Source organism: Heterocephalus glaber, unplaced genomic scaffold, assembly GCF_053883595.1.
Source record: "Heterocephalus glaber isolate CG9 unplaced genomic scaffold, H.glaber_assembly_v1.0 deba00001532, whole genome shotgun sequence".
Lineage (NCBI taxonomy): Eukaryota > Metazoa > Chordata > Mammalia > Rodentia > Bathyergidae > Heterocephalus > Heterocephalus glaber.
The window spans coordinates 26,024,962-26,148,602 of NW_028258330.1; the positions used below are offsets into that span (position 1 = coordinate 26,024,962).

The 123,641-nt window shown below is 43.3% G+C and overlaps 2 protein-coding genes, 1 non-coding gene and 1 pseudogene across 8 annotated transcripts; 1 reads left to right on the forward strand and 3 right to left on the reverse strand.

Annotated features, from left to right (window-relative positions):
* Window positions 1-1,467: 1,467 nt before the first annotated feature.
* LOC101703239 (pre-mRNA-splicing regulator WTAP pseudogene) lies at window positions 1,468-3,054 on the reverse strand (annotated as a pseudogene).
* Window positions 3,055-14,426: 11,372 nt separating this feature from the next.
* Window positions 14,427-39,366, forward strand: Myh7b (myosin heavy chain 7B). Of its 2 annotated transcripts, XM_013066707.3 has the most exons (41): window positions 14,427-14,713; window positions 16,511-16,617; window positions 16,790-16,933; window positions 17,305-17,461; window positions 17,720-17,747; window positions 19,259-19,355; window positions 21,676-21,699; window positions 21,853-21,945; window positions 22,068-22,131; window positions 23,416-23,514; window positions 24,365-24,468; window positions 24,629-24,767; window positions 25,052-25,170; window positions 25,262-25,411; window positions 25,571-25,741; window positions 27,292-27,471; window positions 27,565-27,697; window positions 27,791-27,867; window positions 28,285-28,372; window positions 28,567-28,684; window positions 30,481-30,604; window positions 30,694-30,830; window positions 31,497-31,752; window positions 32,562-32,804; window positions 33,466-33,642; window positions 33,724-33,869; window positions 34,177-34,267; window positions 34,341-34,730; window positions 35,327-35,453; window positions 35,534-35,652; window positions 35,742-35,938; window positions 36,079-36,428; window positions 36,545-36,669; window positions 36,783-36,898; window positions 37,278-37,674; window positions 37,753-37,878; window positions 37,975-38,145; window positions 38,231-38,335; window positions 38,418-38,513; window positions 38,910-39,047; window positions 39,138-39,366. In XM_013066707.3, exons 1-41 carry the CDS (start codon window positions 14,623-14,625, stop codon window positions 39,147-39,149), a joined length of 5,826 nt encoding a protein of 1,941 aa, XP_012922161.1. In that variant the 5' UTR covers window positions 14,427-14,622; the 3' UTR covers window positions 39,150-39,366. The 2 variants fall into 2 exon arrangements, with proteins under 2 accessions (XP_012922161.1, XP_021102628.1); XM_021246969.2 differs by lacking the exons at window positions 14,427-14,713; window positions 16,511-16,617; window positions 16,790-16,933; window positions 19,259-19,355 and having other exon boundaries at window positions 17,325-17,461.
* On the reverse strand, window positions 39,342-117,476 carry Trpc4ap (transient receptor potential cation channel subfamily C member 4 associated protein). Of its 5 annotated transcripts, none has more exons than XM_004867884.4 (19): window positions 117,227-117,476; window positions 96,200-96,328; window positions 93,798-93,914; window positions 89,147-89,204; window positions 86,646-86,701; window positions 81,083-81,211; window positions 75,978-76,185; window positions 60,341-60,526; window positions 53,796-53,962; window positions 50,985-51,116; window positions 49,622-49,680; window positions 47,890-47,991; window positions 46,385-46,468; window positions 45,259-45,349; window positions 44,048-44,188; window positions 43,361-43,469; window positions 41,796-41,908; window positions 40,418-40,624; window positions 39,342-40,232 (listed from the first exon to the last, which is right to left on the reverse strand). In XM_004867884.4, the coding sequence occupies exons 1-19, from the start codon at window positions 117,392-117,394 to the stop codon at window positions 40,095-40,097; spliced, it is 2,394 nt and encodes a 797-aa protein (XP_004867941.1). In that variant the 5' UTR covers window positions 117,395-117,476; the 3' UTR covers window positions 39,342-40,094. The 5 variants fall into 5 exon arrangements, with proteins under 5 accessions (XP_004867941.1, XP_004867943.1, XP_087045045.1 ...); XM_004867886.4 differs by having other exon boundaries at window positions 53,796-53,938; window positions 117,227-117,453; XM_087188919.1 differs by having other exon boundaries at window positions 53,796-53,938; window positions 60,332-60,526; window positions 117,227-117,453.
* On the reverse strand, window positions 92,009-92,115 carry LOC147824712 (U6 spliceosomal RNA). Its single transcript, XR_015442104.1, has one exon. It is a non-coding gene; the product is annotated as a U6 spliceosomal RNA (small nuclear RNA).
* Window positions 117,477-123,641: the final 6,165 nt, after the last annotated feature.

Below are 123,641 nucleotides of genomic sequence, written 5' to 3' on the forward strand. Positions count from 1 at the left end.
AATTTGTCCGCCTGCCTCACAAGTGCAAGATTCCGAGTTCAATCCCTGGTATCAAAAAAAAGAAAAAAAAGAAGTAAAATTTGACCAGATGTTGTCGCACATGCCTCTAATCCCAGCACTAAGGAGGCTGAAGCAGGAGGATTTCTGGGAGTTTAAGGCCAGCCTGAACTACATAGCAAGACCCTGTCTTAAAATGATAACAATAAAAAAGTAAAATTTGGACTTGCGTATGTTGGCACATGCCTGTAATCTCAGTCAGTACTCTGGAAAGCTGAGGCAGAAGGATTGCAAGTTCGAGCCCAGCCTGGACAACTTAGTGACTCAGGATGTGGCTCAGTATGAAGAACCTGGGTTCAATCTCCAGTACCATAGGATAAAAAGTAGAAGCCCAGACCATTAGGTAGAAAATAGAGATGTTTGCATTTTTTAATCAGGGCACATTTAATATCAAGAGTGTTAACACAAAGTTCCCAAAACAATGAAGGAACATATTCCCCCATTAATCCAAAGATAATGCTCTTTTAAAATGTACCTGTTGAATGGAGTGGGGGTTTCATTAAGTTCACTACTGAATAAAAATATAATGCAGTGAGTCTCCTCACAGCCAATGTCCTTATTCAATCTAGTTGTGAAGTGAATGTTTATAATACTTTGAACAGTTTATGCCTGAAATTTGATATCATAGCTTTGCATTTATACAGTCCTTAGTTAAGATTATCTAGTTTTTGCAACCATTCAAAGAACAAACCATTGATTAAAACCATATTAATTTAGGCTCCATTAAGTAATATAGAGCTATATGCTAAATGGTGAAATATTTGTACTACTTGTGCTGACATCTGTTATTTTATTCTCTCATGACTAGTTCAAGTGGTTCTTAAATAAACACTTTAAAAGCAAAATTCACTTCATTTGAGTTTTGACCCAGAAGTTCAACAACAATCATGAGTCCACAGTCTTATTGGCAAAACTAATGCATGGTACCTCCAAGTCACTATGCTCAAGACTAAGCAATGCATATTCTGTTTTTACATTTTACTGGAATTTTACATGTTCTATTAATGATTTAAAATCTCATAGGTTTCAGTCTTCCAGAATATCTGAAGACACAGTGTGCCACAGGCTAAAGACTTCTGTTCCTCTCTCTGTTTTCTTCTAACAGAAATATTTCTCAAGTGTCTACATGTTCTAGAAGGAGAATTTTTCAAAGGTGTCTTCTTCAGAATAGTCTGATGGCCTCAGGCCTCTGAAGCAAAGGGAAGGGGAAAATAAAAAAGCTGAAACACAAAGTTCATCTGGTAAGTTTTACATTAACCATTACAAGCTGGACAGTATTAAAATGTAGCTTTTTTTTGGCTTAAAGTTTGAGTGTTTGTGTGGAAATGAGTATTTGGCTGTCCCACCACAGCTTTCTGATAGTGGGACTGTTAGAGAAGTCTTGACTGGGGAGGATGATTTGTTCACCTGTCAGGGACTCAGTTCATTTTGGGCTTATGCCAGTTTGTCTTTAGTCTGTCCCAGTTCACCTTTCATTTTGAGGAAAAACAAGTTGATTGCTGAGTCTACCATCATTGATCTCAGTTGGGCAACACTCAGCTGCTGGACTTGCTTGAGGTACTGGATTTGAGTAGTACACTCTTGGCATCTCTTGTTCCTTGGTTGCTAGTGGCCTTACAGGAGTGTTTTCCTTATGTGCAGACTCTTGCTATTATTGCTCTAGCTTTTCTTCCGACTCCCTTAAGCCAGTTATATTGTTTGAGTTAAGATCTGTGTACTTGCCCTCCAAAGCTCGAACATATGCTTCATTTTGTTTCCATCTTAGAATTAACTCATCTTGTGCCATAACTTTAATGTCTGTTTCACTCAGTCAAAACTTTTTTTGGGGGGGGGTGGTTCTTTGTTGGTCATCTTGAATCCTCTGCAGATCCTGGCTTTGCAGGTGCCACCTGTCACCCAGGCCATGGCTGCACTGCCCACCTCTGAACCCATCGCAGTCCTCCCACCTACTTTATTTGTGGGTTTCATTGGCATGAAATGGCATTGAGAGAGGAAACTGATATATTTGTAATAATAAAAATTTTAATTCATAAAACTCTGAGGACTGTGCTTCTTGTCCTTCTGTTGGCAAAATCCAGCTTCACAAGGTGAGCCACATGCCAAGGAAGCAGGATCACCTACAGGATACTCAGGGTAGAGATGTGGCTCTGTTAGACCCATCAGGTGGGTTTCTCAGCTTAACTTTCAGAGCCTCTCTCTGCCCCTCAACTGCCAAATTGGCTGACTATGACCGCCAGAACAAGGGCAGAGCCACAGCTCACCCCACCCTTCCACTGCACCTCTAGTTAGTCTTCTACTCAGGACAGGTGTTCTTCCCTCATGCTCCATTCCACTAGGTGGGGCTGTGACCCCCTCCCTCAGAGGACCTGTATTATTTGTTATGAAATATCCATGTCTTGGTGCCTGTCTCCCCTCACCAGTCTTAGACTCCTGAACCTTAGGAGGGAGTCCAGACCCAGTTCTAGTCTAGGGGGATCAGAGAGTGCTGTTTGTTAGAATGAACTAAATAGAAAGCTGACCCACTGTGGGTCCATCCAGATCCTGAGACCCAGGCAAGGCCTTGGCTTTGGCACAGGTTTTGAGAGGTGGGGTTGATGTGGTCTAAGAAGATCCTGGGACTTTCCTTCCATATGTTGGGCCCACTAGGACCTCTCCTCCAGAATATTGGCTGCCCTGGGCACTATCACAAATTCTGTCCACAGAGTGACAAATCATACATTGTCACATCCTCCCCTCTTCACATTTTGACTTTTGTTTTTTTGGTACCAGGGATCGAACTCAGGACCCTGTGCTTGCAAGGAGGTGGCAGCACCACTGAGCTAAATCCCTGGTCCTGACTTTGTTTTTTGAAACAGAATCTCACTATGCAGTTCAGGATGGTCTTGAACTCACTGTGTATCCCAGGCTGGCCTCAAACTCATGGTGATCCTCCTGGCTCAGCCTCTGGAGTGCTAGGATAGGTGTGTCCCACCATGTCTGGCTCATACTGTTGACTTCTTCCCCCCCCCCATTAACTTTATTGGTACATTTTAGGTATAAAATACAGTTACATTCATCACTGGGATCTTGTACCATTACATGAGTATCTTGGTTCTTATTTTTTTCCCCATTCCCCTGCCATCCCTTCACCCCCTCCACCCTTCCCTATTTCCAAAGATTTTCTTTCCATTTTTTTCCTTTTCTCATATTTTTTTCTTTTCCCTTTTTTCCTTTCCCCTACCTCTCCCACTTCCCCTGCTCCTTTAGACCTTTTCTTCCTATTACATGATATCAATTATACATTTTTAAAATTACAATATCAAGATCTAGGAGACATTACCACAGATTTTACAGAATTTAAAAGGATATAGAAAGCATATTAAAAAAATCTGTTTTGAAATAAATTTGACAACTTCTAAGAAGTAACTTAGAAGACAAATTAATGAAACTAACTCTGGAGGAAATATAAAATTTGAATAGCACCTATTAAAGAAAGTATATTCCTAGCTTGAAAAAATACCTATATGACAACAGCAGGCTCATATACATTTTAACTGATAAATTATATCAAACAATTAAAGCAGAAAAAAGAAGGAACACTTCTCCCCTCATTTTAGGAAATCAACATTGTGCTAGTCCTAAAACTGGATAAAGATAATAGAAGAAAAAAGTATGAACATAGATAGAAATTTGTTTAACAAAACAAACTCTTAGAAGTCAGATTTGGCAGTATGTAGAAAGCAGTTTTATTATAGGGATGGCAGTGTTGGTTCAGCATTGGAAGATCCACCCCCAAAAGTCATCATTTTAACAGAGGAATGGAAAAAGCCATATGATCCTGTCACTAGTTGGAGAAAAAGTATTGGACTAAATTCTACAGCTGTTCATGGTAAAAGCTATCAGGAGACTAGAAGTAGAACAGATCCTTCTCAACAGATTAAAGACATGTACTCCATACTTCCAGTGAGAATGCCTTATATGAACGGAGAAAATACAATGCTTTCTCCTTAAGGTGGGGAACAAGGGCAGATATGCTTACTCTTTATCTGTCCATTAAACTTTGAAACCTAGGCCCAACCAAAATAGTCTGGCAATAAAATGACACAATTAGGATAGGATTGGCAAGGTAGAAGCAAAATCTTTATATGTAGATGAAATGATCATCTACAGAGAAAATACTAAGAAATTTCTAGGAGTCCCTATAACTTGTATTTGAATTTAGCAGGATTAGAAAACACAAGGTATATATAAAAATTCAGGTCTGTGTATACTTGCTATAAGTGAAGAATTGGATATTAAAATTTAAAAGTTATGTAGGAGTACAAAGGACCTAGAAAAGTTAAAAAAAAAAAGACAAAAATCATTGTTGGGAGACGTTTAATACCTAATTTTAAGACTTCTTCTAAAGCTACAGTAATCAAGGTAGTGTTGGTGTAAGGAATGACATATAGATCATTTGAATAAAACAGAGAATCTGGAAATAGAACTACACATATATGGTCCACTGAGTTTTGAAAGATTATTTAACATTAGCATTTTATAGAATATAAAACTCAATTCAAGAGCCGAGGAAGAGATAGTGTTTCAGGAAATGGCAATAGAACACCTGGTATCTGTATATAAAAAATTAACCTCAACCCTTTATTTCCATACATGAAAATAACTTGAAGGGATCTATGAACCTAAATATGAAAGCCTAAAAGTATAAAACTTTAAGAAGCAATTATAAGGGAAAATGTTCATGAATTTAGGGTAGGCAAGAACTACCTAGGATACAAAAAATATGATGTATAAAAGAAAAAAAATTGATAAATGAGATTCCATCAAAATTTAGAACTTTAAGTGACATCATTAAAATGAAAAGTAGTCCTTAAACAGACCATATTTCCAATGCATATAACCTATGACTAGAATATATAAAGAACTCATACAGCTCATTAATAGACAACCCAATTAAAAAGTAGACATAAGAAGATGATAAATAGCCAGTACAGCACAAGGAAAGGTGTGCAACTTTAGAATCAGAAAAATACTAATAAGTACAATAACAAGATTGAATTATACACTCATTAGGGAGATGAAGTTAAAAGTTTTAAAAGCCTTGTCATGACTTTTTTTTTTGTTTGATTCTGCCCTTTGCATTTAATTTGTCACTCCCAATGGATTCATTCTGCTGGGTTTCCTGGGGTTGTGATCCTCACTGTCTTTTCCTAGGGTATTGTCTAAAACTTTTTGGAGTGCTGGTTTGGTATTCATGAAGTTCCTGAGGTGCTCTTTGTCATGAAAGTATCTTCTTTCTCCATCAATTTTGAAAGATAGTTTTGCAGGTACATCAGTCTGGGTTGGAGGCTGTTTTCCTTTAGGGCTTGAAATATATCACTCCAAGGTCTTCTTGCCTTGAGGGTTTGCATTGAGAAGTCTGCTGTGATTCTGATGGGCTTTCCTTTGTATGTGATTTGTTTCTTTTCTCTCACCACTTGTAGAATTTTGTTCTTCTGTTGGATTTCTGGAATCCTAACTATTATATGCCTATGTGTAAATTTTTTTTGATCAAGGCTAGCTGGAGTCCTATATGCCTCACTTATCTGTATGTCAAGTTCTTTCCCCCACCTTGGGAAGTTTTCTGCTATCACTTCTGTGAACAGTTTTTTTATGTCATCTGCACTCTCTCCTCTTTCTTCATTGACTCCAATCAGTCTTATGTTATTCTTCTTTGCATCGTCTAGCAGCTGCTGGATTGATTTCTCATGTTCCCTTACAATTTTAAAGCAATTTTTCTTTTCCTGGTCACTAATTGCAATCTTATCTTCTATATGTGAAATTCTATCCTCACATTGGTTCATTCTGCTGCGCAGACTTTCAGTGGAGTTTTTAATCTCCTGGAAATCTGTTTGCATCTGTTTTATGGATTCCATTTGTTTCCTATGTTGGGATTCCATCATGTTCCTCAGATCCTCAATTTTTTTATCTGTGTCCTCTCTAGATTTATTAATCATGTCTTGCACTATGAGCACAATCTTTGCTGTTATCTGAGAAATTATTTCTGATTTCATTTTTCCCAGATCCTCTTTTGTTGCCAGTTCAGAGAGTCCAGGTGGTTGAGTATCAGATTGTTCCATCTCATTTCCCTTTGGGGTTGCTGTAGGTGATCCAGAAGTCTGTTTTTGAGGCTTGTTTACATGTCTTCTCATTTCCGGGGGGGGGGGTGCTTCTGGTGCCCACGTGGCTCACCTTCTCTGTCCTAGGAGTATGGGATGGCAGTGGGGGAGCTTCCTTCCAGGTGCTGGGACTGTCTGACCTTCTCTGCCCTGGGAGCCTGGGATGGCACCAGGGAGCTTCCTTCTGAGTGCTGGGACTGGCTCAGCTTCTCTGCCCTAGGAGCATGGGATGGCAGCAAGAGAGCTTCCTTCCGGGTCCTGTTGACTTCTTACTAGGGGATAACCACTGTATTTCAATTATTTCTCTCAGCAATATTGTAAGGCAGATACTCTGTGTATTCAGTTTGCAGAGAAAGATCCCAAGGTGAAGCAACTTGCTGAAGGTTACTTCAGCAAAATGACAGAGCAAGGATTTGTTTTTTTGTTTTGGGGGGGTTTTTTTGGTACCAGGGATCAAACTTGGGTCCTTCCACTTGCAAGGCAGGCACTGGAACCACTGAGCTAAATCCCAGGCCCCCAGAGCAAGGATTTGAAGAGGCAGTCTTAACTTGTTTTAGGTTCAACCCAATCTATGCAGATGGAAACATTGCCTACTCTTAAGCTAATGATAGTATTGACATAGTACTTGTTTTACATCAGGTATAGGCTCAGCTCTTTATATATGTTATTTCATTAAATCTACCTTCCAACAGAATGGAATAAGGTTATATCCACCTTATGATGGGAATTGAGGCTCCAAGAGGAAAAGAGACTGGCTTGAGATCACATAACTAGTCAAACAGTCTGACTCTCTTCTGATCTCTTTTCCCCAGACCTCCATACACTGGCCCCTCTGGCCCCTCCCTGCTACCGTTTCTACCCACCCCTTACCCTACACTCCCTGTCTAACCCATGTCCATTGTACCCCCTTTCATTCATACCCTTAGCGTAGTTTGGAGCCTGGAGTTGGACCAAACTCTCTGGATAGTGACCCCTGTGGGCATATCTTCTACTGTAGGTGTCCTTTAGTTCTTCCTATCTCTCCAGCTGCCTGGCAAAGGGTGTCTTGGATGGGCCCATCACCCAGGCCCTTACCTATCTGTGTTGGCCTAAGTGTGTGCAGCTCATGCAGTGCAGAGAATAGAGCCAGCAGGATCCTGTACCTGGTGGGGAGGCCAGCACAGGAGGTGGGGTGTGACTGTTTGTCTCAGAGATAAGTGGTTCTGGAAGCCAATATGAACAGCAGCAACTGTGCTAGCATTATCTGGGCTCTAAGAATAGCTTGGGCTAAAAATTGGAAGCTTCGACCAGAGAGGACAGGCGCTTGTATCCCCTACTCCACTCCTGCTGCTTGGCCTGGAAGCTGGGAAGCCTTCCTGATGACTTACCATTTGCTCTGGGTTGGTTCTGAATGAGTACACGTATCCATCACTGGGTGGGAGGGAAGAGGGTACTCCTCGGAGTCAGACCCAAGCTAAAGGCAGTGAATGAATCTACATTCTGGGGACCAGACCTTTCCCAGGCCCCTCCCCACTGGCACAGAATGAGGGCTTGTTTTTTCAAGGGCTATGTTGGAAGTGACTTTTTAAAAACTTTAAAAATAGGTTACACATACACATGATTAAAAAGTTCAAATGATTAAGAGTATACGAGGGAAAAAATTAGTCTCCCTCCTTCCTGACCCCTTGCTATCAACCACTGTTACCAGCATCATGAATGACTTTCAGAGAGGTAGTCTGTCCATAGCTGGACACATAAATGCACGAATCTCTGCCTCCCATTTTTTCACAGCTGACAGCATAACCCATACATTCTTGTGCTCATCATTTGTGAGGGGAATCCTGGGAATCAAATCTAGGACCTCACACATGCTAGGCAAGTGCTATACCACTGAGCTATACCCCAGTCTCATTTATTTTTTGGAATACTCTATTTTTTTTACATACATACATTCATTCATTTATTGGTTTTTTGGGTTTTTTGAGATATGGTCTCACTATGTAGTTCATGCTGTCCTTGAACTCACTATGTAGTGCAGGCTGGCCTTGAATTCAGAGCTCCTCCTGCCTCAGTCTCCCGAGTACTAGGATTACAGACGTGCACTAACATGTTTGGTTTAGAATGCTCTGTTTTAGAAATAGTAATTTATTGAGTCTCCACTAATACCAGGCACTATTCTAAGCATTTCAGATGTTTTAACTCATATAATATTTATCACAGCCCTCTGAGGTAGGTACCATTTATGAATGTCCATTGTTGAGAAGTTAAGTAATTCTCCAAGATTTTACGGCTGGTCATTGGCAGAAGACCCAGGCATCTCACTTTAGACGAGGTGTTCTTCATTACTACTCTAGTCTACCTTTTAAGCATAAGTCATATCCCTCCATGTTGTGCCCTCCCTCTGCCTAAGGGCCAAGATAAGAAATGTATATTGAACACTTAACAGGTACCAGGCTGAGGCCGGGATACAGCAGAGTATAAGAAAGACCAGGTCTCTGCCTCATGGAACTTGCACCCCTGTCAACCAAAGCAGGAAGAGGAAAACTCACATGTCTCACACCCAGTTGCCCATGTACAAGTCTGCAGTTCAGACATACCCTGTTCTCTTACCCACGAGTCCTGCGATTTGAGCTGGAAGGCCTTAGAACCCAGAGCTCAGAGTTATAGGTGAAACATGGGGTTCCAGACAGAGGTGGCCACCTATAAGAGATCACTGTGGAGCTCTGGTGAGCCTCATCCCTGCCCCCAGGGATCCATTTAAGCAGGGTGTCTCTGATCTGAGGCCCAATTATTGTTTGAAGTTGGGAACAATTGAAGGGCAAGGGAGCTATAGATAGAGCCACAGCTGCTGTCACCTGTCCCAGCCCGGGCACTGGTCCCAAGCATTGTCTACACTGGGGCATACTAAGAGTCAGGGCCTCTAGGGGTGGAGGTTGGTCTAGCTCAGCTCAGCTCTATAGAATCTGAGACCAAGAGAGAAATACAACCTTAGAGGGTAGAGAGATAAGGTAACACAGAAAGACCAAGAGATATAAAGACTCCCACCCAGTGCCAAAAATGGAGTCTCATTGGAATAAGATCAGAGACACAGCTACTGAAACAATGAGGACCTAAAATGTAGGTTGATCACACAGATGTAGCAAATCAGTAACCTAGACCAGAACCAGTGCTTGGGTCCAGAGCACCTCACCTAGACCAGAACCAGTTCTTGGGTCCAGAGCACCTCAGTCCAGCATAGGTCTTTCTGTCCATTCCTTTGGGATAACTGCACATGCACATGTCTTTCTGGGGTAACCACAACCCAGAACTCTTCAGGGGGCAGTCTGAGGGACCCTTGTGAGCACTCTGAGAGCCCTCAGGGATCTTCAGAAGCAGGAGGTTGTGTTGCTGGGTCTAGGCATATCTTTAATTCACTGTGCAACCTTGGGCAAAGACTTGCCTCTCCCTCTCTGCCTCAATTTCCTTGACTGTTCCTTGGCAGTTGCCTTGCAAAATCACTAAAGGTCTCTTTCATTCTCTGATGGTGCCAGGACACTGTCCCTCACGTGCCTAGCCTCCCTCCTCTTGCTGTAGCCGAGGCCACCATCCCCTCCTTTGTTTGCCCTTTATAGGGATGGGGGACAGCTGGTTCCTCACCCCATCTCCCCAGTAACCTTTTAGCCATAAATCCATGCTGAGGCGTCTCTCCTCCGGATAAACAGCCTTGATGCCTTTTGGCTGCCCTCATCCTATTTTCTGCTTGAAGCATCAGAGCTGGGGCCCACTCGAGCCCTCTGCAGCTGCTGAGGGCCCCAGGACGGGGACAAACCTGGGACAAACAGGGGCCCAACCACCCCCAGGGTGCCAGGCCCCTCTTGGGGCCTCATCACCTTGCATGTGGACTGTTATGGCAGCCTCCTCCTGAGTGAGTGAGTCTTCCTGCCACCGGTCTCACCCCTCAGTCCATCCTCCACACCAGCTGCCACAGGGATCTGATGAACACATAAATCTGACCACTGTCAGATTCCTTGCTCAGAGCTCTTTGATGAAGAAATAAATAAAAATGCCTTTGATGGTGCCCCAACTTCTGCAAGGGAAAGCTTCAAATCTTAATCTAGCTTTTGAAGCCCTTCACAGTCCAGTCCCAATTGCTCGGTCCAGCTTCGCCTCCCCATAAGTCTCCAGGAGACCCAGCCTCAGCTGGTGTGGCTGCCCAGACCTACCTTTGTTCTCTTCCCCCTTGGACTTTTGGTTCATGCTGTCTCTACCCTCTCCTACCTTCAAGATTCCTTTTTTTTTTTTTTGGTACTGGGGATCAAACTCGGGTCCTTGCGCTTGCGCAGCAGGCGCGAAACCACTGAGCTAAATCCCCGGCCCTACCTTCAGTGCTTCTACCGGTCCAGGCCTGGGTTTTTTCCCACCTGAAAAAACACAGCAGCCTCTTCAGCTGCTCCCTGCTAAATTTCTCGCCCCTTCCAGCCTTTTCTCTACACAGTAGCCAAGTGGCCATTATTAAATTTTAGGTCTCTTACTTTCCTGGCCTAATCGGTTCTCTTGCAATCGAATCCAGATTCTTTTCCAAGTCCTTCAAGACTGGGAACAATCTTGCAGACCCATCAACCTGTCTCCGTAAACCTTGTAGAATTCTCCCTTTGTTCACCATTGTGGATCTACACTGTGACGGTGCCTCAAATATTCCCTGCTGTTTTCTGCTGCATGATTTTTGTATTCATTGTTCTCTGTGCTTGGAATTTCCTTCCTCAGAACCTAAGCCTGGCTGGCTCCTTCTCATTCTTCTGGTCTCACCTCAAATGTTAGCTCGTCAGGGTGCCCTCCCTGACCCACCTGAATAAAGCATGCCTTCCATTACCCTCCCAGAGCCCTGCTCTGTTTATTTCCATCATGGCACCTACTGTAATCTTTAATTGCCTTAGAAAACATATTTGCTTGTTTATTTTTTGCCTCCCAAAAGAATGTTAGATCTTTGAGGAAAGAGACCTGAGGTCATGCCCCTGTACTTACCAGTCTGAATGTCCAAAGTGCTTTTGTTCTTTAAACAGAACAAGCAGTTCTAGAGCCATTTTGGCAGGGAGGGGTTCTTTTCTCAGTGTCAAGTTATACACTGAGCAAGTAATTCTAGAATTAGACTCATTTTATATTTTATATAAACTCAATATATTTTATAAACTGGGCTTCTGATTCTCCAGAGGTTCTGATTCTCCAAGCTAATTCAATTGCTTGGGCCCTGGACAAGAACGAAAAGCAGAGTTTTCTCCACCGCCAATGCTTTCTGTAAATTGCTCAAGCCATACCCAGCCTCTGACCCCAAACAGAGATTCAAACTCCATAATATAAACTATTAAGTTTGGCCTCCTCACTTACTCAATAGATACTTATTGACTCTACTATGCGCAGACTTTCTGCATAGTAAAAACTTTCTGCAAGTTTCTGCGATTGTAGACCAAGCTCCTGCTCTCATGGAGTTTCTTTCTGGTGGTAGAAGGCAGGCAGTAACAATAAAAGTTCTACGGAGAGAGTTAAAACAAGAATGATGTTCTCACAAATATGATATTGAGGAAAAGAAGGAAGGAATATATAATGTAAGATTCTATACATACAAATTTTGAAAATAGACAAACCCAGAAGGGGTAGTGTCTGAAAGAGAGCCCTAGGGGGATAATTCCTCATAATTTCTGGTATTTCCATTTCCATATACAAGAATATCTATCACAGCCCTGTTTGTAATGGCAAAAGATTGGAAACAGTCTAAATGCCCACCTAAAGGGGACTTGTATCATTTCGTGACATGGGAAAATATTTATAGAATTGATTCCTAAAAGGGCCTGGGCCTTTGCAATTTTGACAAATATTGCTGAATTTAGCAATATATTTACCAATATATATATTTTGTTTGTTTGTTTGTTTGTTTGTTTGTTTTGGTACCGGGGATCGAACTCGGGTCCTTATGCTTGCAAGGCAGGCAGCAGAACCACTACCAATATATTTTTTAATCTTGTCCTTTTTAATAATGACACGGAATAAAAGAATATGACTGAAACTTAAATGTGACATTGTCTTTATAATTCAATCCATAATTTTATACATTTATCATACATGTCAATGAAAAAATCACCAGCTACCATGAAAACAGGACAATTTACATCACAAAAGAACCTAAATATAGAAAAACATTTCATAAAAATATACGCAACTATGAAAATAACTGCTTCATTGGTGTCTTCACATCCTTCTCATCTATGTACTTATGTATAATGCATTGATTCCTCAGATAAATACCTCTTCAGCTCTCCTCCCACATATTCTTCTGTCTGCTCCCAGGCTATATTCGTATAGTTACTCAGGTAAGCCAGCACTCCTCAATAATCCACTCCAAAATTTAATTTTACCCTAACTGGCCATCTGATAATTTGCCTTAAGAAGTCACTGGGGCTTTGCTTCCTCAGATTCATTTTAACAGTCCTTGCTATAGTGTCCCAGCATTCCCCCAGGAATGTATTTTTTTGAAAAAAGTGTTCATGTAATATACATACTGTAAATCACTATTCAGTTCAATGCACAAAGCATTTCCTGATTTGAAAAAGGCTCTTTTGCCAGGGGGAAGTAGAGTATGCCTGTAATTCCAACACTTAAGTGGCTCAGGCGAAAGAATCTCTGAGAGTTTGAGGCCAGCCTAGGCTACATAGTGAGTTCAAGGCCAGACTGAATTATAGAGCCAGGACTGTCTAAAAAAAAAGCCTCTTTTATGACCCTCCAGTCATTGGTCTCCCTCGGAGGACTACTCTTTCACTTCTATCCCTATACACTAGTGTTGCCTGTTTGTGAACTGTATACAGTTGAAAATGTATCTTCGGAATTAGTTCTATATATTTTATTTGGCATATTACCTTTTTGGAATTGGTAGCCCACTGGTACAGAAGTTTCTCTGTATGAGCTCTGTCTGATGTCTAGTTGGAATGCTGGCTCTGCAACTCTCTAGTTCTATGTGTTCAGTGTCTTAAGTTTCTTTGGTCCTTTGAGTCCTGAGACTCAGTTTGACATCCAGTCGGAATCCTGCCTGTGGAACTCTCTAGTTCTGTGTGTTCAATGTCTAAGGTTCTTGGATCATTTGATTCTCTGAGCTCAGTCTGATGTCTGGTTGGAATCTGGCTCTGGAACTCTTCTCTAGTTCAATGGACAAGTGTCTAAGGTTGTTGAATCCTTTGATTCTCTGATTCTAAAATTCGGTGGCATCACTAACTCCAGAATGAGATGATGGAGAAGAGAGCCTGGAGGTCCCTGCATCAGGCAGACTGAGTGCCAGCACCCCCAACCTCTGTTGAGAGTGAGGTGCAGGAAGTTGGTTTCCTGAGAATCTTGAATGTTATAATATGAAGGGGCTCTGGCCAGGGTTTTAGCTCAATGGTTCTGCCACCCACCCTGCAAGCGCAAGGACCCGAGTTCGATCCCCGGTACCAAAAAAAAAGAATATGAAGCGGCTCTTAAATTCATTCAAGTTTCATGGATTTGTTTTCTCTTCAGCCAAATTACTTCTTTAGTCTCAGGTCTGGTTTTCTTCATGTATGATTTCCTTTAGAGGCCCTCAGAGAGATGGAGATAGAGATTGCCTAGGAAGAAAGAGATAGTGTCCAGGTGCTGGAAAGGGATGCCTCACTCTTTGTTTTTCTTTTTCATGTGTCTCTGTGACTGCTGATCTATGAGACTTGACAGTGCTCTCCTTTTTCTGGTCCTCAGTCTACTTTGATGTATAGAGTTGGACTAGGTGCTCTCAAAGGGCCACTCCTCTCTGAGTTTCTCTGTTTTCTGTTTCTCTGGGTGTGGGTCTTTTTGCGGGTGTACCAGACTATCTGTGACTCAGTTTGTGTCTCAGAGCTCCTTACTGCTTTGTCTCTGCCCAGTCAGTCTCTAAATCCCAGCTTCCCTGTTTCTGAGTGGAGTCTCTCTTGCCTTTGTGATCCCCTGACAATAGGAGGTAAAAATAGCCCAGGGGCTGTGCTGGTGGAGATAAAAGGGAATTTGCTTTTTGTGTCCTGTGGCCAGGCTGGGGGGGCTGTGACACGTGGAGATTGCTGACATAGCTCTCCTCCACTGACCTTGACTGCCGCAATAAAAAGGGATAGCACAGCTCCCTGCTCTCACCAGTGGTGCTGAGGTGGGTGATCAAGGCTGGGTTGGAGCCAGAGGGCAGGCGGGTGGGTGAGATTGTCCCTGGGTGAGCATGGGTCTTCCATCTCAGTAGGAGAGAGTGCTCTGGTGTTTGAGGGTGTGCATGTGTGTTGAGGTTTACCCAGGGAGTCATCTAGTCACCCCAGGCTTTCTGGGTTGGAGGATCATGCCTGGGTTGGGTTCCCTGGTCCCTCAGTTTACTTGTCACTGCCATCTTCCAGTGCCTGCTGTCTAGGACTACCTAGAATCACCCAGATTTCCAGGCCCTTCTCTACCTTTCACCACCATGATGGATGTCAGTGAACTTGGGGAGTCTGCTCGCTACCTCCGCCAGGGCTACCAGGAGCTGATGAAGGTGCACACTGTCCCATGGGATGGTAAGTTAAAGTAGTAGGGAGTGGCACAGCCCTTATGGACTCAAACCAGGAGTGAGGTAGGGATGGGTGGCACTCCAGTTGGGGATTAAGGGGGACTCAGGCCAGATAACTTTAGCTTTGTACCTTTTCTTCAGATTCTGGGACATGGAGGCTAAAACCCCAGGGACAGTGTGTACTCACTGTGTGTCTGTGAGCAAGCTTTGGTTTGTCCCTCTGCAAGATGGGATGATACCATCTGCCTCCTGGAGCTGCAGTCTGTGAGAACTCAGGCTGGAAGCTGAGGCAGAGATGAGACCAATAGATCTATGTGCAGGCGGCCTCCCCATCTCCAGAGAACCTGTGCTGGACTTATTTTTAGCTCTTTCCACCAAGCCAAAGCCACTGTTTATTAGGGACAGGAATAAAGACTACTATTTATGACCTGGTTTGCTCATAGGACAATTTTAACAATAGGCAATGTGTATAGAGTGCTTTTTGCATGCCAGGCCCAGACTAGATTACTTACTGTGTCACTTCTCAACATCCTGGGAAGGTGGGGACCAGGGCCACACTCAACTTCAGGGGCCTAACAATCTCTAGAGCCGCATAGGGCATCATGCTCAGAAAGGCCTTGTGCTTGATTTACCACCTGGATATTGTCATCTTTAATTTTTTTTTGAGTACTGGGCCTTGAACCCAGGGCCTTTGTACTGAATTACACTGATAGCCCTTTTATTTTTCTTATTTTGAGATAGGATCTCCCTAAGTTGCCTGGCTTAGCAAAACTTGGATCCTCCTGCCTCAGCTTCTCCGAGTGTTGAGATTTCAGGCATGTGCCACCACACTCAGCTGCTATTTTGAATTTTTAAATAAATTTTAAACAAGGGAGCTTCAGTGTTTTGCACTGGGGCCTGCAAGTTATATAGAAGGTCCTGATCAAGGCACTTGGCTAGCAAGTAGGAGGGAGGAAAGACTAGACCTGTTGTCTACGGTCTCAGTCTCAGTCTGTCTCTCTCTCTCATTCTCTTTCTTTCTTGGGACTAGGATCTCACTATATAGCCAGGCTGGCCTTGAACTCGTGATCCTTCTGCCTCAGCCTCCTGAGTGGCTGGGATTAGAGGTGTGCACCACAATGCCCTATCAGTCCTTGTTTTTAACTGTTACAAAATTTGGGTTCTCCAAGCCAGGTGTGGTGGTGATGCCTGTAATCTCAGCACTGAGAAGACTGAGACAGATCAGTGCTAGCTCAAGGCCAGCCTGGGGTACACAGTGAGTTCAAGGCCAGCCTGAACTACAGAGTGAGGCCCTGTCACAAAAATAAAACAAAACAAAATTTGGGCTCTCCAAAGACCTGGGGCCAGCTAGCTGGGCAGGAAAGAGGCTTGGACATAGATCTGAATCTTCAGTGAAATGGGGAAGTCAAACACCTGCTGAAAGTTATGTGCCTGCTACAGTATCAAGGGGCTGCTCCATATGGGGCCTCAGGAGAGCCTCATGATGTTTTGTGTTTGAGGAAATAGGTGCAGAAAGAAAGGGATTTTTCCCATGTTGCAGGACATATATGACTGAAATGGGGATCTGAGGCTAAGTGTGCAAAACAGAAATTTTCCAATCCGGAGACTTCAGTCTCTAGGGATCCTCCTAGCTCTGCCCTGGGTTTGAAGGGGTATTCACAAGGATGTCCCTTCACAAGGAAGTTCCTGCCAGAGGGACTTTCGGGATGGGCACAGCTCTATGGACACAGTTTCGGAAGCCCAGCTGGATCCCTGGGGCTGCCTCAGCTCCTTTCAAAGTACTGATGATCTTTCTGCAACGCAGGGAAGAAACGGGTCTGGGTACCCGATGAACAAGATGCCTACGTGGAGGCCGAGGTCAAGTCAGAGGCTTCTGGGGGCAAAGTCAACGTGGAGACCAAAGACCAGAAGGTTCAGCTCTCCCTTTCTTGAGATTAGTCCCTCTGTTCCTGAGGGTGCAGCTCCTCAACTGTGGGATTCTAACTCTGGGTGCGGGAGGTTGGGAAGTGTGTGGGTGGGAATGACAAGTGAGGTCAACTGGTCCTTCTCCATCCCTCATCTTAATGACATGCCTCCTTGGCAGGTGCTGACAGTGCGCGAAACCGAGCTGCAGCCCATGAACCCACCCCGCTTTGACCTGCTAGAGGACATGGCCATGATGACACACCTCAACGAGGCCTCGGTGCTGCACAACCTGCGCCAGCGTTATGCTCGCTGGATGATCTATGTGAGCTACAGGCCAGGGCAGAGAACTATGGGAGCAGGCCTGGAGGGCTGTGGGGCCTAGTAGCAGAGGACAGAGAGGAAGAACCTAGCTGAATGTGAAGGCCATGTAGGGGTAGGACCATGTGGTGTCACTATGCCCTGCTGAGGAGGCTCAGCTACCAGTTGTGGAAGCAGAGCCACCAGCTGGAGGAGGAGCTGGGGGCAAGAGGAAGGGCTCAGCAGGGCCTGGACAACCACAGGGGATGTGGCATGGCATGTCAAGTGGCTTCTTGAGGAATATCTCAGGGGTCATAGAGTTGTGAGGATGGGGGCCTGGGAATAGGAACTTGGGCCCCTCAGACAAAACTCTCTACCTCTGCACTCTCTCCTCAGACATACTCAGGCCTCTTCTGTGTCACCATCAACCCCTACAAATGGCTCCCAGTCTACACAGCTGCTGTGGTGGCTGCTTACAAGGGAAAGCGCCGGTCAGAGGCCCCACCTCATATATATTCAGTGGCAGATAATGCCTACAACGACATGCTGCGCAGTAAGGGCTGCCTCCACTCTTCTCCTCCACCCAAGACCCCTGCCCTGGCTTCAGGAAGGCCTCTGTAAAGAACCCTCTTCCCTCTACTTATCCTGCCTGCCTTTGATGATGATGGACACTAGCATAGCATTCTGCCTTTCCAATCTAGATGGTCTCCCCAGTGCTCTCCATTTTCAGCCCTGGGTGGGGAACTGACTTCCCCAGTGCCTGCTGGTCCCTCACCTAGCTGACTTTCTTATCCCCTCTCCTTTCCTCCAGATCGAGAGAACCAGTCAATGCTGATCACGTGAGTATGGGGCTCTGGGGGCTGGGTGGGAACTGTTGGCCTTTTGGCAGGAAGAGGACAGAACCAAAGTCATTTTGCAGCATGGAAACTCAGGTGCTTGAGTGAGGCAGTAATTCCAGCTACTTGGGAGGCTGAGACAAGAGCATCACAAGTTCCAGGCTTACCTGGGCAACTTAGTGAGGCCCTGTCTCAAAATAAAAAATAAAAAGGACTGGAGATGTAGCTCAGTAATTAGTGCCCCTGGGTTCAATCCCTAGTACTGAAAAAACAAACAACCCCAAAATGCTTAGAGAAGGGCTTTTACCACCTGGATACAGTGTCTCAGCTGAAGCTAAATCAGGTCTGAGGATTTTCTCTGACCCTGTTTATGAGTGGGGGTTTTGAAGGGGATGCCCAAGCACAGGATTGATCACCAACTCCAATACCACCTTTCCCCAGGGACCAAAATCTTCTTCCTTGATCCTTTAGGGTGGTTCTAATCTGGCTAAAGGGAAGAGAAGGAGTTCCCCTCCTTACTATCCTCCTTGGTATCTCCTTCTCATCAGCTCCTTGTCTCTGTATCTTATTTCTGAGATCTTTTTTTTTTTTTTTGGGGTACCAGAGATCGAACTCGGGTCCTTGCGCTTGCACAGCAGGCAGCAAAACCACTGAGCTAAATCCCCAGTCCCTCTGTATATTATTTCTGATCCTTTCTTTCTCTTCATGGGAAAGTGGCAGATTTCTTTTTTGTTTTATTCTTGAGGTTGTTTTTGTGAGACAAGGTCTTACTATGTAGCTCAGGCTGGCCTCGAACGCATGGCAGTCCTGCCTCAGTCTCGCATGTGCTGAGATTACCAATGTGCACCACCACATCTGGCTGAAAGTGGTAAATTTCTTACATATCAGGTTTATGTCCAGCCAAGCCAATATGGATCATGTTTATGTACACACACACACACACACACACACACACACACACACACCAGTGAAAACTTGCAGCCCGGTGGTTAAGAGCAAGGGTTTTGTAATCAGATAGACTTAGATTCAAGTTCTCATGTTTCCATTTCCTACTGTGTGCTCTTGGACCTCACCCTTACTGATAAAAAGAGAACACTCCTACCTGCAGCACAGAACAATAAGGAGTCAGTGAGTTGATACATGTGCCTGGACCCATCAGGGAAAATTCAGAATTTCTGAGGACTATTTACTCATCCGGAAAATGATAACACTGCCTGCCTTAGAGTTTTCTGAGGCTTAAATGAAGTGATGGAGGTAAAGTACTTGTTCCGGCATCTGGAGCTCAGTTATGCTCAGGGAGCAGTGGCGTCACCTTGCAGGGGTGGTCTACACTGGCTTGCTTTGTAAACAGCACCTGAATGACTGACCTATTCTGGAGGGCTTGGAGTTGGGGGTACTGATTTGGGAGCTGAGTGGGGGAATGGGAGAGGGGTATCCTGTTTGAGGGGTGAAGTATTGAGGGCTGGGGCATTAGACCAGATAGGCCTTGGTGACTCATGTTTGTGTTGTCCAAGCGGAGAGTCGGGGGCCGGTAAGACGGTTAACACCAAGCGGGTCATTCAGTACTTTGCCATCGTCGCAGCCCTGGGAGACGGGCCGGGCAAGAAGGCCGTAAGACTTGCCCAGCTGGGCACTGATCCCCACTGCTTCCTGCTGGGTTTTTTTTCCCTTCTTCTTTTCTTTCTTCCCCTCCTTTTAAAATTATTATTTCTTCTTCTTTTTAAAATTTTGATTCTTCAGAGTCCCCGCCCTGCCTGAGCCTCTCACTTTGGTGGGAGACCCTGGCCTGAGCAAGGCTTGACCAGAAAAACTGTGGCCACCTCTGACATGCTGTGCATGTGTATGCGGGCCTGCTACAATGCGCCCTTCTGTAACACAGATGTGTGGAACCACACTGTTACTCTTAAACATTTTTGTGTAATTTTTCTCTTGCATTGTGACCTTCATAGTTTGAAAGAGTTCACCAAAGAGACTGTTTTTGCTATAAAGTGGTTGTTTTCTTGGTTTTCATCCACCAAAACACAGTTACCTGCTGCCGATCAGAAAGAGCAGGTTTATACACAGAGATTACCTAGCCAGAGCTGAGGGTACTGGACATTCTTAACAATTCTGTGACACATGATTTCTGTAAGACTTTTGGAAATTTTCAGCCTGGTATAGTGGCTGTAATTCCAGCACCTGGGAGGCTAAGGCAGGAGGATTGGCAAGAGTTCAAGGCTAGCTTGGACTACATAGTGAGATGCTGTCTCAAAAAACCAAAACAAGACCCAGGTGTTTGTTTTTCTTTTCATTTTCAAGGTACAGTATTCCATTCCTAGCTCAAGGGCCAGCTGTTTGGAGCTCTGTGGCTGGCCCCTGACCACCATGCATCCACCCCACAATGGGCTGCCATTTCTTTCCAGAACCTAAAGGTCATCTATGTAACAGCCCCCTTTCTTGGTCTGGTCCTGTTGAGCCTTGCTTTATTCTGGGGCATTTTTCCTTCTTTCTTTCTTTCTTTTTCTCACTCTCTTTTTCCTTTTTTTCCCCCATTTGATTTTCTTGGGTTTTTCTTTTTCTTTTTCTTTTAGTTTTGTTTTTTGATTGTGGCTGTTGTTTTGTTTTGCTGTTGACTTTTTGATGCTCTCTTCTCTTCCTTTCCTACCCTGTTTCTAAGCACCCAAAAGGTCTTTGAGGATGCTGCAGAAAATTGGGTTGGTCCAGTCACAAGACAAGCTGGCAGGGAGAGTCAAGAGCTGGCAAGGACCCAGCTAAAAGGACAGGGGGCAGGGAAGCACTGTGCAGAAAGGAGCCCTAATCATGGAGCCTAGGGGAGAGGGTTAGGCAGTGAAGCTGGGAGGAAGGCTGCCCACAGGGTGTAGAACTTAAAAGCTGTATCAGTCCCCTCCCCTTGGCCCCAAATTTGGCCAAACAGGTCAGAGAAGGCCTTGGACAGAAACATTGGATAGAACTATGTGGGGAGGGCTGCCTGTCACTCCTCTCTTACCTTCTCTCTCTAGCAGTATCTAGGGGGCATTTTCAAGTTTTGGGTTCCCTGGAGGTGCATAAGTGAATGAATGAGAACATTTGCCCTCTACAGAATCCATTCCTTTCTTCCTTTCCCTTTCTTCTCAGCCTCCTGGCATCCAGAGTAGGGAAGAAAAGGAAGGGGGAAATAGAGGAATGAGAAGGATGAGGCTAGGAGGGAAAGAAGGAATATTAGCTCAGTTTATTAAGTCCTTCTGGGCATGACATGGGAGAGGCTGATGGAGGGCTAGAACACAGGTATGGAGGGAGGCAGATATCTGGGCTTGGCCTGCCCTGCAGCTCCACTTATGTGTTCTTGAACAGGTCAGCAATCTGCTCTGACTCTTAATTTTCTCACTTGCAAATTGGGGCTAATAATATCCATCCAAAATGGCAGGGCCATTTTGAATAATAGGTATAAAATGTTTACTGAAGATAGATCTGATCACAATAACAAGAAGTGTAAAAAGGCCACCAGGAAGGTTAGGGTAGAAAGGTTCAGAACAGGAAGAGATCTTTTTAGCCTCAGAGCATCAGGAATGCCTTCCTAGAGGAGGGTGTGCTTTGACTGAGCTCTGGAGGAGAGTAGATTTTAGTCAGGAGCCCATAGGGCTTCGAGCAGGTGGCACTGCATGGGTGTGGCCGAGGAGGCCAGAGACAGATGGGGGTGTCCTAGTGTAGCCCCCTGCCTCAAGGCCCTGGCTAGGGCCACGCTTGTTCCCTCTTTCTTGTAACTCTCCTAACAGCCCTAGGAGGGTCAGTCTGTGGGGAGTAGGGGTGGTGAGATATGTGCTACTTTCACTATTAGTGAAGATTTTGGTGACTAACAGTGTCCTTCTAACTGCTGTCCCTACCCCTGCCTCACCTGCTCACCTGGTGAGATCTCACATCCTCTAATTTTATCTTCCTTCTCCCTCTCCCTCAGCAATTTCTGGCAACAAAGACTGGGGTAAGTATGGAGCCATTATGAGCAGGGCAGACAACTTTAAGCTCCTGGGGAGTGCATCCCCCTTCCCCTTCCAACAGATGGTCTGTGGGCTTCACTGGCTGCCAGTCAGTAAATGCCATGGCTGACAGACCCTTCAACCCTTGCTGACGATAGGGCACCCTTGAGGATCAAATCATTGAGGCCAACCCTGCCATGGAGGCTTTTGGCAACGCCAAGACCTTGAGGAATGACAACTCCTCCCGATTTGTGAGTGGCCACAGCGGTAGTGGGTGGCTGGGGGTGGAACAAATTAGCTCTTGTGGGAGCCTCTGGCAAGTTGGGCAGCACTGGCTGAGCCCCTGGACTGAGGGAACCCCCTCTGTTTGCAGGGCAAGTTCATCCGCATTCACTTTGGTCCCTCTGGGAAGCTGGCCTCTGCGGATATTGACAGCTGTGAGTCTGGGAGAGTGGAGGGCAGGGTGGAGAAGGAGGGTCAGTGGCTGAACTGAGCTCTTCACTCAGACTCAGTGCTGCCTGCTCTTGGCATTTCTCTCCATCCCCAGCCAGTATCTATTTCAGGCCACCTCACCACTCACCACAGTGTCACACCAGCCTCCACACTGAGTCTTCCTGCCATAGTCTCCCCGATTTTAATCTGACCATATCCTGTCCCTGCTTAAAACCTTTTTCTAGATCCTGTCACCTGAAGATGAAGACCCAGATCCTTATTTGGCCAGTCAGGCTCCTTGTGATTAGGGCTAACTAACCCCTTCACAGTCTTTTCTCTGACCCCTGAAAGGGCGGGTCTGCCCTCTGCTCCCCTGCCTCAACCTCTTGACTTAGGGTCTCCACTCTCTCTAGCTGCCTGCTGGGAGGCTCCTAGTACATCTCCAGGGTGGTTGCTTATTCTGCCTAATGTGGCCCAGTTGCCCAGACACCAGCTACCTGGGCCGCACTAACAGGTCACACACACAGAGGAGCCCCTGTGCTGACTACACCACCTTGGGGTACATGGCCAGATACTGAAGGATAAGTACACACACACTGACAAACCAACAGATAAAAACCTGCACACAGCCAAGCATGTTTGCCTGTAATACCAGCACTGAGGGAGTCTGAGGCAGGAGGATTCCAAGTTCCAGTTCTGCCTGAGCAATTTAGCGAGATCTTGTCTCTACAAACAAGAGATTTTTTTTTTTTTTTTTTTTTTTTTTGGCACCGGGGATCAAACTTGGGTCCTTGTGCCTGCACAGCAGGCAGCGAAACCACTGAGTTAAATCTCGGCCCGAGATCTTGTCTCAGTCATTCATAAATAAATAGATAAATAAATAAATAAATAAATAAATAAATAAATAAATAAATAAAAGCCCTGGGATGTAGCTCAGTGTTAGAGCGCCCCTGGGTGGTTCAATCCCCAGTACTGCAAAACAAGCAACCAAGCAACCAAACAAAAACCCCAATCTAAACCCAAACCTCCATTCACAGCCACTTCTATTCACACCCCTATACATGAGGGCGTACACCACCACATCTGGCCAGAAAAGAGGTACAAAAAATACATCCCACACAATGACACGGGTGCTGATGGAGGGACACCCTCCCAACACATGCTGGCCTGTGTGGACATAGCACCCTACACATCCCCCACTGTCTCCTCTTCCCCACCTTGTGTCCCCCATTGGGATGTCCACTCTGGGGAGGTGCAGGAGATGGCAGGCTGGTTCCCCTTCTCTGCAGATCTCTTGGAGAAGTCTCGAGTGATCTTCCAGCTGCCTGGTGAGCGTGGCTACCATGTCTACTACCAAATCCTCTCAGGGAAGAAGCCAGAGCTGCAGGGTAAGGGCCAGGGATAGAGGGAAGGAGTCAGAACCCCAAGGGGCTGTTTGGCCCTTCCTAGGCCTTGGGATGGCTATTCCTTCCATATCCTGAGGGCTGTGACAACCCTACTTCACTGGGGATTCAGAGCCCATTCTTTCCCTTATTCCTTCCTAGGACTTCTGATTATTGCTGAGCCCCTGCCTTGGGCCTCTTAGCACCATTGTTCTGCCAAAGTTCTATAGCTTCTCACAGAATAGTTATCACTTATAGTTGTATAGCTTATAGTTATATAGCTTCTCACAGAAATGGAAGTCCCTCCTGCCATCCAGAGATTAGAGGGCCTCTCGACACCACAGAGTGTCCTCCTTCCCTTTGGCAATGTGAAGTTCTATCTATAGTTTTATCTATATCCAGTGCCCTCCTTTGCAATCCCCTTGAGGGCAGTCGGCCAGTCTTCTATGTCCCAGTACTCAGCTCAGGTTCTGAGTCAGGGGAATGGCTGTGAACAGTAGTCAAGGGATAAATGAGATAAGTGGGGCTCATTCCTCAGAGAACCGCAAAGAAGAAGCCCTTCAAAAATATAAAACTAAAAAACAGAAAGGTCTGGGGTGTAGCACAGTGGTGGAGCACTTACCTGGCATGCACAAGGGCCTGGGTGCAGTGTCCAGCACTACATAATAAATTAAAATTTAAAAAGAAGCCATGGACATGGGAGTGAGGATCAAAAACCCCAGTTCCAGAGAGATCATAGAAGAGCCCTGGGCTCCAACGGGCTGGGCCCCTCTAGGGCCCACCGTGCTGAGATAGGGGAGGGAGAGCAGCCTGGTGAACAGTCTGACCCACCCTCGTTGTTGCCCTGTAACCACAGACATGCTGCTTCTGTCTATGAACCCCTACGACTACCACTTCTGCAGCCAGGGCGTCATCACTGTGGATAACATGGATGATGGGGAGGAACTCATCGCCACAGATGTATGGGTCGTGTTGGGCAAGGGCTGAACAGAGCACCTGTGGTGTGGGGGCTCATGGATATGTGGGCTGGGTGGGAACCAGGGAGCACCAGGGTCAGTGCCTAGCTGGACCCTAGAGGGGCCCATACTTCTTTGAACCCCCTGTGTTCCCCACTCCCCAGCATGCCATGGACATCCTGGGCTTCAGCACAGATGAGAAGTGTGCTTGCTATAAGATCGTGGGTGCCCTCCTGCACTTTGGCAACATGAAGTTCAAGCAGAAGCAGCGGGAAGAGCAGGCTGAGGCCGATGGCACTGAGAGTGAGGAGCCCCAACCTTGGTCTGGCCCAGCCTTCATCTCAACCCTGATCACCACCACTTCCTGTCCCTGATCATTATTAATTCTAACTCTCGTCCTTGACCTTTGCCCTCAGTCTTATCTGTTTCTGACTCCTTAACTCCAAACCCTCACCTTGCTGAGGCTAACAATGTGTTAGCCCTGACTTGACCCTGCCCAGCTTCCTTCCCTTAACTCCAGGGAAGTGCATTGATGCCAAGTGCATTGTTGCCCTCCTCCTTCCTTACCCAACCTGTCTTCTTGCTAGGTGCTGACAAGGCTGCCTACCTGATGGGAGTCAGCAGTGGGGACCTCCTCAAAGGCCTTCTGCACCCTCGTGTGCGAGTGGGGAATGAATATGTGACCAAGGGCCAGAGTGTAGAGCAGGTGAGCTGTCTGAAGGCCAAGCCCACCTGGGGACAATGGGGACAGGGTCCCCTCCTTGCCAGGTCCCATCCCAGCCTCCCTACTTCCCCAGGTGGTGTTTGCAGTGGGGGCTCTGGCCAAGGCCACCTATGACAGGCTGTTCCGGTGGCTGGTGTCTCGGATCAACCAGACCCTGGACACAAAGCTGCCCCGGCAGTTCTTCATCGGGGTCCTGGACATTGCTGGTTTTGAGATCTTTGAGGTGAGAAGTGGCTCACAGCCCCAGGCTCTGTTCTTCTAAGGTGGAGGACCATGGGCAGGGGTGAGGGTGGGCCTGGTGAGTTGGTGCACATCCCTACTCCTATGGGCCTCACTGTCCCATCTGCAAAGAGCCTGCTGAGCTGGCACCTCTTTCTCATAGTTTAATAGCTTTGAGCAGCTATGCATCAACTTCACCAACGAGAAGCTGCAGCAGTTCTTCAATCAGCACATGTTTGTGCTGGAGCAGGAGGAGTACAAGCGCGAGGGCATCGACTGGGTCTTCATTGACTTCGGCCTCAACCTGCAGCCCTGCATCGACCTCATTGAGAAGGTGGACCCAGGGTGCTGGTGCTGTGAGGAGAGTTGTGCCTCTCTAGGCAGGACTGTGCCCGTGCGTGTGGAAATGTGCTGAAGTAATCAGGTGCATGTGAGCGATTGTGACTGCATTCACATGGTGTGAAGTGGAACATGTGCGGAGGTGAATAGGTGTGCTGGGGTGGAATGTGAATGAGTGTTGAAGAGTATGTGCAGGCAGCGTGATATGGGTGTGTGCACTCAGTACTGCTGCCAAATGTGCTAGGCGCATGGGGTTTTCCAGTTCATAAAGTGCTACTGCAGCCAAAATTTTACTGGGCCCTTACAACTTCCTTGGGCAGGGCAGGGTATCTCTATGTTTGTCTGATTTTGAAACATTTAATATATCTCTTCATTGTAGAAAGAATAGAGGAAAGAAAATTAAAGAAAGCCAGAAACATTGGAAGTAAAGAAAAAATTTCATTCTTCCCACAGCCTGTATCTTGACCCTTGAGTTAATTTCCTCCAACTCCTTTGTTATGGGCAATCATTTTCTTTATTGCCATAGACTCAGTTCATTTCATATTTTTTTCTTGGAAAATGTATGTTGAATATTGTTGAAGGAACCAGAATAGGTCATGTAGCAGATGATTCTCATATAATCCTCAACTATTGGGGATTTAGGTAATTGACAGTTTTTTGCTGTTATGTCAGCAATGTTGGGTTTGGTGGCACAAGCCTATAATTCCAGTTACTTGGGAAGTTGAGGCAAGAAGATTCAAGTTCAAGGTGAGCCTGGGGAGCTTAGAAAGATCCTGTCTTCAAAACATAGAACTGAGAAGGTAGCTCAGTGGTAGAGCACCCCTGGTGTCCATCCCTAGTATCACACACAAAAATATGTTAGCACTGAAGATAATAATTTTCCCATTTGGCAGGTTAGGAAATTGAAGTTTAGTGAAGTGTAAACTTCCCATAGTTAGTATGGGAGCCAAAATGTGGACTTAGTGTCCTTTTTTGTTTCTTACCGTGTGTGTGTGTGTGTGTGTGTGTGTGTGTGTGTGTGTGTGTGTGTGTGTGTTTGCGCCATGGATGTTGGGAAGGTAAGAGTGGGTACAGAGCTGGGTGTGGTGGCACATTCCTGTAATCCCAGCACTCAGGAGGCTGAGGCAGGAAGGTCCCTGTGAGTTCAAGGCCAGCCTGAACTACCTAGTAAGACCCCTTCAAAAACAAAACTGGGGGCAAGGAATGTAGCTCAGTGGTACAGCACCTGCCTGGCAAGCGCAAGGCCCTGAGTTCGATTCCTGGTATAAAAAAAAAAACCAGAGTGGGTACAGAGATAGGAGTTTGGATTTGTACATGTTTTATAAGCAAAAAAGATAATAAAGTGTTCTGTGCTTATGCAGAAAGGAGTTGGAAGCCAAGCCACAAACTTCTCTCTGAAGGCGGGGCTCCTGAGAGCTGGTCTGGTCTCTGATCCTCTGAGGAGATAGCTGGTGTTGGGGATCTGGAATGGCTCCCAGAGGAAGGTGGTTTGGGAGACAAAAGTTTGGCTCAGCTAGGATGTTCAAGCTTGTTCTCTGTCCCCAGCCACTAGGAATCTTGTCCATATTGGAGGAGGAGTGCATGTTCCCCAAGGCCTCAGATGCAAGCTTCCGGGCCAAGCTCTATGACAACCATGCAGGGAAATCACCCAATTTCCAGCAGCCTCGGCCCGATAAAAAGCGCAAGTATCAGGCACACTTTGAGGTGGTCCACTACGCAGGCGTGGTAGGTTTCCTTTGGAACCCAGCCCTCAGCCCCTGTCCTTCCTCCCTCCTCAGGTTCCCCTCCTTGGCTCAGCCCCAGTCTCATCTCTGCTAGGTGCCTTACAGCATTGTGGGCTGGCTGGAGAAAAACAAGGATCCTTTAAATGAGACAGTGGTTCCCATCTTCCAAAAGTCACAGAACAAGCTCTTGGCCACTCTCTATGAGAATTATTCAGGGTCCTATTCCAGTGAGTACCCAGGGACAAGCTTGGCGTTTCCACAGGGGCCCCTAGAGTGGCATTCCCTGCAGTGACAATGACTAAGCCCTGTGTCTCTACTAGCTGAGCCCCCCAAGTCTGGAGTGAAAGAGAAGCGTAAGAAAGCAGCATCATTCCAGACGGTGTCGCAGTTGCACAAGGTGAGTTTCAGATGAGGCCCCGTGTGGCCCTCACCAGCCTCCAGCCCCATGCACTCCCTACCATGTCCCCTGCGCCTTGGGCGGGCGGCTGTTAAGACTTGCAGTGATGTTTAATTCCTCTCCACGTGAACATCACAGCAAGTCTGTGCTGCTTCCCGTCCCCACACTGCCTAGGCAGGGATGGGGGAAGGGGAGGGAGCCACGGGGTCTCTTCAAGGGAGGGGGATCTGGTGGGGGTGAAGACTGGTGGTTGGTGAAGGAAGAGGGCTGATTGTCACAAGGAGCAATAGTGAAAGGACACAGGTGGAGAGTGTATTTAGGCCCCTCTGCCCAGTCCTCCCAGGCCTGACCCACTGCGGCATCCAATTCTGGTTCTTTGCCCCTTCTGTGCCTTCTCCCCACTCTCCTCACTCCCAGGAGAACCTCAACAAGCTGATGACCAACCTGCGAGCCACGCAGCCCCACTTCGTCCGTTGCATTGTCCCGAATGAGAACAAGACCCCAGGTAGTGTCCCCCAGGTGGGAGGGATGCTGGAGGAAGGGTAACTGGGAAGAGATCGGAAAACAGTTCTCTCCTTCACCTCCCAGGGTCTATACAGACTCACAGTAAGCCCTGGCTGTGGATTATTTCCTTTCTCTAGGGCCTGAAGTTGTGTCCTTAGGCCTCTAACCTTTTCCTTTAACTCCTACCTTGTCCAGGGGTCATGGATGCCTTCTTGGTGCTACACCAGCTACGCTGCAATGGGGTCCTAGAGGGGATCCGGATCTGCCGCCAAGGATTCCCCAACAGGCTGCTCTATACTGACTTCAGGCAGCGGTGTGTGGCTCCTCACTTAGCCTGTCCTTCAGTTCTTCCTTCAGCCCCTTTCTCTTGCCCTTAGCTCCAGGTGTTAGCCACAGCCTGAGGGGCTTAAAGGCATATGTCAGGACCTACGGGAAAAAGAGGTTTGAGCCCCTGAGGAGGAGGCAGGGAAAAATGAGGGGCTGGGTAGGCATCCCTGTGGAAGACTGGTGGCTCAGACCTAGGAAGAGCCTGGGGAGAGAAGCCAGTAGACTTGGGGTAAATGTGGGAGATGGGGCCAACAGGCCTTGCAGATGACTTCAGTATAGTATCAGAAAGAAAGAGGAAAGACCATGGGGACTCCCAGGTTTTGGACCTGAGCAATTGGGGAGGTGGTGATAGATTTACTGAGATACAAGCAGGGTGTTTTGATTTGGAGGAGGAGAAAGTAATGGTTTGAGCTCTGCCTTGAGCATATCAACTCTGAAATGTCTCCAGCAGGCACCCTAGAAGAGAAGTCAAAGAGGAGATTAGATTGTTATTCTGGAGCTCAGGGGAGCAGGCAGATGTAGATTTGGGAGTTGAATGAGAATTTACATGGACTGGACTTCATATAATGCCTGGCACATAGTGAGCGCTCTGTCAACACCATAAGCTTCCTTTTCCTTCCCTTGATAGGTTTGATTTTGTCAGATTAAAAGTGTTCATTGTTCCTTCCCTTTCCAGGGATAACATGGTCATCCACACTGTTCCTCATAAATGTCTATACAAACAGAGGGGCACACACCAAAAAAGGTAGCAGAGAAGACATCACCATATTGGGGCACTGTATGTGCAGGCATGCGTGCAACTGCTTGCACCCACACACAGTTTGTGAATTTGTTTTCATGTAATTATCAGTCTCAGAGATTGTTCTTTATCAATAGGCCTAAGTCTGCATCATCATCCATTTTTTATGGCTGTTAAACATTCCATATTCTAGTGAATCATATACTTTGTTTAACAAACCCTCCTAAACTGGGCACGGTGGTGCAACCCTATAATCCCAGACTCGAGAGTCTGAGGCAGGAGGATGGCTGTGAGTTTGAGGCCATCCTGGGCTACATAGTGAGTTCAGAGCCGGCCTGAGCTACACAGCAAGACCCTGTCTCAAAAAACAAAGCACAACCAAGCAAGCCCTTCTAGTGAGGGAGCGACTTTTTGTGTTTGGGTTTTTCCTTCAGAGTGTGACCACATCACCCCTGAGCCACATGGCCTCATGCACATGGGCATGTATCTCTTTAAGGGGTGGACATGCTAGGAACCCTTGCTATTTTTGAGTAGAATTCTCTCACAAATGTTTCTTGTTTCTGATATCCTATATAGCACATTACCTTTATATTTTTCACCTTTAAAAAATTATGAAAGTAGCACTTTGTGAAAACTGCATCCTCTTTAAACACTTATGGCGTGGCCGGGCATGGTAGCACATGCCTGTAATCACAGCACTTGGGAGGCTGAGACAGGAGGACCACCATGAGTTCGAGGCCAGGCTGAGCTACCTAATGAGTTCAAGGCCAGCCTGAACTAATATTGAGACCCTGTCTCAAAAAAATAAATAAATAAAAATAAAAACTTACTGAGTACATTTAAACACACGCTCCCAATCCCCAGGATGGTGACACTTCCCCTGCGACCTTGTTCAGTGTGTACCCTTGCAGAGTCTGTGGCCACCTCTAGGAGACCAGGAATGACTCCCCTGTTACCCCAGTGGCCTTCTCTGTCCTTGGCTTCCCCTTTCTCAGTGGCCCGTGGCCTGTCCTCTCCTCATCAGCCCTGCCCTGGTGTCCTAGGTACCGCATCTTGAACCCCAGTGCCATCCCAGATGACACCTTCATGGACAGCAGAAAGGCCACAGAGAAGCTGCTGGGCTCAGTAGACATTGACCACACTCAGTACCAGTTTGGTCACACCAAGGTCTGGCCCTCTGGAGTTAAGGCTCACCCCAGGGGAGGATGGTCACACCGGGCACGGGCATATCCGGCTGCCTCCCCTCTGGTCCCCAGGTGTTCTTCAAGGCTGGGCTTCTGGGGGTCCTGGAGGAGCTCCGTGACCAGCGTCTGGCCAAGGTGCTGACACTGCTGCAGGCACGAAGCCGGGGCCGCCTTATGCGCCTTGAGTACCAGCGCATGCTGGGAGGCAGGTGGGTGTGAGAAGGAATGGGTGGACAGGGTGAATTTGTGGCCACTGTCCCTTGGCTCACAGAGCCACCAGGTTCTCTACCTTCTGTCAGATTATCTCCTGTGGATGTTTGGGGCAAGGTTCTGTTCTGTACCCCTGGGCCCCAAGGCTCCATTTCCACATCTCAGTTTGGGTGAGAGCACCTGCAGCTCCAGTCCTGGCCATCCTGGAGGTAACAGTGACATCCAGTGGTTTCCAGGCCCTGGGCCAGATACTTCATTTGCATTTTCTTGGTTAAAATGTGAGGCAGTTCTAAGAGGTAGGTGTTGTGAAAATCCCAATCTAGGGCTGGGAAGTGAGCCTAGCAGTCTGACCCCGGGGCCTGTAGGCTTAACACTCCCCACCCCCTCTCTGTCTTCACTTCTGGAGGGTTCCTAGACATTTGGGCCTCAAGACCCCCTGCCCTGTGGTGGCGAAGGGGTGGCAGATGTGTGGAGCCTAGGCTGCTCCCTCAACCTCACCCCTAACATAGGAATTAGGTCTTCCTCCAGAGGGCTCTTGTGAACACTAAGTGAGATACCAGGGGCAGGGGGTTAGTGGGATGCCAGGATAGGTGCTCAGGGACCCTCTGGCCTCCCTTTGAAGAGGGAAGCATAGGGCTGGCTTCACCGGAGCTCCCTCTCCCTAGGGATGCCTTGTTCACCATCCAGTGGAACATCCGTGCCTTCAATGCTGTCAAGAATTGGTCATGGATGAAACTCTTCTTCAAGATGAAGCCGCTGCTGCGCTCAGCACAAGCTGAGGAGGAGTTGGCAGCCCTGAGGGCAGAACTTCGAGGACTGCGAGGGGCACTGGCAGCTGCTGAGGCCAAGCGCCAGGAGCTGGAGGAGACTCAAGTCAGCGTCACCCAGGAGAAGAATGACCTGGCCCTGCAACTGCAGGCAGTGAGTAGGGAAGAGTAAAGGGCTCCCCTTGGTGACTTGCTATCCTAGGCACTCCGAGAACCCAGGCTGCTCTGAGGAAATGCTATGGCCAGGGTGGCCCTGGAGTGCTCTGGATGCTTAGGCCTTACATAGGCCTTCCTTCCTGTCCTGGAGGGACCATGAGATGAGGTCTGTGAGCCCATGTCTGTGCCCAGCCTCCTCACCTGTGGGCCTTAGCTGTCCATGTTCCCTGATGGTCTCACTCCTGGCGTCTCATGAACTTGCAGAGGAGGCCCACCTCCCCACTTGTCTCCTCCTGGCTGCCCCTGAAACAGACCCTTGCTTCCTTCTCTGAGTAAGGGCCATGGGAACCCAGGTGGCAGGTAACAGGGTCATAGCTAGAGGGGAGGGCCAAGGGTCTGAAAACTCCCCAAGTCTGCAGTGAGAATTGTCCTTCCTTCAGCGAGGGACGGTCTCTCGGGGGTCCCTCAATGACTGTGCGGAGCTCAGCTTGCCTGCCATGGCCGACCTGCCCCTCAGAGGGCCTCAGCCCAGTGCATGGGAGTAGGCCATGGGCTTTCCAGAGCTCTTCTTCAGGTTTCCCTCTGGCTTGCTCCAGCCCGCCTAATTATTATCCTCCTGGTGGTCCCTGTGCATCCCTCTCTCTGAGCCCTCCAGGGCCTAAAGGAGGTCAAGGTATTGGTCCCCAGAGCCCAGCAGAGGGTGAACATTAAACCTTTGCATGGACAGAGAAGTAGTTTCTTTTCCAGGCCTGGCCTCCTGTCCCTCAATGGACTCTCAACTTGGCCCCCACCCCGTGTCCCCTCCAGGAACAGGAAAACCTGGCAGATGCCGAGGAGCGCTGCCACTTGCTGATCAAGTCTAAGGTGCAGCTTGAGGCGAAGGTGAAGGAGCTGAATGAGCGGCTGGAGGATGAAGAGGAAGTGAATGCTGACCTGGCTGCACGCCGGCGCAAGCTGGAGGATGAGTGCACAGAGCTCAAGAAAGACATTGATGACCTGGAGTTGACACTGGCCAAGGCTGAGAAAGAGAAGCAAGCCACTGAGAACAAGGTGTGGGCCAGCTGCAGAGAAGGGCTCAAAGCCCAGGGCCCAGGCTGGGACCAAGCTGGGGCCAGGCAGCTGCATGTGCCCCTCCAGACTCTGCTGGGCCCCTGCTGTGCACCCTGAGGCAGGTCACTGCCTCCTGTGGGCCTTGATTTCCTCATCTGTCAAATGGGGTGGGCAGCACTAATGTCATGGCTGAGGGTTCAGTGTGTAATTGCCCTTTGATAAGCTTGAAGTATGGGGCCTCTCGTACACTGTAGGTGCTCAGCAAATTCTAGCAGTTATCTGTCCCCAACTTCAAGCCGCTGGAGAGTAGGAGTGCCATATTCCTACCTCTGCATCCCCTAGATGCTTCCTGTCATTGAGCACTCACAACTGTTGTGGTTCACAGCACTGGTTGTACTGACTCCATTATATAGGAGGGAAAAGTGAGGCTGGGGCTGGTAAGCTGCTTGCTTAGGCTCTCACAGGTGTGCAGGGCTGAGCCTTCGCCCATTAATCCCTCCACACAGCCCGAGGAGGGCTCATCCTTGAGCTGGGAAGCATGGAGGCTTACAGTGAAATGATCACAGCTAGAAGGGGTGGTTGCCACCACCTGGCAGGTGGTGGCTGCTCAGACCAGAGTGCAGGGAGGGACTTCCTCACAGAGACCCTGGCCTTGGAACAGGTGAAGAACCTGACGGAGGAGATGGCCACACTGGATGAGTCAGTGGCCCGGGTGACCAAGGAGAAGAAAGCATTGCAGGAGGCACACCAGCAGGCCCTGGGCGACCTGCAGGCTGAGGAGGACCGTGTGAGTGCGCTGGCCAAAGCCAAGCTCCGGCTGGAGCAGCAGGTGGAGGATGTAAGTCAGGGCCACTCTGGGGGTTGTGGGGGTGGCAGGCAGGTGCTGGCGAGCCAGAGCTGAGCCCCGCCTCCTCCACAGCTGGAGTGCTCCCTGGAGCAGGAGAAGAAGCTGCGCATGGACACAGAGCGGGCCAAGCGCAAGCTTGAGGGCGACTTAAAGCTGACACAGGAGGCTGTGACAGACACTGCCCAAGACAAGCAGCAGTTGGAGGAAATGCTGAAGAAGTAGGTGTGGGGCTAGCAGGCCCTCCCGAGCCTGACTGGGTCCTCCTTCCCTTCTGGATGGTACCAGTCCCATTTCTGAGGAGGTTCAGTGTGTGTGTGTCCGTGGGCAGAGGTACTGAGAGATGGGGGTCACTAGGGCAGGGGTAACGTTCTGCCTTTCCTGGACCAGGGCTGAAGGCAGCAGGGTCCAGAGCAGCAGGAACATGGGGTGTGGTCACTTAGGGCCTTGGGGAAGTGCGGGCTGGGGGACCCCAGGTAGGTAGATGGCAGTTAGGCCTGGGTGGTTCATCCTACCCTGTGCTCCCAGGAAGGACTCGGAGCTGAGTCAGCTGAACCTGCGGGTGGAAGATGAGCAGCTCCTGGGTGCTCAGTTGCAGAAGAAGATCAAGGAGCTGCAGGTGTGCAGAGGGCCTGGGAGGGCCAGGCCAGGTCAGAAGCCACCAAGCTGACACCCTGTTCACCCTCCCCCAGGCACGGGCTGAGGAGCTAGAGGAGGAGCTGGAGGCTGAACGGGCAGCCCGGGCCCGCGTGGAAAAGCAGCGGGCAGAGGCTGCCCGGGAGCTGGAGGAGCTGAGCGAGCGGCTGGAGGAGGCGGGTGGTGCATCAGCTGGCCAGCGAGAAGGCTGCCGCAAGCGCGAGGCTGAGCTGGGCCGGCTGCGGCGGGAGCTGGAGGAGGCGGCACTGCGGCACGAGGCCACAGTGGCCACCCTGCGGCGCAAGCAGGTGGACAGTGCAGCTGAGCTGGGGGAGCAGGTGGACAGCCTGCAGCGGGTGCGGCAGAAGCTAGAAAAGGAAAAGAGTGAGCTGCGCATGGAAGTGGATGATCTGGGTGCAAACGTGGAGACCCTGGCCCGCAGCAAGGTGTCTGCCTTCTTCCTGACTACTGACCCTCCCTGACTAAATCAGTCCTGGCTAAGGAGCTGACCCTGTCCTCTGACCCCAGCTACCTCGCCCAGTACTGAGCCCACAGCAGCCTTCACTAAGTACCTGGCCCTGCCCCCTGGACCCATATATCTGGCATCTAACCCTTAGACCCCTGCAATTCTGACCCCAAACCCTGACTCCTAAATCCCATTCCCTGACTCCAAGTCATTTTGACCCAGCATTTAATTCCAACCTCAGACCCTTGAACTCTGACCTAATATATTATCTTGACTTTCCTGTTTTGAACCCAACCTTGACCTCTGACCTTTATACTACTTAATCTTAACTTCTGATCACTGTCCTCAGCTGGCTCCAGATCTGGTATCCTTACTTTCACCTGACTTGTCCTTGGGACCAATCTAGGCCTCCTACTTCTGAGGCCCCTGTTGAGATGTGAGCCCAGGAGCAGAATCCCTGACTCCAAACATGGGGCTTTGATTTCCCTTCAGTTCCTGGGCCTTTAGCTATTCAGTTCCTGATCCAAGGTCCCACCCCAGATCCTACCCTCTGATGCAGACCTGTCCTGACCCCAGGCCAGTGCAGAGAAGCTGTGCCGGGCCTATGAAGATCAGCTAAGTGAGGCCAAGATCAAGGTGGAAGAGCTTCAGCGGCAGCTGGCAGATGCAAGCACCCAGCGCGGGCGGCTGCAGACCGAGAATGGTGAGGCCAGGGTTCAGCTCCCACCCCAGGTGGGGTCTGCCTAGGTACTGCCCACACCCACCTGATCTGCCTGCCTGCAGGGGAGCTGGGCCGCCTGCTGGAGGAGAAGGAGTCTCTGATCAGCCAGCTGAGCCGTGGGAAGACCTCTGCTTCCCAGAGCCTGGAGGAACTTCGGAGGCAGCTGGAGGAGGAGAGCAAGGTTAGCCAGCACTGGTGACTGTCGCGTGGGCAGGTGTGCACTGGGGCTGTTGGCCCTGACCGATGCTAAGGCCACTGGTGTCCCTGCAGGCCAAGAGTGCACTGGCCCATGCAGTACAGGCTTTGCGGCATGATTGTGACCTCCTTCGGGAGCAGCATGAGGAGGAGGGTGAGGCCCAAGCTGAGCTGCAGCGGCTGCTGTCCAAGGCCAACGCCGAGGTAGCCCAATGGAGGAGCAAATATGAGGCAGATGCTATCCAGAGGACTGAGGAGCTAGAGGAGGCCAAGTGAGTGTCTGGAGGCCAGGTCATCACCACAGGTTTACGTCTGTGCCTGAGCCCTGGTGGGGAGTGAGGGGGTTACAGAGGCTGTTCTGCTATAGACCACTTTCCCTATACGTCCTCACCCTGTCTGGTCCGTGGCCCAGAAAGAAGCTGGCCCTACGACTGCAGGAGGCAGAAGAGGGCGTAGAAGCTGCAAATGCCAAGTGCTCGTCACTGGAGAAGGCCAAGCTACGGCTGCAGACGGAGACAGAGGATGTGACGCTGGAGCTGGAAAGGGCAACTTCAGCGGCTGCTGTGCTGGATAAGAAGCAGCGACATTTGGAGCGGGCTCTGGAGGAGCGGAGGCGGCAGGAGGAGGAGACACAGCGAGAGCTGGAGGCGGCACAGAGGGAAGCTCGTGGCCTGGGCACTGAGCTCTTCCGGCTTCGGCACAGCCATGAAGAGGCACTTGAGGCCCTGGAGACATTCAAGCGGGAGAACAAGAATTTGCAGGGTAAGACCTAGTGTCGGGAGGACCTTAGCATTACCCTGGAGCAAGGGTGAAGGAAGTAATCTGGATTGGGGCTCGAGTCATGGGAATGGCCTCTCAATGCCCTGTCCTCTCTGTAGAGGAGATTAGTGACCTCACAGATCAGGTCAGCCTCAGTGGGAAGAGCATCCAGGAACTGGAGAAAACCAAGAAGGCACTGGAAGGGGAGAAGAGTGAGCTCCAGGCCGCACTGGAGGAGGCTGAGGTCAGGGATGTCCACAGGGATGGGTGGATGCTGACCCATGATTCCCTGGTCTCTCTGCTCCCTGAACACCCCCCACCCTGTCCCCACCCATACTGCGTACTCTATGTTCCCAGGGGGCCCTGGAACTGGAGGAGACAAAGACTCTGCGGATCCAGCTGGAGCTGTCCCAGGTCAAGGCGGAAGTGGACCGGAAGCTGGCAGAGAAGGATGAGGAGTGCACTAACCTGAGGTCTGGCTGCTGCCCTTCTCCCGGCAGAGAAAGGACAGAAAGCAGTGTCTGTGCCTATGGTGGCATGCTGAGCTGGACATCTAGTCTTCCCCTGCCACATGGCTTTCTCAGGTCCCCATTCCAGAGGTGAACCTCCCGGAAGCTAAGGGAAACCCAGGGTCACACAGGTCAACCCAGAGTTTACTCCATGTCTGTCTCTGGGCCTCACTCTATAGAGAGCAACAGGTAACACAAAGGGCTTTAAAACAGGGCAGGAAGACTCCTCCCCCAAATGGGTCTCCATCCCCAGCAATCCTTGGGCATTTGTGAGGGCACGTGGGTTGCTTGTGCCACTCCTTTCTCACGTGCCCAGCCTACCCCATATCCTGCCTTCCCACAGGCGCAACCACCAGCGGGCCGTGGAGTCTCTGCAGGCTTCCCTGGATGCAGAGACCCGGGCCCGCAATGAGGCACTGAGGCTCAAGAAGAAGATGGAGGGTGACCTCAATGACCTGGAGCTGCAGCTGGGCCACGCCACCCGCCAGACCATGGAGGCACAGGCAGCCACACGGCTGCTGCAGGCCCAACTCAAGGAGGAGCAGGCAGGGCGAGACGAGGAGCAGAGGCTGGCTGCGGAGCTTCGAGAGCAGGCACAGGCCTTGGAGCGCCGGACAGCATTGCTTGCTGCTGAGCTTGAGGAGCTGCGGGCTGTCCTGGAACAGGGAGAGCGCAGCCGGCGGCTGGCAGAGCAGGAGCTGCTGGAGGCCACTGAGCGACTCAATCTCCTGCATTCACAGGTAGGGATGGGACAAGGATGCCCACAGGAATGGGGGCAGAGGGGCGTGCTGGTCAGCTGAGACTCTGCTTCCCCCTAGAACACAGGTCTCCTGAATCAGAAAAAGAAGCTGGAGGCAGACTTGGCCCAACTGAGTGGGGAAGTGGAGGAGGCTGCCCAGGAGAGGCGGGAAGCTGAGGAGAAGGCTAAAAAGGCCATCACCGACGTGAGGCTCAGCAGCAGGATTGGGGGTGTGCAGGGCAGAGCCCAGAGGAAACTCCCTGGGGCTTGTCCCCTTCTGAGCACACCATCTCCTCCACAGGCGGCCATGATGGCCGAGGAGCTGAAGAAGGAGCAAGATACAAGTGCACACCTGGAACGGATGAAGAAGACCCTGGAACAGACCGTGAGGGAGCTGCAGGCCCGCCTTGAGGAGGCTGAACAGGCTGCCCTTCGGGGTGGGAAGAAGCAGGTGCAGAAGCTGGAGGCCAAGGTACGTGCGGCTCTGCAAGTCCTTACCCAGCAGGGTGGGTGGCGGGGCAGGCTCAGCCAGCAAGCCCACCCATGGCTGCCCGCAGGTGCGGGAGCTGGAGGCCGAGCTCGATGCAGAGCAGAAGAAGCATGCTGAGGCCCTTAAGAGTGTGCGCAAACATGAGCGCCGGGTCAAGGAGCTTGCGTACCAGGTGGGTGACAGGGTCTACCCTGGGGGGTGGCCCCGGAGCCAACCCAGTTTGGGCACACCCTGAGTCCCTTTTGCCTGCCTAGGCTGAGGAGGACAGGAAGAACCTGGCTCGAATGCAAGATCTGGTAGATAAGCTGCAAAGCAAGGTCAAGAGCTACAAGCGCCAGTTTGAGGAGGCGGTGAGCACACTGGGGTCTGGGCACCCGGGCTGGTCAGGATGCCAAGAGTGACTCAATTTCACCTGTGGCTCCAGGGCCTGTTGGTGGCCTGCGGCCAGGTAAGGTGGCAGTACAGGCTCCCCTGAAGGGTAGCAGCTCCCTCCTTCTGGCTCAGTGATGGACCTCAAATCCCTAACATCCCCAGAAGAGACTGAGCTGTCTGGCCCCAGGCACTTTCCCTTGGCTAGGCCTGGAGGTGACCTAATGGGCAGGGTGGCACACAGACATGTCTTGAAGGAGTTTCCACTTCCTTCTTCCTGCTGTGAGTCCTGGTGAGGGGTTAGGTGGAAAAAGTGGAGGACCCGAGTGAGCATTTCAGTTTCTAAAGGGGAATCAAGGCCTTGCATGTGTCCCCAGGAGCAGCAGGCCAGCACCAACCTGGCCAAGTATCGCAAGGCTCAACACGAGCTGGATGATGCAGAGGAGCGGGCAGACATGGCAGAGACGCAGGCCAACAAGCTGCGGGCACGGACCCGGGATGCCCTGGGCCCCAAGGTGAGGGGTCTGAGGGGCACTGCCCTCCATGTCGGGAGTGTGTGGGTGGAAACAGGTGTTACAGCTCACTCTGCCTCCCTTGCCTCTTAGCACAAGGAGTGACAGCCTGAGCCCCCATGCTCTGAGGAGGGACATTTGCTGAGATCCTGTCTTCTTTTCACTCCCATCTGCTGCCACTTACCCTCCTAAGCCCTGGAACACCCTGAATAAATGCCTCGTCTGCATCAATAGCTGTGTCCTTATTCCTTGTAATTAAAAAGAGGGAAGGGAACAAAATCAGGTCCACATCAGTCATTTAAAATAAAGTTCTTTAATAGTCTCCGTTTAATTGGTTTATTTGCTGTTAATAAATTGGCAACACAGGAAGGGCCAAGGATAAGCTCCCGGCCAGGCTCCTATGTTTGGGCTCAGGCAGGAGATGCTGCCCTGAGGCAGGGCAGGCACAGCCACCTCATGCCCCAAGGGATGGAGAGAAGAGGTCCCCCACTTCTTGGGGAACCTTCTGGGATGAACATAGCGGCCAATGAGCAAACAGAACCAGAGGAGCTAAAGGAAGACGAGGGAGGGAGAGGTTGACAGATGGGCAGACCTGGGGGAAGGTGGCATTCCCTGGTACCCCCAGGCCTGCCCAAGGCTCAGGACCTCTGCCTGTGCCCAGAGGCTCAGCTCACAGATGGCGGGCCCATATCTCCTTTGCCACCCCAGGACAGCCAAGAGCCTGGACAGGAGCTCAGACAGAGCCATTTTCAAATGTCCTCTTCCTCTGGGCAGTCCAGCAGGGCCCTGTGTTGTGAGGGATGGGTGGGCATGGTGTCCCTGTCCCGATCATGAGGCTCCCTCATGATCGGGGGCCCCTAGACCCAGGGGCCGAGGGCCTGTAGGATGCTCCCTCCCACCATCGAGCCTGTACTTCAGGACCTGGGACAGGCAGGCAGCAATGGGGAGGCCAGAGAGGGATGGAACAGGCAGGCGTGTGGCATGGGCACCCACATACACCTATGCTGGCGCTGGCCCCGGCCCAGCAGCCTCCCAAGGCCTGACCCCAGGTCACTCCTCAGTGAAGTCCTTGTCTATGTCCATGTAGGGCTCGTCAATGTAGCTGACAAGGGCAGAAGGTGACTGGCGGTCTGGGTTCAACAGGATGGACACTGTCTCCTTCCAGTATGAGAAGCTGATACAGGAGCTCTGAGTAAAGAGAGAGGGGCTAGAGGGTGCCTGGATGACCCAAGCCAAGCCAGAACCCTGAGGGACAAAGAGCAGCCTATCCCATGATCTAGGTGAGGACACCTCACCTGAAACAACCCTCTGAGGGACCCTGGGTCTGTGTGTTCACTGCCCGCCTGCCACCCACTCAGGACTGGGGCACTCACGTTCTCCAGGCAGGTGCTATCCTTGTCTTTGTGCAGGTAATGCTGCTGCCAGAAGCGCAGTAGGTTGTGGAAGTTATTGAGCAGGAAGCCAGGATACTTTTTGCTGTGTTCCATCCGCTGCAGCAGGCGCAGATACAAGGGCAGCCTCTCTTTCCGTCGGGCCAGCATAAGGATCACCAAGCTAGTGTTGAGGCAGCTGACGTTCTCCTGCAAGGCCGCAGGCAGCTGGGCTGGGTGTATGCTGGCAGCCCCAGTGGATGTTGGAGACCTTAGGTGGACCCCAGGCAGAGAGGAGGGCATCCCAGGCCTAGGCCCTATAGGGCCTTGGCACGGGCTATGGGCCACCACTGAGGTGCTCATGCCTGAGCATCTTCATGTTCCTCACATGCGCCTACCCCCATCCCCACCCTGATGGCACCATCTGTCCTTGTCTAGATCTTGGCTCAGCTATTGCTTCTTCCAAAAGCTTTGATCCTTTGGCAAGGCTGGGTGCACGCGGTAGTTATCTCAGAACTTTCATTCTCCACTACACTGTGAGCCTTGGGAGGGAAAAGTCTTTGTCTGTGTATCCCCTGCCCCCACCCCGGGCCTGGCCTCCTGATATGGTTTAGATCTAAAAGGTCCCCCAAACATTTCTTGTGTTCAGAGGTGGGGCTTTTCAAAGGTGATTTGATCATGGGGCACTGTACTCATCAATGGATTAATCCACTGAGGAGCTCATAGCTGAATGTGCCATGAAGGTGGGTCCTGGTCAGAACAGGTGGGTCAATGGGGTATGACCTGGAAGGGTGTATTCTGTCCCTGGCTCCTCCCTCTTCACTCTGCTCCCTGGATGCCATGGGTTGGGAGCTTTCCTCTGCTGTGCCCTCTCACCAAACCATTTCTTTGGCGCCACCTCACCATGGACCAAATTAAACCTCTTCTCCTTTAAATTGTGGGTGTTGGGTATTTTGTCCCAGTGACAGGAAATGGGACTGATACACCTCCCTCATGTTTGTTAGACCACAGAACCTGAGAGGTACTAGTATTTCCCCATTTTAGAACAGTGGGGAGTGAAGTTCAGAGAAGGGAAGGCTGCCCAGCTATTTAGTGAAAGGGCTGGAGGGATTCTCAGGCCCAATTCTATGACCTGGCACATACCAGGAAGAGACGGGGAGTCATAAGAATGTTGTGCCCATCTTGCCTGACTCAGTCTGTGACCTCAGAGGCTTGCTGTCTTGCGTTTGCCCCCATCTGTAAAATGGATGGCACTTTGCAAAGCCCTTGAGAGAAACACACTTAGATTAACAGTAGGAGACACAACTCTACTGGGCTCCAGGATGGGAGAAATGGTTTCCAGTCTACCTTTCCCAAGTGCCAACTGGCCAGGGCCTCTCACCTGGGTCAGTGTCTGCACGTGGATGATATTGATGAGGCGGAAGAGGAAGGACATCTGTGTGGGCACCTGGGATATGTAGGCGAGCAGGCGGCACTCAGACAGGACCTCAGCCACTGCAGAGGGAGGCAGAGGTGTAACAATAGGCTCAGGCCCTGTGGCCAGGCCACCTATGCCTCCCTTGGGTCTTGACTCCATATACCTCAGGGACTCTCACCATCAAAACAACTACAGGAAATACCGCAGTAGCCAGAACAATCAGCCTCCAGCTGTTCCACCACCAGGCTAAGCTAAGCCTATGTTCTGAGCCCCCACCTGGTTCTTTGGAACCATGCTCAGTGAGCAGCCCTCCTAGCCAACCTGGGACCCGACTGAGCGCCTCTGTATTATACACAGAGAGAATGTTCATTCACAGGCAGACAGACTGATGACACTAATTAAGAAAAAGAGTGAAAAGCTGGGTGTGGTGATATATGCCTGCAATCCCAGCACTCTGGCAGGCGGAGGCAGGATTATAAGCAAATCAGCCAAGACCAGCCCGGGAAACTCAGTGAGGCCCTGTCACAAACAAACAAATTTAAAAAATAAAATATAAGCGGCTGGGGATTTAGCTCAGTGGTGCTGCACCTGCCTGGCAAGCTCAAAGTCCTGAGTTTGATTCCCAGTACCACACAAAAAAAATAAAACAAAAAAATTTTTTAAAAAGGCTGGGAGCTGGGGATTCAGCAGTTCTGCAGCCTGCTCTGAAAGTTCAAGGACCTGAGTTCGATCCCTGGTACAAAAAAAAAAAAAAGGCTGGGAATAAAAAATTAAATAAATTAAAAATAAATTAGAATTTAAAAATTAAAATAAAAAATAAAATAGGCTGTGTAAGAAGGTCCTGGATTTAATCTCCAGTACCACCAAAAACAAAAAACAAAAAACAAAACTGAGTGCAAGACACTTCAAGTCATTTTCTACAGTTCCTAATGTGATTAGTTTCCCACACAGCTCTCATGTGTGTCTGTGCCCGCCGTCGGGTCACAATGCACTCCAGCCCCAAGCAAACAGCTTCCTATACTTACTGGGGGGTGGGGGCAATAATGGACTGTGCCAAAGTCCATGGGGCTGTTCCCCTGAAATGGACCCTTTAAACTTTTGAGAATTTGCTGGATGCCACAGACCTCGGGGTTCGGGGGGGAGCACATGTATGCGCAAATCCCCAGATGTGTGTGTGAAGTTCTAGGCAAGGTCCTCCCTCACCCCCAGCACAACCATTACGCTGCTGCGCTGGGATACAGAATCCCATGCAATCCCAGCCCAGAAGGAAAGGGGGACTGTCATTTGTTTTTGCATTTTGCTGACAACAGTGGCTTTCCTTCATCAAAATGTTGTACATGCTCATTAAAGGAAGCAGATACAATACACAAAGCAGCTGAGCAAACTGGCCAAGACCAAAGACCACCACCTTGACACCAGCCACGTGAGTGCTAGGGCAGCTACTTCTATTGTTTCTGCCTTTTGACTGGAGGCCAGTGTCTGACACCAGCACAGGCACACTGCACCCTGGCATCCTGGCTTTTCCTTACCTTTCATGTCCACCTGGTTTTCAAATCGGTCCAGTGACAAAGTGACGCAACGCACCAGCATGTTGGAGTCCACAAGGGAGCTGTTGATCTGCTTCAGGAACACCTGGAACTGAAGCAGAGATGGTGCTCATGGGAGGCAGCAGGGTACTGGCCAGGGCCCAGGGTAAACAGTCACCACCAGGGACATCAGCAATCCTTTGCCTCAGCCCGCTGCTTTGCAGACAAACAAGCTGAGGGACCTGCTCTCCCCATCCCACTGTAAAGATCTGACATCTTGTCCAGTGGTTCTGCACTGAGCATACTGTGTTCTTCTAACTTTAACTTCAACTGATTTCGGTTGGGTCTGTGTCACACCCTTTTGGAACCCAATATGCCAGGCCCAGTTCTCCTTTCTGGACCTCCCACTGTGGCATGCACCACACAGCACCCAGCAATGTCACATCCCACCCATTCCTACCCCCATTCCCCTATATGGAGCTAAGATTTTCATCCCCGTATTCCCAGGAGAAACTGGCACAGAGTCTAGGAGAAACTGGCACAGAGTAGATGCTCATGAATGTTTGCATGAACACTGGATCCCAGCACACTCCCACTGAAAACCCACTCTGGAAGACAGGCAGACCAGGGGCACTTTAAGGTGACTCCAGGACAACACAGCAACCCCACGAGGCCCTAGGTCAGCCTTACCTTTGCATCAGTGTTGATGTATTTATTGAATCTCTTGAATGCATCAACGTTGAACTTCATCAGCTCTCCCAGAAGGTCAAAGTAGCTCTGCAGCACATCCCTCGACTTGCACTCACTGTCCACAATGCAGTACAGGATGTGCTGGGGTGAGGAGGAAACGAGGTGAAGGTGTGGATGTGGCTGCCCCTGCCTGGCTCCCACTGGGACCTGGCATGGAGCTCAGACAATACATTTGCTTTGAGCAGGCATTTAAGTTGATGGAACCTGCAACCTGGTCTAGATTTGTGAGGATGCTGGTGGCTTCAAGGGCAGGGCCAAGGGACACACCTTCCTGGCAGGGCCATGGGTTGGGGATATAGCACATCTTTCTCTCACTTGACCAAACTCAGAGTTGAAGCCTCTAAGATGTTCTGTGGTCACTAATGCGGCCAGGGCTCTCCACCTCCCAGGCCCAGTTCTAACACTGGCCACTGCCCAGGCATGGAGGCCACTCAAGTAAATGAAGGGCAGAATATAAGGGTAGAAAACACTTTTTGCCCAATGGGTTCTGTGTTTATGAATGAAACTGTTAAAAGTTTACATCAAAATCAATGAATTTTTATTAAGAACATAAGGCCAATTTAACTTCCTGATAAAGTTCTCTATGACAGTTAAACTATTTCCAAAGTTTTCCATTTTCTTCTTGAAATTACATTGATTTGCACCAATTCTTTTCCATATGAGTTTTATAACAATTAATAGGTCAGTTTCTTGTCTATTTCAATTTTTTAAAACCAATTCGAATTTTGGCCATTTTGCTCCCCACCTTTTGCTTTTTCTGTAGATCATAATTCAATAAGGAAAATTAACTTTTTCTCAATACCAAAAGAGCATCAGGTTTCACAGGCTTGCTGGATACTCTAGACCAGTGGCGGCAAACCTGTGGCATGCATGCTGCAGTGGGCTCTATCACTGAAAGCTCTAAAAGGTTCGCCATCACTGCTCTGGACACTCAACCTCGGGATGGCCATCCTCAAGTTCCTCAATCACTCCCTAAGCACCCATGAGGGACCCGCAGTTGGAAACCCACGGCAAACATGAGGGCAATCTGCACTGACACTTAAAACAAGAGCTGGTCTGTTCCTGACGATCTGTTCGAGGCTCAGGATGGGGAATTGATGCATGGGGCTGGGGATGATCGCCACCCGACACCCTGGCTCCTCAGGCCATACCTCCAGAAGGCCTCGCTTCAGCAGGAACATCTGGTCTGCATAGGAGGTGGTCCCTCGGAGGAAACTCTCCACAGCCCGGGCTTGCCAAAACCTGTGACCCAAACATTGACTCCTGGCCCAGGGGCTAAGGCTGCCCTTTCCTGGCCCAGGTTCAATTCCCCCCAGGGGTTGAGAGATGCTTATTCCCTTTTCATTTTTTTGACATTTACTGAACATCTACCATGCTTCAGATCTCATCCTAGCCCTTGGGGAAACAGCATTGAGCAAGAGAATTCTGACAGCTCACTGAGAAGCAGTCTTCAATCAGGGTCAGTCTGGAAAGGGTTGGGTCACAAAGAAGGTGGCATCTAGGCTCCAAGAACTGGCTTCAGCAAGTCCTATGAGGAAACATTCTAGGCTTTTCCCCTTTCAGAAGAATGAAGTGATATGGAATTGGGGACCCCGAATGTCTGTGGAAAGAAAGGCACCTGTGGACTGACCACTGAGTTCCAATGTGCTGGGGCAGCCTACAGTAGAGGCAGCTGATGTTGACCAAGGGGCTCAGAGGGCTCTGCTGGATCCATGAGGAGAGTCTGGATAAGGCAGGCTGCGGTGCCAGGGACCCACTGGGGACAGAGCCCACTGAGTTTCAACCCAGCCCTGCTGGAATTCTTCCCACTTGCAGCCTTTGAGAGTCATTTCTGAGGGGTCTAGAAGTCAGAGCAGACCTCCGCCAGCCCCTGCTAGGGAAAGGCTTCCCTTCATTCCTACAGCTTCTTGCTCCCTTTCCATGCTGCACTGAAACCAGTTTCTTTTCATCTCTCTTTTCCACAACCCCAGGGAGTGCCATGTGGCCAGGGCCTGTAACCCATTTCTCTCCCACCTTGCCAGTGCCAGCACATTACAGGTGCTTAGTGAATGCTTAGTGAATGCTTCACCTCTTAACACATCCTGCTGGTATACCACAGGAGCACGACACTCACCTGCTGAATCACACGGAGCCAGGCAGCAGTCAAGCATCCCACTAAAACCCAACAGTGACCACACTGCAGGGATGGGCGCTGGGAGCTAAAGGGCATTTCTAAATACCTGCAACATGTGGCTCCTGGGCCCCTCGAAAGTGTCAGGTACCCATCTTGAGACTCACCTGAAAGATGACTCGGCTGGCTCCTTCTTCATGACCTGTAGCAGACGAGTTAACAAGCCCCTCTTCCCATCACACACCAAACTCCTGAAATTAAGAGACAGGGTATTGGTAGCAGATCTGAGACGATGACAGGGGCCTTTGGGCTGGGTCATTCTGCGGCTTAGGTAAAAAGGGGGGATATTTCTGAGTCTGTAGGGTGTCCTCCTGCTCCACTGGGACCACAACCCTCAGTCATCAACTGAGCAGCCAAGTGAATTGCCCATACCCCAGGCCAGCTCTGCCCTCCACACCCGCTGGCAAGAGGCCAGAGAACACCCAGAGTCACAGAGGGTTCAGAGCTGCTAGAGGAAGAGCCACTTACACCACTGGTGGGTTTGATACAGGCCATGACAGAGTCTGCCCCCTGGGGCAAACTCCGTACCCACAGGCTGGTGCCCAGGGTCCTCCCTCCCTAGGTTCAGTTCCAGCTGGTGGTAGGCAAGAACCCACTGTGTCTCCAGGTCTATAAAAGCAAAGGCAGTAGGTGGGGAAATGACTCTTGCCCTGTCATAGGGGAAAGAAGATGGCCAGGCTGGGTTCTGGGCCCTCATCAAAATCTCTTAAATAAAGCAGCTCTATTTTTTTTTTTTTTTTTTTGGTGGTAGTGACCTCTGCACTAAGCTGCAGCCCTAGCACTTTTAAAAATTTTTTATTTTGATGCCACCTGCCTCACAAGCTCAAGGTCCTGAGTTGGATCCCTGGTACAAAAAAAAAATTTTTTTAATTTTGAGACTGGGTCTCACTATGTCACTAAGTTGCCCAGGCTGGGCTCCAGAACTTGCAATTCTCCTGCCTCAACACCCAGAGTGCTGCTGGGATTACGGGCATGTACCACCATAGCTGTTAGCTGGCTAATAGCTCTACTTTTATACCTTGCAGACATCAGGGCAGGGCCGCATCCAATTTCATCTGAATGAGGAGCTCTGCTGCCTTCAAAACAGGGCTGGGAAGTTACAGCCCTGGTTGCTGGATAAGGTCCACCCTGTTCTGGCTCCTGTGAATCTGTCACCTCACTGCCCTGCTCCAGAAGACAAGGCAAACATAACCAGGTAATAGGACTTCACTGCTGGTGTGGGACAGGGGCCTGTTTCTCTTTGCTTTGCTTGGCACAGCTCCCACTGGGCAGAAAAGAAGCACATCAGCAAAGGTGCCCTATGCATGTGGCAAGGGGAGGGAAGGGCACAGGCAGCCTCTAGCAGGAGGCTACTTGGAGCCTCTCTCTGCTCCCTCATCTGTGAACAGGAGGTGATGGTGGCACTTCTCTCCTAAGGCCGCTGAAGCTCCAGCAAAAAAATCCAGGGGACATAAGCACCTGGCACACAGAGCCCTGTGGATGTGACAGCTATGTGTGACAAAGGGCAAGTGTGCACACTTGTGCGTGGCCATCTGGGAGCCTCCGAGCATGCAGGTGGTGGTGGTGGCAGAGGTGGGGGTGGGGGTTACAGTTGCCTGCCACCCAGGCTCACCTGTCAGTGTTGAGGACGGCTTCTACTTCAGGGATGTTGGCCTTGAGGGAGATGGCACTGAGTTCATTCAGCTCCTGGTTGTTGAGCAGCAGGTACTTGTTCCTAAAACAAACCAGGTGAGGGTGGGGGTTAAAGGACAGGAACTGGGGGTGCCAGTAAACAGTGCACCAGTGCAGGGAGTCCCCACACATTTCTGGTGGAGAGAGAAGCTGGAAATCCACCAGGCACGTTCCTCTCCAGGTCCTGTCAGCCTGCACCATCATTCTGCAGGAGGGGACTCAGGGCCTTAGCATCTCTAGGCCTTTCTGTTGTATACTCAACATTTCATCTTGACTTCTCAAAGGCATCTGTGCCTCAGCATGTCCGCTTAGATCTGTCATCCTACTCCTCTGGCCTGGTCCTGCTGTGGCACTTCCGGTGGCCACGGTCATACCAGCAGAGGCCTGGTTAGCTGTGACACACTCTCCTGCCCCTCCCATCCAGGCCTGTCACCCGCTTCCTACAGAGTCTCCCATAGGCATTGAGTCCTCACACAGCTCCCAGGGTGCTCTTCAGTGACCCTGTTACCATCTAATAAAATGCTTCCTCTGCTTCCTACTGCTTTGGAACATATAACATCTAAGGCTGTGACCTGTGTCCCACAGCCACAGGTCACCACTGAGCTGTGGCTGAGTCGAGCCCACACCTCTCACTCCACCTGGCTACCCTGACTTTCCTGACCACACCATACACCTCCTGCAGGGGCTTTTGCATGGGTTCTGGCTACAACGCTCACCCTCTTGCTCTGCCTTTTCACTTTATTTACTCCTAATGACCCTTCCAGCCTCAGCTGTCAAGTTACTTCTGCAAGGAAGAGTCCCTGAGCACCGCTGGCCAGTCAGGATGCTGGCCAACTGTCACCCCACACAATCATGCTCCTTCTTTCCCAAATACCATGTCCATTTGTTACCATATATCCATCTCTTGGTGACATTCTCTGAGTAATGTGTAACTTCCTTCCCACACCGTATCCTTTATGATAGGAGGGGCTGTGGCTCCCCTCAGTCACCCCTGCATCCCCAGCTTGGCATACAGAAGTGCTGATTTGAGAGTCAGACAGAAGCTAAGGACTCACTGTCTCAAACAATACACAAAAACCTAGTGCACTTTTACAAACTATTGGCCTTCAGCCAGAGAAGCCCTCACAGGGGCCAGTACATGATGACAGCAAATTTAATCCCCTGGGCCACATGTATTTTCAGGTATGTTCTGTTTGCTCATACAACGTTCCTAAAGAATTTAAACACTTAAAAATCAGAACTTGACCCCTCTGTAGCGCAAAACCAAACCAAACCACCGCCTTTCATATAAACCTTAATTTCTGCCTGCCTTTGGGGGGAAAAAATCTAAAGCTATACCGTAATGGGCCTGGGTCCCTGTCGCTGGAGCTGAGCAGCAACCTGTTGTTCTGAAGGTCAAGGGTTAGTTACTATTCCTTCTTCCTTACACTGTTTTTCTTACAGCGCTGAATCATTTTCCTGTACATTCTCCATCAGATTGAAAAATAAAAAATAAGTGAGCAGAATATCTCAAAAAAAAAAAAAATGGGAGAAAGCATGTGTTGTGGAGGTGAAAAGCCCTCCCTCCACGTGTCCAGCTGGGCAGCTCTGCCTGTGTGAGGTTCAGGGGGCAGCTGATTCCAGGGGAGGTAAGAGGGCAGCACTTCTCCCTGCAGGGACGCACGCGTACTTACTCGTGGTGGTCACTGAAACTCTGAAGAAGCCTCAGAAACTGGATCTTCAAGGTGATGTCCTAGAACACATGTTAAAACCAGTCACAGGGTTTCTAAATAAGACAAGGCTGAGGCTCTTGTGAGAGCTTGGCATGACACTCTGCTTCTTTGAATCTCTGTCCTCACACATCATAAGAGCTTTTCTTTAGCTAGAAAACAATATGGTCAGACCTCCACATCTGGCCCATGGCAAATTAAACGAAAGTGGACCCTTCCTGCTACAAACATCCTAGAGTATTGGATTAAAAAAAAATCACCCAAATTCTTTTAAATGTGAGGCTATGTTCATAAGCTGGAAAGGAAATCTGGATGCAACAGAAACGAAGGCCTGAGTCTGGAGCTCTGAGCCCAAGGGCTGATGCTCAGGTATTTGAGGGCAGTGTGCGGCGGAAGAAGGGGGCCTAGTCACAGCTGGGCTGGAGTTCTCACGTACTGCAATGACAGACAGGACCCCAGGTCTGTGCAAAGATCTGACCTATGTTTCAGAGAGCTATCAGGGAAGCCTGATTCTGCCCAGCGCATAGCTGGCAGTGGGGGGAACCTCCCAGGAGAAGTGGAAACTCACACGCATACTAGCAGAGTGGCAGGGCCAAGACACAAAACATGAGAGCTAACCATAGGACAGATCCAGCCCCTGAAGGACCTGCCAGACAAAAACAAGGGTGCCCTACAGAAATACTTGGAGGGCTGAAGCTACAGAAGTCCCCTAGGAAAGCAACCCCTTGTGGAAAGGGGCCTCTTACAAAGGTTACAAAACAAGAGGCAATACCTCATCCTGCAGGGCTGATGACCCAAACACAAGAAAGAGACCCCAAATGATTCAAGAAATAACATCCAATTGAAGAAAAAGGCAAGAGAGTCACAGGATGAACAAACACCATGTAGTTTTTGGAAAAGAGTCAGAATGTCTAAAAATGTAAAATGTATTCACTTGAAGTTAAAAACAGCCAGGAGTGGTGGTGCGGGCCTATAATACAGCACTCTGAGAGGCTGAGGCAAGAGGAAGGTAAGTTTGAGCCCAGCCTGGGCAACTCAGCAACTGAGTGATACCCTATCTCAAAATAAAAAGTAAAAATTGGGGTTGGGATATAGTTCACTGTGAAAGCCCTAGGTTCAATCTTTCAAAAGAAAAAAAAGTATTTCCATAAAGATGAAGGCGTTGGTGCAGATCTTCTCTAAGTTAGCTTCCATTAATGGGATCATAAAGTATGGCTTTCAGTTTTTGCTCTACTCCCAGAAAACAAGGGGTCAGAGGATCAGCAGCAGGGCTTGAAACAACTACTAGTGATTAAAGTTCCATGTGCCCATGGGGTCCCTTGCTTACCGGGCTACAGTCACAGTTTTGGTTGTGACCATGGAGGACGAGGGCAGATGCTGAATGTTTTCTCCAAATCAGCTTGTCAAACAAATTATTGAGTCCAGGGATCAGCTTAAACTCTGCAATCATTCTGTGAACCTGGACGGGGTGGGAAGGGAAAAGCTTTAAGACAAATGTGCTTTGAAGACCCAGCAGAGTCTCACGCTCCCCACAGACAATAATGATCCTTAGGATGAAAAAAGCAATAGTGAGCATGGAGTGCTAGGGTTTAAAGAAAACATCCACACACACCCTGCCCACACACAAACACATCTTTTAATTTGCTCATTACTGCTTACAAGAGTCCTACAAATTACATTGTGTGAAAGGGCCTATCCTAAGAGCGTGGGTTTTGGATTCCGATAGTTCTGGGTTTACTCTTAGCTCCACTATGTGCAAGGTCTGGAACCTTCAGCAAATCCCTAACATTTGTTTCCTTGTCATGTAATTAAGATGGAAATATATCATACACCAGAGGATAAATTTTAATGGGGGTATAAATATTAAAAAATGAAACTCTAATGATCCTAGAAAAATCTATGTGAAGACTTCTTAATTAATGACCCAAGAGTGGGAAAGCCTTTCTAAAGGATTATACTAAAGCTGGAAGTCAAGAAAGAAGACTGTTGATTTCAACCACACAAAGCTTTTAACATTGTGCATAGCAAAACTCACAATACAAAGTCACAAGTCAAACATGACAAATGGAGAACATACACCGGCAATTCATATAAGCAGAACAACTGTCCTCTTTAAGGAGTCCTAAAAATTTCTAGACAAAAAGACCAACCTCCCACACATGCCCCCAAAAAAGATGAAGGACAGGTAGATAGAAAGGATTCTTTTCTTAAATATATGAAAAGACTCAACTTCACTTACATGTTAAGAGAAATTCAAATCCCAACTGATTTTTTACTTTTTTAGTTGGGCAAAGGAAACAAGGTTCTTCCTGACTTTGGTATCAATTTGATGACTTGGGCCTCGGGCAGGCATATCAGCACTGCCTATCCTATGGAATGACTGCTACTATCTTATCTTCATTAATACCAGAGGGGTCAAACTTATGGCATTTTGGAAATGGGATCTCACCCAGTGTCCTGGTTTCACATGCAGATGACCGTATGCTGAGGACTCTCAAAGTTACTCCTCCAGCCTCGACTCCAACTGCCGATCATCCCAATACCGATTCTAACAGATACCTCACACCCACCTCGTTCGGAGCCAAACTCCTCATCTTTCTCCCTAAACCTGTCCATGTGCTGCTCATCCCATGCACATCTTAATCATCTCAATCAATGGCAAATTCATCTTCCCACTCGCTTAGGCCAAAAGCCCTAGGGTCACTTTAACTACTCCTTTCTCTTATGTTCACATCCAATCATCAGCAGATCCTGTCTATTCCATCTTCAGAATATATCCCAAATTCAACCACCGCCCTAACCCCCGACTCCATCTGGTCGGTCACAGCTACAATCGCTTAGCTCAATCACAAGGGTCCCAAAGGATTCTCCTGGTTCCCATCCTTGCTGTTTCTACTCTCACACAACAGTCAGAGACAGCCAACTTCTCACCTCATTCAGAGTAAAAGCTGGTTTTTAAATAGCTTACGACAGCCTGACACAAGCTGGCCTGCGATTCCCTCAGTGTTTCCTTTCTGTTCTCCCACCAGGCCCACTTCCCCCTCAGGAGTATTTCTCCGTCTAGCTGGTCACTGCCAGAGATCGCAGCCTGCTGGGCTCCCTCACTTTCTTCCGGATGCTGCCATTCCAAATGGTATCTTTAAATGAGTCTTTTCCCTAGCTACCCTCTCTAAAACTGTACCTTTTTTTTTTTTTTTTTGGTACTGGGGATGGAACTCGGGGTCCTTGCGCTTGTGTAGCAGGGGGCAAAACCACTGAGCTAAATCCCCGGCCCTGTACCTTTTTTTTTAACTTAAAATTTTTATTAGGGCCGGAGATTTAGCTCAGTGGTTCTGCCACCTGCCTCGAAAGTGCAAGGTCCCAAGTTCGATCCCTGGTACCAAAAAAAAAATTTATTTATGATAAAACAAAATTTACCATCTTAACCATTTTTGATGTGCAGTTCAGTGTTAAATACACTCACATTTTAAAATTGTTATTAGCACATGTTTGCAGTACATAATGATTACACTCACTGAGGGGAGTTGGCGCATGCACCTCATCTGTCATCCGGGGTTGTGTGAAGTTCAGGGTCTAATTCAGAAAGGTGCTTGGGGGCTGCTGAGCTCCCAGCCTTGCTTGCCTGAAGTCCCTCCTCCCCCATGCAATGACAACGATGCAGTGAACAGGAGAGGGTGCCTTCTCATAGCCATGAGGAGATTTGCTGAGTCCTGTTTCTCCCACCTTGCCCCTCCCTCCAGCTTCAAGGCTCAGGGAACCCCAGTTCGTCTGGAAGTCTCCTGCTTGCCCAGGTTTCCTAAATGGACACAGTTCTGGGCTCTGACCTACCACCTTGAGCCCACATCAGATTAGCACTTCAGTGCATGGACAGGGCCAGTCTTTATTCCTCGAGTTACTGAGGTGAGATGCTCTCTTGGCCTGTGCAGAGATGCTGCTCACAGCAAATTATAGCAGAAAGACTCCAAGCTCTGAATCAGCCTGCTTTCCTTACAAAAAGGAAAACAGCCCACATGCTTTCTTGGCTAGAGAGCGTGGGTTCTAAGAGAAGGGCTGATGAAGATGCACCCTGTTCACCATACGAAGGCAGCATTTGCTCCTGCCAGGCTCCCCCATTCTGAGATGCCGGGGTGAAACTCACCTGGTTTCGCTGCCGCCCCATCAGCAGCACACAGAGGACATACAGCACTTCCAGTTTGTACATGATCTCGTGCATAATCTTCATGGACTGGGGCAGCTGGGTCCTGGCAGAAGTGTGAGGCAATCCACTCTCCTCGGAAGCGCCTGGAGGAGGGAACACAGTGGAGGCTGACACAGCCCCAAGAGAGGGGTGAGTCCCAGCCAGTGCGGAAGCATGGTCGATTCTCAAACCTGCTCTGAATAGACTGGAGGTTACAGAGTCATTAGACTGGGCCCGAGCCCAAATCAAAGAAATGAAAGCCACGAAACTCCCTCACACCCAGGAGCCAGGCTGTATTATATATGAGATGGGGCATGGCAAAACTGGCTGGGGAAATGAGCAGGAGCTACTGATTACAAGATCTCAGGACAGGGTCATATAACTCCCAGGACTCCGCATGTGGAACTTCTGGTGGGCTCCCATGAAATAAGAGATCAGACGCCACAAGGAGCCTGCTATGGGGACTCCTCACAGTAGCCCACTCTGCCTCTTCTGGATACAGCGTGCACTTTTATTTTTGCTTTTATCCCTTCCTCTCTTTGTTTGGCCCAAGTTCCCTCTGCAGAGCTCCTTCTTCCCTTACCCCTTTGCCCCTCACTTTTCCAATAAACTTTTGGCACTGTTTTTGGCTTGGCTTGTCCAATTCTTTGTATGAAGCAAGAAGGACCTGGATTACTTTTAATTGATGAGCCATTTCTAAAGAACAACCCGACAATACTTAGAGACTTAGAAAAATGGACTGTGTGGTTCTCTCGTCTCATCAACTTTAATATAAAGTAAAAATAGTCAGAAACATCCAGTGCAATAGCATAATCCACCCAATCCCCCAATACTTCTGCCACCAACCAGACCTTCAGAAAGAGCCCAGACAGACAGATGTCAGACAGCAAATAGGTCACCAAGGCCTCTGAGTCCTTGGCTCTTTTGTCTGGGCTCCATGAGACACACTGAGGAAGGCTGAGAGGAATCCTTTTGAAGACCACCCCCCGTTTTTCAAAAAAGAAACATCTGAAGTTTTACAATGCTTGACTTTCTAAAGAAGTCTGAATTTCACAACTGATAACAGAGATTCAGATGAACATTACAGCATATTTACTCCATCTCATTTTTACTAACAGCAACACATAAGTAATGTGTGTGGGCCACTTGACACACATCAGTGTGCTGAGCTTTAGGTACCTATCTTATTTAATATCCAGTTAAAACAATCATCTGTGGGCCATCCAGCGTATACTCCAGTGTATACATCCAGAATAGACTCCTGGAGTCTACACTTGAAAAGGTAGGAAAACAAGGTAATAAAGACAAATGCCTCTAGAGTTGTGATTTGCTGCCTGTTTGATTCAGGGCAAGTCACTTCCTCAAGAGGCCTTAGACTGTTATGTGCAGCAGAAGACAGCTGGGTTACTGTGAGGCTAGAATGGGAACACAAGTAAAGCCCAGCCCTAGATTCTCAGGAAGCCTCGTTTATCATTAAACCCTATTTATTTATTTATTTATTTGAGACAGGGTCATACTTTGTAGTGCAGGCTGGCCTTGAACTCACTATGTAGCCCAGGCTGGTCTCAAACTTGCAGCAATCCTCCTGTCTCTGCCTCCCCAAGTTCTTGGCCTGCAGGTATGTTTCCAATCTTATCTGTAAAATTATGATAATGACAACAGTGGCTACCTTCTAAAGTTCCAAAGATGGAAGGATTTAATATATTAAAGGTGCTTAGAACAATCCCTGGCACATAGAAGCATATATGTTAAATAGAAGTAAAAAACTTAACTCTAAGTTTTGCTAATGCTTGCCTATTACTTGTTTATTTTATAAATTAATACATAAAACAAGCATCGTATGTATTAATGGGGTATGATGTGACACACATCTCCCTGATGGCTAATGAGGCTAAACAGTTTTCCAAATGCTTATTTGCCATTTATGTATTCTTTAGAGAAATGTCTATTTGAATTCTTTGTATTCCGAAGTGAGCTGTGTTTTTATTGTCTTCTCTGAGCCCTAGTTTTCTGCACATTCTAGATTTTTTACTAGATATATGGTTTGCAAAAACGTTCTCCCTCTTTCCTAAAATATTCTCCTATTCTATGGGTTGGTCTTTTCACTTTGTTCATGCTGTCCTTTGAAGTATAAAAGCTTTTAATTTTCTTGAAGTTCAATTTATCTTCTATTAATTTGGTTGCTTGTATTTTAGATGTCTATGAAATCACTGCCAAATCTAAGGCCAGAAGATCTAGCCTATGTCTTCTTCTATGGGTTTTATAAGTTCAGCTCTTACACTTGAGCCTTTAATCTTTTTGTTAATTTTTCGTGTATGATGTGAGATACCAGATTCCACTGCACCTTTTTGCATGTGAATATCTAATAGCCTCAGCCCTATATATTGAAAAGACCTATTATTTCCCCCAATTAAGTGGTCTTGGCACCCTGTTGAAAATCAACTGACCATATGTATGAGGATTTATGTCTGAACTCCCCATAATAGTCCATTGATCTGTAAACGTCTAGCTTTTATGCCAGTAGCACTCTTAATTACTGCAAGTTTTCAAATCAGGAACAGTGAATCCTCTTACTTAGTTCTTCTTTTTCAAGATTATTTTGGCTGTCCTGGGTTGCTTGTGTGTTCGCTTTGGCAGCACATATACTAAAATTGGGTTCCTTGCATTTCCATATGAATTTTAGGATCAGCTAGTGCCTTTCTTCAAAGCTGGCTGAGATTTTTAATAGGAATGGCATTGAATCTATTGATTGTATTTGTAGCTCAAAATAGGGAGTACTGATAGCTTAACAATATTAAATCTTCCTATTCAACAACATGGGATATCTTCATATTAATTTAGGTCTTCTTTAATTTCTTTCAATGATATTTTGAAATTTTCATAGTATAAGTTTTATACTTCTTTGATTTATTCCTACTTTATTCTTTTTGATGCTATGGTAAATGAAACTGCTTTCTTATTTTCATTTTTGGTTTCTTAACTTCTACTGTATGCAATACTATTTATTTATGAACATTAATCTTCTATCCTGGAACTTTGTTGATACTGTTTATTGAGAAAAGATGTTACTACATAGTTTAAGATGGTCTTGAACTCAGTATGTAGTCCAGGTTGGCCTCAAACTTTCAGTGATCTTGCTTCAGCCTCCCAGGTGCCGAGATTACAGGCATGGCTGCCACACACAGCTGTATCCTGAAACTCTGAACTTGTTTATTAGTTTTAGTGGTTTTTCAGTGAATTCCTTAGGTTTTTCTACATATAGAATCATGTCATCCAGGTATGATGGCACATGTGTATAATCCCAGGATTTTGGGAGGCTGAGGCCAGAGGATAGTCCAAGCATAGCCTGGGCCATTTAGCAACTTACTGAGACTCTATCTCAAAAAAGAAAAAAAAAATTTAAAAGGCCAGGGATGTACCTCAATACGAACATCTAGATTCAACATTCCAGTAACACACACACACACACACACACACACACACACACACACACCTTCTTTTTCCCCTTTTGCCTACCTGCCTACCCAGAACCTCTAGTACAATGCTCAATAGAAGCGACATCATACTTGTCTTGTTTGTGATCTGGGGGTGGGGGGTGGCAGCAGCTGGGCACTGTCTTTGCCATTAGGTATGACATTAGCTGTGGGTATCTTATAGATGCCTTTTAAAAGGTCAAGTTCCCTTCTCTTCTGAGTTTTTTGAGTATTTATCATAAAAAGGTGTTGGGTTTTGTACATATTTTTCCTACATCTATCAAAATCATCATTTTATATTACATGAACTGATTTTCAGATATTGAATCAAACTTGCATAAATTTTTTGTTTTTGTTTTTTTTTTTTTTTGAACTACAGCTATGTAGTTCAGGCTGGCCTTGAACTCACTATGTAGCCCAGGCTGGCCTCAAACTCATGGCAATCCTCCTGCTTCAGCCTCCCACATGCTGGGTTTACAGGCGTGCCTCACCATGCCGATGCCACTTGCTTTCAACATGAAGAATTTCCTTTGCTATTTCTCATAAGGTGGCACCACCAATTTCTACATATTCACCTACTAAATTCTCCCAGTCTTTATCTAGAAATATCTTTATTTCACCTTTTTTTCCCCCTTTTGCAGTACTAGGGATTGAACCCAAGAGCACTCTACCACTAAGCTAAATCTCTAGCCTTTTATAATTTTTTATTTTGATACAGAGTCTTGCTAAATTGCTCATGTGGGAATCACCTTGTGATCCTCCCTGTCTCAGCCTCCCAAGCGCTGGGATCACAGCCATGCACCATCACACTCAGCTTCACCTTCATTTTTTGAAAGACAATTTTGCACAATATAATATTTTTGGCTGAGTTTTTTTTCTTCATTTTTTGTTTTTGAGTTGAGAGTATTGCTATGCTGTTCAGTCTGGTCTCAAACTCCTAGACTTAAGTGATCCTCCTGCCTCGGCCTTCTAGGGGCTAGGACTACAAGTGCACACCACCACGCCCAGCTGGGTAAGTATTTTCCTTTCAGCACTCTGAATACATTACCCCACTGCCTTCTGGCCTCCACTATTCCTGATGAAAAGTCAGCCGTTAAGCTTACCAGAACACCCTTAGGCATGACATGCCATTTTTCTCTTGTTACTTTCAAGTTTTTGTCTTTTAGCATTTTTATTATGACATATATCTAGGTATAGACATCATTGAGTTTATCTCACTTAGAGTTCTTTGTGCTTCTCAGATGTATACATGTATTTCATTAAATCTAGGATGTTTTCAGCCATTATTTAAAAAAAAATTTCCCCTTCTTTTATCTTCTTTTGTACATTATTATGCATATTTTGGTGTGCTTAATATTGTTTCATTCTGAGATCCTGTTCATATTTCTTTATTGTTTATCCCCTTTCTTCTTGAGAATGCTTAATTTCTATTGATCTATTCTTTAAGTGTTTTTATTCTTTCTCCTGCCAGTTCAAATCTATTGCTGAGTCCTTCCAGGGAATTTTAAATTTTTGTTATTACATTCTTTAACTCCAGAGCTTCCCTTTAGCTTTTTCTTATATTTTCTATTTTTTAACTATTGTTTTCTATTTAATGAGATACTATCGTCTAAGCATGGTGTTCTTTGTTATTCAACCATACAGTATTTATAATGGATGCTTTGAAATCACTGTTAAATCTAAGACCTCTCACAGGCAATCCCCGATGCCTACTTTTTCTTATGTAAAGGTCATACTTCCCTGCTTGAGTCTCATAATTTTTGTGAAAAACTAGCCATTTAAGATAACTATGAACATTGGTTCTCTTTCCCCTTTTCAGGGATTTTTGTTTATTTATCTGTTTAGTGACTTGGACTATTTTAGTAAAGTCCATTTCTCCAGTAGACTCTTTAATGGTGCATCTCAGGCATGCATACAATGTCCTCTGGATGATATTTGGCAAGGTTTCTGTTAAGCTCTCTGCCTCATCACACCTAGATATTAGGTTCCACTATGTGCTGGCTGAATGCCCTACTACTTTTGATAATGCCATGGGGTATACACTGCTTCAAGGTCTGATCATAAATTCTAGCAAGGTTGTTTTTGAGGATGAGGTTTTTTTCCTGACTTTAGGAGAGCTCTTCTTAGTTGTCTCTTTCCCTGGTTCTCTGATGAACTAGCTGAGCTAGTGTTTAGTTTCTTGTTCTTAAGAAAATCTACCAGTCTCTTTTTACTTGCTTACCACCAAAATCTCCAAAATTTTTGAGAATATCCTTTGGTATGAATCTCCCTGTATTCTATTTTTACCAAATGCCCATCCCTCTAGGCAAAACTTCTGAGCCACTACTCTGAGCAGGGTCGTAGCCTTTAGTTTTCTCAACTTCTAAGTGAGCTGGGGCAGGAGTCACTGAAGCCATGGTACTGCCCAAAGCATCTGGGATAGAGCTTCTACACTATGCATGTAGTACAGAACTGGGCTGAAGAAGGAAGAAGTTAGCCTCTTCATCTTATAGTTGGAAGAGATGAAAAAAGTTGGCTCATCCTTCCCAGTGAGATAGCATGTTTCTTGTATGAAAGCCAATTGCATCTAGGCTTGTACAATCTGACTGCATTCTGCTGGCTAAAGTCCTTTATCAGGAAGCTGGGGCTGAGACTAGGAGTCTACTCACTTACTAGGCTGCCTAGTCACATCAAGAGGACCAGAAAAAGGCAGTGCAGAGTGAGACAAAAGACAAAAGAAACATGTAGAAACTGAGAAAAAGAATTCTCTGGGTTCCTAAGAATTCTCTGGTTAATGGTTCCAGTCTGTTCCTGAGACACAGATGCCTCTAGTTCTGCAACAAAGTCCTCCTCCCTGCAATCAGAGCCCCTAGGATGGGTGCAATGAGGTTTCTGTAACTCACTATCAAGAGTCTTAAAAGTCATAGTCTAGGACTGCCTTAAGGAAAATTCTACTTTGAGAAAAATCTCAAATTAATCCTCCTTGAAAAGGAGGTCAAGAATATCTCCAGGGCCCCAAAAGAGCCCACCACTCAGGGGACCCACCTAAAGTACCTTGATTGTGCTCAGACTCCTCATTTGCCACTCGCATCAGGGCATCTAAAACCAAAGCATTGTCTAACCACGTGTACCACTCCTCCAACTCCTGAAGGAAGCTGGCTGTGCCCGTTGACTCTGACACCTTCCGAGTCGCCAGTTTGCAAAGTCGTTCAACAAAGCCAGGGATGCTGAGAAGGGCCGCTGCCAGGGAGAAAATGAGAGAGGCAAATTTCAAAACAGAGACCAGTAAAATAAGCTCCAAAGCTCTCAACAAATTATGTGATAGGAATGATTCTTACTGTGATATCAGCTAGTTAGGGCTACTCTTCTAAAATGAAATGCTAAGCCAAAGTAAAACAGCAATAAAGAAACAAACTTGGTTTTTAGCAGTGCAGAACAACTAGCTCTCTTTATGTACTGTGGGAATAGAAGTTGAGATAAATTTTATGTCTTAAATTTGTCTCAGTCAACAGGTCCATTTCTGGGAATTTGTCAAAAGAAAATATCCAGTAATATATACAAGAATAAAAACTGCTTAAAGCTATTCATTGATAAGGTTTTTGTAATAGTACACAGGTGGACATACATAATTGTTCATCAATAGCAGACTGATTAAATATGATAAATCCATGATAGAAGACAAAAGACTCTTAAGAATAACACGTTACACAGTGACTCAAAAAGCTGTTTCACTTTACTTGTTAGAGAAAAGAAAACCAAATTATTAAAAAATATTAGTTTAAACTCATTTCCTTCAAAAATTTAAACATTTGCTTCTGTAGAACTATACACCAAAATAAAAAGACAAAAAGTAAAAACAAAACAAAGCTATACCAAAGTATTTACTGTGGCTGTTCCTGAGTAGGAAATAAGTACTCCTTTAAAAAGTACTTATCTGGGCCAGGGATTTAGCTCAGCAGTTCTGCCGCCTGCCTCGGAAACGCAAAGTCCCAAGTTCAATCCCTAGTACCCCCCCAAAATAAAATAAAATAAAAAGTACTTATCTATAGTTTCTGATTTTCCTGTAACAAACATTTACTAGCAGAGAGGGGATATACTTTTTTTTTAAGGTCAAAGAAACTGAGGTAGAATGCTTGCCTAACATGCATGAGGCCCTATGCTCAATTCCCAGCACCAGAACCAAAAATAAAACAAAACCTGAATTTATTCAACTCCTATTTCAATTAACCTCATTTCTTTGTTTGTTTGGTTGGTTGGTCTTTTGTGGGGGTTTTTGGTACCGGGAATTGAACTCAGGTCCTTGCGCTTGCGCAGCAGGCGGCGAAACCCCTGAGCTAAATCCCCGGCCCTCCACTAACCTCATTTCACTCACAGTGAGGAAGATGTAAATTCTGATCAGCATAAGCGAACAAAGTAAACTTTGGTGGCTCCAAAGAAATACTGGAGATACGGCTCCAGTCTTGGAGCCATCATTTAATCTTTAAAATGAGTCTGGCGCCCGTCCACCCACCGCCCGGGGCACAACTCCTGAGCCCTCCTGCTCAGGCAGGGGAGCCCTGGGCACCTAGAGACAACCCAGCAGACACGAGAGGCAAGCAGCAAGCTCCGGTCTGGGCGCCCAGTGGCCAGCGGCTCAGGGCTGCCTGGGAGACGAGGTGCAGGCAGGAGCCGCCTCCTGCTCCTCGCCTTCCTCGCGCTCTGGTGCCCCAGGCCGGCCCGGAGGTGGCTCTGCTCCTTGCTCCAAGCCCCTTGCCCGCCTCTAGATGCTGTTCTCATCACGAGTGGAAATGATGTAGACAGAGGAGGCCAAGAAAAAGAAGTAAAGAGGAGAGTGTCCTGGCAACGCTGGGGACCTCAGGGACCATCCTGAACCTAATCATTATCACCTTTGTCTACACGGAAACCGCTCCGTGATAGGCCCAGGGAGGCCTTGGGGCGGCCACGAGGCAGGAATACTCTGTGTCCACAGATCGGTGCCCAGACGCTGAGAGAACCAGCAGGCTCGGCCTACACACAGTGCTCCCTCAGTGCACCTTCCACCTTCATAAAAAGTTACAAAACAAACCGATCCTGCTTCGAAGAGCAGACACTAAAGCACAATGAATCCAATAAAACTCGTTCACGTTGCCATGAGGAACTCCGAGATTTGGGTAGGGGCCCCTGAAGAACGCTTAGAAGTGCAACCCTTGGTACCAGTGGAGAGGATGGGTGCAGAAACTCCTCATCCCAGGTCGCGGAGGGCACCCCATGATCTAGATGACACCTCGTCTTTGGGATGACCGGCGGGCGCAACTAAGCTGGACATCTGTGGGAGGAGCCTCCCTCTTCAACAAATGAGCGGTTTCGTGGAAAAGCACGGGGCGGTCCGTGGATGGGCACCCAGCCACCAGTGTCTATTTGGTGCCAGGGAGGTAACTTATTTTTCAGTGGCTTGACATATCTGTTTATATATCAAGGTTTATAAAATATATATTTTTAATAAATGTGCTCTATTTTTTACCATGAATCAAATATTTGGAGTGGCACTTCCAGATCCATAGCGCTTTCCTTGATTTTGCCCCCGCTTCTCAACTAGAGTTCTTTTGTGTAGCATTATAGTCCTCTCATGTGGAATCTCACCTTTGTTCTCCTGCATTCCCTCTGCTCCCCTCCCCTGCCCCTTTTCCCTCTCTGTGGTCTGGAATACTTTTTTCTGTAACCCCAGCCATGGTCTTGGCTGGTGCATGTTTTAAGACTGTTGAGTGGCCTTTTGTTGCTATATTGGAGATATAAAATGATCTCAGGCTTGCAGACCTTAGAGGCCCCCAGGGCTGCATGATAGATCAGCTTTTAAAAAATTTCAGGACGACCTTTGAGGAAGAAAGGTTTGGCAGTATCTGCAGATTAACAACTGGACATTCCGTGTTACTGGCAGCATTATTATTTCATTCCTGTAGCCATTCATTTACCAGATTTCTATTTTAGTGACTGTGAAGGATAGCTCAGTTTCAGGTGCATAATTACTTCCTTAGCAAAGTGCCTGGGATCCTCTTTGCAGATCAGTGGGTTGTGAATGACACAAGCTAGCAGTTCAGGCTGTGGGGACCCCTGTGAGAGGTGACTTGTCAGGGCACTGGAAGGGGATTTACTGATCACCCTAAAGGATCACTGTGCTTTTTAATGTTCCAGGTTTCCCCCCACATGCAGCTGCTTCTGCTCTGGCAGGGGTGGTTGAATACAGATTTCCCTTGTTCTCCTGGCTCCCTGAACAGCCCTTGCCTGGCTGCAGTGGCAAAACAGAAGTCAGTATTCCACCTGACAGTGAAAGCAGCAACCTGCCAGGTTGCATTCACATGACTCTGAGGTCTCTCCCTTCTTCCTGAAGTTCCATCATTAGAGAGCCATTTCTTGGGTTCAACTAAGGGACCAGGCTCTTTTATAAAGCAACTGCCCCTGAGCACCTGGCTCTGACACTGATTCATCGGATATATTTTCTTCCTCCGGAAGAAGGAAGCTAAGATGTATTTAGGGTATACTGTATGGTAGGCACTCTATATACACAAATCCTCATAGTGGCCCTGATGGGAGTCTTTCCCTCTTGTCATCGTAGAAGAAAGGAGGGCTCAGAGAGGTCAGGAAGTTCCCTGAGGTCACATGGCTCCTAGTGAAGTCAGGACTCCAACCCTGACCAGAATCCTCAGCCCAGTGGGGACCTAGATGTTGCTGAGGAGGAGAGGAAATGGAGGGGAGGAGGTGGCAGGGAAGGGGTCAGCACACGAACACAAAGCCAATCGTGTTGCTGGGGTCAGCTCTGCACCTCCTACCCCATGTTGGAAGCCAGCCTCGGGGACTCCTGGGACACTGGCAGAATGTCATACAAATAAGGAAGAGGGACAAGTGGAGGCTGGTTAGCTGTCAGTGAGGGTGTCAGAGAGGAACTTCCACCGGGCTGTGTGATTCTGGAAACCCTATCAAATTCTGAACAGTGAACAGTCAACAATAAAGGTGCAATGAAAAAAAAAACCCTAAAAATAAAATAAAATAAAATGAGGCCAATGCCTGAATATATTTGCTTATATATGCATTAAATCTCCCTGGAAGAATAGAAAAGAAGCCAACAGCAGTGGTTGCCACAGGATACAGCCCAAATGTCCCTCAAACTGAACAAAAGGAACCAGGACCCTGGGAACAAGAAAGAAACAGAAACTTCAAGAAACACCTTTTGAATCTGTAGATTTTTCTGAACCATGTAAATGTATCACATTATCAAAAATTAATAAACAAGTATTTCATAATATCAAGGTACTTTATTAATTCTTTCAGTATAATAATTGTATTAGAGTAACATTTTTCAAATCTGCCTAGTACACAGGCCTGTACTGTAGTCCCAGATACTTGGGAGGTTGAAGAGAGATCTGTGAGCTCACAAGTTTGAGGTCAGCCTGGGTAACATAGTGAGACTCCACCTCAAAAAAAAAAAAGAGGTCATCTTGTAGAAACATTAAAATACATAATGCCTGGGTTTATGCCAAGATAATCCATAAGGACTGGGGTGCAGCTCAGCGACAGAGCATGTATCTAGCATGTGCAAGACTCTTAAGTCCAAGGGGCCAGGGATTTAGCTCAGTGGTTCTGCCGCCTGCCTTGCAAGTGCAAGGTACTGAGTTCGATCCCTGGTACCAAAGAAAAAGAAAGAAAAAAGAAAAACCCAAAGTGAAGCAGGGAGTAGTGAAGGGAAATAGAGAAAACAAGAAAGATCATCAGTTCACAATTCTGAAGCTGAGTGACAGGTACCTGAGGATCATTATAGTGTTTGGTCTACTTTTATATGTCTGATGTTTCCCATAATGAAATACTTTTAAATAATATTTAAAAGAATACATTAAACAAAATTCTTTAGAAATAAAATAAGTTATTTTATTAGCTATTACTACTAATAACAATTACTATACAAATTAGGAGGATTATATTGCAGTCATATAATTCAATGCCCACTACCAAGTTTGGAAAATAATCTTAGTCCTTTTTCTACCCTCTATAAAATGATTTTTTTATCTCTTCAAAAAATTAAAACTAAAAAAAAAAAAAAATTAAAGCTAAACTGAGGTTCCTCAAAAACTTAAACATAAAGTTAAGCATGATGCCGCATACCTGTCATCCTAGCACTCAGGAGGCTGAAGTAGGAGGATTGCCTTGAGTTCAAGGCCAGCCTGGGCTACATAGTGAGTTCAAGACCAACCTAAACTACATAGTGAGATCTTGTCTCAAAAAACCAGAAACCGGGCCGGGGATTTAGCTCAGTGGTTTCGCCACCCGCTGAGCAAGCGCAAGGACCCAAGTTTGATCCCTGGTACAAAAAAAACCCCCCAAAAAACCCCCCAGAAACTAAACCAAAACAAACTTAAACATAAAATTACTATATGACTTAGCAATTCCACTCCTTGGTATATACCCAAAATACCTGAAAACAGGTGCTCAAACACACATATACACATGTTCATCAGCAGCACCTCTGACAATAGCCTGAAGACGGAAACGGCCCAGATGTCTATTGACAGATCAATGGCTGAACAAACAGTGAATATTATGAATATTACTTAGCTGTAAAAAAACCGAAGTACTGACATGCCACGATGTGAACAAACCTTGAAAATGTTATGCCAAATGAACAAAAGGCCTCATTTCAATTTTTGTGGAACTGGGGATTGAGCCATAGCACTCATACTGAGCTACATCCCCAAGCCTTTTCTATTTTGAGACAGGGGCTCACTAAGTCACTAAGCTGCCCAGGTAGGGCTTGAACTTGAGATCTCTCTGTCTCAGTCTCTCAGAGTGCTGGGATACATGATTCCTTTTATATTCAGATCCAGAATAGAGGGAAAGCAGAATGGTGGTTGCAGAGGTTGGGGAAGGGGTAATGAGGAGCAGCTGCTTGATGTGTATGAGCTTCTTCTTGGAGTGATGAAGGCGTCATGGAACTAGACAGAGAGGGTAGTTGCACAACAGATAAATGTACTAAATGCTACTCAACAAAACTGCTTACTTTAAAATGGTTTATTTTATGTTATGGGGCCATTATCTCAAATCATTTATACTGAGATAGCTTTTTTTCCCCTTGTAAGTTTGGTAAATATCAAGAATTATGAAAATGGCCTGTACTGGGAAGGAGGCAGAGACAACAAAAGGGGAAGACTGTCCAGTAATTTCTTTGGAGGGTTAATTTGTCAACGTCTATCAAAGTTTAAAAATACCTGGCACACCATACTCTATTACATAAGATTGGTATATGTAGGAACAAAGACTTGAAATAAACCAAATTTCTATCAGTAGGGTGTTGGTTACATGAATTATGCTATGCTCATATAACAGAATACTATACAGTTGTAAGAGGGAATCACATAATTTTATATGTGACAGAATGCTTTGCAAGATAAATTTAAATCAAGGCAGAGTGATGCCTATCTTATATCATTAGCTGAACAAGAAAGGGATGAATCTCCACCTCCTTCCTGTACTGCATACAGGGCATGTGCAGAAGCTCTGGAAGGAGGCTGTTGACAGGTCCCCCAGGGAGAGGAACAGACTTTCTACCGCACACCTGCTGCTCCTTTTGTAGTGTTTGGATTTTGTTTTTACTTTTTCTAAAAATAAATAAAACATCTGAACTGCACATGAACATCTTCATCTAGCTGGCTTTTTATTGTTAGACCTCTTTTCTCCAGCACACAGAGCTCCAGCTTCTTTACCTCTTCCTTCCCCATTCCTGCACAAGGCACACACTCCTCCAGACATGACCTGCTCGGCATGCAGGGACATGAGACTCTGACTTTTTTTTTGGTACTGGGGATCGAACTCAGAACCTAGCACTTTTGAGGCAGGCGCCGGAACCACTGAGCTAAATCCCCGGCCCCAGACTCCAACTTCTTAGCCCAGAGATTCCTGAGAGTTTGTGAGTCACTGATCTCTTGAAACGCTGAGGAAAGCTACAGGCCCTCCTCCCAGAAAATCACTGGCTGAATTACACGCATCAGTGTGTATACACTTAGGGGCCCACACCCAGGTACTACACAGTCCTTATCATTCTCAGCTTTTTTTTTTTTTTTTACAAACATAGACTTTATTAAATGCTGCTCAATCCCCCAATGAAGATCTTTCATTACAAAACAGTTTCCACCCAACTGCAAGTTAAGAGATTGGAATGGTACTCTTATAAGAAAAGATGTGATTCTCAGCTTTACTAGTAGCTGTGACAGCTTGGTTAGTACTAAACTGACAGTTGGTTGATATTAAACCGACTGACAGACCTCTTCTCTCCTCTCATTTGTTTCCATTGGCAGGTGAAGCCCTGCTTCCACTTCTGTGTGTTGCATAAGTCAGTACTCCTTGGCTAAGTGTCATCGTTAAGTTGGTAATTAGTGGACTTATGGTTCCATCTGTAACTAAAATCTGGAATATTTGTTCCACAGAAGGAATAATTTGTTTCCATATGAATCAACAGAAGGAACAAATAGTAGTTTGAAGAATCTCAAAAAGGGCTTGATTGTATTTATTATCTGAGCTCCAGGAAATAGCATAAAACTTTTCTGTGCAAGAAACCTAGCTCACATGCTTTTTCTGCATCTATTGAGATGATCAAGTGATTTCTGTCCTTGGCTCTGGTAATATGGTGAATTACATTTATTGATTTGCGTATGTTGAACCATCCCTGCATCCCTGAGATGAATCTTACTTGGTCGTGGTGTATAATCCTGATGATTTGCTGTATTCTGTTCACCAGTTATCTTATTGAGGACTTTTGCATCTGTGTTCATTAGGGAGATTGGCCTGTAGTTCTTTTTGTTTGGATCCTACTCTGGTGTTGGTAGCAGGGTAATGCTTGCTTCCAGGAATGAATTTGGGAGTACTGCTTCTCCTTCAATTTCATTAAAGGGTTTGAGGAGTAGCAGCATTAGGTCTTCTCTAAATGTCTTATAGAATTCAGCAGTGAATTCATCAGAACCTGGGCTTTTCTTTGTTGGTAGGTTTTAAATTATCTCTCAATTTCACTGATTGTTACTGTGTTAATTTAGAATTTTTATATCTTGATTCAGTTTGGTAATTCATATGTATCTAGGAATCTGTCCATTTCTTCTGTATCTTCCATCTTATTAGAATACAGAGTCTTGAAGTGGGTATTGATGATCTTCTGGATTTCTGCAGGATCTGTTGTGATTTCACCTTTTTCATTCCTAACTGCATGGATCTGAGTCTTTTCTTTCCTTCTTTTGATAAAGTTGGCTAAGGGTTTACCAATTTTATTTAATCTTTCAAAGAACCAACTCTTCAATTCACTGCATTGTTTTCTTAGTCTCTATTGCATTAATTTCTGCTCTAATCTTTATAATAATTTCCTCCCTCATATGACCTTTCGGCTTGACTTGTTCTTTTTTTCCTAGAAATTTGAGGTTCAACATAGGTCGTTTATTTGACCTCGCTGTTTTCCGGATGTGACTGTTCACCGCTAAAAATCACTCTTGCAAGACTGCTTTCATTGCATCCCATAAGTTCCAGCATGTTGTATCACCATTGTCATTTAATTGTAGGAACTATCTAATTTCTTCTTTAATTTCATCTGTGACCTATTGGTTATTCAGGAGGGTTTTGTTTTGTTTTGTTTGCGGTACCAGGGATCGAACTCAGGACCTTGCACTTGCAAGGCAGGCAACAGCGCCACTGAGTTAAATCCCTGGCCCCCAGGAGGATTTCATTTAATTTCCATGTGTTTACTAAGTTTTTATGGTTTCTTTTGTCACTGATTTCGAATTTCATTGCATTATGGTCTGATAATATGCATGCAATAGTTTCAATTCGTTTGCATTTACTTAAGCATGTTCCATGAGCTAGTATGCGGTCTATTTTGGAGAACATCCCATGCACAGCTGAGAAGAATTTGTATTCTGATGATGTGGGATGGAACACTCTGTAGATATCTACTTAGTCCATCTGTTCACAGGTTTGGTTCAATTCCACTATTTCTTTGTTGATTTTTTGTCTAGCTGATCTGTCTATTTATGGCAGTGGGGCATTGAGGTCCCCCATTACAACTGTGTTAATGCTTATTTGATTTTCATGTCTGTTACAACACCCACTCATAATAAAAACCCTACAGAAAATAGGAATAGATGGTCTTCATCTCAATCTGATAAAAGCCATCTATGACAAACCAACAGGCATCAGGAACAAGACAAGGATGTCCACTATCATCACTCCTATTCAGTATAGTTCTGGAAACATTAGCCAGAGCAATTAGACAAGAGAAAGGAATAAAAGGAATAAGGACAGGAAAGGAAGAAGTTAAACTATCATTATTTGCAGATGACATGATATTCTACATAGAAGACCCCAAAACTCCACCAAAAGACTGAGATTTGATAACCAAACTCAGCAGTATAGCTGGATACAAAGTCAACATGTGAAAATCAATAGCATTCCTGTACACAAATAATAAACTTAGTGAGAGAGAAATTAGGGAAACCACACCTATCACAATAGCATCAAAAAAAATGAGATACTTAGGAATTAATCTAACAAAGGAAGTAAAAGATCTTTACAGTGAAAACAACAGTCCTCTGAGAAAGGACATTGAAAGGATATCAGAAAATGGAAAGAAGAAGTAGGGGAAGTGGGAGGGGAAGGGGAAAGGAAAGAAGGGAAAATAAAAATATTAGAAAAGGAAAAACATGGAAACAAAGTCTTTGTAAAAAGGGAAGGGTAGAGGGGGTGAAGGGAGGGCAGGGGAATGGGAAAAAAATAAGAACCAAGATACATCATTTAAAGGTACAAGATCCCAGCGATGAATGTAACTGTATTGTATACCTAAAATGTACCAATAACTTAATGGAAAAAAAAAGAAAAGAAACATTATGGGGCACCACGATCAGAAGGAATTAATGCCCACCTCATAAGACTGGACTTGTTGAGGGTTTTACAAAGTGAAGCCAACCGCATGCTTGGTCTTTTGCATGTGTCTGTTTCCCTTTCCACTTCTACACTATTATGATTCAGTCAAGAGGCCCATTTGGACTTTCCTGCCACTAGAATCATAAGCCAATAAAAATATCTCTTTTTAAAAGAAAAAAAAAAAAAGAAAATGGAAAGATATCCCTTGCTTGTGGGTAGGAAGAACCAACATAGTAAAAAATGACCATAGTCTCAAAATTGTTATACAGATTTAATGTGATCCCAATCAAAATACCAATAGCATACCTCACAGTATTAGAGAAAACAATCCTAAAATTCACTTGCAACCAGAAGAGACCTAGAATTGCAAAACAATTCTGGGCAACAAAGGGACAACAGGGGACATCACAATCCCTGACCTGAAATTATACTACAGAGCTACTGTGATAAAAAGTGTGGTACTGGCAAAAACAAAACAAAACAAAACACCCAGACCCAAGGATCAATAGAACAGAATAGAAGATGCAGAAACATCTCTAAACACACTCGGCCACCTGATCTTTGACAAAGGGGCCAAACACCTTCACTGAAAGAAAGACAGCCTCTTTAATAAATGGTGCTAGAAAATTTGCCTTTCCACATGCCCAAGACACAAACTAGACCCATGACTCTCACTGTGCACTAAACTAAAATCAAAATGGATCAAAGATCTAAATATTAAAACAGAAACACTTAATCTGCTGGAAGAGAGGATAGGTGGAACTCTTCAAGACATAGGTGTAGGCAAAGACTTTATGAAAAAAGCCCCAATTGCATGGGGTTTATTACAGAGAATTCTATTACAAAGAATCAACAGCTGGGATCTCATCTTATTAAAAAGCTTTTGCACAGCAAAAGAAATCATCAACAGAGTAAAGAGATAATCAATAGAGTGGGAAAAAATTTGTGCCAGCTGTTCCTCAGACAAAAGACTGATATCTAGAATATATAAAAAATTGAAAAAAATCACCTCCCCCAATTTAAAGACCCAATCCGAAAAATGGGCATCTGAAATGAATACACACTTCTCAGATGAAGAGGTACAAATGGCAAATAAATATATAAATAAATGTTCGACATCACTGGTCATTTGAGAGATGCAAATTAAAACAACACTGAGATTCCATCTCACACCAGACAGAATATGGCTATTATCAAGAAATCAACTAATAACAAATGCTGACAGGGCTGTGGGGAAAAAAGAACCCTTCTCCACTGTTGGTGGGAGTGTGGACTGGTGCAACCACTGTGGAAATCAGTGCGGAGATTTCTCAAAAAACTAAAACTAGAGGTTCCATTTGACCTAGGTATTTCCCTGCTGGGTATCTTCCCAAAATAATTTAAAGCACCCTACCACAGTGATATATGTGCACACATGTTTATAGCAGTACAATTTGTAATAGCTAAATCTTGGAAACTGCCCAAATATCCATCAACTGATGAATGGATAAGGAAGCTATAGTTTGTTTTTTTGTTTGTTTGTTTGTTTTTTTTTTTTAACCAGGGATTGAACTTGTGTCCTTGTGTTTGCACAGCAGGCTGCGAAACCACTGAGCTAAATCCCCAGCCTGAAGCTATAGTTTTTTTATAAAATGGAGTACTACTCTGCCATAAAGAAGGATGAGCTTCAGACATTTATAGCTAAATAGACGGACTCTGAAACCATACTCTTAAGTGCAATAAATCCGACACACATGTTTACATATCACATTGTTTCTCTGGTGTGAGAAACCAAAAGTGGAAATAAGGACTAAAATGTCTAACAGTTACTGGGAAATGGGAAGAAAATATTCAAATGGGAAAGGGAACAAGAGAGGAGGGAGGGAGGAAGGAAGGGACAAGAAAAAAAAAGTGAAAATAGAAGGAAAAATGGAAACAAAGTTTCTGTACATAGGAAGGGGAGGGGATAAAATAAAAATAAAAATATGCATTTTTAAGGCTTAATACACTGAGAACTTCCCAAAAGTTGTAAGACGGGGAAGAAAATCTGATACCAACCAAGGAAGCGCTTTCTCCATAGATACAGGAGAAAAAGCAACCCTGGAGGGAGAACCACTCTTCTGGAGCTCACAGAGCCCACATACTTATGTTTTAACATAGGACATGTAAAATTATATTCCTTCATACCTACAAAGCACAGTTAGGGTGGCCTGGCCGTTAACAGAGTTAATGGAGGAGCATTCAGGATTGTGAAGGGAGGCTGCTGCAGGGAACTCACAACTCTGCAGAGCCAGCATAGGTTCCACATACCAGCCAACTGCTCTTCAAGGCAGCATGAAGGCTGCCTTGGAATGGACACAGCTTTCTACTGCGTTTTTATTGCTTTACCATTTTTGTTGTTGTTAACTCCAAGGAACAAAATGATATGTGTCTGTATCAACAATTTGATTTCTGAATTTCTAGCTGTTAATATTCAAGAACTAGCTTTTGTATCAGGTATGGTAAGACATGCCTGTAATCCCAGTACTCAGGAAGCTGAGGCAGGAGGATCACCAAGCCATGAGTTTGAGGGGCTATGTACTGAGTTCAAGGATAGCCTGACCTACATAGAGAGACTCTGTCTCAAAAAATCAAAAAATAAAGTGCTTGCTTTGGCAGCACATATACTAAAACCAAAAAATAAGTAAAACAAAACAAGAAAACTATCTTTTGAAATACATAAATGTTTCAGTTCAAAAATGAATCACCTAGGGCCGGGGATTTAGCTCAGTGGTTTTGCCGCCTGCTGCGCAAGCGCAAGGACCAGCGTTCAATCCCCGGTACCAAAAAAAAAAAATGAATCATCTAAAATCTTATGGCTGAAAAGACTTCTAGACTTAATTGACAGATTCAGTAGAGTAGCTGGATACACGATCAACACTCAAAAGACAATAGCTTTCTTGTACACAAATAACAGACTCACTGAGAGAGAAATTAGGGAAACAATTCCTTTTATAGTAGCATCCAAAAACATGAAATATCTAGGAATGAAGCTGACAAAGGAAGCAAAAGACCTCTACACTGAAAACTACAGCACTCTGATAAAAGAGATCGAAGAGGATACAAGAAAATGGAAAGACATCCCTTGTTCCTGGGTAGGAAGAACCAATATAGTGAAAATGGCCATACTTCCAAAACTGCTATACAGATTTAATGCAGTGCCGATTAAAATTCCAACAATATATTTCGCAGAACTAGAGAAAACAATCCAAAAATTCATTTGGAGCCAGAAGAGAACTAGAATAGCAAAAGAAATTCTAGGTAACACAGACATGGCAGGGGTATCACAATCTTCAACTTGAAACTATACTACAGAGCTACTGTGATAAAAACAGCATGGTACTGGCAAAGAAACAGACCCGAGGATCAGTGGAATAGATTAAAAAATGCATAAACAACTCCAGACATACTCAGCCACCTCATCTTTGACAAAGGTGCCAACCACCCTCATTGGAGGAAATATAGCCTATTTAATAAATGGTGTTGGAAAAACTGGATTTCAACCTCCCAAAGATTAAAACTAGACCCATATCTATCACCATGCACTAAACTAAGATCAAAGTGGATTAAAGATCTAAATATTAAAACAGAAGCACTAAACTTGCTAGAAGATAAGTTACGTAGAACTCTTGAAGACATTGGCATAGGAAAAGACTTCATGAACAAAACCTCAGTAGCATGAGAACTAGCATAAAGAATCAACAATGGCGATCTCATCTTATTAAAAAGCTTCTGCACTGCAAGAGAAACCACCAACAGAGCTAAGAGACAACCTACAATGTGGGAAAAATTTTTAGCAGCTGTACCTCAGACAAAGGACTACTATCTAGAATACATAAAGAATTGAAAAAAATCAGACCCCCCAAATTTAAAGACCCAATTCAAAAATGGGCATCTGAAATGAACAGACATTTCTCAGACAAAGAAGTAAAAGCAGCAAATAAACATACGAAAAAATGTTCAACATCACTGGTCATTCTAGAGATGCAGATGAAAACAACACTGAGATTCCACCTCACTCCAGAAAGAATGGCTGCCATCAAGAAATCAACCAATAACAAATGCTGGCGGGGTTGTGGGGAGAAAGGAACCCTGCTCCATTGCTGGTGGGAGTGAGTCTGGTGAAACCACTGTGGAAATCAGTATGGAGATACCTCAAAGAACTAGGACTAGAGGTCCCATTTGACCCAGCTATTCCACTGCTGGGTATCTTCCCAAAAGAATTAAAGGAATCATACCACAGCGATATATGTGCACCCATGTTCATAGCAGCACAATTTGTAATAGCTAAAGCTTGGAAACAGCCCAACTGCCCATGAACTGGAAACTGGATAAAGAAGATGTGTTTTTTTTTATAAAATGGAGTACTACTCAGCCATAAAGAACGAGAAACTAGAAACATTTATAGCTAAATGGATGCATATTGAGGCCATACTCTTAAGTGAAATAAACAGGACACATATGCATAAATACCGAATAGTTTCTCTGGTATAATAAACTGAAAGTGTAAATAAGGATTAAAATGATTAAAACAAATAATTGACCATTTGAAGTAGGAAGAAAAGGTCCAAAGGGGTAGGGAAAGTGGGAGGGGAATGGGAAAGGAAAGAAGGGAAAGGAAAAATTGTAAGAAAAGGAAAAAATGGAAACGAAGTCTTTGTAAATAGGGAAGGGTGCACAGGGAATGGAGAAAAAATAAGAACCAAGATACATCATGTATAGGTACAAGTTCCCAATGATAAATGTAAATGTACTGTATACCTAAAATGTACCAATAAAAGAATTTAAGCAAAAAATAAATAAATAAATAAATAAATAAATAAATAAAATTTTATGGCTGGATGTATACCTAGTTTCCCCAAAACCTGCTCAAGCCAGGATATTTATTAGTAACAAGAGTTCTTTTGTGACTGAAAAGAAATACATTGGGGTAGGCTGGTTAGAACAGTGTGCTTTTTTAAATTAATACACTCACATGGTTCTAAATCAAGCACCATATGTAAGAATACACTAAGAAGTCCCACTGCCACTCCTGCTGCTCTACTGTTACTAGCCTCTTTCTAGCAAGTAATCACTTTATGGTTCTTATACACTCTTTCAGTTTCTTTATGGGTAACGTTAGTTACATATGGCACACCTTAGTAAAAAAGTGTCATGTTATACACACTCTTCTGCCTTTTCCTTTTCATCATTAATATATCTTGGGAGATTTTTTTCTATACCAGTACATACAGATGTTCATCTTTTAAAAACCTATAAAATTTACCATTACATAAATATTCTGTTAATGAACATTTGGGCTGTCTCCGGTCACTTGTTATTACAAATAATGTTGCCATGAACAACCTTGATATATCTCATATCTTTTTTTTTTTTTTTTTTTGGTACTGGGAATCAAACTTGGGTCCTTGTGCTTGCGCAGCAGGCAGCAAAACCACTGAGCTAAATCCCCGGCCCTTATATCTCATATATTTAAGATAAAGGCCCAGACAAGGCTTAGTAGGTCACAAGTATATGCACTTGTAATTCTCATAAAGAGTGGGGTGTTTCTGAGATTCTGAACTCATTCAAAAACCTAATGAAAGCTATAGAATTTGCTCCTCCAAAATAAAAAGATACACATAAATTTTACATACTCTACAAGTGGACCTTAGGAGACCTCACACATCAATCTCTAGAGACATTAAAAGGCCTAAATGATGTAGGAAGGGTCTCAGAGCTACTGTCTCAAAATTCTGACAACTGGAGACTTTACCTTGGTTGATTTCAGCTGCAGAAGGCCCCAAGCTCAAGCTCTTCTTCTGCTGAGCATTTTTGGCAAGAAGTGTGTGCTTGTCATCATTCCCTGTATCCATCTCTGAAATGGTGACAGCCAGAATCCGGCAGAAATTAGCAAGCTGTTGCTGGTCAAAATTGGATACTAAGGAACTCAGATTGGGAACTTCATCTAGTCGGATCATTTCCTACAGAAGACACAAATAAAATAATCCCTGTGCTCAGTCCACTCCAGAGACCGTATGTGCCCTCCTGTCCTGTATTCTCCCACAAGTGTGTGTGTGTGTATGTGTGAGGGGGGTTTTCCATTTAGGTTCAAATCCCGGCTCTGCAGTTGGCAGTTGTGCAACTTTAGATCTCAAGTCATGGAATCTGTCCTCTTTCCCTGATATTTGTAAAATGGGATAACCTATTTCAAAGAATTGTCCTTTAAATTTATCCTCGGACACCTATGGTCCCATTTTCTACTTTTGCTCTTGTGACACATATTGCCTATTAAAAAACAACACAAAAAAAAACCAAACTCAACCATTTAAGTTTTATAAATCATAAATCACCATTCTTGCTATATATTTGTTTTTCTTTTTAAGAAATAAAATATTTCAAATGAAAGCGAAGGCCTCTGCGTATCCCCACCCAGTTACATTTCCTTTTCTCTGCCCAGAGGTTCCTATTATTTTTAACTTTGTGTTTATTATTCCCAGGGCATGTTTTTATTCTTCTAAATATGTCCATTAAACTATATGACATTGCTCTGTATGGCCAGTATAAATATGATACTGTCTTACTTTCTAAACTATGTAGCCCATGCTGGCCTTGAACTTATGATCCTCCTGCCTCAGCCTCTCCAGTGCTTGGACTACCGGTGTGCACCACCAAGCTTGGCCTCATGCTTACTTCTAATTCAATCAACACTGACCCAAATAGCTCCAGCTCAATTTTTTTTATTGCTTTACTCCACAATTTTAATTATTCTTTTTATATGCATTTCAACTTAAACTAGGTTGTAATGAACATTCCTACAGATGTTCCTTGTATGTACATACAGGTGACCATTTATCTAGAGGACATGAGAGCCAGTATTGTCTTTTTCTTTATTTTAAGAAGTATTTTCAAAGCTTCAAGTTAATGTTTACTATAAATTTTGATACTTCATATCAAGTTAGAGAATTTTTCTTCTATTCCTAGCTGCTATGATTTGAATATGGTTTGTGTCCCACCAAAGGTCCATAAACTAGAATTTGCTTTAAAGGGTGGCACTCCTGGAGGGGGCAGAGCAGGCATGTACAAGCTGCTGCCCATGAGCTGGAACTGTTTGGCTCGCCTGAGCTCAGTGAGTGAGAATGGTCTTTGGCCACATACAAAATAGATAATATGGTTAATGTATCTAAGTAACAAACTTCCTCTGCTTTTAAATATTTTATTATGACACAGGTGTGTCCAACCTGTGGCCTGCAGGCGGGCATGCCTACCACAGTGGCCTATTGGGAGGTCCTTGAGACACTGGGGTCTCCTTGGAAGGGAGTCTGCCTGGGACTCCATTGTGGTCCTTTGGAGGGGGCTGTTATAAAAAGCCTGAGTTTGGGTCCATCCAGTCTCTCTGCTTCCCAGCTCAAAGTGTAATCTTCCTGCTCCTTTGTATTACACTTCCACATTGCTGCCTGCCATAGGCCCTGAGCTTTGTACTTCCAGATCTGTGATCTAAACAAACCTCTTTTCTTATTAAGTAGCTTGTGTCAGGTATTTAGTCATAGTGATAAAAAGCTGACTAATATACTAGCTTTTATTATAAATATTGATGTCTCTTATTTGGTTATAGTCTCAACTTTTTCCTTAAAATCTACAAATGTGTGTGCTTTTCTCATTTTAAATTGTCCTTGTATTGCTCAGATAATACCTGCTATCCTTTACCACACTGATTTACTTTCTGGGACAGGCAGTTTTCTGTCACTGCATGTAACACAGATTTGTAATTACTTGCTTCTGCATCTATTTCCCAAATAATCTAACACTGTTTTTTTGGGGGGGGGGGAGCTAATGCACACATCTGGCAGCAAAGGGAATCAGTAAATTAAACAAGCAAATGATTCCTGAATGCCCTTGTGAATCCCACTGCCCTCTATTTCTAATAGAAGAGGACAGAGGTCTGCTGTGGAATGAGCATTTGGCAGCAGCTGCCTGCAGCTTGGTCTTTCCTTCCCAGGTCAATACACATAGATGTGAGGTAACTGATTTTCAGCTTATCAGTTCTGCTTTCCCCAACTCAGTCATATCACACCAAGCCCACGTTTTATGTTTAAACTTTTATATAATATTTACATATACAACATATTTTATGCAGCATAACAAAATGAATAGCTATGTGTGCATTTACTATTGCATCTTTCTGTCTCTGTCAGAGGTAACCATTGCTGTGAATTATTTATTACTCTTCTATTAAAAAGCAAGTTTGTTCATTTCTAATACTGTACATAGTTTATGATATTCCATTTTATGAAGTCATGGATTATAGACTTGCTTTCAGTTCTTTTGCTCTGAAACAATGACACTATAAATATTCTTGAACATTACTAGCTGCACATGTGTTCACAGGGTGCACATTTGCAGATTTCTTGGGAAGTAACTTGTAAATTGTTCTGACAATGACCAAGAATAAGAAATATATTTTTCATCACAACCCAATAAAGATACATGTTGGAACGTATGTATGTGTGTATAGTTACAAGATATAATATATATACAAAACTCTCTCTCTCTCTCTCTATATATATATAGTTTATATATATAAAATATGGAACAAAAATGTTTTCAAACAATACCCTTACCTGATACACTCTGATCTCCTGGATTCAATCTGGTGTTTTCATTTCTCAGAATCACTATTTTAGAACCGAACCCCCTCCAGGTGCTCAGGCACAGGTAACAGGTGACCCATTACAAAATACAAACTGATACCTCAGCCCTTGGGCAGAGCTTCTCTAGGTGCTGGGGCACAGGGTATGTGCACCTTCAAGCATAAAATCAAAGAAAGTATAAACATATTCTGCTGATATAAAACAAATCTGCAGTATGTCAATGTTTCTATTGATACATCTGCTCCAAATGCTTGCTCTCCCCCTTACCGTATGGGATTTGCATTACCTTGTTAATCAATGAAGTTAAGCATCTTCTCATAGTTATGGCCCACTTCTCTTCTCTGAAATGCTTATTCATATTATTGCTTATTTTTTGACTAGGCTATTTGCCTTTCACACTGATTTGTAAGAATTCTTTACAAATTCTGAGTACCAATCCATAGCTGCATGACTCCAAATACATTTTCTCACTTTATAGTTTGTGTTTCTCCTTTTGTTTTGGTGTCTACCTACCCTTACAAATGGCACCAACATATCCATAAAGTACAGTAGAACCCATCATCATTTTTGGCAAGATAAAAAGGAGGGCCAGGGATTTAGCTCAGTGGTGCCACTGCCTGTCTCACAAGCACAAGGTCCCGAGTTTGATCCCCAGTACCAAAAAAGAAGAAAAAGGAAAAGGAATGCGAGGACATGAGAGAACAGGTGGAAAAAGAGAGGAGCAATCACTGCCTCCTATGTGGAGGCTGCTGAGGAGCCTGCTGTTTCTGCCATGGAGGCACCCTCATCCACTCAGGCCAGAGCACACAATGACTGGAAAAATAACAAAGCCTTTTCATCAGAGGACACAGAGGGTTTGTCTGGGGCCTGTACACAGCTCCAAATAGTTCCTACAGACACAGGGCCATTTGTGCTGCTTCTGCCTAGGCAACGACAAGCAAGGCCTGGGGAAGCATGGTAGAGAAACAGAAAGGACAGCTGTGCATAGGTACCCTCTTCCCTGCAATGGCAACCTCAAGGAGGCTGCTTAGCAACAAAAGGAAGAAATCTGTGCTAACCAGCAACCAACATGGAGGCTTGGAATAAGCCTGGAGAGGTAAGCTCCAGGTCCTAACAAGCATTATCCAAAATCTAACATAGTAGCTGGGCATGGAAGAGCTCCTCTGTAATCCCAGCATTCGGAAGGCTGAGGCAGAAGAATCTCTAAGAATTCAAGGCCAGCCGGGGCTACACGGTGAGTTCAAGGCCAGCCTGAGATCCTGTTTCAAAAAACCAAAAAAACCACAATCCCCTCCCCACAAAATTCTAACATAGTGACTAATAGAGGTCTGTGAAAAAATTTTCATTCAGTGTTTTCATTTTGATTATAATTTTTTTTAAAAAGCTATAGATCATCTGAATGTCCACCTTATGACCAAGTGGCAGGAATTCACTGCTTACATTTCTGTCTCTTGTGTAGATGCCAATTAATCAACTTTTTCTTTTTTGGTACCAGAAATCGAACTCAGGGCTTCATGCTTGCCAGGCAGGTGATCAACTTTAATTATTAAAAACTGGCAAGAAAAAACAGAGGTGACCTTAGACAAAGGCCAAAATGACAACCATGGGGAACTGACTAATAAATAAAGGTTTCACAGCAGTTCAACTATAGAGAAATGGTTTGAGAGTAGTCACTGCACGGCATGCAACAGTACAAGTACACCAAAACAAATTTGTGGCATAATAATTTTGGCAGGGTTTTTTGTTTGTTTTGTTTTTGAAACAGGGTCTCACTGTGTAATTTAGGCTGGCCTTGAGCTCACTACATAGCTCAGGCTGGCCTCAAACTCAAACCAATCCTCCTCCCTCAGCTTCCCAAGTGCTGGGATTACAGGAATGTGCCACCACGCCTGGCTATGTACCATAATAACTTAAGAGGAGCAATTTTATCTCAACAAAAGGACATCAGCCATAACATTAAATTCACCAAGTCAATTTGAAGTTTCAAGTTTCATAAGTAGTTTGAACCCAACTTATATATTTATTTAGGTTTCAGTCATAAAAGATCCATTAATATAAGAAATATAACCTAGTTTTATACTTGAGTATACCTTAGTAACAAAAAATAATTTAATACTAAGTGTATGGAAGAATTCCTTTTAAAAGAGCTCTTTACATTTTTCAAGTTTGAGAATCCAATGGTCTGAGACATCCCCACCTGGTTAGACACCTGCTGGAGGACACAGCTCACCTTTTTAACACCCAAAATATCTTCAATGAGGGTTGCTGTTTGTAAGAATGTCTTCTTACTCGTCATCAGTGTAAACAGGAAGATCACAAAATCATTCTTTTCGGCCAAACGCTTTGTAACTCCTTCTGTCTGTTATAGAGAGAAGGGAGAAAAGACAGAATAGGTTGTGACCACAAAAGAAAATATGAAGAGCAAAGCATCCCTTCCAGATATTCCAACCTTGGAAAACTGACATGAGCCAACAAATCCAGGATGTCATGTTAACTGTGCGAAACACTTCAAATTCCTGGGCCATGGAAGAAGAGGCCTCCTGGTACCCCAACTATGCAACAGAAAGTCTGTGAACATGAGAAAAGTGGGCAGTGACCTCAGTTGGCCTATAAAGTCTAAGCCCCAAATGTCTTCAGGTAGAGGACAAACCAATGTCTTCAGAACAGAAATGGTGATCAGTGTGAGTGGGTGCACTTAGGGCCCAAACTGAGGTGAAAGTTGAACATAGCAAGCGGCATTTCCTAAGAGTTTGCAAAATGGTTCTGGAAAGCCATTCTCAAATTTGAAGGTGTTTTGAAGCATGGGCTTTAGGGTCAGACCCAAGTTCTAATTCCAGAAAGGTGAACCTAAGCAAATCACTTCTCACCTTTGAACCTCCATTTCTTCATCTGTAAAATGATTATTTCATAAGTCTGTGAGTTGTGATTCAGTTAGACAATGCATGTAAACACTGTGCATATAGTAAGGCTCTGCCACTATCCTACAGATAAAACGATTTTCTTAGAGTAATCAAAAGACAAGTTTCCTTTGACATTCAATTAAGTACCACTCTTCTAAGTGACATCCAAAGGCACTTCAAACAGGAGCAAAGTTACCTGTCAGGGACAATCTTCCTGAGACTTACCTTATGCTGTGTCAGACTGGATGACCTGCTGTTAAAACTTATGCACACAGGGGCTTTTCCTACTTCTACCACTTTGTGCTTCCCTGTGGGAATGCCTCCACCAATTCCCTATCTGTCAGCACCATTTAGAATATATAAACAATATAAATGTCTGCTAACATGGAACAGATAAATCAAGGATATTACACCTACATTATAGAATATACATTAGAAAAAATAATGTAGCTAATCTTTACAATTTTAATAGAATAAAAAAGCTGGCCAGAAAATGGTGCTTATACACATACCAACATATATCAAAATTCTTAAATTATTTGTAGCAAACTGCTGACACTTAATCTGGTTAATAGGATCACACATGATTTATATATTCTGCATCTTATCTATATTTGCTATTTTTTCAGTCAAAGAAATCTCTTTATTATTTATGAAAGAAATCAGCATCAAAGACAAGAATGGGCAAGCCTACCAACTCTTCCAAATGCCACCTTGGTCATGAAACCTTCCCTGACCTACTCCACACACGTGCTGTTTCTCCTCCATATGTCAAACCACTTGGCCTGTATTTGTTCAGTTCCTTTACCACACTCTGCACCCTCATCCATGAACTATGAGCCACCTGAAGATGGGATTCTACTTTATTCATCTTTGTGCCCCTGGTATCCAACAGCAGCCCTGGAGGGGGAGGTATTTATGAAATGTTTACTTAAAGAGTAGAGTAAAAAAAAAAAGGAAGTAGTATCATGTACAGGTACAAATTCCCTATGATAAATGTGATCATTATGTATACCTAAAATGTATCAATAAACTTAATTTAAAAAAAAAGACAAGAAGTATTTGGGAAATAAAAGCTCATGAAAGTCCTCAGAAGTAGGTTCAAGAGCTTGAATTTAAAACTGTGATATTGCTCACTTAACCACACACACACACACACAAACACACACACACACACACACACACACACACACACACACCCTGTAGAGCAACCAGATCTTAGTGGCTTTAATGTTTTTTTCTTCATTCTTTTCAACCTCAAAGCTGGAAAAAAAACTTCTGAAAAGCGGACTGCAACAAACATGACTTCTCTTTAAAGAATATAATCAGGCTGGATGTAGCTTAGTAGGTAGAGCCTTGCTTCACATATGTGAGGTTTGATCTCTAGCACTCACTATGTGCAAAAAAAAAAAAGAGTATCATCAAATGATGTACAGGTGAACACCAGGTATATAGCAGTGGTGGCAAACCTATGGCATGCATGCCACAGAAGGCTGTTTGCATCACTGAAAGCTCTAAAAGGTTTACCATCACTGGTATATGGGAACCCTAAGCTAGGAAGCACTTTTCAATCAGTGGGATGAACATGTCAAAGCAAATTAAAATTTCAAACTGACGGCATCCATAAACGTGTTCTGAGTATATAAATCTAAGGGCACTAACTAAAGAAGGCAGTCTCAGTTTGATTCTATATTAACATTCCATTTCTGTTGTTTAGCTGTAGCATTGGTACATTAAAAAAAAAAAGTAGGGCTGGGGATTTAGCTCAGTGGTTCTGCCGCCTGCCTTGCAAGCTCAAGGACCCGAGTTCGATCCCCGATACCAAAAAAAAAAAAAAAAAAGTTTTTTTCCTCCAATCTCATATAGCACCTACACTGACTGTAAGATGTGAAGCAGGACTGATTGTAGCTTAATTCAAACCAGACTAATCCCAATCTCAAAGCTTAAAAATAAAGTACATCTCCAGGGTGAAGGAGTGTGGCTTAGTGACACAGCACTTGCCATGAGGCCCTGGGCTCAATCACTACCAAAAGGAAAAGAAGAAACTGTTCAGGCTGCCAAACACACAAACCTGTTGCCCTGACTAGCTACCCTTGACCACCTACCCTCTCCTCTCTTCAACTTATCAAACTCCTACTCCTTCTAGAGACTGGCTAAAATGCATCCTCTTCTGGAAAGCCTTTCCAAATTAGAAGTAAAAGCCATACACAATTATTCCTTTCCTCTATATCTCAAGGCATTAAATCTCCCATACAATATACAATGCATTTTCTGGGGAAGGTTTTTTTCAAGATACTTATCATAGGTTCTAGAACTGGTATCTAAATGAGAAGCTACAAACTAGTACCCAGTAAGCCAAGTTTTAGCTGGCCAGGGGTACTTTAAAAATTTTGAATTTAAATATGTTTAGGCAGGATGTGCTTACTTCAGGTTAGTCACAATTTATACAAGTTCCCAGGCCAAAACAGGCAATTCCAAATATCTCGTTTTGTGCCTAATCCCTAGAGACACTGCTGTCACAACTCTTAAGAGCTGTAGCTATCTAACCTGAAAGGAAATCAGCAGAGTTGGACCATATCATCCTCCATTCTTTAAGATCTCCCTTAAAAAACCAAACAAACTGTGTTTTACTAGAATGTCACCTCATAAACATTAGGCATCAGGATTTTAAAACAGCCTCATAAAACTAATGACTATACGGAAGTTGACAGTGATGGGGCCATGACATCAATGTCTTTAAGAACTACTTCTTACTGGCCTTAGTTGCAAGAATAGTTGTATATTTCCTGACAATTAGTTCTTTATCTTATAAATCTGTCTATCTGTGACATTAGCTACACACTTGAAATGTGGCCTAGTCCAAACTGAGATGAGCACCAGATATAAAAATGCACACTGGGTTTTAAAAGTTTGAAAGCATAGTAAAAAAATAAAAGAAGGAAGGAAGAAAGGAAGGAAGGAAGGAAGCAAGCAAGCAAGGAAGAGAGGGAGGGAGGGAGGAAGGAAGGAAGGAAGGAAAGAATCTCATTTGTAATTATACTGAAAAAATAATATTCTTGTTATACTGTTAAAATATATTATTAAAATTAACTTCATCTATGTCCTATTTTTTTCTTTTAAAAATGTGGCTACAGAGGCTGGAGATTTAGCTCAGTGGCACCGTGCCTGCCTGGCAAGTGCAAGGTCCTGAGTTCAATTCCCAATACTGGAAAAAAAATTTTAAAAAAAACAACAACGGTGGCTACAGGAGCCGGGCATGGTGGTACTCACCCGTAATCTCAGCACTCAGGAGGCCGAGGCAGGGCTGCCAGAAATTTGAGGCCAGCCTGGGCTACAAAGTGAGTTCAAGGGTAGCCTGGACTGTACAGCAAGACACTGTTTCAAAAAAAAAAAAAGTAGCTACAGGAAATTCAAAATAACTAAAGTGGCCTGCATTACTATTATAGATACTGATTTGTATACGTTTTCAAACGTACTTCTCTATTTGTATTGGCTACTAAAAAGCTTAAACCTGAAACTGTGACCTATCTACACATAGTACAGATGATTTTATGGTCTACATTTTTTTATCAGTTCAATTCCTAGCTGTATTTATGTCCCCACTGTACTTCTAAGTTTGTGATCTTGATGAATTTCACATACTCTCACAAAATACCTAAAAATTTTTTTTGAATGAGGCAAGAAATGGGGTCCAATGTGTTTTTTGTATCTCCGTGGCCTATGGGTTTCACTTCTACAATAGCACTTATCCCACTCTGCTGAGAATTATAGCTGTTTACAAGGTTTACCGGACCATAAGTTCCTAACAGGTACTGTGTCTAATAAAAACTAGCATTTACATATTGCTTTACAAAATGTATTCAAATCTGTTATCTCCTTTAGTGCTCTCATTTAGCGTGATGTTAGTATTACTGACTGTACTCTACGGATGGATAAGAAACTAAGGCTCAGAGAGATGTACCAAGCTAAATGCTAAACACAAAATCAACTTCTAACATTAAGTGCTCTGCCCTTTTTTTTCTTGGTAGTACTCGGATTGAGCTCTGGCCCTATATCCTCCCCCATTTGTTTTTGTTTTTTTTTTTAGAAAGTCTTGCTAAATTGCTCGGGCTGGGCTCAAACTTATGATCCTCCTGCTTCAGCCTCCCGAGTGCTTGAATCATAGACTCTGCTCTTTTCTTTCTACCAAACTGTTCCCTTCATTCGCCATTCTTCTAGGCCCAGTGGTTAGCATGCGAGTGTCCCATTCAATACATGGGTGAGCTTCTGGTTCTTGTTCTGTTTTTTAACAAGTAAAATGAAGGAATGGGTGCCGGGGATTTAGCTCAGTGGTTCCGCCGCCTGCCTTGCAAGTTCAAGGTCCCGAGTTTGATCCCCAGTACCAAAAAAAAAAAAAGAAGGAATGGGCATAAAGGGGTTAAAAGGAATCTTAAAGGACAAAGACACTCTGCCAATGCTTGCTGCCCTTTGACAAGTAATTGATCTGTCTCTGCTTGTACACATGCAGGGCTAAAGGTGTCCAGGAGACCTGCTGTCGCAGCCCTGGCTCTTAACAATTCCTACAAGACTGCCTGACCATTCTTTTTTTGTCTGACCATTCTTTTTTGAGACAGGGTGTTGCTATACCAAGCTGGTCTTCAACTCACTATGTAGCCAAGGCTGGTCTCAAACTCACAGCGATTCTCCTGCCTCAGCTTTCTGAGTGCCACCACACCCAGCTCTGCCTTCCCATTATTTTTATCTGTTGGTCCTGCTCTCAGGCATGTATCAGTCCAATTCCCTCAAATGTCCAAAGAGAGTTTTCACGTCTGCAACCCCTACTTGAATGTTCCCTTTTTCAGCACTGAAGGTGTGGTAGGAGATAAACAGTGCCCCAGTGCCAGGAGTACTTACACAGACACAGGTGTTATATAGGATGCTCAAGCAGTCCTTGGACATTTCGTCGCTTACTGAAAGGCAAGGGGGAGTAACTGGTTATTTTTTTCATTGAAAAGATAGTATTAACATTATTAAATTTTTTAAAAGGTAAGAACTATTGTAATTCTCTTCAAGATAATTTCTTCTACATGTTGCTTTACAAAGTGCTTTCACATCTATTTATCTCACTTAATTCTCACAATTGTATGATGGAATCTGATTTTCATAACACCTCTCAGAATCTACAAATCAACTTGCATACTGCTTTTGGGCTTGATATAGTAGCCACTTTCTTATCCTCCACAATTTTCATAATTTCAACCTGTTGTGATGCTATCACTTGACAAAGCTAGTTTTCCTTTGTGTCTTGCCTAGGATATATCCAGTGTTTGGAGTTGTTTGTTTTTTGCTATTTAAATAGACTACAAATAAACAATTTAGTATGTATATTTATACCTGTGTTGAATTGGACCATCAAGATACATTTTCAAAAGCAGAATATTAGAATTCAAAGTATAAACATCTTCATTGCTTGTTATAAATTTCCATTGAATGTTCCGCTAGCAGCAGACTCATCAATTCAGTGTTTTATTTAGTCTTTGTTGTTGTTGTTGTTTTTTTTTTTTTTTTTTGGTACCGGTGATCGAACTCGGGTCCTTGCGCTTGCGCAGCAGGCAGCGAAACCACTGAGCTAAATCCCCGGCCCTGTTATTGTTGTTTTTATTTGTGCTGAGTAAGTGGCTTTTAATGTCTGACTTACTACTGATTCCAATAAAGAACTTGCTGCTTCTTTGTGAGCTGAATAGAAGAGCAGCATAAAAGGGGAGGGGGCTTAATTTTCACAACCCCAAACCAGGAGATGATAAAACTGAGCATGATTTTATCTATTTAGCATGCGTGTGTGCATGCAATACTGTAAACTAAACTCAGGGATGCTCTACCACCAAACTATATCACCATCCCTTTTTGATGTTTTATTTTAAGACAAGGTCTCGCCATGCTGCCCAGGTTGGCCTCAAACTTGCAATCCTGTCTCAGCCTCCCAAGTTAGTGGGAGTACAGGCATACATCGCTACATGGAGTTGCAATGCTTTTATTTTTAAAAAACTGTTTGCATTCACTCCTGTGCTGGCATGAACTCTGAAATAGTAGGTCTCCCTCTGAGATTCCAATGAGTAGTTCTGTCAAGCTAGCCTGACAAGAAGGGTTGCCTTCATGTATCTTGAGACAAAGCACTTATCTAGTATCCCTCATTACTACCTCTCAACCTACTTTGTGGCTTTTTATTTTGCTTATTTACTTAATGACTTCAGGGCAAGGTGGAACACCAGATCCATATATCTCAGAATTTCTACACTTGACATTTTCAAAGGGAGTTGAGATTTATGCACTTATCAAATATTCATTCAGCTTCTACTCTAAAGCAGACAGTAGTAAGCAAAAAAGAAAAAAGTAAAGTCTCAGCCCTCATGGAACCTATAAATCTAAGGGGAAGAAGAGAGAGTAAGTACACCAGCAAGTAACCAAGATGCTACTAGCTGTTGGGGTAGAAAACAGGACCAACTTAAGAGTACAAAACTGAGATGATAAAGATGAATATGAATTCTTTGAACTACTACTGCGCATACAAATGAAGTCATACACAGTATGCTTTGTTGATTTCTACCATATATACTGCTTTTGTTTTTGTTTGTGTTACTGGGGATTGAAGCCAGGGCATTCTATAGTGAGCTACATCCTCAGTCCTTTCATTTTAAGATATAATCTTGCTAAATTGTCCAAGCTGGTCTCAAACTTGCACCCTCCAGTCTCAGCCTCCCAAGTAGCTGGGATTACGAGTATGCAAAATCACGTGCCACTGTGCCTGGCATGATTGAACTGTTTTGGTTTTTATTTTACAAAAAGTATACATTACCTTTATAACAAAAATCTAATAGGTTTTTTAAAAACTAAAGCCAAAAAGATGATTATACCAGGTTATTTCTTTTTCTCTCAGCCAGCTATACATATATGAAATAAGAATTTCCAAGGGCTGGGGATTTAGCTCAGTGGCACTGCAACTGCCATGCAAGTGCAAGGTCCTGAGTTCAATCCCTGGAATTTCCAAACAAAATCTAAAAGCTGGACCAAAAGACTAGTAGAAAATACAAAGATGGGGCCGGGGATTTAGCTCAGTGGTTTCGCCACCTGCTGCGCAAGTGCAAGGACCTGAGTTTGATCCCCCGTACCAAAAAAAAAAGGAAAATACAAAGATGAAATTCTTTTAGATCAGTGGTTTTCATGCTCTTTCTCTGAGAGCATCAGATCTGTATTCCTAACCAGTATCGAAGGAAGGAAGGGAGCTGCTTATCTGGGAAAGGAGAGAGCGAGCCACAGCTACATGTGAGGCACATCCTTCACGGAAGAGCAACTTCTGAGAACTGCCACCACAATGGCATATTAGGAAATGAGGGCCAGTGCCTGACAAATATACTTACTTTTTAGTTTCTGTCCCCGGATAGAGATTGTAGGCCTCATAAGAATTTCTACAAGGAGCTATTTTTAAAAAAAGAAAAAAAAAAGGATGAAAATCTTCAAAATTAATTCAAAGCACAACTTATAAAACAGTCTTTGCCATGACAACCAAGAGCCCAAGGAGCTGCCACAGTACTGCAAGATCATCATGTTCCACGAGGCAGTGAGGTTCCCTGGAAGGAGCACTGTAGCCAGAGAGGAAAACTTGGGTTCTAGTCCTAGCTCAGCTACTTATTTTCCAGTAATCTTGGGTAAGTTAATGTCCCTACTTGGGCCTCAGCGTTCTCATTTTTAAAAATGAATATATTAGATTAGGCATTCTCTAGGGCCCAATGTGGCTTTAAGTTTTGAAAAGCTGTAGAACATTACTACTACTATGACTCTTTTTTTAAGGAACATATGTGTGAGTTTATTTTTAAAAGGTCTCCAGATAAACCATTAATTGGTAGCACTGATTTCTATAGAGATTGAGGATATATATTTTTCATTTTACATACTTATAATACTATACACAATTTTCCTTAAATTAAGTTTGGAATAAGTATATACTTAAAAATTCTGGGGCTAGGGATTTAGCTTGGTGGTAACGTGCCTGCCTTGTAACCACAAGGTTCTGAGTTTGATCCCCTGTACAAAAAAAAAAATTCTGTTAAAAGGAAGGACAACTTATAATTCATAAGGCAGTAATCCATCAGAAATATATAACAATCATAAAGATATAGCCACCTAAAATGGAAACAAGGCTTTTGCACAAAGGGAGGGGAGGGGGAGTTGAGGGAAGGGGAGACTGGGGGAAAAAAAGAGGCGGGAGGTATTGTGTACAGGTGCAAATTCCCTCTGATGAGTGTTATCATTATGTATGTCTAAAATGTACCAATAAATGTTTTGCTATAAGAAAAAAAAAAGAACCTAAATGTAAGAGATAAAACTATCAAACTTTTAGAAAATAAATGGGTAAATCTTTGTGACCTTAGATTAGGCACTAGTTTCTTAGATATACACCAAAACCCAAGGAGCAAATGAGAAAAAATTTAGATAAAATGAACTTCACCAAAATTAAAAACTTTTGTGCTTCAAAGGACACTATCTGGCAAGGTATATAAACTATATTTCAAAAAAGCTGTTGTTTTTGAAATTTTAATAAAAATCTAAGTCAATATAAACAAAAAAATAAAGGTTAAACTACTTTAGAATCTTAACCATGGTTGAATTTAGTGACAGGTTCAAAGACAATTTTCTAAAAAAAAAAGTTGGGGGGTACTGGGGATTGAACCCAGGGGTACTCTACCATTGAGTTACATTCTCAGCCCTTTTAAAATTTATTTTGAAATAGGGTTATGAGAAAGTTATTCCTAGGCTGGCCTTGAACTTGTAATCCTCCGCCTCAGCCTCCCCAGTAGCTAGGATTACACACACGTACCACTGTGACTGGCCTAAATTTTCTTTAATGAACACCTTTTACTTTTATAACAAGGACCCTTGTGTAGATATTTTAAAAAGTCAATTTCTACTTAAATATATTCAAGCATTTTAAAGTAATCTATCTGCTGAGACCATGACTAAGTCACCATGTGTGTATATAGTTTTATGTTATTGTTCAAATCAACTTAAGTGCAATTTTAGAACAAGGAAAAAAAACTCTTCTAGCCCCTTTTAGCTACAGGCCAATATTTGGGCAGCATGTCCCATACACCTCAAGTCAAATGGGAGAAAAATGATCCTATAGAATTAAAAAAAAAAAAAAGTCAACATAAAAGTCTTTGAGGCTAGATAGATCAGCTGGAAGATCTGAGACAACTTCTGTCATCTCAAACTAGCAACAAATCTTTTGAAAACAAATTCACATTCTTGGGGTTGCTCCTAGGATGAACGTGACATCATATTTCAACATCCTGAACTGAAAGAGAAAGGGGAAATGTGTGTTGTTTTAGTTCAAGACAATAAGAAAAAAAAAAGACAATAGATTAGAAAATAAAAACCCTCAAGTACCCCTGTACCATAGATTATCATTTCTGGAAAAGTGAGCTTTCCACATATCTGCATTTGACATCAATTGCACTTGTAAGAGAGAAAAGGAACAAGTCTTATAACGTGGGACAACAATAAAAGGTGCTCTTAATGAAGGCCTGTTTTGCTTTGTGTGACAGAGACCCCAAGTCATATTCTTAAAAAGCTTGGATAATTATCATAGAGCAAATACAATGGTGTTGCACGCTGTTTTCTTCAGGAATTTTCCTATGCTATTAAAATTTTAACATTATTTATTGACTTCATAAAATTCAATCAGAGGATAAAATAACACTATCTCTCCTGGGATACTTTTAGTCATTACAAATAATTGCTATACTAAGCAAACTATGTATACTAAGTAAACTATGTATACAAAGTTTTATCTCATTCTGATTTCACCCTTGATAAAATGGCTATAATGAAAATGACAGACAATAATAAGCACTAAGGATACAGAGAAACCAGAATCTTCTTACACTACTGATGGGAATGTGAAATTGTGCAGCCCAACTGACCATCACTACACACATGAATGTACAAAATGTGGTACTGATACACACTTCAACGTGGATAAACACTGAAAACAATATGCTATATGAAAGAAACCAATTACAAAAGACCATATATTATATGATCCCAATTATATGACTTGTTCAGAAGAGGGAAATCTATAGAGACAGAAGGTAGATTGGTGGTTTCTTAGGGCATAGTTAAGGGTTGGAGAGGTAGGGGAATGACAGCTAATGCATATAGAGATCTTCTTCTGCAAGGGGTTAAAATGTTCTAAATTTGACTGCGGTGATGGTTGCACACTAAAAAACAATGAAATGTATACTTTACATGTCATCCCTGCACAGAGGTCATGCTAATAATCTTCTGTGAATCATTTCAATTTTAGTATATGTACTGCTAATGTGAGCACATCAACTGTACATTTTAAATGTGTGAATTTTATAGCATGTGCACCATGTCTCAATAAATTAGTAAAATAAAACTATAAAGAAATAAGATTTTTCTCACATCTACTTAGTAAATATTTAAAATAACAAAGTTTGGTGAAGGGAGCTTCTAAGTCCTGGTAATGTCCTATTTCTTGATTTGGGTAGTAGGTCAAAAGTGAATTTATTTTGTGGTAATTATTGGTGTACTCTTCTGTATGAAGATTATACTTCCTTAACAAATTCATAAAAATACACACATATATACAATATGTTGGTGATGGTGGGGGTAAACACTCTCTTATACTTTGTTACTGACAATGTAAGTTAGTAAGTTGCAGTTAATATAGAAAAGAATAAAAGACATATATGCTTTGATTCCAAAGGTCTATACTCACATAAAAAAATACACACAAGGCCGGGGATTTAACTCAGTGGTTTCACCGCCTGCTGCACAAGCACAAGGACCCAAGTTCAATCCCCAGTATCAAAAAAAACAAAAACAAAAACAAAAACAAAAATACACACAAAATCTTTAACGTTGTAATAAAAAGGGTGTGAAAAAACTTTAAATGCCCATAAACTAGGGACTGCATAAATGAATCACAGTACAGTTATATCAGAGAATACCATTTGGCTATTTTAAATAATGAGGTTGTGCAGTCAACTTTCCATTGCTGGGACAAAATACGTGGCATACATAACTTAAAGGCAGAATGGTTTATTTTGGCTCATGGTCTCAGAGATTTCAGTCCATGGTCAGCAGGCTCCAAGGTAGAAACATTACAGCAGAAGAAAGCTGCTTACCTCATAGCAGCCAGGAAGCAGAGCAGGGGAAGAGCCCAAGAAGAAAAACATTTCAGTGGTGGACTCCCAGTGACCAATTTCCTCCAACCAGGCCCTACCTAACACTGCCACATTAGAGATCAAGCCCTCTAATACATGAGTCTTTGGGTGGGGGGCACTTCATATTTAAACCACAACAGGCAGATAGATCTACATGTACTGAAATGAAACTATCCTCATGCTAGGGTTACATGAAAAAATAATGTAGGGGAGAGTATACTGGTTATATGACATGCCACTAAATGTGGGAAGAAAATAAACTAAGGTAAGGGGGGGCATTTACACACACAGAGCAATGGAACATTTCTAGAAAGAAGTACAAGAAACTAGTAATCACATCTGCTTCTGAGGAGGAGATACTGGGAAACTAGGAGACACACCTTTTACTTGGTATTTTTAAAAGTAGATGGCTATATTATCACTTAAAAAAGAGAAAAAACTATGCTGTTTTTATACAAGTGAATGCCACTGAGCTTCCATATGTCAAAATCTGAAATGTTTGTCATAAATTCTGAAATGTTTCCTGTCTTCCATTTTTTTCTTTTTTTTGGTACTAGGGATCGAACTCAGGTCCTTAAGCCTGCATAGCAGGTGGTGAAACCACTGAGCTAAATCCCCAGCCCTCCTGTCTTCCATTTTAAGACTTAAATATTCAAACCATAATGTAGTAATAGTCCACTATTCTTTTTTTTTTTTTTTTTTTTGGTACCAGGGATCAAACTTGGGACCTTGAGCTTGCAAGGCAGGTGGTGGAACCACGGAGCTAAACCCCCGGCTTAATGTAGTAATACTGATAGAAGCAGAATAAATAGCTACTTACATCAACACCTCCAAACAAATCAAAAATATATGTATTTGGATAAGTAGTTTCTTGAGTAAGTTTCCTATCTTCAGTAACAAATGCCATAGCCTCCATGGAGAGAAGAGGAGAAATTTCCTTAAAAAAAAAGGAACAGAGACATTTTGTTTTAGAATTCAACACAGATCAGACACTAAAATATCAGTTTGCATTTTAGTCACAAACTGAATCCGCATGAGCAGAAAGAGAGCCTCAATGAATCACATGTCCTAGTACCCACGCTCCTTTACAGTCCCTTTCCACACTGAATCTGGACTGATGCCACTTGCTTCAATTAACAGAATGTGGCAAAGTGGCACTATGTCACTTCCAGCATAAAAGTCTCAGGCCTGGTAGAGTTGGCCTTTGCCATCTTGGAATCTGATCATACTGCTTCGAAAGCCCCAAGACAGCCACCTGGGGAAGTCACAGTGAGGAGGACTGAGACCATGACTGGTGCCATCGCCAATCTCCAGCTGATGGCCAGCACCAATCTGCCTGGGATGTGAGCAAGGCTATTTTAACATTTCAGACGTCTCAGTACTCTAATACCACAGGAAGCAGAACCACTCGATTAACCACAAATTATGAGATAAACAATGGCTGCTACTTCAGCTACTGAGTTTTGTAGTAATATCCAAATCTCTGCTCAAATGTCACCTTCTGAAGGAACTCGTCCTTGATTTCCTCAGCTCAAACACAGTCTGATGTTCTATCCCTCAAAGCGATCTGTAAGTCATCTGTGACATTTAACACTTTTAGTACACATTTAGCACTTTTACTTTGTATCTATTTGAAAACTTTTTTTCCCCCTCTAGATTAAATCCCTTTGAAGAAAAGGCTAGAATAGATGTCTTGTGGTAGGTCTCAAGACAGCGAGTATTTGAAACTGTAGACCTAAGGAGGTAATTCTCAAATTCTGGAGGGCAGCAGAATCTTTTGCTCATACAGTACAAAGCTAATTGGAAAAAAAATTATAGAAAAACCTGCTACATGGTAAGTTTTAAATAAACATTTGGTGATTTGCTGGATGAATAAAGAAATGATCACACATCAAAGACTAACTGATAACAATTTCTCTCTTTGACTTTAGCACCATATCTCAAATCAAATGAAATAATGTACAATTCTTTGTAAAGTATTTTTAAGTATAAGAGGCTATAATTATTTCTATCAATTAGACTATGACAAGATCAAGAACATGAAAATGTCTCTTCTTTTTTTCTTTTTTTGGTACCAGGGATTGAACTCAGGACCTCGCTCTTGCCAGGCAGGTGCTGTGCCGCTCAGCTAAATCCCCAGCCCAAAACTGTCTCTTCTTACAGGTAAATAAGCTTAATCACTATTACATATTAGACTGAAGAAGTCTGTGATGTAATCATAAAATTTTTTTTTTGCAATTTATTAAATTCTTTTATTGGTACATTGTAGATATACAACACAATTACATTTCTCATTGGGAATTGTACCTTTACATAATGCATCTTGGTTATTTTTTCCCCATTCCTAGCCCTCCCTTCACCCCCTTCACCCTTCCCTATTTAAGGGAAAGGAAAAATGATGAGAAATGGAAAAAATGGAAATAAAATCATAAAAATTTCACCTCTCAAGAACATTATATCATTCAGTTTCAGTATGGTCAAATATACTCACCCAGGTTATAACTGCAACTAGAGCTGGTACTCTTAAGTTCACACTTGGCCCAAGCTAAAGTTTGGATAAAGTAACCCCAGACCTACTGAATCAAAACTTCTGGGGTAGGGCCCAGCACTCTGCTACACACTCAGGTTTGAGAACCACCTCAGCATGTCTCTGTATTCTTCATTCCCCTCCCAACCATCAAATCTGCCCCTTCAAATCAACAACCACAGGCTCCTCCAGGAGCCTTCAGCAATATGGGTTCAAAACCATGTTCAAAAAGAATGCTATCCAGGGCCAGGCATGTAGCTCAGTGGAAGAGCACTTGGATAGCATGCCTGAGGGCCTGGGTTCGATCCCCAGAACCATGGGGAAAACAGTGTCATCCAAATCCCAGGGTACTGTGTTGATCTCCTAAATTAAGCAGTCACTGCCACAAATTAAGCATGCATAAAGCCCAGAAGGATACACACAGGAAACCTATGGTGACTGCTTTTTATTTTTATTTTTTGGTACTGGGGATCGAACTTGGGACCTTGCTTTTGCAAGGCAGGCACCAGAACCACTAAGCTAAATCCCCGGCCTGTGACTGCCTCTTAATGGTGGACTACTGGTGACTTTATTTTCTTCTTGGACTTTTTCTGAACTTAACAGCTCCCACAATTCAAATAGGCTATTAAAAAAAGCAAACAGCTTTGTCACCTGTAGACTCTGAATGCAGCTCCCATAATTCCCCTAAGAATTACCTTGAGGATGTTTTGGCACTCAATGAAGTCACTGTGGAGGTGGCTGGTGGCATATAACTTAAGGAGCAACTGCGGAATTCCACTCCATTTGGACTGTTTGTCCCTTTCTGTCAAAAAAGCTTCAGTGAACTGTGAATTTAAAAAAAAAAAAGAAAGAAAGAAAAGAATATTTTACTAGAGAGGAAAGACTTACTAGCAGATAGGGCAAAGAAAAGTAGCTGACTCCCAAACACACCCAGAAAAACAATTCAAAATTCTCATTGTAGAAATCTTCAAAGAGGTGGTTATGGTGGTGCATGCCTGTAATCTCAGCACTCAGGAGGCTGAGGCAGGAGGATCACTGCCAGTTCAAGGCAAGCCTGGGCTACACAGTGAATTCAAAGCCAGTCTGAACTATATAACAAGACTGTCTCAAAAAACCCCCCAAAACTTCAAATATTCCTGAACAGCCTACAAAAGAACAGCCTCCAACTTCTTGCCTCCTGATACAACACCCTTCATAATCTACCCCTACTTTTTAGTCTCATCCCTTTCCCAATGCACATTCTAAGCTACACACACACATGTTCTCTTTCTATGCCTCTCTGCACATGTTCTTCCCCTGCCTAACATGCTCATTCCCTGTCTTTTCTATCTACAAATGTTCTTTCTCCTTTAAAATGGAAGCCAAACAGCTAGAAATCTTTGAGTGGCCTTCCCTACTCTCCTTTCTAAGAGATTATTGACCCTTCCTCTGAGGCTTTATCTATTGCACAATTTATCCTATTGTGTTATAATTAACAATTCATTTGAGCCTTTCCACTGTTAGATTACAACTACTTGAAAGTGGGTGCTAAACTGTGTTCAATCCCAGAGTGCGTGGCACACAACAGAGACTCAGTAAACGTTTGAACGTATGAGCAACAGCAATACATCAACAAACACATTAATCAATTATGACAATATTCACTATCACTTTTGGGATGCAACACTCATTATCAGGGACAAGATGTAAACTAGTTCTGTGCACCTGTCCCTCAATCAGATCAAAAACTCCTTTTTTTTTTTTGGTACCAGGGATCGAACTCGGGTCCTTGCGCTTGTGCAGCAGGCAACGAAAACCACTGAGCTAAATCCCTGGCCCTAGATCAAAAACTTCTTATAACCAATGGTACAGGACCATTGGATCTCAGCAACCTATAATCTCAGCACTCCAGAAGCTGAGCCAAGAGGATCCCTATGAGTTTAAGGTCATCCTGGACTACATAGTGAGTTCAAGATGAGCCTGGAGTACATAGTAAGACTGTCTTAAAAAACTAAAAACTAAAACTAAAACTAACTAAATAAATAAACAAATAAATACAGTTTTGGTTCTATCCTGACACATATCACTCCTATGCTAATGGTCAAATCCCATTGTTCTTGTTAAGCTTATTTTCTTAGATTATAAAAATGAAGATAATATAAGGATGACATGAAGCAATGAGATGTTCATGAGAATGATCATATTAAAATGAAATGTAGGAAATTTTAACTTTTCACATCAAAAATGATTGAATAACAGCAATTTCATATGGTTCAAGCAAGCTCAAATCAATGCAGGATCAAAAACAATAGAAATACATCTTTCCTTGAAAGACAAAGAAAGCAGGCAAATATGGTTGTGGGAACTAGCAAAAGCAGTGCATTCAGAAAAATTTATAGCTGTAAACAATATTAAAAATAGAAGAGAGATCACAAATCAATAAACATTTAACCTAAGAAGATAGGGAAAAAAGGACACTAAACACAATCAACAACAAGAATGAAAATTAAAAACTGTAGTGGAAGTAAAGAACAGAAAAATAACACAGAAGAACGAATGAAACCAAAAGTTTCAAGGTGTTGTGAAAAGATTAACAAAACAGGGCCGGGGATTTAGCTTAGTGGTTCCACCACCTGCCTCTCAAGCACAAGGACCCGAGTTCAAACCCCGGAATCAAAAAAAAAAAGATCAACAAAACTGACAAAACTTTAGCTACAGTTGTCAACTTCTAGCATAAATTATTAAATTCAGGAATGAAAGACAATATTACTATCAATATTACAAAAAATTTTAAAAGATTATAATGGAGTACTATAAACAATCACACGTTAACAAATTAAATGAAATGGATGAATTACTAGAAAGTGCAATCTGTGAAACTGACTCAGAAAGAAACAAAATATCTGAACAGACTTGTAACAAAAATATAGAGACTGAATCAGTGATTAAAACAAACAAAACCTCACAAAGGAAAATCCAGGTACAGACAGGTAGCTTCACTGACATATTCTACCAAATATTTAAAGAACAACTAACACCAACACTTTAGACTTTTCCATAAAATAGGAGAAAACATTCCCAAATCATTCTGAGGCCAGTATTACCTTTGTAACAAATCCACACAAAGACATCACAAGAAAACTACAGATCAATATCTCATTAATATAGATGCAAAAATCCTCAGCAAAATATTACCAAACCAAATCCAACATCATATAGAAGAGGTTACACACCATGACCAAGCAAGATTTATACCAGGAAGGCAAGGATAATTCAACATATGAATATCAGAACTGGGGATATAATTCAGTGGTGAAGCACTTGCTTAGCAAGCATGAGGCCCTGCATTCAATCCTTGGTAAAACATAAATACACACATAAATGTAATGCAGCATATCAACAGATATATAACAAAGCCCTCATGATATATCAATAGATACAAAAGGAAAAAAGACAAAAATCAAATACATCATTGCAATTAAACACTGGACAAACTAGGAATACAAAGGAAGTTCTTCAACCTATTAAAAGGCAATTTTAAAAAACCACAACTAGCATAATACTTAATACTGAAAGACTAAATGTTTCTCTGCTTAGATCAGGAAAAAAACCCAAAATGTCCACTTTCACTTTCATTTGACTAGAAATTTGAATTTAAATAATTAGAAAAGAAACAAAAAGACATCCAGATTGGAAAGGAAAAAATAAACCTCTCTATTTGAGGTAATATAATCTAATATATCAATTCCATTTGTAATAGCATTATAGAGAATATTTACAAATAAGTGAAGCAAAAGGAATACAAGATTTATATAAGGAAACAAAATATTGTTAAATTAAAGGAAGTCTAGATAGTGGAAAGCTATCCCATGTTCATGGATGGAAAGCCTTAATATTACTAAAATGGCAATACCTTTTTTGTCAATTTTTTTTTAAGATAGGGTCTCACTATGTTGCTCAGGCTGGACCTGAATTCATAATCCTTCCTGCCTCAGTCTCCTGAGTAACTGGGATTACAACCATGCACCATCATGCCCAGCTACACTGATTCTTATTATTACTCAAAAGAGCAATGCCTCCTGTAGTGATTCAATTCCTATTATAATTCCAGCTGACCTCATTACAGAAATTGACAAGCTAATCCTCAAATTCATACAGAAATGCAAGGAACCCAGAATAGGCAAAACTATCTTGAAGCTGAAAGACTTGTACTTCCTGATTTCTAAATTTACTACAAGGCTAAAATAATCAAGATGGCACAGTTCTGGCCACTAACAGAATAGCATGAAGATTCCAAAATATACCCTTATATTTATGGTCAATTGATTTTTGACAAGAGTGCAAAGACTGTTCAATGACAGAAGTCTTTCCAACATGTTGCTAGGCTAGGACAACTGGAAATACATAAGCAAAATAATAGACTCCTTCCTCACATCATATACAAAAATTAACTCAAAATGAATCAAAGATCTGAACATCAGAGCTAAAACTATCAAACACTTACAAGAACACATAGGTGTAAATCTCATTGTCTTAAATTAGGCAATCAACTCTTATTTATGACACTAAAGTATGAGCAACCAAAGGAAAAAATAAACTACTTCATCAAAAGTAAAACCTTTTGTGGTTCAATGGACAGTACCAAGAAAGTAGTAAGACAACTCACTGAATGGTAAAAACCATTTGAAAATCATCTCTTTGAAAAGGATATGATGACCAAAAATAAAAAAGAAATATAACTCTACTAAATATAAGCAATGACCTAGTAATCAAAATACTATGACAGAAATGAGGAACGCCTCTGATGGGCTCATTGGCATACTGGAGATGGCCAAGGAAATAATCAGTGAGCTTGAAGATAGGTAAAACTGTCCTTCAAAAGTAAATGAAAACTAAAGACTTTCTTAGGCAAATGAAAACTAAGAGAATTTTTAACAGTAGACCTGTCCTACAAGATATATTAAAAGTAATTCTTTAGAAAAAAGGCAAATGATATGGGTTAGAAACTCAGATATACACAAAGAGTACTGAAGACAGAACAAATGAACCGAATGTGAAAATAACTTGTTTTTTATTCTTAATGAATCTAATAATCACTCAGTTAATAACAGTAATAATGCAATAGGTGAATGTAGCATTTGGAGAAGTGAACTGAGTGATAGTAATCTTGAAAGTGACAGGAGGGAGGAAATGGGTAATAGGGTACTTATACCACCCACAAAGAGTGTAGCATTATCTTAAGTGGACTTATGTTCACTGAAAATGAATACTGCACACTGTAAGGCAACCACTAAAAATGGTTTTAAAAGAACTATAATTAACAAACTAAGAGAAGAGATACTGTAATAATGCTCAGGGAGACAACCGTCAGTGCAACTTAGTGACTTAGTGAGACCATGTCTCAAAAAAGTAAAAAATTAAAAAAGAGCTGGAGATGTAGCTCATTGTATTAGCCCCTGGGTTCAACTCCCATTACCACCCCTCCAAAAAAAATCAGAAAGAAGGCAGAAAAAGATGAGAAAGTTAAAAGAAAAAAAAAAGAAACAAAGAACAAGTGTAACAAATAAAAGCCAGTTACCAGTAATCACTGTAAACATCTATGAATGGTCTAAACCTACTAATTAAAAGATAAGGTCCATCAGAATAAAATTTTGGGGGGGGTACTGGGGATCGAACTCAGGACCTTGTGCTTGCAAGACAGGCGACAGAACCACTGAGCTGAATCCCTAGCCCCAGAATAAAATTTTTTAAAAGACCCAACTATATGCTGCATATAAGAAACCCATCATATTGATTGTTTTACTGATTGATTGGTTGATTTTGCAGTGTTGGGGATTGAACCCAGGTTGCACTCCACTGACCTACATTCATTCACCAGTACTAAAGACTGAATTCAGACCATTTGCACTGAGCTACATCCACAGCCCTCTTTAATTTTTTGAGACATCTTGCTAGGTTGCCCAGCCAGGCTAAACTCAAACTTGCAATCTTCCTACCTGGCCTTTTTATTTTTTATTTTGAGACAAGATCTCACTAAGTTGCCCACACTGGCCTCAAACTTACAATGCTCTTCTCTCAGATTCCCAAGAAGCTGGCATTATAGGTATGTGGCACTGCACCTGGCAAGAAACCTACTCTCTCTATAAAGATGTAGCTAGGTTAAAAGTCAAGGAATGAAGAAAGATAAACCACACTAATACTAATTAAAAGGAAGCTTAAGGGCCAGGGATTTAGCTCAGTGGTTCCGGTGCCTGCCTCACAAGTGCAAGGTCCTGAGTTCAATCCCTGTTACCAAAAACAAAAGGAAGCTTAAGTAGTTATACTAATTTCAAATAAAGCAGATTTCACAAAGAAAAAAATGAAAAGGGTTCAATTCTCCAAGAAAACAGTACCAGTCCTTAACATATACAAGGTGTGATAAAAAAAAGTGTTTAAATTTTAAAAATTATTACAATAAAAGACTCACTGCCATTAATCCCCCTCAAAATCCTCCCCCTCATTTAGACCACACTGATCCCCATTGTTCTTGCCACTTTTTTTTTAAATATTGAGAAAAGGTCTTGCTATGTAGAGTTCAGGATGGCCTTGAACTCACTATGTAGCCCAAGCTGACCTCCTCAAACTCATGGCTATCCTCCTGCCTCAGCCTCCCGAGTGCTGAGATTACAGGCCTGCACCACCACACCTGGCTTTTTGTTTTTTGTGTACCAGGGATCAAACTCAGGACCTTGTGCTTGTGAAGCAGGTGCAGCACCACTGAGCTAAATCCCCGGCCCTCTTGCTACTTTAAAGCAGTGGTAGAAGTCCTATATCATGTCTTTAGTTGTGCTGTCCTGGCTGCTTCAATAGCCTGAATGATTCAAAACACTTAACTTTCATGGTCATTTTGACTGGGGAACAGCCAAATGTTTAGGGTGCCAGATCTAGTGAACACTGCAAACGAGGACGCACTGTAACGTTTTATTCTAGTGAATATCGTGAACAAGGTATTTGGCAGCAACATTCACTGTATTTCTTATCACAGCTCATAAAGATACTCACCAAAGAGGACTTTAAGAATTGCTCCAGCAAGTGGCAAGAATGATGGGATAAGTGTGTTTGAAGTGATGGAGAGTATTCTGAGAATCGGGATTAATGCTAATGTATCTTTTGCGATAATAAATTTTTTTCTCTTGGTACCAGGGATCGAACTCGGGACCTTTTGCTTGCAAGGCAGGCGGAGGAACCACTGAGCTAAATCCCCGACCCTGCGATAATAAATTTTTTTTTTGGTACCAGGGATCAAACTCGGGTCCTTGCACTTGCACAGCAGGCGGCGAAACCACTGAGCTAAATCCCCCGCCCCCAAATAAATTTTAAAAATTTAAACATTCACCCTATTTTTCAATCACCCCTTGAATGTACTTAACAAGAGAGAAATCCCAGGTGTGGTAGTGCACAACTGGCACTTGGGAGGCTGAGGGAGGATGATTACACCTCATAAAGACACTCATGAAAGCTGACTTCCAGAACTGCTTCAGGAAGTGGCAAGAACTGGGCTACATATCAAGTTCAGGGCCAATGTGGATGACATAATGAGATCCTGCCTCAAAAAACCAAAAATAGTGAAAGAACTGCCAGGAGAAACTGACATGTCTGCTATTATAGCTGGATTCAAACAATCCTCAGGCATAAAATCAGTAAGGATATGGTTGACCTCCAATCAACTGGATCTAATTACCAGTTATAGAACATTTCATCCAATAACATGAGAATACACATTATTCTCAAGTTCACCTGGAATAGGTACCAAGATAGACCACATTCTGGGCCACAAAGCACACCTGAGCAAGTTTTTAAAAACAAATTACACAAAGTATACTCTCAAAGCACAGTGCAATTAAGCAAGAAACCATTTAACAGATAGTTGGAAATCCCAAAATATTTGGAGATGAAACAACCCATTTCTAAATAACATATGGGTCAAAGAATCTCAAGAGAAATTTTAAAATATTGTGAACCAAATGAAAATGAAAATTCAACTTATCAGGGCCGGGGATTTAGCTCAGTGGTTCTGCCGCCTGCCTCACAAGCGCAAGGTCCCGAGTTCAATCCCTGGTACCAAAAAAAAAAAGAAAATTCAACTTATCAAATTTGTGGGGTGTGCCAAAAACAGTGCTTAGAGGGGAATCTGTAACACTGAATGCATATATGAAGGAAGAAGAAAAGCTGCAGTCCATATTCGAAGCTTCTGCATTAGTAAACCACACAAAGAAGAGCAAATTTAAAGCAAATAGAAGAAAATAAAAACTAAAAATAAGAGCAAAAAAACTGGAGAGGAAATCAATTGAGAAAATTTAACAAAACCAAAAGTGGGCTATAAAAGATCATTAAAATTGATAAACTCTAATCAGGCTATTCAAAAAAAAAATAGACACAAATTAATAATACCAGAAATGTAAGTAGGTCACTATTACTGATCCCACAGACATTAAAGGGATAATAAAGGAATACTGTGAGCAACTCTATGCTCCCCAATTTGATTACTTAGATTAAATGCATCATTCTCTGCAAAACACAAACTACCAGAACTCCTCAAAAAGAAAAAGTTAAACTAAATAAACTGTTAAAGAAATCATTAATAATTTAAAGAACGGGCAAAGTCTCTAAACAGACACTTTCCAAAGAAGATATACAGATGGCCAGCAAGTACATGACAAGATGTTTGACATTAGTTATCAGAGAAATACGAACCAAATCCACAATGAGGTATCACTTCACATCTGCTAGTATAGCATAATCAAAAAGACACAAAATATATAGCAGCACAATTTATAAAAGCTAAGTCTTGAAAATAGCCCATATGCCCATCAATAGATGAATGGGTAAAGAAAATATAGTATTTATATACAACAGAGTATAGTACTACTCTGCCATAAAGAAGGATAAACTATAGTCATTTGTAGAAAAATGGATGTCCCTCGAGACCATAATCTTAAGTGAAATAAATTGGACACACAAATTTAAATATCACATTGTTTCTCTTGTGTGAGGAACCTGAAGGGTAAATAAGGAGCATAATGGAGAATAGATATTAGGAAGTAGGAAGATCATGTTCAAATGGGAAGTAGAATAAGGGAGGGGGAAGGGAAGAAAAGGAAGGAAGGGAAAAGGGAAAAAAATGGAAGGAAAAAAGTGGAAACAAAGCTTATGTAAATGAGGAAGGGAAGAAGGGTTGAAGAGAGGGAAGGAGAATGGGGAAAAAAGAATTAAGATATATTATGTAAAGGTACAAACTCCCTATGATGAATGTGATCAATATGTATGACAAATACATACTAATAAAAAAGTTTAAAAATGAAAATAAGTACATAAAATAGTGAGGATGTAGAGAAATAGGCACCCTCATACACTGTGGGTGGAAATGTAGGATAACACAGGCACTCTGGAAAGCAGTTCAGCAGATCCTCAAAAGTTAAACACAGCCTACGATCTAACATTTCTACTCCTAGATAAAAGAGAACAGAAAACAAATGTTCACCAAAAAACTTGCACACAGATGCTCACAGCAGCATTGATATTAACAACTAAAGAGTAGAAAACAACACAAATGCACATTGAGTGATAAATGGATAAATAAAATACAGCATATTCATACGATGGAATATGATTCAGCAAGAAAAAGATTTTTCGGGGGGGACCAGAGATTGAACTCAGGACCTCACACTTGCGAGGCAAGTGGAGTGTCACTGAGCTAAATCCCCAGCCCAAGAAAAAGAAATGATATATGAATATATGTTATAACACAGATAAAGGCTGAGACCATTATAATAAAAGGAGCCAGTCAAAAAAGGCCACATAGTGTCTGGTATACTTATATAACTGTCCAGAATAGGCAAATCCACAGAGACAGAAAACAGGTAACCATAGCTGTTGCTATGGATCAAAAGAAGGGAGAGGGCTGGGGATTTAGCTCAGTGGTTTCGCTGCCTGCTGCGCAAGCACAAGTACCAGAGTTCGATCCCCGGTACCAAAAAAAAAAAAAAAAAAAAGAAGGGAGAAATTGGGGAGTAAGTGCTACTGGGTGTTACAGGGTTTCTCTTGGGAATGATGAAATGTTCTAAAAACTAGTTTGTAATGACAGATGCATGAATGTATAAATAGTTAAAAAGCCACTGATTTGTACACTTTAAATGGGTGACTTGTGCAGTATGTGAATCATACTTCAAAAGTCTGTTGTAAAACTTAATAAGTAACAGACACAAGTGAACTATTTAGGGTGATAGAAATATTCTAAAAGACTATAATGATGGCTGTATAACTTCATAAATTAGCTAAAAATCATCAAATTGTACACTTATGATGGGTAAAGTTAATCATATAAATGTTTCAATAAAACTGCTATTAAAAGAAATATGAAAGAAGTGAAAAAAGAATATAGAGCAGGGAAGATATTTTAAAAGCTAGCTGGGCGTGGTGGCGCATCCCACAATCCCAACACTCAGGAGGCTGAGGCAGGAGGATTGCCATGAGTTCAAGGCCAGCCTGATCTACATAGGGAGACCCTGTATTAAAATAAATAAATCTATATAGCTAATACTACATTAAGTAAATTAAATACATGTCCCAAAACCTGAGTTATTACATTAAATGTGAATGTGCTAAATGCACCAATTAAAAAGAAAGTTTGTAATGCTGCCTACTAGAGAAACATATGTAGAAGGCTAAAAGTAAAAGAATGGAAATAATACACAATGTAAACATATACCAAAAGAAAGGCGGTATAACTATTAAAATCAGCAAGACTCAAGGCAAATAGTACTATCAAATATAGATACCTCTTAAGGATAAAAATATAAATTTGGATACTACAATTCTATATTTAAATCTACATCATAAAAGCTTCAACATGATTCTTTCTTTTTTTTGGGGGGGGGTACCAGGGATCGAACTCAAGTCCTTGCACTTGCAAGGCAGGTGGCAGAACCACTGAGCTAAATCCCCAGCCCAACATATACAAACAAAAACTGACAGGGCGAGGATTTAGCTCAGTGGTTCCACTGCCTGCCTCGCTAGCACAAGGTCCCAAGTTCAATCCCTGGTGCCAAAAAAAAACACAAAAAAAACCAACCAAAGTTAAAAGGCGTAATAAGGAAGTCTATAATCATAGTGGGAGATTTTTATATCTCTTTCAAAAACTGATACATGTAGACCAAAAATTAGTAAGATACAGAATATTAATAAGGTATAGACTATTTCAACACCATTAAATAAAATTAATACACACACAGCACTACATCTAATAACTGCTATCTCCACATTCTTTACAAGAACACATTTGCAGGCAGGAGATTTAGCTCAATGGTTCTGCTGTCTGCCCTGGAAGCTCAAGGACCCGAGTTCGATCCCTGGTACCAAAAAAAAAAAAGAAAAGTTATTGAGACAAGAACACATTTGCAGAATGACCATTTGCTAGCAGATCAAGCAAATGTCAACACATTTAAGTGAACTGAAACATAGACTACAATCTCCAAGCACAGTGCAATTAATCCAAAATCTATTAAGAGAAAGATAACTATAAAATCCCCATTTCTGAAAATCAAGAAATGTACTTCTAAAAAATATATAGGTCAAACAGAAATCTACGTAGAAATTTGAAAATATCTTGAATGGAATGAAAATATTACATATCAAAACTCATGGGTTATAACTAAATCCATGCTTAATGACCATTATAAATCTGATTATCAAAACCTCACCAGGAGCTGGGGATTTACCTCAGTGGTTCCCCTGCCCACCTCACGAGCACAACATCCCAAGTTCAATCCCGGGTACATAAAAAAAAAAAAAAAACTCACTAAAAGAAGTTACAGGCCAGTTTGATTCATGAATATAGAAGGAAAAACATTCTTAATTTAAAAATTAGTGAATCAAATTTAGTAATGTATAAAAAGTGGAAATCTGTATCAGGAATTAGAAGTTGGTTTAATATTTTAAAAATTATATCCAGTGTAATTCACATTAACATAAAGAATTATACAAACATCTGAATTGATGCAGAAAAAGCATTTTGATATAATTCAATATCCATTCATGATAAAATCATTAATTAAAAAAAGAAGTGAGTTTCTAATAACTAGTGTCTACAGAAAATGTACAGCAAATTCATACTTAGCGGTAAAATGTTTAAGGCTTTTTCCCTCTTAGAACAGGAAGATGCAACTTCTATTCATTATATTAGAGGCTCTAGGCTCCAGAGTAAGGTAAGATTAAGAAAAGATTAGAAAGGAAAAAATAAAAGCTTTATTTGCAGGTAATGATACTCAACGTGACTGTACATGTGACTCTTCAAGAGGCTAAAGGTAAATTATTAAACTATTACAGAGATATAAAAAATCAGTCTGGTTTTAATATTACAGCTATAGATTTGTAATTTTCAAAACATCACCTACAAGAGATGGAGGGAGGGGAAGGGGGAAGAGGATGTAAAATGAATTGAGGTGTGTTATGTACATGGACCAACTCCTTACAATGAATGTAATCATTATGTACTGTAAACATGTACTGATAAAAATTAAAATTAAAAAGAGTTGTGGGCCAGGGATTTAGCTCAGTGGTTCCACAGCCTGTCTCACAAATCCAAGGACCGAAGTTCGATCCCTGGTACCAAAAAAAAAGTTGTAAAGAGGGCAGGGATGTACCTCAGCAGCACTGCGCCTGCCTGGCAAGCACAAGGTCCTGAGTTCAATTCCTGGTACCAGAAAACAAAACAAAACAAAACAAAAAAAGAGTGATACAAAAATGTATATGCTCATTGTAACATGTATATAAAAATGGCAAGGCGATCTAGACTCTAAGTAGGAAAACATAAGCCTATTCTGTATACTCCACCCCAAATCATTACATATAAAATGACAGAAAATAAGACAGTGTAATATCAGCACAGGGATAAATAGACCAGTAAAACATACGAGACATGAAACAGAACCCTGTACATATACTTGACTGATACCAAAGGTGGTACTACAGAGAGTAGATGTGGGTACTTTCCAATGAATAATGATGGGTTAAACTGGTGTCTATATGGAAAACTTCACAACATACCCCATAATCAATTCTCAGGGGAATGGCCTGTATATCTAAACATAAAAGGCGAAAGCTTCTAAAGATACACAGAATATCTTCATGACCTTAGAGTAGGCAAAGATTCTTAAATAGAAGACAAAAAACACTAACCATAAAGAAAAAGTGATCTTATGAATTATAATAAAAATTAATCAAAAGATCTTTTAAAAAGATCTTCTAAAAAGATTTTCTGTTTAATCAAAAGATCTTAGACATTAAAAAGAACAAAAGAATGAGAGGAAATATTTGTAAAACATCACCACAAAGGGCTCACTCATATCCAGAAAATGTAAAGAACTTCAAAAAACCCATCCAATCAAGTTTAAAACAAAAAACGCAACAAAGCAGAAAACTCTGCAAAAGGTGTGAATAGGCAATCCACAGAGATGTCCAAATGGCCAATAAACCTCTGAAAAGGTACCCAACCTTATTAAGCCATCAAGAGAACACATACTGAAACCCTAATAATATGCTATTACACACCTGTGAGAAAGACAACTTAAAAACAACATCACGGTTAGCTAGAACATGGACCTCACATACACCACTGGTGGAAGTGTAATCAGTACAATCACTTGGGAAACTCTTCAGTAATAGCTACTGATGCTGGGCCTATGCACATCCTATAATTCAACAATTCTAATTCTTCTTCTGAGTACCTCCCCCAAATTGTGCAAATATGTTCAAAAGATGTAAAAAAGAATGTTCATGTCAATGTTGTTCATTAATGGGCCAAGATAAGAAAGATCCAAAAAAAAGGTTAGAAAGATCCCAAATACTTCTCAAAAGAAGAATGTATTAATTGTGATCCATTAATAAAATAGAATACTATGCTACAATGAAAATGAATGAACTACAGCTTTACCAACTTCATGGACAAATCTAACAACATGAAGCAAAAGAATGTACTTGTTTAAAAACAATGGTACAATACCATTTAAAATTTAATGGAAAAGTACTTCCAATTCAGAAATCTATACCTAGCTAAACTAAATACACAAGTGTTGGAATAAAAGACATTTTCAGATATGTGAAGTTTTAAAAAAATTATCTCCCATGTACTCTTTCTTGAGAAGCAACTAGAGAACATGCTCCAAGAAAAAAAGACACATAATTTAGCAAATAGTACCTACAGCATGAAAAAAACAAATAAAATATATTGGATTTAAAATTGCAAAAACAGCTGGGCATGGTGGTGCATGCCTGTAATCCCAGCACTCAGGAGGCTGAGGCAGGTGGATTTCTGAGTGTTTGAGCGCTGAGAGTGTACAGGTGTACACCACCGTGCCCAGCAAGATCCTGTCTCAAAAAACCCCCAATATAAATAAAGTTCCAAGAATAAAAGACATAATTAGAAAAACTGCTAGTAAGAAAGAATGAATTTTTTAAAAAGAGAAATTATAAAATTTGTGAATTCTGTAATTTAAATTTTAAAAAGGATGCAGAATTGTGCCAGTGAAAGAAGGCAGACTCAAAGGCTGTGGTGTGTGCATGTGTGCATGAGCATGTACATGTGTGTCGTGTATGGTATGATTCTATTTATGTAACAGTCTAGAAAAGGGAAGAAAGAGGAAGAAAAGAGTTGTGCAAAGGAGCTGACTACTACAAGGGAGTCTACAACGGCACAAGTGGTCACACGACACAAAACTCATACAGCTATATCCTAAAACCGTGAATTTGGACTAATGATGTGCCTTAGTGGTAGACACCATCTTAGTATACATATGGCCCTTGGCTCAATCTCCAGCATCAGAAAAAAAAAACAAAAATAAAAAACCTAAATTTTCTATGTTGTTATGGTTTGGAAATGATGTCTCTCTCTAGGCTCATGTACTGAGGGCAGCAGTTTTCAGAGCTGATAGGCTTTGGGGAAGTGACTGAATCATGAGGGCTCTAACTTCATCATGTGGATTAATCTACTGAAGAGTTCACAGCTCAATGGATTTATTGGGAGGTAGGGTGTCACTGAGGGTGTGGCTTTGAAGGGTTTATTTTGTTCCTAGTCCCCTTTTTTGTTGTTGTTTTTTGTTTTTGAGACAGGGTATTTAGTTGAGACTGACCTTAAACTCATTACATAGCCCAGGCTGGCCTTCAACTCACAGCAATACTCCTGCCTCAGCCTCCCGAGGGCGGAGCTGCTGAGATCACAGGCCTGCGCCACCAACCCCAGCCCCTTCAGGCTTCTGCTTCTTCGCTGCCAGGAGGGCAGCTCTCTTCTGCCACACCCTTCCCCCAGGCCCTTCTACCTCAGGTCAGGGACATAACAATGAACAGCCACCACTAAACTTCAGAAACAGCAACAAACTATTCTTTTCTTTTTAAAGTTGTTATTCTCGGGTATTTAGTCACAGTAAGGGAAAGCTGACACGTGTAAATTGACCTCAAAAAGAGGAATGTTAGTCCATGCACTGTCCCACCTTATGCTGCAGCACAGTTCCTAATAAAGCCTTTCAGATGGCACAAACAAAAGGAGCAAAAAGACTGTTTTCAATGCTAAAAGAAAATTATACAAAACCAATATGATTCTGCTATACGTAATTTATCATCAGCATAATGTAAATACTTAATACCAACAACCAAAGCTGTGACACAGCTACAGTGGGAGAATGGTGGAGACAAATAAGGCAGCCTAATATGCTGTGAATTAAATCCTAATCTTTTACAAGAGGAAGAAACAGATAACAACAAACTGAAAAGTCAATAAATATAAGCATGTTATTAGAAATACTGGCTCTCTGGTTTCCTAGGTCCTTTTCAGAGGTTCAGACTGAGGGCATAGGGCATAGCTGTTTTTATTACAAGGCTCATGAAACTCAGAGATCGGGCCCAGGCATGGTAGCACATGCCTGTAATGCCAGCACTTGGGAGGCTGAGGCAAGAGCACTGCCTTGAGTTCAAGGCCAGCCTGGGCTACACAGTGTATTTAAGACCAGCCTGAACTATATAGTGAGACTTTGTCTCAAAAAACCAAGACAAAACAAAACAAACAAAAAAACTCATATTGGATCACAGCCCAATATTCAACTTCACAAGGAATTTGTTACTACCTCTACTTTGTTTTACAAAGCACCTACTCTCATTTAAAAGTAATCATTTGGATTTTGTTTCCCTTGTGAACAGCTGAGCACTGTAATGAAAGAGCTATCCAGTCACCTTCGCAGCTGAGTTACTGGCAGGTGTCGTATGGGTTTTTCTCTGGGAGTACTTCTGGTTTGACAGTTTACAGCAGTGATAATCTCTTATATCAAGTAAGCTATTAACTTGTTTAGCCACTGTGGCATTTCTAGACATTTAGTTTTCATTGATTTATTTTATCTTTGCTGCTTTCTTTAAATAAAGGCTAAATCTTCCAGAAAGAAAATGTGTATCTTTCTTGTTTAAACTTTTTTTTTTTTTTTTGGTACCGGAGATCGAACTCGGGTCCTTGCACATGCGCAGAAGGCGGTGTTTAATCTTAAGTATAAGATATCTAGTGCCTCAAAATATCAAACTAGGTGGAAGTCTTAAAGGATTTTTAATGAAGACTAAATATGTTAGGTAATTCTAACAACAAATGTTAACCACTGAGTAGTTATGTCCATTTGAATGGTGCTTACGTTGTTTTGATAAAATCGGAGTGAATTTTAGGGCTTATGAATACAAAGACGTCCTGGGGAAATTAATAGATTTTATATGAGACTTTATCTATACAGGAGTTTTTCAGTATCAAATTATCCTTGACAGGAAAGAGAAGATTTATTTGACTTAAATTCCTAGGTTTCACAAACACTGACGCTCAGAATAAGGCCAAAGAAAGAAATGTCTATCAAAAATTTTTTTTGTATTAAATTCTTTTATTGGTACATTGTAGGTATACAACACAATTATATTTCTCATTGGGAATTGTACCTTTACATAATGCATCTTGGTTCTTATTTTTTCCCCATTCCTAGCCCTCCCTTCACGCCCTCCACCCTTCCCTATTTATAAAGACTTTATTTCCATTTTTTCCATTTTTCATCATTTTTCCTTTCCCTTCTTTCCTTTCCCCTGCCCCTCCCACTACCCCTACCCCTTTGGACCTTTTCTTCCTATTTTACATTATCAATTATTCATTCTAATCATCGGTACATTTTAGGTATACAATATAATGTATCAAAAAATTTTTTAAAGTGGGGCTGGAAGTGTAGCTCAATGGGGAGAGTATTAGCCTAGCATGTGCCAGGCTTTGGGTTTGATCCCTAGCACAGCACACACAGCAAATGACACTCAGGAAAATCAAGACACACCAGTAATCATAGGGTGGGGGATTTAGCTCAGTGGTGCTGCTGCCTGCCTTCCAAGCGCAAGGTCCTAAGTTTGATTCCCCCGTACCAAACACACACACACACACAGGACACAATCTTGTATCTGGAAAACAGAAAGGGGATTCCGTAAGCCAGCCTCTCACCAGACTACCTATTGAAGGGTACCTAGGGATGCCTCATAGGGCCCAGGGTTTACCTAGTCCAGTGGTGGCGAACTCACAAGCTGTTTGTATCATTGAAAGCTCTAAAAGGTTCACCATCACTGACCTAGTCTATCCTTTCCCTCAATTCCTACTGACTATGCAGGGCCTTGCATGATCACGGTATGGATTCTAATTGCAATGGGATGTGGTTGGAGAGTTTTAATAAAGCAGGGGATTCATATAAGATCTGATTTCCTTTAAGGATCAAATGTGCTGATAAGGACAAAAATGGCTCAGTAAACACTGTGAAGCACTGTGACAGCATATTTTATTACCTTAACAGAGGGCAGAACAAAAGGGCGGGAAGGCAAACTAAAATCCAAGTAGGACAGGCCCATCCCAGATCAGGTGGCCCCTAGTCTTCTCCCCCACTTCCCTTGCGTCCTATTTAGAGAGTAAGGGAAGATGAGATTTAATGGAAGAGGAATTAAGATTTTGGTTTTCAATATTTTAAAGTTTAGGTTGTCTATTAGGTGTCTAGATGGAACCACTCAGCAGGGAGTGGGATGTACAGTACCCACCCGGAGCTAAAGAGAGACATCAGGAATAAAAATACAGATTTAGGATCCAACAGAATAGTACAAAGTATTTATTTGTAACAGTACAAGCTAATCTTTATAGCATAGTTACTATATTTCAGTCACCACTTTAAGTGTTTTATATGCATAAACTCATTTGGCCTTCATCACAACTTTAGGAGGTTAAGTCCTATGATTATCCCTATTTTCCAAATGAAGAAACTGAAGCATAAAGAGATTAAGTAACTTGCCCAAAGACAAAAGCAAGTATATTATCAAAGTCACCTTTTAAACTTTAGGTAATCTGATTTGGGATTGCTGGGGAGTGAGTAGAGACACAGTATGGAGGATACAGTGTTTCATTTCATTTTCATGAGTTCTTAGTTACAAGTGCCTGGCATGGTTTCAGGCTCTGCAGATACATATATGCTACATGGGCAAAGCTTTTAAACATGTTATTCTTCTAACACCTTCTGCAGTAGATGTTATTATCATCATGCGGGGGGGCGGGGGGGGTTGAATCAGGGTCTTGCTATGCAGTCCAGACTGGCCTCTAATTTGTGGCAATCCTCCTGCTTCAGCCTCCCAAATGCTAAGATTACAGGCATGTGACACCATCCCTGGAGCTTATCACCATTTTAGAAATAAGAAAACAGGCTCAGAAAGATTAGGTAACTCAACCTAGGTCATTGAGCTAGTAAGTGACAGAATTAGAATTCAATTCAGATCCATCTTAGTTCAAAACTGATCTCCAAGGAAACGCCATCATATACTACAACTCAAGATGAACCTTGAGGACATTATTCTAAGTGAAATAAACCAATCACCAAAGATACATACTACATGACTCTACTTATATGAGGTTATTATCTAAAGCAAATTCACAGAAACAAAAAGTAGAAGGCTGGCTGCCAAGGGCTGAGGGTGTGGAAAATGAGTTGTTCAGTGGGTATATAAAAAAGTTCTGGATATCTGTTGCACAACAATGTGAATATACTTAACACTATTGAAATGTACACTTGTAAATGCTTACGATGAAAAACTTTGATTGATAGATTTTTTTTAACCAGAATTTCAATTTTTTAAAAAATCTAGTTTTGGGAGAGAGAAAGGGGACAAAAAAAAAATTAACATGTGTTATGTACATGTGTTCCCACGATGAATGTACTCATTATGTACTGTAAAATGTACTAACCTCGCAAGCACAAGGTCCTGAGTTCAATTCCCCAGTACCAAAAAAAAAAAAAAAAGTACTAATAAAAATGTTAAAAATAAAAACACAGTTTTCCTACATACCATGTTACAGACATGTTCACTGTGCAATGGAAAGATTGGTGAGCAAATAATTTATTCTGCAGCATGTAAGAGGGGTGAGGGATGGTGTGGCAAGGAACAGATCAAAGAGAGTTATAAAGAAAGGAAACACATGAAAGATGGTCTCCATTTTATCCTCACTACCGCTCTGGGCAGGGGTCTTTATCTCAACCTCTGAAATACTGTTCCCACACCAATATACAACCATCAGTTACCATAATAACTAACATACCCCAGGCTCACATATTCCAATAGTGTTCTAATCTGGTGAGCTCCTGTACTTTCCTCCCAGCCTAAATCTTTCTGCACTGTAAACAAATTACATTTTCTTAATTGCCTCATTTATCATGCTAAAAAACTTCTTTTTTTTTAGTTTTTGAGGCAGGGTCTCACTGTGCAGTCCAATCTGGTCTTGAATTCAAAATGTAGTCCAGGCTGGCCTCAAACTAGTGACAATCCCCCTGCCTCAGCCTCCTGAATGCTGGGATTACAGGCATGCACCACCATGCCTAGCCAAAAAACCTCTATTTTTTGTTCTTAGAACATACATTATCTGAATCAGTGTTTAGAATCATATGACCTAATCTTTCTGAGCCTATTTCATCATTTATGTTAAAAGAGAATTAAAGATACTGTACATTTTGTATGATGCTTCATCTAAATGGGCTAGGGATGTAGCTCAGTGGTAAAATGTTTGCCTAGTATGTCCAAATCCCTAGGTTCAATCCTCATCATCACAAACACAACAAAAAAACAAAGTATATGCTCACTAAAGAAAGGTTAGTCCTCTTTCTGCCTGTCCCCACATACCCAGCTTGATAAGGTGTTCTAGCTTGAAGGACACAGCAAATATTTCTAGGATTTTCTCTGGGCAGATAGAGAGGAATTCACAAAGAAAAAAGGGTCACTCATTTATGGATGCCCATGTCCAGGAAAATACTTCATATGTACCTTCCACATATAAAGGCCACTTGGTCTTTATCTTTTTCTTTTTTGAAACAGGGTCTCACCATTTAGCTCAGGCTGGACTTGAACCCGCTATGTGGCCCAGGTTAGTGTGGAACTTGAAATTCTCTTGCCTCAGCCTCTCAAGTGGTGGGATTATAGGCATGGGCCACATGGCCTGGCTTATTCTACCTTCAAATGGTTCAAATTAAATTTAAATATATAAACGTATACAGTGAAAAGTCTCACTCCCATTCTCTCCTCTATACACTCAACTTCAAGGCCTCTCCCACTGACCACTTTATTAAGTTTCTTGTTTATCCTTCGAAACTTTACCTAAAAGCTTTCTTTAAATTGAATTAATGTTTTCCAGGTGTGTTTGCAGGTATGTTCTGGGACCATGGGATTGGAGGAAGAGCAAGAAGACTAAGTCTTATCAATCCTGCTTAACCCTAAAGTAGTGTTCCTTCACTCATCCAAAAAATAGTAACCACATACTGGGCACCTATTATAAGCTAGACACTAAGTATAACATTGACCCGATTTCCTTTCTGCCCTTACTATGCAGCAGAAGTGCACTGACAGTTAAAACAATTGTCTCCCTTGGTCTTTAAAAGGTAGGTTCTAATTCTCATCTTCATCTTACAAATGAGGAAACTGAGGCACAGAAACATAACTTGCCCAATCAAGAAAGAGAGCAGAGCTTTGAACCCAGGCCTGACTTGAGTCCTCGCTCTGAACCATGACGCTCTACACGAGCGAAACAGAGTCTGCATCCGTTGGAGCTCAGCCTAATGTGGAAGACAGGCGAGAGAAGGACAGACAACAAAGAAATAACGTAATTACAGACGAAGAAAGTATTGGGAACGAAACGAATTCGGGGCTTTGACAGAATAACAATGGGGACCTACTTTAGAAAAGAGGAAGAAGCAATGTCAAGGTAAGGCCTCTCTGAACAAATGACATTTACCATATGCCTGGGAACCGTTTGGGGGGTTGCAGTGAGGACCCTTGCTCAATTCACAGGGGAGAAACTCGAGACCTGTGGTAAATAAAGCAAACTCGCCAGGGTCCCCTAGACGTGTAGACGTGGCGCAGGGAAAGGAGGATCCAAAACCTGGGCCCAGGGCTCATACACGCCATCAATGCCCACAGCAGCCCAGCCGTGTTCGGCCAGACCTGGGGCCTCTAGCCGGCCGCTGCCCACCGCCCCGCCGAGACTGACAGCGTCCGGGCGTCCCACAGGGAGGCCCCGCGGCCGGCCGCGAAGGGTCTGGCCCGCCCCACAGCGGCCTGGAAAGGCCTCTACCCCGGGCCCCCAGCCAGCTCCCGCCTGGTCTGCCCCGCCCCGCCCCTCCGGGCCGGCCTCGTACCTGCACTGCCCGGATCAGGGCCCGGCCCGTCAGCTGGCCCTGCCGCAGCTGCAGCAGAATGTTCTCCGGCCGCGGCCGGCCGCCCCATCCGCCCCATGCTACCACTGTTGCTGCCGATCGTCTCCCTCGGCAGACCCCAGCCCCAGCAGCCGCTGGCGCCGCCGCCATGTCTCCTCGTCCGACAAACAGGAAGCAAACGGCCCCGGGGCCGCGTAGATTTCTACGGGGCGGCGGAGAGCTTGTCACAGCGCCCCCAGCGGACTGATGGCGAAGGCGCAAGCCGCGTGGCAAGGATCGTGCGCCCCCGGGGCTGCTGGGAAATGTAGTCTCGCTCTGCAGAGAGGCCGTTGGCGGAGAAATAAGGCATTTGCTGCACCCCCCGTTTTTCACTAGGACCAGCATTTCTGCGAGGTTCGTCCAGGTCAAATACAAGTCCCTGAGTGCACACTCTGCCATTTCTCGCCCATTTGGGAAGGCTGCAGTCAACCAGCCAGTAAAAGCGCCCAGGTTTCAGGCCAGGAGTTAGGCTTTGGGTGTCTGATTCCTGCCTGCTTCTCTGCTTTGAACTTGCTGTGGATCTCAACCATGTCACTGTTCTCTTCCCCCGTGCCTCAGTTTCTTCAATTCAAACGTTAGTTCCTGGGAGCCAGAATTAGTCAATCAATGGTTCTTAAAGGACCTTCTGTGCACCAGAACCAACAGGTCACTGGGGTAGGAGGATGTAGTGATGAGCAGAATGGCCTAGGGCCCTGTTGTAGAATGCAGGTTACATGCACAAATAAATACTCAATAACAAACTGGATAAGGCAGGCGACAGTGATAGAGACCAGCAACCAGCAGTGCTGATAGCATTTAGCATTAACGGGTGTCAAACAGTGGTGGCATCAGAGCTGCTAGCAGAGCAGCACTTTGCTGATTCATGATTTTTATCTGAATTGAGCAAAGGAACCCTCAACTAATCTGCCACAATTACACTGGGACAATTGGCATATAAGGGCAGGATGAGACTAGAGTTACCATCTTCATGCCCCATTTCAAAGGTGGGCTTTCTACTCACCTCCAGTAGATTATTGCTGAATCTTTTGTTTTGTCAAAAGCAAAAGCAAAATATCTGGGTTATATGAAATAATAGAACATGGCCTTGGGAACTGTTCTTGCTATATATAGCAAGATGCTGTATCAAAAAAAAGAAAAGAAAAAAAGAGGAAGAAAGCAAGCAAGTGACTTCTCACAAATGTTTGAATACACACACACAGCAGCAGTAAAGATAATTATATAAAAGATGATACCAGTATAAGTACATATTTCTTTCCTTTCTTAACTCATTTAAAAAGCAATTGTATAAAACCATATGTTCATATTTATGAACAGAATAGTCTGTAAAGCTGAGTGTGGCCTATGCTGTCCAAATAGTAACCACTATTACCTGTGACTATTGAGCACTATTGAGCTAGTCCAAAGATTTCAAAGATTTACAGTGTACCCTCAAGTTATGACCGGCCTGACATATGAACAATTTGGGTTAATTGGGTTAATGGAAGATTCATCTGCCTCTTGTTATCTATGGCATGTACTGATGTAAACATCCAGATCTCAGTTGTATTGACTTAGTTACAACCAGCTTGAGTTACAACCAGAATCAAGTTTGTAAATCAAGGGTCCACTGTACCTGATAAGGGATTATTATCCAGAGCTCCTACTATAAAGACCTCCTACAACTTAACAATTACAAAGGATGGACTTAAATAAACATTTTCCAAACAAGGTACACAATAGCCAACAATCATGAAAAGTTGCTCAACTTCACTAATCATTAAAGAAATGGAAATCAGCAAATCAAAACCCCAGTGAGCCACTATAGAAAACAGTATTAAGAGCCTTCAATAAAAATTAAAAATAGAGCCAGGTGTGGTGGCACATGCCTATAATCCCAGCACTCAGGAGGCTGAGGCAGGAGGATCACTGGGAGTTTGAGCCCAGCCCAAACTACTTAGTGAAACTCTGTCTCAAAAAAAAAAATTAAAAGTAGAGTTACAATATGATCCGGCAATCACATGTCCAAGTGTATCCACTAGTCTGTTAGTCATTGCTATAGTGAAATGTAAGGCAAGCTGACTTTATAAAGAAAAGAGCCGGGAGTGGTGGCACATGCCTGTAATCTCAGCACTCAGAAGGCTGAGCCATGAGCTCAAGGCCAGCCAGGACTACATAATGAGACCTGTCTCAAAAACAAACAAACAACAACAACAAAACCAAAAGGGGGGGGGTAAGAAAAGAAAAGAGGCTACTTAGCTCACAGTTTTGATAGTTCAAGGGCATGGTGCTGGCATCCGCTTTGTTCAGGTGCAACCCTCTTTTTATTTATTTATTTATTTATTTTTGGTACTGGGGATCGAACTCAGGACCTTGCACTTGCAAGGCAGGTGCGGTGCCACTGAACTAAATCCCTGGCCCAGCTGCAACCCTCTTGACTGCATCACATCATAGTGGGAGGACAACGGCAGGAAGACAATGGGGAGATGGCAATGGCAAGATGGCAAGGAAGAAAGAGAAAGCTTACCTCAAAACATAAAGCTAGAAAGATGAATGGTGCCAGGCATGGGGTTTTACAATAACCCTCCTCAAGAACTGCGTGGGGTGGCCTGAGAACTTCTTCCAAGGGCAGTACCCTCAGTTGATCTAATGACCTCCCACAGGCTCCACCTCTTAAAAGTTCCACACCTTCTCCTGATATTGGCACCCTGGGGACCAAACTTCCAACACAGAACTGTGGGGGACACACTAAACCCATATCCAACCATAATATATATCTGAAAGAATTGAAAACAGGATCTTGAAGCGGTTTCTGAAAATCCATGTTCATGGCAGGATTATTCACAATGGTCAAGAGATGAGAGCAACCCAGCTGTCTGTTGACATATGAGGGACAAGCATACAACAGAACAGCCTTACAAGGGAAGGAAAATCTGACACACGCTACAACACAGATGATCCTTAGGACATTAGGCTAAATGAAATAAACCAGTCACAAAATAGACAGATACTTTAAGGTTCCATCTATATGAGGTCCCTGAGTAATCACATTTGTAGACAGACAGCAGAAGAGTGGCTGCCAGGTGCTGAGGTTGGAGGGGAAAATGGAGAGTTGTTCAATAGATACAGAGATTCCATTTTACAAGATAAAAACATTTTAAAGATCTATCGCACACACACACAAAGACAAATTGTAAAAGAATAGGTTTAACTATTATCCATTAACTAATCCCAATTAATGCATACTTAGGCACTCCTGCTACATGTGTTTATATGTAGAGAATTGTCTGAAAGTAATGTCACCAAAAAGTTACCTGTGGTTATCACAATGTATTTAGATTTTGGGTGACTTTTACTTTATTAATATTTTTGTAAATTTTTGCACAGGTCATGTATTATTTTCACATTCAAGGAAAATGTCTTTTAATATTTGCAATTAATTTTTAAAAGGAAAGGCATTTCCAGGGCTACAAAGCTGGGACAGCAGCCAGCAATCCACAGCCCTGGGGTTCTGCCCAGGGCTCTTCCTGAAACATATGGTGGTGTATAGTCTCATCCTTGTCACAGGGTGGAGACAGGATCTTGACAGATTTCACAGTTCAAATGGCCCTGCAGGTTTCCCTTGGCACTCATTATGCTAGGGACAAGTCTTCCAGCCTCAGCTTTGACCCAACTGCAAATGTCACTTTCCATTCCTGTATTGCACATTTCTTAGTCCAGCCTGACCCAGGCATTCCCCTGAGCTGGGCATTCACTGAGTCAGAAATCATCATCTCAAACTCAGTCCTTAAGGACACGATATGACTAGGAACTACGGAGACAGGTTTGCAGAAACCTCTGGGTAAAAGGCACGCTCCACTTTATCCGTATCTTGCTAGATTTTTCCATAGAAACAAAATGAGTATCTCTGACCACCAGAGGGCGCAGTACCCTTACCACAAGAGGCTTGCAGATGTCAATTTGGGTCAGCATTAGAAAAGAAGCTCCCAAATTGGCTAATTTTTTCATAGTGATCCCAAATGGTTTAACCAAATATGATGATGTTATTCGGATAATATTACCGCTTGTAAATTAAATGCTAAATTCATCTCAGTTGGGCAGACAGATTTTCTGGGGCAATTTCTTGAATCATGTTTTTTTAATTATACAGAAGTCATTTTAATCAAAGCAACTTGCACAATTATATTCAGGCCATAGTCACAGCTGTCCCATGTAACCACGCATCATCCTGTGGTGTCATTTGGGGCGCTATTTCTTCACATTACATTTCTAATCTTCACCTTCTCAATAGTTTGTCTTTTAAATGTTTTTTGACTACCACTTTATCTGCCAGGTACTGCTAAGGGTGCTAAATAAACAAAAAACCCTGTTCCCATGGGACTTATACTTTACTGTAAGTCTCATCTTTTATTGAGCCCTTACAATTGGCCAAGCACTTTATTTGTACTATCTTATTGTTCCCTCAGCTTTTTGGGGAAATTTTTAAAAATCTACAGAGAACTTGAAAAGAATAATGCTGTGAATAGTCATATAGTACACCCTTTGCTTAGACTCACTGATTATTAACATTATTTTCTCTCTTTTTTGTATATATATTTTTCTATAATATATGTCTATCTATATTTTATATACATAGATATATATATCTTCATATGTTTTCTCACATATAGATATAGACACATAAAACAGAGGGGTGGTTTTTTTGCTAAATCTTTGAAAGCAAATTATAGATATCATGACACTTCATCTAAATATGTCAGTCTTTGTCTCCAAAGAGCAAGGACATGCTCCTAATAACTATATCATCACACCCACAAAATTTAATGTGGATAAATTAACACATATTCAAATATCTGCAATTGCTCCCCAAATGCCCTTATAGTCTTTTTTCCCCAGTGTGTGATTCAGTCAGGGACCCATACATCATATTTGAATGCTGTATCTCTTTAATATCATTTTTTTTTTGGTACCAGGGCTCAAACTCGGGACCTTGCACTTGCGAGGCAGGCAGTGGAACCACTTAGCTAAATCTCCGGCCCTCTTTAATGTCTTTAATCTAACAAGTCCCTCATTTTTGTCTTACTTCATATTGACAGTTAAGAATCCAGGCCACATGTACTGCATGCCCTACCATCTGGTTCTGTTTAATTATTTTCTCATTATATTATTAGGATTAAATATTTTGGTAAGAATATTACATAAGTGATGATGCATCTTTCCCATTGCTACACATCTGAAGAAAATAATGCAAATTCATCCCATTATTGATGATGCTAAGCTTGATCTCTTGGCTAATATGGAATCTTTATTTTAAAAGGTACGTTTTCCCTTTTGTAATTTTTGGGGGGGGGCGGGGTACCAGGGATCGAACTCAGGACCTTGCACTTGCAAGGCAGGCACCAGAACCACTGAGCTAAATCCCCAGCCCCTCCTTTTGTAATTATTAACAAACTTGCAGCTTTCAAGACTGAGACAAAAAAAAAAAGACTGAGACTATCTTGTTTCCCTAATCACCTTTCTTTCAATAGTTTTTAGCACCCTCTGATGATTCCTGCTTAAGTAATTATGCTGGTGATTACAAAACAGTGAATTTTTCCAATTCTGTTATTTCTTCCCCTTTTATTAGATGATGTTCTCCCAAAAGGAGCTCTCCCACCTTCTATCTGTTGTGTTGCTATGGATTCACAGATTTTTGTTGTTGTTGTTGTTCAGTATGTCATAATCTATTACTGTCATTATTCTATTTTCCTTTTATTTTCGTTAGGCTATCATTTATATGCAATGAAACGCATAGACCCTAAATGATAAACTTTGATAAAACCTGACATTTGTATATACCTATATAACTAATAACTGAATTTAACCACAACCCCAATAGGCATAGAACATTTTCATGGCTATTTTCACTCCAGAAGATGCCCTGTTCAAAGCCACCGTCATTCTAATTTTCTCATCACAGATTAGTTTTGGCTATTTTGGAATTTCATATAAATGGAACCATACAGTATGTAGTCCTTTGTGTCTAGTTTTTTACATTCGGCATAATTTTTTTTTTTTTGGTGGTACCAGGGATTGAACTCAGGACCTTGCACTTGCCAGGCAGGTGTGCCACCATTCAACTACAACCTTGGGCCTCGGCATAATATTTTGAGAGTCATCCATTCTCCTTTCTACTGTTGGGAAGTATTTTGTTGTATGAATATAATAATCTTTTCATATATTCTCCTGTTGTTGGATTTTGGGGTTATTTTGGGTTATTTTCAATAGTTTGCAGCTATTATGAATAAAGCTATTTTGAACATTCTTATGCAAGTTTTTGAGATGAATATTTTTTGATTTGTTACTTTTTCTGACGTTCAATTTGTCCCAAATTTGACCAGTG

Bases quoted from the DNA above. Each gene is read 5' to 3' on its own strand.
- Myh7b (XM_013066707.3), top strand. From the start codon at position 14,623: ATGATGGATGTCAGTGAACTTGGGGAGTCTGCTCGCTACCTCCGCCAG. The intron at 21,700-21,852 runs GTAAGTATGGAG...TGCTGACGATAG, and splicing joins TTCTGGCAACAAAGACTGGG to GGCACCCTTGAGGATCAAAT. The intron at 27,698-27,790 runs GTGAGTACCCAG...TGTCTCTACTAG, and splicing joins TTATTCAGGGTCCTATTCCA to CTGAGCCCCCCAAGTCTGGA.
- Trpc4ap (XM_087188918.1), bottom strand. From the start codon at position 117,394: ATGGCGGCGGCGCCAGCGGCTGCTGGGGCTGGGGTCTGCCGAGGGAGA. The intron at 60,527-75,977 runs GTAAAGTCTCCA...TCTCCCTGGCAG, and splicing joins TGCAGCTGAAATCAACCAAG to CGGCCCTTCTCAGCATCCCT. The intron at 40,625-41,795 runs GTGAGAGGCCCT...GCGGCCTTGCAG, and splicing joins ACGTGCAGACACTGACCCAG to GAGAACGTCAGCTGCCTCAA.